The 104,567-nt window shown below is 40.7% G+C and overlaps 5 protein-coding genes across 5 annotated transcripts; 2 read left to right on the forward strand and 3 right to left on the reverse strand.

Moving 5' to 3' along the window:
- Positions 1–11,453: 11,453 nt before the first annotated feature.
- On the reverse strand, positions 11,454–42,267 carry LOC117825539 (gap junction delta-2 protein). Its single transcript, XM_034701439.1, has 2 exons — positions 42,197–42,267; positions 11,454–12,303 (listed from the first exon to the last, which is right to left on the reverse strand). Exons 1-2 carry the CDS (start codon positions 42,265–42,267, stop codon positions 11,454–11,456), a joined length of 921 nt encoding a protein of 306 aa, XP_034557330.1.
- An 8,570-nt stretch (positions 42,268–50,837) lies between these two features.
- Positions 50,838–57,598, reverse strand: nop53 (NOP53 ribosome biogenesis factor). Its single transcript, XM_034700768.1, has 12 exons — positions 57,371–57,598; positions 56,784–56,860; positions 56,494–56,593; positions 55,192–55,394; positions 54,832–54,887; positions 54,088–54,183; positions 53,813–53,914; positions 53,553–53,714; positions 53,187–53,362; positions 51,647–51,713; positions 51,180–51,256; positions 50,838–51,050 (listed from the first exon to the last, which is right to left on the reverse strand). The coding sequence occupies exons 1-12, from the start codon at positions 57,574–57,576 to the stop codon at positions 50,990–50,992; spliced, it is 1,383 nt and encodes a 460-aa protein (XP_034556659.1). The 5' UTR covers positions 57,577–57,598; the 3' UTR covers positions 50,838–50,989.
- A 1,467-nt stretch (positions 57,599–59,065) lies between these two features.
- LOC117825123 (histone H3.3A) lies at positions 59,066–62,459 on the forward strand. The gene is made up of 4 exons (XM_034700770.1): positions 59,066–59,209; positions 60,734–60,877; positions 61,326–61,479; positions 61,572–62,459. Exons 2-4 carry the CDS (start codon positions 60,750–60,752, stop codon positions 61,698–61,700), a joined length of 411 nt encoding a protein of 136 aa, XP_034556661.1. The 5' UTR covers positions 59,066–59,209; positions 60,734–60,749; the 3' UTR covers positions 61,701–62,459.
- Positions 62,460–63,827: 1,368 nt separating this feature from the next.
- LOC117825124 (histone H3.3A) lies at positions 63,828–67,833 on the forward strand. The gene is made up of 4 exons (XM_034700771.1): positions 63,828–63,958; positions 65,250–65,393; positions 65,659–65,812; positions 66,347–67,833. Exons 2-4 carry the CDS (start codon positions 65,266–65,268, stop codon positions 66,473–66,475), a joined length of 411 nt encoding a protein of 136 aa, XP_034556662.1. The 5' UTR covers positions 63,828–63,958; positions 65,250–65,265; the 3' UTR covers positions 66,476–67,833.
- Positions 67,834–85,412: 17,579 nt separating this feature from the next.
- On the reverse strand, positions 85,413–88,280 carry LOC117825507 (homeobox protein otx5-like). Its single transcript, XM_034701393.1, has 3 exons — positions 88,181–88,280; positions 86,704–86,855; positions 85,413–86,051 (listed from the first exon to the last, which is right to left on the reverse strand). The coding sequence occupies exons 1-3, from the start codon at positions 88,278–88,280 to the stop codon at positions 85,413–85,415; spliced, it is 891 nt and encodes a 296-aa protein (XP_034557284.1).
- Between the last annotated feature and the right edge of the window lie 16,287 nt (positions 88,281–104,567).

Raw genomic sequence — 104,567 nt, forward strand, 5'->3', positions numbered from 1 at the left:
TACTTTGCTCTTTTTTTTGTTTCCTTTCTGCTCAGCATGAAAACAACTCTCCAGTAATTCTCCCTCTTGCTCTGTTCGGTCGTTACTTGCTCCATGATCCTTATCTCCTCCTCCTCTCTCTTTGGCTAGTGTAGTTTTTATAACAGCATCTCATCTGGGCTCATGTTTATGGTAATGACTCTCTTTCTTTCTTACTTTGCCCACAGCCTGTCACGTCATGCACAGCAGAACTTTACGGGGCAGCAGCTGAGTTTAAAAAAAGAATAAAAGGAAGCTAATTTAGATAAAAGACACAAAATGCTTCTTGAAGTTGAGCTGGTGTCCAGGGAGTGGATGTTATATTTCAGTCAGAGTGATTCAGCTTATTTTATCACTATTGTGAAACCAGCTTCTTTCAGTTGTCCCTCAGCTCTCTGTCTCACTGATCTGCTGCTGTCTCTCTTTAAGGCAACCTTAAATAAGAACAAGTCAACATTTGGTCTGCCTTAATTTGAAAGAGCTTTTGGTGGGAGTTCAAATGTTCAAATGTAGTGAATGCCTCTGATAAGGTAACAAAAGACATTACCTGTCAAAAGAAACTAAAATCAAAGCTCTTTATGTTTGTGTTGATTTGTCCCGTCCCCCTGTCCCCCCAAATCCATGATCCTTTCCTCCACTGAACATCTCAACCCTTAAGATTATACAAGCATTCCCTTTGACAGGCTGAGTTACTTGAGAGGAGGAGTGTTAGCTCAGTCACTTGCTTGCAACCTGTGTGCTGCAGGTAGGCTGCACATTCTCACTGCCTCCATGTAGCTTTCATTGAGGACTTCTTTCCATTGTATTTCAGTGACAAAGCCAGGACAGGCTCCTGGGAGACTATTTTTCGTTCTTAGTCAAAACATCAATTTGGCGATACATTCTACAGCAAATAAAGTGAGAAATTTTGTTGTTTTGATGAATTCAATCAACTAAATTATTCAACTAAGACATCACTCAAGCAAAAGTGTTAAGAGAGTGAAATGTCACAGGTTTAAATACTTCTACTTTACACCATAGAACTCTGCTTTACCTTCGTGTGAAATAAAAACTTCTCTGCATCTCTCTTTTAGTCAATTTGTGATAACAAGGCCAGTCACCCCTTCATATCTCCTCTAATCGCTCTGTTTTTGGGACACTGCTTCGAGCTTAAAAAGGCTGATATCACACCTTTATTAATAATACATGTGAGCTGCGCTTGGGAGCCCTAACTGATAAGAAATGCTGACCACGTTATCAGACACAAATCAAGCTGCACACAGTGTTCTTTATGGTAATTAACTGAATAAGGGAACTAATTAAGAAATAGTCACAGTATGATCATAGTTTCAGGCAATCATGTGAACCATTATAACTGCTGAGTTAATCACCTATGGAAGTATCCTCCACTCAAAAATAGGCATCACCTAGTTTTGCTCTGCTCTGTTTCGCAGAATGATTTATGTGCAAATTTAACTCCTGAGGCTGTTTTTACATTTATCTGATGAAGCTGGGATTTACTGTGGCCCCGAAGGGAAAAAAACACAACAACAAACAAAAAGGGGGACAACACTTGTTGCTTCTGATTGGACAGAACCAGACACTTCTGCATGATTTCCTGTTTCTAATACTACCACCTTATACCAAGAGTGCGTTTTTATTTCTGTCCTCTCACTGCTTTTTCTCCTTCTTATTCAGATTTTCCTTGATTTGCTTTCTTCATTGCTTTTGGTCTTGCTCCTCCCTGCCTCATCCTTGTACTGTCGTTGCCTCAACCTTCTACTTTCCGTGCACTGGACATGAACCCAGAATCATCAGCCTGAACGGTTAAACACGTTCACTGTACATAGAGTGGACAATTAACTTTATCTTTGCTCACTGTGAACTTTGAAGCCAAAAGACCACCAGCGGCTGACATATTGCACTGGTGCAGCTAAGGCGGGCACAAGGAAGGAGAAATTAGCTAGACCCAAGCCATTTTTTAATCCAGGCTGTGAACATGTTTATTAATGCTGCAAAGATTGCCTTTTTTAAAAATTGGTGTGTATGTAGTTTCTATTGTTTCTGCAGCCAGCCTCAAGCGAATTCATGGGCTTCATATTTTGAGACCGGAGGTTGCCGCTTGATCACAAACTGCACTACACACAGCACCAATCACCTGCCTGCTATATGACTCCTTTAATAGAGGATTGTCACTACAAACGTCCACATTTGTAAAGCAATGGACACAACAACAACAAACTTATAAAATAGTAAATTAGACTTTTATTCTGAAGAAAAGTTTGCAGCGATGAGCTACACATAAGATTTCATTATTTTCACTGCTGTAAGCACTCTTCTGAGTTGATAGGAACTCTCTGCAAAGTCAATCAAGAAGTCTTCTTGAGGATGAGCTGCAGACCCCATGAACTATGAACTATGCTTCTGCTCTCATGAGGCTGAGCTGATAAATGAGTGGAGCTGCATGCAGAGGCGCACGCAGTGATTTAACCGCTGCCTGGTGTATTGATCCCAACAGGACCAGGGCTGTTTTCAGTAATGACCACTGCGATTTTAGATGATAGTGGTGGTAATGGATACAGTGATGAAGAAAAGAGGGGTGGTCAGTAGGAAGAGGAAGAGGATGGTGAAGATGAGGATGAAGGGAAATGATGGTGGTGATGAAGGCTGCTGCAGTAATGATGATAATACTTTAGTGGATGGCTTCCATAATAGCGTTGGTGTGAAGAAATGATGATTGTCTCTGTGTGCGTGTGTGTGTGTGTGTTCGCACGCAGAGATGGGAAGTGAAGGTAGTGTTAGGACAGTAATGATGAGGATGATGATGGTGAATATGAATCATATGTGTGTGTGCGTCTATGTGAGTGTGCGTATAATAATGTGTGTTTCAGGAAGTGATGCTGAGCAGCCAGCCATCTGTCGGCAGATTAATCCTGGCTGTGCTTAGAGATATTACCGGCTGGCTTATCGCCGTGGCAACAAGCCTTCAATCCCAGTCCAGCGCAGCCACCATGTGACCTTGCTAAAGAAGGTGGGTGGGGGTTGGACACACACACACATACATACATACACACAACTTGCACACACCAAAAAGAAGAAAAAAAACACACACAGGGGTTTGGTAACGTGATGCACCCATGCACATACAGAACACACACTGCTGCACTCACACAAACTGTGCATTCACTTAAAGAGGATTTAAAGGAAATATGATTGTCCACACACACTCACACTCTCACACACACATACATGTTTCCTCTCTTTTTCATCAGAGCCATGGTCTAAAGGTTTTAATCCCGCTGAAAGGTTTCAGTGTCACCTATTGAGTTCAGAAATGTCATTACGCCAACCAGCTGGGCAGCATGCACCGCTCTGCTGATACTGTTTTCAGGCGGCTATTTTTAGAACTGTATCAATAGGGATTGTTGCCACCTTCGTTCCCTTTCCTTCACACCACAGAATGTATTTTTGTGTCCTAAATCCCATCACTCCTGCATTCTCTAAAATCCACCCACTCACGTTTTCTGTACACACATTCCCATCCTACAAGAAATACACACAAACACACACACACACACACACACACACACACACACACACACACACACACACACACACACACACACACACACACACAGAAACGCTTTCAGGTCATAAATCAGCAGGCACGAGGCCAGTTCAGGCTTGATGTAACATTCAAGGTTTTATTCAGTCTTTACATACAGTACACCAGTCAGAAATATACAGTGAACCTTCCACGAAGGTCCGTCAGCTACACCGTAAAATCTGCAGTCGACAGATTTTTAGATGAGGATTACAAAGCGTGAGCGTGTTTGAGCGTGTGTTTCATCATTTCTGTTTTAGTCCATGCTTTTTACAGCCGTACAGACACAGTATAGAAGCTACGCAGAAGAAGTTTCAAGGGTAGAGATATGTCACTATTTTTCCCTTAAATGTGATCCTCTATATGACGCCAAATATTGGCTGAACTTGACGTTGCTCCCCCTCCCCCCCCCCGACACACCACCGCGTTCATGTGTCATCCCTCGTACTGTAACATCTCCCCTCTCACACAGCTTACAGACACACGTCACGCCATAAAAGAGGCCGGGTCTTAGCTCAAGAGGTCTTTGAGGATAAGTGGAAAGGTGAAAGGTGACTCTGAGGTTCGTCTTCCTCTGCGCCACATGTTCATGATCCTTTTGTTGTTTTTCAAATTTAAACCCGACACTCTGCAAAGTTCAGATTTTTTTAGAACACTTTGAGGTTTTCTCAGGTCATAATCTTAAATCCTCAAACCCCGCAGCTAGTAGGTAGTCACAGAGCTGGTGAGAGAGAAAGATAGAGGGATGCTCAGGGGCTATTTGGCTTAATTCCGCTCTGCCTGTGTCTGCCACTCAGAGTAATTAGATAAAGTAATCACAATTGATATTATTGCAGATTAGTGGGAGGCTGAGAGGTCCTTTTCTGAACCCAGAAATGGTTATAATCCAGACCAGAGGAAAGCAGCACCAGTGTTTGACAGGGCTGGAGGGGGGAGGAGGGAGCATAGGCCTATTTTTAGAATGAAATGAAAATTACATTGAACATCTGGATAAAAGGAGCTGTAAAACGTACACTTCTCTCTTTCATTAAACACAGTAAAAAGCTTTTCAGTGGATACAAGATGTCTAATTTCGATTCAAATCCAAAGAGGACTCCCTAATCGTCTACATAGGAATGTAATTAAACTTGGCCTGTGAGTGCATGTTGTACAATTTCAAAGTAATTCACCAAGTCATGTTGTAAATGTTGTTGTTTTTCAAACTATGGCTTTTAATTTGTAACAAGTAAGAAGCCCTTGAATGTAAAAGGGGGACGCTTCAAAATGTTCTCAAGGGCAACAAAGAAGCCTGTCGGATTGGCTTCATATTCAACCTGTTCAAATAATTGTAGGTTTTTTTGTCAGCAGTATAAAGACTAATGTTGTACTTCACTGAACTCTGCGTTAATGAATGAAACAGCTCAGTTACCGGCTGCAATCCTGAGGATCAAATTGTTTGCTACTGTTCTGCTAGTTCAGACGGGTTCATAAAAAACGGTACCGTACCTGCACAAAACTTTTGTAAGTAACAGTCGTGATTTTTAAATTTTCCTTTAAGAAATCCTGCGTTGCTACATGGCTTGAAGAGTGTGGGGCAGTTGTTTGCTGTTTACAAGGGAATGTGTTTGTTGTCATGTTTTTGGTAAAGAGTTGAACCATAACAGCACCGAGGGGTGATATATCTGGCTTAAGGACAATTTTTAGTAGGAGGGCTCTACAGTACACAATTCGATGGTAAATGGAAAGAATGCTGACATAGACTTCATGTAAGAAGTGGACTTGGCCTCTCTGGTTTTAAAAGTAAAGCACAAGTGCCTGAAACTTGCATTATTACGAACGACCAGCAGGGGGCGACTCCACAGTTGGTAAAAAGAAGACAGAGTTCAAGACAGGTCTCAATTACCAGTTTTAAGTCTTCTTAAATACAGCATGGTGTAGACTAAAGGAGCCAATAAAGAAAGTTTGCTTTTGGGGGCAGCTACCTGTGATTGACAAGGCACAACTATGATGGCCTGTCGACTAGCATTAGCTGTAGTCACATATGCACAAAACTCCTGAAAACTGAAAGAAATATTCACGATGGGCTACATCTGTGACATAAACACAATTTAACACCTAAACTTAGCGGGGACCTTGGTCTTTGAGCCCCAAAGTAAAATTTCACCAATAAGTTGGAGTGAGCTAATGTGAAAACACAGCTGGAAATATTCTGGTAAATTCACCGCAAGCAAGCGGGCAGTGGTCTCCTCATATCTGTGTTGCTTTGTCCAAATTCATGTTAGTAATATGACGCTGTAGCTGTTACAGCAAACTTTTGATGTAATGTCCTGCCTTTCGAGACCCCTTGTCCCACAGGGAAGATTCATACTGTCAAGTAACATTCAGGAACAAACCGTTTTTGGAAAATTTGGAGGAAGTGTTCCTTCAGAAGAGCATAATACAAATGGAAACATAGCATAAATGTATAGTTACAGTTGGTGTCAAATACAGAGAGGGTAACAGTCAGAACCCTGAAATTGAGGCTTTCAAATTGGTGTTCACAAATCAATGGCAATTGATCACTACAATGGCTTCGTCCACTTCTTAAAATTGGTCTATAGTGATGGTGAAATGTTTTAGTTCTATTTCTAGGAACGTTTCTTGTCTGTTACAGTGAACAGGATTTTTACTAGAAAAGATTGTTGTAAAAGATCAGCATTGTTTTCTTTCCTGAGTCTGCTGTCCGTGTACTGCACCCGGTTTTGTTGTCCATAAGGAGCTTCACTGAGGTTTTACTTCTACTGAAATCTTTGAGGCTCTTCATTGCAGGCTAGTTACACATTGTGCTGGGGACTAAACCCTGGAATGTCTTCATCTGACATCTTATGTCAGTCTTGTACCTGTTCGCTTGTATATCTGTGTACCCTGTGTTTTACAGTAGGTCAATTGACTGACTGGCTTATACATTAAATATCTTGTTAAACATTATAAAGGTATCAATTCATGTGCAAATTTGTCAAAATTGGAAAGATTTATCTGTACATTGTGGTTTATATAATCTTCTTGGAGTAGGAACTGAGTCTGATAACCTGTAATAGAAAGTTTGAACATCACTGAGTTGGATTTATCTGCCTGAATCTGTACCATCTGAACAACCGGGTTGTTAAAATTCACACTTGGCATCAAGACGTAATAGCTTCGCTCCACAGTTTGAACCAAAAAAAAAGTCTTCAGTAAAGAGTCTGTTGAAGAAAACATAGAAACATGCTATTATAGCCATTACACATGCAGTTAAAAAATCTTTTAAAATTAATGTAATTTTGCATATCACTTTGGCAAGGGAAGAATTTTTTTTTTTTCTGCTAGTTTTATATTTCAACGTTCTACCCTTGATTTTAAACATTAAAAAAACTTTTTGTTCTTTTACATAGAAAAAAACATCTTTCTTTTTCGATATGTCACTGCACAAAAAGAGCAACAGACAACAAAATGAATCCACAAGTCAAAAAAGATAAGCAAATGAGAAAAAAAAAATTGCATAATTCATTTCACATTGACAAATAGAAAAAAAAACAAGAGACTGTGGGGAGTAGTGGACTGTTGGAAGAGCTGGGGCCGGCTTCTTCTTTGGAAAGCTGTGTACCCACTGGCTGTAAAACTTCAGGAGCCGTGAGTCACTAATGAACGCTGGACAAATGTAAACCGAAGAAGACCAGGACACATTTATGGCCGTCTACATCCTTGCACTGTGTGTATGTGTGCTTCTGATCTGAATGAAACCAGACATAACAACAGAGTCCAACAGGAAGAAACCAAAATGAAACCACTGTTACATCCAGATTTGCTTGTTTTCTTAGAATGGGTATATGTTCAGCATGTTTGCATCTACCATTCCCTAAAAATAGGCCTCACCCTAGCATTGACCTGTGCCCTGTGGAGATTAGGTCTGTTCTGCACAGCGACTGCGTATAGCACAGGACATCGGCTTGGCCTTAAAGCTCAAGGTCAGCGTATAAGCCTTTGCTAGCAGCACAGGGTCTTGGTAAATGAGAGGAGCCGTGATTCAGCCTTTAGTGTCAGGCGCTCTGGCGTGCCCCGTGAGCTTATTTGTCCTTCTCAGCGCACACAATAGAGCGCCGGATCCCATTGAGCCATGGAGATCCTCAGAGGAGACTAAATCTGGGGATAATCACCTGTAAGAATCACAGAGATTATGACAGCGGCTGTGAATGGAGAGAGTGTTGATAGATCTCTCCCGTTCATCGGCTGTTGTTGTTACACGAGACGAACTGCAGCTCTGGAGAACGCGTGTTTATCCTCCATTCTAACTGTTACATAACACTGTGTCATGTCTAGGTATTTCCAGAACAGCTACAATGGTGTTTGAATACACACATTATCCTCCTCTAGAAAACTACAGACAGGGAAATTAAAGGAAGTAAATATTTGTCATGTACTGTAGCGCTTTGGTGATTTGCTGCAAGCTGTGCTTAAATTTGTAGGCAGTGAATTTGTCATTTGCTGCATTTTACTTTTCTCTTTATTTGCGAATGTTAAGCAGTGACTCAAGATTCGCGATCTCTCAAAGGTAAGGGGGTTTGTCTTTTCATGTTGCCTTAGCAAAGGACTAAGGAGTTGTCCCAAGGCATTTTGGGAAATGTAGGAAACTAATTTAAATACAAGCAATAAGGCAAGTTGAAGGAATCAGATCCAACAAAAAGTTAAACAATAAAACTATTTACAAGAGTTTTTTTCAAATCTAATTTCAAACAGCTGATGCTACAGTACACTAAATAATATGACACAATATATGCTGTAGCTGCAATGTGGTATATGTCGGCATTTCTCTATGCGGTGTCTTCAAACACTGGGGAGTAGCATTAGTGCATTGGTTGTAATCAACCTCTGTATTGGCAGTGCAAAGCTGCTAAAATGTTATGCTACATAAGGCCATTCAGTTCGAAACTTGGGGAATGTTATTTTACACACTAAATCAGATCAATTAAATCAAATTTTTATCAGCTGTGTTGATGCACGTGAACTCCTTCAGTATCTCAGTCTATGGAGTCGATGATCAGTGATCCGATTAGAAGAGAAGTGTTTGAGCATGGAACATTTTTGCTGCTTTGTGCTTGTGGATGTTAATTGCAGGAAGGGGCGTGTTCAGAGGGGTGGCACCGAAACCTGAAAATCCTAACCTCTGATTGGCTGTTTGCTTGTCAGAGGGGGGACTACTATTAAAAGTCATTGAATGGCAGATGTTGCAAAAGGGTGCTATACTGTAGTCCTTACATTTAAATGCTGCATGTTTTATTTTGTTGGTACTTTAAATTTTAGACAAGCTCATAGGACAGGAATCAGGCCATCAAAATGTGCAAGCTAACTCCAGCACACTGTCACCAATACATGTATTGGCAACATTTCAGCACTAAAATGCTGCCAATAAATATGTTGTTGGCATTTAGACAGTGTGCATGCAAAGTGTGCAGACGTTTGCTTGCAGTTTATATACTCCAAATTGTCATTTTGACTAACGTCCTCTTTCAAAGTCTGAAAATGTATGTGGAGCCACTCTGTTGTGTCCTACCTGTATCTAATAACATGCACAGGAATATTACATTTGTACTGTAATGTTGGTAGTTAAAGTAGATTTGTGGAGATTTAAAGGGTAAAAAATGTGATTCATATAATGTATGTGTCTGCACACTTCATGCCACCCCAGCATACATCGGTGCCCCAGCTGAGACACCCCAGTAAAGAAGTCCGGACACGCCCCTGACAACACCAGCAGGTGCAGTGTGTTTCTTTGTGTTCATGTGAGTTTAATAATTGAATTACGATGCCAAATGTGGTCCACTGAAATGTCTGGTTTCACAGGCCCACGGTGTGACAGCTTCCTGTTTTAAATGATGCATTTGCTGCTGTGTGATCCCAACACAAGTTCCTTCAGTCTGCCACTCTCCCACTCCTCTGCATTAATCAAGGTGCAACAATCCCCATCATCTTTATCTTTTCCTTTCATGTCATTCTTTACTCTTACAAGGCATGCATGTTGAAATCCAGTCAGGAAAGAAATGCAAAATGAAACCACTGAGATTCAAGAACACCACCATCCCTATAGAGTAACTACTCATCGGTTACATAGCTTGATCATTCAAGAAACATCACGTCTTGTAAACATGCCTTTTTCTAATGGCTCACAGGCCTCCAGGGCCTGAAGCTGTGCAGCTGACTTTGAAGAAAACCAAGGCTCTCTGTGGAAAACACACAAAAAAGTACAGTTGCTGTGTTCTACATATTAAATGCAGTTAAGTAACAGTAGAAGAGATTTGCTAAAAAGCTACAAATAAAAAATCAGCTGCACAGCCTCATCGTGTTTCAGAACAAAACTCAAACCATCCCGACCCAAACACGCTGTTAATCAGTCCCATCAGTGAAAAATCCTTCAAACTAAACAAAAATGAAAAAAGACAAACATTGTATACAGATAAAAAAAAAAGCAACATGATGTCCCGACCAACCCGCCCCAAGAAGATAAATAAAATCTATCTGGATATATTCTAAATGGATAAATATTATTATCATGATATACTCTATGTAACTTTTCAACAATAATTAAATATCTTAAGGATGGCACCATCGCTTTCTCAAAACAAAAAAAACATAACTTATGGTGATATATTTTATAAAATTTGTAAAATAATAAAAGTGATCTGTTCTCTCTCTCTCCTCTGACTCGCCTTCGTCTCTCAGCACGCTGGAATGCTGGACAGAGGCTAGTTTGGTTTGTGCTTCAGGAGAGGCTGATGTTTACTCTCTGGTCGTCCATTAGTAAGTCAGTTCCTCTCCAAAGTTTTCACAGAAGGAGAGCAGCGGGAGTTACTGTCATTTGAAGCCCCTGGGCTCTATATAGCTGCCAACCATGGAGCAGAGAGAGCGAGATAGGGGAGAGGGAGGGGACAAAGTGTTTATGGTACTCGCTCGCTCTTGTTTGTGTTAAAACCATATTTTGTCAGGAGACAAAGCATAAACATCGTCAGTCTTCTTCTCTTGGTTTTGGCTTGTGACGCTGTTTTTCAACAGAGGCGAGGCTGACACTGATCAGAGGCAGCTCCTCTTTCTCTCTTGGCCTCGGTCGACACTGAGTCTCCGGCGTAGAGAGGAAGCAAAAGAAAAAAACCTTCCTTGGTTCTATCATCTGTTTTCTCATGAGCGTGATGTCTCCAACCTCCTCCGTCACCCTCACAAACTCACCTTCGTGTTCTCCAGTCCGTCATGGCTTTGACAGTTCTTCCGTTCCTATTTTAATGATGTTTGCTGCTCATCTTCGCTGTCCTATCCCCTATCTTGTCTTTTCCTTTTTTTTTATCGAGGCTGACACAGTCCAGAAGAAAAGCACCATGGGATGCATCAAACACCGCCATCATCTTCAGATATCCCCAAAGAATACAAAACAGCCTCTCCTCTCCCTTCCCCTCTTTTCCTCATCTCTAGTCCTCCCCTCTACGGCCCCTTGAGGATTTAGTTCCTTACTTTAAAAGAAAACGAGGGGAAGGCTAATTAGTCAAAAAAAAAAGACAAGAGTATAAAATGGCAGTCGAATGTTCTCCTTATGAGATCAAAACATGTTCATCATGTTCATCTGCAGATCGCAGAGCTTTTGGTCCTCTTTAATCCTCTCTATGATTTTTAATCGTCATCTGTCTCTCCTCTCTCCTGGCTCTTAAAGTCCTTGAGCCAGAGGTTGGGTCTCTTTACATTCTGTGTTTCATTCCATCGGCACAGAGGAGAGGTCATCTTGTTTGACCTCGCTGTCATCTTTATTAAATTAAAATTATAATTTATTCATTCTCTCTTTCACATTCATCCCCACTCCTCCTGATTCTTCTCTTCATCAGACGTAGGCTGATTCGCTGGACTGTGTGCGTCCCAGATTGGGCGGCTGGGACAGATGTGCCATGTCCTTCTTCCTGATCTCACAGATAGACTTCCTGCGGGCCTGGACGCCCCGGATGGCGGCCTTGATCTTGCGCCAGCCCAGATGGTTGAGCTCGGCCAGGTTGAGGACCACGCAAATGCCGCTCACCGCAAACATGAAGACCAGGAAAACCGTTTTTTCAGTGGGGCGGGACACGTAGCACTCCACCTCCTTCAGACATGGGTAGCGGTCACATTCGAAAATTCCAGGAACGCTAAAGCCATAAAGGAAGTATTGGCCTGCCAAGAAACCGATCTCAAGTGCATTCCGGAACACCACCTGGATGATGTAGAAGCGGGAGATCCCTTCTTGTCGGCGTACCTTCGAGCTCTTCCCGTGAGTGAGGCCACGTGGGGCATTGGGGATCTCCTTCACCTCCAGGCAGTCCGGTTCTTCCTTCCCTCCTCCACCGTCACCGCCATGCTGAACTAGAATCCCATTAATGTTGCGGAGCTTTCTTGCCCCGTCCCGTCCCCCGTAGTCCCTCTCCATGACCGGGTAGAGAAAGGAGTAGCGCCGGTCTTTCTGCTTGGCTGACTGGTGGACAGAGTAGGTGATGAAGCAGAGGCTGGGCGTGCACACCAGGATTATCTGGAAGACCCAGTAGCGAATGTGGGAAATGGGGAAGGCCTTGTCGTAGCAGGCCTGGTTGCAGCCTGGCTGAAGAGTGTTGCAGATGAACATGGTCTGCTCATCCTCGTACACTGTCTCACCAACAATAGCCACGATCAGGATACGGAAGATCACCACTACAGTGAGTAGGATCCTGCAGGAGAAAGAGAGATGGGGTTAATAGTCAGCAATCCAGAGTGATTCACTATGTCAGGTAGGGATAGATGTACTTAGATATCCTTTACAGAAGAGGCTCTTTAGATATGCTGAGTATGAGAGGATAGAGACAGACGGTGGAGAAGACAAATGGCAGGGATAAAAGAGCAGAGGGAAATGTTAGAGGGAACCTTTGAGAAGAGTAAAAATGGATCACAAAACATTATGTGAGAGACATAAAAACCAAATAAATGTCAGTTTGCAAAAACACTCTGAGCTATTATTAGTTTTAAAAAGCAAAAGCCAGAAGAACTGATCACACCAGCATTTTTAAAAAGGATGTTAATTCATTATTAATGCAATGAGATGGATTAAAGCTTTACTAATAATTCAAATCATATTCAGCTCTATTGATCTTGACTAAAGGCAAACATTTTGGCAGCTCTGCTCTGCTTTGCACCCTCTAATATTGTTAAACTTGCCTGTGTTCACTGAAAACACACTGGTTACCAAATAAAGAACAATGGTTCCAACAGTGATGAGACAGAAAACCACAGTACATCTTTTTAAAAAACTTTGTCCAAGTAGCAGCAAATTGAGCATGCTTGCAAATGTTGATGCTTTCCCCTTTCTAATAATGTCTTTATCTAACTAAAATAGTCACAAGTCTGAGAGGAAAGAAAGAGGATGTCTGAAGGAAGTATAAAATCAAGGCACTAATGAGCAAATTAAGACTAGCATGTTCCTGGTATGCTAACGTCAGCCCTTATTTTGTATTCATTTCATAAAAGGGAATTATTTTACCACACAAAATGGCAGATATTTAGTTTGTGACAATCACGGAAAAATATAGTTTGTCATGCAGTTAAAGAGAAGAAAGGACGATGGGGTCAGAAGTTGCTCTTTACCGTTATTTTTTTATTTTTTTATTTATTATCTAGTTCAAATTTTAGTCACTTTATATTTTATTTTAATAAATTAATTAATACATTTAATTTATGTTGTAAATATAGCATCTTATTTTCTTTAAATGGTTTAATATTTTATTATTTTATTATCTTAGAAATGTATTTTATTTTGGGGAGTTTAATTTCCTCTGTTGAGTTTTAACATCTTATTTTACCTCCAGTGTTTCCTCATCAATATATCATGAGTGTTTCCTCAGTTTGTTCAGCAACTTCTTTTTTATTTTTCATTTCTTTATTTATTTTCATTGTAATTATTAATGCTGCATATATTGTGTTCTTAACCTTAGGATTGTGGGTAGGGTTTGGGTTCGTGGCTGGGGTTGGGAATAGGATGGGGGGGGGGGGGGGGGGGGGGGTCTATTTTTATAAATATATATTTTAATTTATTCTATTTTAAGTTGTTTTTATGTACAGTGCTTTATGTTACAATATCATTGTATGAAATCGCTTTATAAATAAAGTCTGATTGATTGATATACTTCATGGACTAACACAGTTACAGTATTTGATTGGACATACAGCACACAACTTGTCCTACAAAACCTGTTTAAAAGTGCAAGAGGGGGTTAGGAGGGTAATACAGAGAAAATCTGAGGAAGCGTACAATCATGAGTGAAAAGATGAGTAAGAATTAAGGCTGAGAGGAGGGATTTGAAATTGAAATTGAAATCACAACGGGGTGCCTCTGAAAGGATTCTGAACTCCTTAATCAGGAAATAGACGTGAAGGACAGGCGGAGGGCCAGAGAGAATAAAAGCTGTGCTGGTTTTGGGAACGGACATTGTGTTACTGTTAAGTCAGTGTGTTTCTCCCGATGAGAACCAGAGAAGAAGAGTGCTCCAAATCTCATCCATCAGCCACAAGTAAACACTCCACAAGACGAACAGCTATGAGTGGAGCCTGGATGTGTCGTGAGCGCTCATAACTCACAGCCTGTTATCTGTGATTTTACTTTGTGTGTGTGTGTGTGTGTGTGTGTGTGTGTGTGTGTGTGTGTGTGTGTGTGTGTGTGTGTGTGTGTGTGTGTGTGTGTGTGTGTGTGTATTTTTGTGGGGGTGTTTGCAGGTAAAAACACGTGAGGTGACACATCTCCTCCAATTTTGGTGCCTTCTGCATCATTAGGCTGAGTTACCGCAGCAACCTCAGAGTCACTTAAGTTGGAGGTGTGATTACTTTCGACACATGCTCTCTCTCTCTCTCTCTCTCTCTCTCTCTCTCTCTCTCTCTCTCTCTCTCTCTCTCACACACACACACACACACACACACACAGACACACACAATCTGCCGTTGTCATTACAAACAATAGACTACAGGTCCGCTCTCTTCTTTCACTGCCATGGCAACAGGTGAGACTGAGTTGAACATGATTTGCAGATTTGGTTCCATGTCCTTGTGGGCTGTGGTGAAAGATGTGGTGAGGTTATTTTGTGCTGAAATTAGGTTCGCTTCAATCCACTGTGTGTGCATGTTAATGTGCATCTATTTTTAGGCTGACATAACATATCTGTACACCCCTGTGCTGTTTCCTTTCTCGCAAACATCTCTCTCTTTGTTCTTTTCGTACTTTATTCATAGCTCATTTATTTTTCAGATCTCAGACCGAGCGAGCACTTTACTTTGCAGCCTTTTTGCGGTCTACGAGCCTGTTGGCTGTCTCGCACTGTGTAACCAAACAAAGTCTGGGTCCAGGCTGCAGACTGGCCTGGACGTTGCTGTTAATCTGCGGATTGATTGCTGCCTCGCCTCCCCTTCCGACAGATATGAGAGAGTTCAGACCGACTTCTGCACACTGTAAGATCAGCTCCCACTAATCGCCCTACATTTATATTAATGATAATCCCATAAATGATAAATCACTGTCATTACTCCATATGAATGCAGAGTACACATCATTACAGTTGCCCATCAAACCCTGACCTCATTACATTAATCGTGGATTTATGGTGGTTTTGTGCATACAAGTCAATAGACAGTGACATATAAAAATGGCTTTGGAGGCGGTGCTGACGGGCAGCGCAGCATTCATTCCTGAGAAAATGTCAACATGCATAATACTGAGCATTTAAATTTAAAGAGATAAAGCCTCAAAACAAACAGACTAAGTGTATTTCAAATTGTAATGGTCCACTGCCAAACTAAGTTTACGTGTTTGTGTCTGGAAAAAAGCCTGAGACAATTTGAGACCTTTTGCCTCTGCAGGACTCTGTTACATTTCAGTGCCTTTAAAATCTTAAGGTCTTCTTTTAAGATTAGTTTGTTGTTCTCCTTGTGTAAGTTGTGGTCTGTGTTTCATGTCTTATGTTCTTTATTCCCTGTGTATTTATTTTCTCTTGTGTTTCTTAGTTCGGGCCTGTTTAATGTGTAGTTCTTGCCCCCTGTGTATCTGGTTTAGTTTCACTTCCTGTCCTCGTGTTTCCCTCCAGTTTGATTGAACACTCATTAATTCCACCTGTGTCTCGTTGTCTCATCTGTGTCTGATTGCCCCTGTTGGTATTTAGTCTCTGTGTTTCCTCCCTTCTGTCTTAGTACTTTGTTATTTCTTACCTGAGTGTTGTACTTCTTCCCGGGTTCCAAGTGCTCTATTGTTTCCCGCGGATTTGTTAAGGTAAGTTTTATTTTATCGCCTGTTCTTTTTCGTTAATCAAACCTTATTATTTTGATAATAACACTGTATTAACAATGACAGATAAACGTTGCTTTAATTAACAAGGTCACAAAAGAAAAATATCTGGCCATGGAGATTTTATGATCTGTAGCTTCACCTTAAGATTTTACAGCTCTTTTAGAACATTTTTATTGTCCCCTTTAAACGCTGCAAACCCCATCTGCACCATCTACTAAGTTATTACAAGCTCCTGAGAGGGTATGTATTATATGTTTATGTCTCCATTTTCCTGTTTCTGTGATAACTTGTGTCTGTTTGTCCCTTCGTATATTTTCAGCAAATGTATTTCTAAAACTTTTGACTGAGATGCGATAATTCTGCACAGTTACTCTCCCATTAGAAAAAACTATGCACACAAGATATCTTTCAATTCATCATCAAACATAATCTCCTGTTTTTGCATTTAGCCACTACCTCTGAGCTTCCCTTTTGTGCCCTGTGTGCACGTTTTTTCCACTGTTATAGAGGTGGACACTTGTGAAGTTTGTGCTGCAAGAACTCTGAGAGAAGTTAAAAAAGTCCTCTGGTTTCAACACATTATGATTAATATAATGGTCCAATCATGTTCAGTCAGTTGTGTCCCTTGATAACGAATACAGAGCGTAAAAGACCCAAAAAAAAGACAAGACATTAAATCAAACACTGTTTAAAATTCAATGTCTAACATGGGTATTAAAGGTGACATATCACGCTTTTTTCATCAATGTATATTGGTCTAAGAGGTCCCCAAAACATGTCTTTAAAGTTTATGCTCAGAAAAACACTTTGAAATCAGATTTTGGCATGCCTGAAAAGCCCTCTTCTTCAGTCCTCCTCAGAACACTCTGTTTTCCCTCTGACCACGCCCCCTCAGGAAGTGGATGTGCCTCGGCTGTCCAGCACGTTGATCTAATGTTTACATGTTGGCTGAATAGACACGGCTGCTCAGAGATCACGTTACTTCAACCCTCTGAATCTGATCCAGAATCTGATCCTGACGGAGAGGCGCCTGTAGCAGGACCTTTCTGAAGGATTGGTCATAGATTTAGTGTTTTTTGTTGTTTTATTTATCAGTATGTAGACGTGTGTCTTGGTACACAGCTACAGCTATGAACATGTAGCTATGTGGCTATGCTAATTAGCGCTAGCACTTATCCATGACAAATAAAAAACATCCACTAGATCTTCAAATCTGCAGACGTGGGGAGTAAAACCGACCTCTGCCAGAAAGGCAGCGGGACCTTTTCTGAAGGATTGGTCACAGATTTAGTGTTTCTTGTTGTTTTATTTGTGAGTATGTCGACTTGTGTCTTGGTACACAGCTATGACATGTAGCTATGCTAACTAGCGCTAGCACTTATCCATGACAAATAAAAATCATCTACTAGATCTTCAAATCTGCAGACGTAGGGAGTAAAACCGACCTTTGTGTTTATTAAGACAGCCTACAACTAGCATGCCTCCCTCCTAAGCTCCTTGTTACCACACATTTGTGCAGGTAATGGAAAACGGAGGGGGGATTCAGTATTATTTTATACAGTCTATGGGCTGAACAAGCTCTGAGCTCTGACTCCGTGACAGACTGGATATTGTTGTTACATAACAAAAACACGGAAGTCTGAAACGGCTCGTTTCACACACATTTACAGAAAGGTGGAGAAATCAAAACAGGGGCAGAATGGATTCTTTTCATTCTCAGGGGGTTTGTAGACATGCCAGGGACACATATTTCAGGTAGAGAACCATTAAAAAGTCAATTTTGCATGATATGTCACCTTTAATTCCTGATTGTATCACATTAGTGCACAAAAAAAAAACACACTGAATGTTAATGTGCACTCACTCACCCTCATGCAGGCTATTAGTTAGTGAGATTTATCACCCAGCTTTCTTACTAATCACCCCGCTGAGATAAATACTCGGATTGGTCAAATATCAACAGTCATTAATTCTGACAACCTGATTATACATGTCACTTCTAATCAGTCCACACATTTGTGTTACTGAGCAGGTTGAGTGAGAAGAAAATGCAGAAAACAGAAAAGTAACGAGACAGAAGACCTTATGCAGGAGCAGCTGTTGTTATTTTCTGCTCACTGAAAAACTAATGTTTAGACTAAACCACGGATGAAAATGTTAAACTTAGGTGATTATTGTGAACAGTAAAACAGACTCATGTTAAGAATACAAAGAGTTATCATCTTTTAATTAACACTCAGTGTAAACTTATTTGCATCTTTACCTGGTAGTTAATAATATGCAGGTGGTTATGTGAAATAGAATCCCTTCAGGGTGAGACACCTGCTAACTTGACATTTTCCCGTACATCCTCTTTTTGCAGTGATGTCATTTAAAGCTCAGCACATTGCAGCACCAGCTTGTCTTATTTTTTATGATGTATTTGTATCATGGCAGCAGATAAATTGTTGGGTAAATATTGTTTCAGTGTCCTCAAGCTACTTGCAAGATTGATGATCACTCAGGGATATTAATCATACATTCTCTTTCCTCCATTCACCTCACCCTGAAGATAAGTCTGGGTTTTTATGTAAAAAATAGAGAAGCTGTTACTTAACTCTACCTGAGGCTCAGCCATTGGTTTTCAAAGACAATTTATTCACAACTATCAGGAGAGATTTATCAAACTCATTCGCTCATCTGGACAACATTGTGGCAGAGCAGTGGATCCGAAAGGAGGGGCTTTCCACTGCACTTTAGATGTTACCAGATAATCATTAGATGGCATTTGGCTGTGTGAAGGGTAATCTACCAATTGCTCCGCAGCTTTGCCAGTCTTGTGCGGAGTCAGAGGGCAGCGTTAATCCTTTCCAGAGTCTGACGGCGTGTGGCTCACATGTACCTCTCATCAAAACTGCAGGTCAGCAATAGTGACCTCAAAAATGAAAAATAAAAGACTTATTTCCAATCCTCTCACCTGTGGCGAGTCTGCATGTGCAGAGAGAAGAATATATGTGCAAAAAAATGAAAATGCATTTGCCCTTGTAGTGACTCCATTAAGGAGCTTAGTGAGCAGAGAATTCACAATACCCCAGTGAGGCAGTATTTCACTGAATGTGCGCACGTGTGCACACAAACATGTATTCTGTATGACCACACACATACACACTCCTATTCATGCAACAAAGCACCATCCAGACAGTGAGCAGAGACAATCTCACACTAACTAAGCACTGAAAGAAGACGTTAAATTACTGTTCAAGATGAATTAGTTCCAGACAGGGATAAAAAGATTATAAAGTCACCAAAAAACCCAGTGAGGCTCGGACATCCCCTTAAATTAAAAGAGAAACCTGCCAGTTCTGGGACAGAGGGCGAGAGATAGAGAGGGATAGTAGGAAAACCAGCAACACAGGAAAATCTCATCACAGAGAATGAATTATATAATAGCTTGCACACGCAAACCCACTGCTGTAATCTGTGGCCGGGCCAAGGGAGGATTCTTGCATTAGGTTTTTTTTTTTTGTTAATGCCATCGAATAGCCGTAGATTATCGTACGCCACACAGAAACCCCCACCTGTTTTTTCTCTCCTCTCCAGAGCATCCTTCTTTTTTTTTTTTTTACTTTCATTTGCACGCCCAGGGCTCCCACTCTGGACCTTTTTTTCCCTCTCTGAAACACCCCCTCCCTCTGTCATGAATAATCTCCAGATTGTGTCTGTAGTTTTCTATGAAGGGCTTCCTTTCTCTGCGAATAATAAGAGGAAGCATTGCAATTGGTGTACCACTAAAATGGATACCAACGAATGGAATTCAATCCAATGTACTCCGTGCACTCTCTAAATGACACTGGTACACTTGAGAAGAAACTGCACATACACAGAACAGTGCAACACCACCTTTACTGCATGTATACTCACTGCTGTCCCCTAGATTTGTGCAACTTATTTAACCCTCCTGTTAGACTCGTTTCTTAAAGACAGCAATAATGTTCCTGGGTCAACTTGACCTGGGGCATATTTAATGATCCAAAAGTGTCAGAACGCCAAAAAATCCCAATAAACATTTTTTTAATCTCATTATTAACTCCATTACTAACCATTTAAATCAATATTTATTACAATGGTGTCCTTTAATTCGCACAGATCATGGTTCAATGAGGATAACTTGCTTGTTTTTTTATTAAATCACTTGCAAAGAAACAATGAGTATTTGACACCTCTGACCCCTTTTAGCCTCCACTTTGACTGCAGGGTCAAATTGACCCACAACCAGTATCTATGTAATATAAACATGCAGGGGGTTGCAAATGTGTGAAAAGAGCCATTTTCATTTGATATGTTGTTTACGCTAATTAAGCCAAGCAGAAGAAGTTTCATAACGAAAAAATACTTTTAACATTTTTTTTAGATTTTTGAACTTTAAAAAGGGTCAATTTGATCCGCAACATACCAGGAGGGTTAAAACCATCTATACGTTTGGTTTTTATACAAAGGCAATGCTGATTTACTTTTTCCTTTAACACAATATGGAGATTTTATTGACAAGCTTTGGGTTAGTCCCAAAAATGTTAGTGTTGTACCTATCAGTATTATATTTACAGACAATGCATTTCATTTGTTTCTACACCAGAGTAGATAAACTTGTGAAATGTTACTTACTTATACTCATTTTGGGATTCTCTTTAATTTTGTTATGTTTCTTACAAAAAGAGTGACTAAAAACACTAGAATTAAGTTATACACCCTAAACCATGATCTGCCCCAAACACTTACACTCCAAACCTCAGATCTTAGCAGGTATATTTGTCCAATTATCAAGTGATACTTCATTAGACGCACTATACAATTTGAGTTTTTGCAGTGTAACCAAAGTGCTTTTGTTGATGTGGTTGAACCACAGACCAGAATGTGGAGGCTTAATTAATAAGACGGTGGTCCACACTTTACACTCTTCTCTCTAAAACACATTGTCCATGAACACAGTCTAGGTAGCAATAACAGTTAAAGCAATTACAAATACCACAAGGTAATTACAAAGACATTAAAGTCACTAGTTTGTCTGTTCTGTGCTGCTGTAGAAACATTAGCTGTGCAAGATGGCCACCTCTGTGAAAGGGGAACTCCTTACGTAGACATAAAAGGCTCATTCAAAGTTAACAAACCGAACAATTTATACATTCAGGAGATTTTACTCCATTTCTATCTAGTCTGTTCTGATAAATGCCACTAAATACTACATACTGTGCCTTTAAATAAACTTCAATGTTTGACAACTTGATCTTTGACTACATTTTTTCACTCATATCATAATTGATTGAGATGTTTCATCAAATCATAAAAAGAAGTAAAATTAAAAAATTCACGACATGTTCGGTCTAGTGTAGAAGTAGACACATCTGAGCACATATCTCCCTCACAGCCTCGGTTCCCAGCAGACACAGTTTGTTGTCTCCCTTTGACTAATATGTTGACAGTGTGAACACATCGGCGGTGGTGATTATGAGAAACATAATGCAGACAACTCCAAAACACCTCGTCTCCTCCAACAATTGTGAATCCTCGACCCGACGCCTTTCTCTCTTTCTCTTCCTGATTATCTGACAGTGGATTTTTTTGCTCTGAGGAGGCGTTTGTTTTGCTCTAAGCTCTCATTACTGACAGGCAGTTAATCGTTGAAATTAAACATGTACAGCAATGTGAACAATAATCATAGTTTCTGCATCTAACAGGGGAAATCCTGCTCCCATCTGCGCCCTCCATATGCATGCATATACACTACCTGTCAAAAGTTTGGAAACACCCTCATTCAAAGGTTTGTATTTATTTTAATTATTTGAAACACTCTAGATTGATACTGAAGACATCAGAACTATGAAAGAACATATATGGAATTATTTAATGGACAAAAAAGTGTTAATCAAAGCAGAATATGTTTTATATTTTAGATTCTGTAAAGTAGCCCCCTTTTTCATTCATGACAGCTTTGCACACTCTTGGTATTCTCTCAGTCTGCTTCCTGAAGTGGTCTCCTGGAATGGTTTGTAATTAACATGAGCCTTGTCAAGAGTTCCTTTGTAAAATGACTTGCCTTCTTAATGTGTTTGAGACCATCACCATTGTGTTGTTCAGAGGTAGGGTTAGTACACAATGGATAGTCCTATTTGACTACTGTTGTAATCTATATTATGGCTAAACCAGATTATGTCATAGTTTTGATGTCTTCAGTATTAATCTACAATGTGGAAAATAATTAAAATATATAAAAACCATTGCATGAGGTGTACATACATGTCTCAATCAAAAAAGCACAAACACAATTTGCACAACTTGCAGAGACAATGCATTGCATCTCTTTTAGTATTATCTTCCTGTATGTTTCATTTTCATCTCTTTAATTGAAACCTTCAACACTGTTTGCATAACAATGAAGAGGATGAGCTGCATAAAAATAGAAGTAGAGATATAAAGAAGAGGCTCATTGAGGGTTGATTGTAGCTCATTAAGAAAGCTGAAGTTGAGTTTTAAAGGGTTAAGATGGCAAATAAAAAGAAAGTGCTCACACTACTGCTGTGAGTGCATTGTTGTTTATCGAGATGTGGATTAAACTGAAGGGGAAAAAAGTTTAAAACCAGAGCAGGAAAGCACAAAATCCCCAAAATTGCAAGCGAAAGAGAAAACAGGAGACAAAAATAAACCAGGAGAAGGCGAAAACGTAGGAGGATAATTAGGAAGAGGAGGCAAAACAGAGGAAATAATTGGCCTGGGATCAAAAAGGAGGGTAGGTTTTTGTAGAAATTGGAAGATGTAGCGGTGGAGATAAAAGACGAGAGAACAGGAGAAGGAGGAGAAGGATGGAGGAAGAGCTGCTGTGGTTCCTTTACCCAGAAACCTGAAACAACCCCCCTTTTTTTCTCCTCTCATTCCTCCCTCTCTCTTCAATCTCCCCTCCATTCAACTTCCCTCTGCTAGTTACCACGGCAACAGGCAAGGGGCAGAGAGAGTGAGAGAGAGAGAGAGAGAGAGAGAGAGAGAGTGGCAGAGAGGAGCTAAGTCAACTAGAGAGCGGTGTGTTTGTGCTGAGGAGGGGAGCAGATTTGATGCACCAGTTAGAGCCTGGTTTGTGCGCTTCAAAGAGCTTGATGCACGCTCACTTTCTGCAAAATACTGAAGAAAAGTTCATGAAAACAACAAATTATGCCACCAGGGCGACCAAATTATGCTACATTTTCTTGGATTATAATTCAAGGAGGAGTACCAGAACACATTGGCCTCCTTTTGGAAACTCTCTATAAAAAAAGCTTCTTTTCCCCCGTTGTCCAAGAGCCTCCAAAAAGAGAGGATTGAAAGATAGGATCTTTTCAAAGTAGGACACCAAACATTTTAAAATATGGATATGTAGTCCATGTTTTGTGTTTCTGAACGATGCTGCATTTTCAGATTTTAGGATTGACTGAAGGCAGATAATCATAAAAAAGCAGCTCTGGGCTTGGTCTCTGCAGGCTTACGGGTCTGTCAGCTGCTGTGGACTGTGATGTAAACAAGTCCAATGTTATGGTTGACCTGCTAATCCCCTCAGAGCCTCCCCTTTACCCCCATCAATACCTGCTCTCCACTGTTCAACTTTGCTTTTTCTCTGAAGATTACCCTCTCCCTCTCTACACCTCTATACCTGATACAGCTCTGCTTCTGATCATTATCAGCGATATAAATCGTCTTTTAACAGGAACTAAAAAATGTGCCCACGTAGCTCATCTACACTGGCTGCCTGTTGATTTTAAGATTATTTTAGTGACTTTTAAAGCAAAACATGGACTTGCCGCTTTCTATATCTCTGAGCTTCTATCCCCCTACAAACCTGGATGCAGTCTGAGATCCCCTGGCAGTGTTAGCTGTTCCAAGGACCTGACTGAAAACTAAAGGGGGCAGGCCTTTTTCAGTCAGAGCCCCTACAATCTGGAAAAGCCTGTCAGAGGAGATCAGACTTGCAGAGCCAGTCCCTGTAAAACATTTTTTTAAAGTTTGTATTTTTTAAAGTTTTTATTTCATTTTATTTTTATCGCTTCATTTTGCTTTGCACTTTGTTTTTGTTTTTATTGCCCACTGTGAAGCACTTTGTTACCTGAATTGAAAAGTGCTATATAAATAAAGTATTATTATTATTATTATTATTATTATTATTATTATTATTATTATTATTATTATTTAATAATAATAATAATATTAATAATATGTATTTCCAGTCTTCGATGAAATCATTTGTGCCCTCAGGCCTCCTTTCATTTGCTTCTCTTCAACACAGGAGCTACTAAATGCATTACACACAACCAGCCAGCAAGTGCCAGCAGAAGGGCTACAGTGTCACGGTAAATCCCAGTCCATCGTGCAGGAGTGAGTTGTCGAACGTGATGAAGAATTTGAGGCTATAGAGTCACGGAGGGAACTTTTAACAGAATGCATAAACACTGACAGTCCCACTGTGAGGTGATTGCTGAAGGCTCAGGTTTTGAATGTCCTGTAATCAAACTGTAACTGTAAAGTCGTTTAACTCTCAAGCCCCATTCAAATATAAAGCCCAGACATTTTCTTGATCATTTCAAAGCATTCCGACTGTGAAATTGTCTGGATTGCCTGTTACACATGCACCATACAGCAGAAGAATGTCTGTGTTGCATATGCTCTTATACAGTACTCAGGTACTGGGTTTACTCAAGGTAATAGGGGTCACCTGCAGTGCATGCAGGATGAAGGATACGGGTCACATCAATGGTAGAACACACTCAGGTAACAGAGGTGAGCAGTAAAAGTCAGACTTCACTCTGACTTTACCAAAAGGCTAGCCAGCAAAGACAAGGTGGATCACTGCTGTATCTCTGAATTTTTTTAGCTGAAGACAGGGTATTGTTGGCATAGTTTTCACTCACATTATATTCATTTATTTTGACATTTTCAAGTGACCTTTATGGTGGTGGCCCGCAGTAGGCTAACACAGTTACAACACTACTAAACATCCTTCGGTGGAAATGTGCTCCTGTTTATTTTGCTGCTGATTGTCTTGGCCAGGTCTCCCTTGAAAAAGACATCTTTGATCTTAATGGGACCAACCTGGTTAAATAAAGGTTAAATTAAAATAATAAATGTGTAGACACAGAAGTAGATAATCTCTTGACAAGTGCCATTCTCTGAACTCACTGGCTATCCTCTGATGAAAGTGAAGTCCCTGGAAATGATGGCCAACTTTCTGGGATTCTGATGTCGCCAGCAGTTAGCAATGAAAGTCTCCCAGCAAAGACTTCCTTTTTCTGTGCATTAGAATGATTTACAGTCTGATTAACTTGAGAGGCAGAAATTGAGCTGAAATGCATGCGGTCTACTTTTAAGCATAAGGGATGCAAGTTTGAACATACTCATATGAGTCAATTTCACCAACACTTGCAACTGCACCATTTCCTCATTCAAGAATGAAGGGATAAATAAAATATGAAAAATAAGAAATTCCTTGTGCCAGAACAGATCATGGCGTGGTGACGTGACGCATCATAAGATTTGGAAAAAAGCGTTAGCAGTGATTTGTAAAAGCCATCCCTCAGTCTGTTTCCCCTGAGCTTTATCCTTTCTCTTTTCTCTGAATTCATTTTTCTCTGCCTGAATGTTTTGACGTTCGGTCTGTGTTTTGTGTCTTAAGGGTACCAGGTGGTAACCCAAATACAGCGAACCAGCAGCTCCGACAAATCTAATCTGTCACATCGAATATGGGACGACACTTGTCATAATCTCTCTCTCTGTCAGTCTGTGTATTCATTTGCCAAGGTTTATCAATAGCTCGTAGTTCACGGCGGGTCATCGGGGACCAAGCTGCTTCCAGCCTCACAAAGGAGCCTTCAGAGAAACACACACAAACACACAAATACACACACTTCATACCCAGAAGGGATGTTCCGGTGCTTCAGGCCAGTGACAGAAGGAGTGAGGGGGCTGCACTCTCCCCTGCTGACAGACCTTTATCAAGCATGGCCTCCCACCTCACATCACACACACGAACACACACAGACACGTTCTCTCTCACTGTCACACTCACACTTCGTTCACAGAAACAGAGAACGAACTGAAGTTTCTAAGGACAGCTCTCCATGCACATCTGCACGCACACTATTTTAATCAGAGACACACACACATTCCTCCAGCTGTTCGGGGCGTCACAAAGCCGATTGTGTCTGACATGAGCGGGTGTTGGTTTCATCCTCTCCGGAGAAGAAGACGATGAATTTTGATCGTACTGACCGGTCATAATGGTTTTAGGTTTTGTTTGGGTGCCAATTTAGTCAGTTTGGTTCATTTCAGGTAAAGCAGTGATTGTATGTCTCACTGCAGCATACGGAGGAATATTTCAGGAGTATTTTATGCAAAGAACCTTCAGAGGATTCACATTACACACATATGGGGAATAGAGAGTTATTTCCATACACCATAAGACAGACCACGTCTTCTAATCTGCAGTCAGTCTGCATTGCGCATGTGCATCCTTTTCTCTGGAACGTAAAGTTGTTGCGTTGTTTTATCCGGATACAGTGATGCCTTTTTTTTTATTTGCTGTTGGGTAGCTATATTTCTTTTTCTTTTTGATGAGCTGGTGCGTGGCAAGCTCATTCTGAACTCTACAGGAAACCCACTTGAGTCCTATCTGTTCCATAGTTTAAGGAAAAGCGGCGCAACTTGGTTGGCGTTGTCCAAGTAAATACTCTCCGTGAGAAATACAAAGTGGCGTGTGAGCGTGTGAACAGGTTGAAATGCATGTCTCACGCCCAATGCGCCCACTTGAGAGCCCTGGATTTATTCAGTATATACATATATATATACTGTATATTGCAACATTTTCACCCTGTACTACCTCACTTACTGTTTTATCTATTTATCAATTCACTCTATTGTTCATATCTAGTTTAGTTTAGTTTAACTCACATAGTCAGTCCTTTTCTAGTCTGTCCTCATGTAGTTGTTCTGTCTTGTTTTTATATTCTGTCCTTGTTGTCTGTCATTTTATTTGCACTAACACTGCTTTGCACCTGCCATGCGAGACACAATTTCATTCAGCTGTCCAGCTATCCAGATGAATGACAATAAAGTTTGAGTTAAGTTGAGTTGAGTTGAGTTTATTATGTCAGTTACATGGGCCAGATTTAAAAGCAAACAAGTTTCATTTCCGTTAAAATGAGGTGATAATCTGTACAACTAACTCTACCTGTAACTGAGTGTTTTAATTAGTTGAACTTCTTTCAACTTTAAGCACACGTTAGAGCCATAGACTATATAAATGATGTACAAGAAGACAGCCCCCCCCAAAATTGAAGCCAAAATAAATGCAGTGTAAGATCATAAAGTCTGCCTTCTCCTTGTTTACTTTACATGTGGATCAGCTGCTCTAATAAGGCTCTTGTGGCAATCTGAACTGGATTAGCAGAATGAGGGAGGAACAGAAAGACGAGACCTAATGATCACTAACACGAGTCATTCAGTCTGCAATAACTGTCTGTGTCTTAATAAGCACGTACACCACTGACTGTGCTGACCTGAAGGATCTTTGCTGTTTAATGTGGCAGCTTTCGCTCGGCAGAAGGGGATGAAACATCAATACTGTAGCTCCGGCAGCTGATCCCTATACTGCACAGATGCTGCCTCCAAAAACTTCACTGGCACAATATGTCAGCATCCGTCACAGGGGTTGTTTTGGCATCACTCTCGTACAGTTGGAGGAGGTGGAGATGCATCGTCTATCTTTATACACAGCCAGCAGAAGATATTAAAGAAATGAATGTGTGTACAATGCATGTTTGACTGATAAATTACTGTGGGAATATGGCAAATTATTTTTCAGCATCATAATTTATTCGCTGAACAGATTTCTTTTATACAGATACAGATAACAGATACAAAGCCATGTTTTCATCCTCTTCAGATACTACACAGTAAGTACTGAATCGTCCTGCTGTGAGGATAAGGTAGTCACTGGCACTACTCTATTATGTTACAGTCTCTGTGTATAATCCTCGGTCTGTAAGCTGCTGAAATGGAAATCTAATAATAGCATTTTCTAATACTGTTCACTTGTCTACCCATCTCTCTGTCCCACTCCCTTTATCTCTCTCTCTCTTGCCTGCACACACACACACACACACACACACACACACACACACACACAAACGCACACACTCACACACACACCCATAAAGGTGTTTAAGTGGCGTGTTGATGAATGTGAACTGACTTGCAAGCTAGGAGAAAGAAAACAATTCAAATGTAGCACACACATGTTCACATGAACACACGCATGAAAACGCTCAGTTAATGAGAAGAGAGGTATTTTTTTGTAGTTCATGTGGAGCAATAACAAACGTGCTGCACTGATTCATAAGAGCACTGAACGCCAGAGTCAGTGTGATGATAATAACTGCAGCAGTTACCTTGACAACAGATTGGGCGATCAAAGAAGACATAAATAGCACCACAGGAGATTAAAAATAGACTTTCTAAAAATCTACTCCGAGTGATCGTTCACAGCAGATCAATGGCGGGAATAAAAAGAAGTGACATGTGCGGTCACCATGGCAACAGACGTAGAGCATTGGTTTTTTTTGGGGGGGGGGGATTGAGATTGGGGGGATGGAGGGGTGGATGGGAGGGGGGGTATGAGCAGGAGAATGAGCAGTGGGTGGGAGAAGGAGAGTGAACGTGTGGGCGGGAGAGGAGAGAGAGAGAGAGATGGGGGGGGGGGTCAATTCAAGGGAAATACAGAAAACGCATGCACGCCAGAGAGAAATGATGGGCGTAATCCGGATTAAAATGGTGGGTTTTTCGACAATCCCGAGTTAGGACCGCCGCGTCCGTGCCAGCTCCCCACCCACAGCAGCTATCCCGTGCCAAGCCCTCGACCAAATCAGCTGCTCTGGCACATGCAGGGAGCCTCCATGACACACAAGCAGACAGCACATGGCCATGCAGGGAACATCCCCAGCACACTCAATCCACCAAACACTCTCCTATGTCTATTTTTATGCATTAATTTTAATCTACCAACAGAAATCAATTAAAAGTCCCAGTTCCTTTTTTTCACACGATCCAGAGCGGGTGTCAGTAAAAATTACACCTGAATCTTTTATTTCTTGCTTTTCACCTGCCTCATTTTTGATGTCTTATTCATTCCTCATAAAAAGGTAGAATCTGTTGGCAGGGTCCAGACTGGTGAATGGGAAGTGATCTGGTTTACGTTTGTAGCATGTTTCCAGGCAAGCTTTGCTGATTAAAGAAAAGGAAAATCAGGCAGAACACAACCCACTGAAATACCATCTCGGCTCCCATAGGCGGTAATCTGATGAGGATTTACTTTTCTTTATAAACAGATATCAGCATGCAACAGCAGCTAACACTCAGGTCTGGATCAAATTGAACTTTGTCAACCAATCTGTTTGAGGCTTTGTTGCAAAAGTCAATAAGCATGAAGATTTCCTAACCTCCTGGACTACATCAGAAATAATCGATCCAACCTCCATTCAACAAACATTTAAAAAGTTATGTTTTACAAAGTTTGGGTTTGTACTTTTTACAAATCAGCAATATGACTATATTATTTCTGCCAACTTAAGACCCATAAATAACAAGAAAACGGGTGTCTTCTTCTGTTCATACAAGACTCTGTTTAACTTACTATTTACAGTGAAACTGAGACTGACAAGATTAACAGAATGCCATGGAAGCATTACCAACTGTTGCATCTAAAGGAATTTTTTTTAAGCTGTATAAATGAATGATTTTTAAACCAATAAAAGCATCTTTAGATCAATACTTTGGTCAACTTGTTTGTGTCTGTCGTTGGTAGCCGGTTTATAAGCTGGTTAGTGTAAGCAGGTGGTTATGAGAATAAGAATCCCGACATGGGTGAGCAGGACTCTGACACGAAGCGTCACATGGCTTCATAATGTGACACTCAGTGTTAAGAGATGAGCCATGAGTTATTATCTGCAGGTTAAAACTAATGCTAAGTCTCTTATCATTACAGCACTCTATCCTCAGAAGCCTTTCCATTATTGGCTGGGAGAGATGTGTGAATGAGGCATATTGCTGAGACACAAACATACACATCTAGGATCTACTGACTAATTAAAGGAACTGTGAATGTGATCATGTGTGTAGCGCGCATGTGTGTGTGTGCGAGTGCCAAGGTGTGAATGCACTGTCACACTCTATCTGGTTGCTCATATGCATCACTGCAGTCTGGGACAGTTCTGGCAGCGAGTGCAAGTGTGAGAAAACGTGTCTATGTGTATGTTCCCGCCTCTGAGTAATGAGTAAATATAACAACCATGCTGCAAGGTTGCTTACGCACATGTTTGTATATTTGGATGACCATCTGGTTATGAGTGTGTGTGTGTTTGTGTGTGTGTGTTTGTGTGTGTGTGTTTGTGAGTGCACACAGGTGAGGGGGCAGTGAATCAGATGTCTCATTATGGTATGTTGGTCCTGGTAGAGTTGGTGTGTGTTTTAGCAAGGTGTCAGGTGTTTGGCGTTATGTGCTTCTGATTTTTTATTCATGTTGAGTCAGAGTAACTGTGCAAGCAGCTTCTCCTGCCCCTGAGGAACGGTCCTTACTAACACAAACATGTTCAAAGAGATGGATGTGCTGCAGTATTAAGTGGCTCTAACAATCTCAGCTAAAGAGTGAGGAAGCAGTCGGTGATGAGAGTTGAGGCGGGATGAGGCTGAGGAGAATAAATGGATGGCAGAAGAGCGTTCTTTTCATCTTCAAAAAGCTAGATCGAGTTAGATGAAGAGGCGAGGCCGAGTGAGACAACGAGCGAGAGATGCACAGAGATGTGTAGAGAAGTGGTTTTATCAGACGATCAGCGCACAAACATATTGATCAATCAAACAAAACAAGGACTTTAAAATGCTTTTAGTTGTGTGTTATTAAAGCCACACACAAATAATCCAACTGAGCAAACTTCAAAAGCAGCAGCCTTACTTTGTACCAAAGATCAAAGTTGGCCATTTGTTTTGATTTCACCACTCACATTTATATAATTGTATTCATCCCACTGCAGGAGAGTCAGACACGTTACACAAGTGAGCACAGCAAGTGCAGCATGATGCCTCTGAATGTCAAACTTTTTAATTACATCACTGCATTTGGGAGTGGATTAGTACATCCAATTACAACTGTAGCTCACTGTTCGTTAGACTTCATTCATATTTTCACGGAGATTCATGACGTCAAATTACTTTTTGGCCTTGCTATGTCCTCAATCTATGAACAATGTAAGAACATGGAAGAAGAGGAAGGCAAAAGTCACATTTTTTGTCCTCCGTTTGAGACAACACAAGTTTCACATTAGTTTGAATAGAAATACAGTACTCCTTTGTATCTTTGTAAAGGACGGGTTTGGGTCATAAGTGTTGCAGGAAGCTTGATTGTCAACTTACATGTTGAAAAAATGGCTTTAGAATTTAATATTTTGAGTATTCATTTGCAAAACTGACATTAAGTTTATATCCAATCCAAAGTATTGATAAATGTTGAGAGAAGTTACCTCACTGATAAAGTAATCCTGTATGGATTCTTGTTTCTGGCAGGTTGGTGTCCAAATGATGGACACTGTATACAAACGAAAGCTGAGTAGCCTGCGGTTATTTTATTTACTACTTTGTGCTGGCACTTGAATTTCATGCATCAAATTGTGTTTGCAGGTGGGCCAATAATTTATATAGGAACCTACCTATTACAGTATTGTCTCCATAGCAACAGCTAACTCTGTTACTGGCTGTTAAACTGACATTAAATTGAACCTTTTCACCTGATGGAGTTTTTCTGCCTTGTCACTGTCGGAGTCTGCGACAATTTCTTTTCCAATTATCAGTCCTTAAACACATCGTCTCTCATGCTGTGTTCCATGAAGTGTTGGCTTCATGCACCGCCTTCAATTTGTCGATTTCTCAGTCGTAGCCTACAGTTTTGAGTCTTTCCACTGTCTCTACTTCCTCTCTTCTGTGTTTTTGTCTCTTTTCTTGGTTGTCCTGCTGTGAACAAACCACTTTCAGATTAGAAAAACTTCTTTCTACAGATGGATATGAGTAAAACAGTTTCCTGTGGAGGAATAACAGACCATTGCTATGAACCTGTGTGATGTAATCAGAATCATGGACCTAACACAGTATGTAATAAGATTTTATATCAGGTTTTCAATCTTCTCCCCTGCTAAACTTTACCTTGTTCAACTTCTGCTAACTTTCTATTGCTAGATGGCAAATGTGTGCTCTCTAAGCAGTTTCCCTTACATTTGTGTTTTATTAAAATCATTTGCATTAGGTCATTTACAAACGGGACACAACAACCTGTTGCATTATGGGAAATGTAGGGCTGCCTGGGTCATCAACAATTTTTTTGAATAGCAGTGCTATTTGCAGGAGCACCCTGCAAAAGTGACCTTAAAGGAGATCTATCACGTCTATTTCAGGCAGGGGCTGAAAAGGGCTGAAACAAGGGTTTTCATGGATGCCAGTATGTGCACGCCATGCAAAGCTACTCTATAGGAGTCCCAGACTGACGTAATGAAATGTGAAAATGAGTGTAATAGGTCTCCTTTAAAATAAATGTTGTGTTATTATGCTGTGAGATTATATCCTGTGGCAAGTAATACATTTTAGATGAAAGAACATGATGCTGAGCTTTTCACATCATGTTGTTTCAAGTTCAGCATTATAACTATATCAATAGACGCTCATGGGAACCCTCCAGGTTAGTTCGAGTCCTCTTACCTACCAGCTGTTTGTCTCTGGCGACAGTGGTTACTGTGACAGCATCAGGGATAACAAGTTAAGACCTTAAAGTGGTATAATGTGACACTCCACAAGCATATTTTCTCAGACTACTTTGCCTGCCGCGCACACACCTCATGTCAACAAGCGAGGAAAACCATCTAACCGAGATGTAAAGTTTGCCTGAGATAAATAATTCATTGCATCACTGTTAGCAGCGTTGTGCGGTAATGCATATGAGAACTGGGACTGCTTTTCACGTTGGCGTGTTTAAGTATTGATTTCCTGACAACACGAAGCAGATCTTGGCAGGTGAGTTTTAATCCTTGGATGTCAGATCCAACCCCAGGTCCCTAAACGCACCGGCACAGAAGAGTTTTCAAACTTACACACACACACACACACACACACACACACACACACACACCCTTCCCAACTTGCAGCGATAGATTTATAATCAGAACAATTTCCCTTTGGATTAAACAGGCGCTGGGATCAATCCATCCGGAACAGATTCACAGATAGAGAGCGTTGATTTGTACTGCCCCACCATCCAACACAGCTCAAACTAAAGGCTGCTTAAAAGGTTGACCACAGTTCAGTTCAAAAAGTTATGCACCAACACACTGATAGCTAAACTAGGGTACAGTGAAGGCCACCAGTCGTTTAAATCACAGCTTCTGTTTTTCATCAATTATGCAACGATCCGTCAATCAGTTGTCCAATTCTTTGTGTCTTTCCTGATGCTTTCCATTCAAACATATTTTACAGATGTGCATACGACTAAGGCAGATTAGGGTTTGCGTTCTTGCATGTCCTTTGTTTCTGTATGCGAGGTGATTTCTGGGTTAAACAAACGCCCCCTGGTATCATCCTAACACTGACCTGCTCCGTCCTCCTGCGAGGTGCTAACACTAAACCTTTAAGCCTTACTGAGTCACCCTGCCAGGCACAGTCTCTCCCCGCAACCCTGAAAGGTGAAATCTGTCTCAACTCTGACCCCCTCACTCTCTCTTATCCCTCTGTCTTTATCCGTTTGTCTCTCTCCATCTCTTCTCTCTGACAGCCATTGCTTTTCCTCTTCTAGACGATACACTTTCATGTATTTTTATTCACCAGTTGTTTCTCTTGCGGTGCATATGATGTTAAAACTGACCAAGATGGGCGTTACCGAACCGCTTGAGGATGTAGAAGGAGGTTTAACAACCTAATGTCTCATAATAGACACTTGCAACAGGAGTTTAATCGATTCATCCATCTGCATGAAGACATCACGCCAACCCCTGACCTCAGCATATGTGGACTGTAGGATCAAGAATGGGAGAATAAGCAGCTGAAAACAAGAACAGGGATGAGGAGAGAGTGGATACGAAGGGTAAGAAGAGAGAAAAGAGAACACAAGCACCATAATTATATGCAGTTTCCCTCTCTCCATTCTCCCCCAGCTACAAACCTGCATCTCCAACTGTCCCTGTGGAGGCTGGTTGTAGTTTTCAGTCATAAAAGGCAGCAAGCAGCAACATAGAACATCTCTCTGCAGCTCCCTCAGCTCATTTCCAGGATATTTTCATCTCTAGTGCAGCGTGATCAGATCAATTCTGCTATCATTGATGACATGAACGCTAATGCATGCAACATCTTTAATAATTGATTCATCCCTGACACGATTATTTCAGAGATTTTGTTCCTGACTTCAGGATTTATCAGCAGGTTGATGCTGTATGTTTGTTGGATAAGTCTAAGATTAAGAAGGAATTACATGCATCTATCTCCCTCCAGGGAATCTCAGTCTCCCTATGGAACATGCGAGGTCATTTTAATCACCAGTTTCTTATGGCAGCACACAGGAAGCAGTGACATTATAGGCGACACCGTCCCAGGGGTCATTTCATATGGATGGAGGTGGAGGGAGTGTGAAAGCAGCGACAGGCTCTCTGTAAGTGTCTCTTTTTACAAATCTCTCAGGGGAATCTGGCACAAGCGAGATAATATCACAGCCTCCTTCTCACTTTCTTCTTATATGGTATATAGAACACATTTGCAAGATAAGCCTCATTCTGTGCAAACAAAATCATCCATCATGTCCCCGGGGGTCGTGAATGCTCTACAGGGAATTCGCTGTATAAAGGCATGATGATCTAAAGGTCACGTGATGCCGGAGCTGTAACCTGTCAACAAACACACACACACACGCTGAACTAATAAATATATATGTAATCTGTCAACAAACACACACACACACGCTGAATTAATAAATATTAGTTTAGCTTAGTCTATGCATGGTGCTGCGCTGAAGAAGCGCACACGTGCAGCACACACACTCGTATGCTTTCCTTGACGGATGAGTCGAGGGCTTCAGAGTGACAACACTCATGGGAGTCATGCTAAGGCGCCATGCTGAGCGAGCTGCCCTATGTCAAGAATGAGGTGCCGACCCGCTATGAGAGCGCACCCACATAGAGTCTTCATCACCTAATGTGATGCGAGGGTAGGCAGAGGCATGCTGAGATACAAGCAAACCTCTAAACATCTCCTCTTCAGAGATTCAACCTTGTGATGCAAAACGGCAACAGCTGCATGGGCTGTGTTTTTAAAAATGTCTGCCGATATTGCTTTATAGAAGACTTTATGTGGCAAAGAATGAAAGCAACACACAGCTTCAACCAATCAATCAATGAATCAATCAATAAACTGACAAACCTATACAGTACATACAGAAATATTAAAATGCTCACCTAAGACATTTGCATACAAAAAGACTGGATTTAGACTTTACAGATATAAAAACATTCAGGGTGACCAAGTTTTCAAATGTAAAATCAGTTTGTAGACTTTTCTAACACATGCAGAAAATCTGCAAACCATAAAAAAGGCCAGGCAAAGGTAAACTCCACTAGTTTCTTTTTACACAGAGGGAGTAACAATTATCTTGAACGATGCTCCATTTCTCTTTTTGTATGTCTTCCATTATCAGTGTGCTGTTACATGCTCTAAATGACACACACCCATTCAAAAAAGCTCATCTCCACAGCAGACATAAACATGTTCACAGCCTGGTTCTATATTTTGTAGCATCATGTCAGCTCAAACACAAGACCATTCTTTTCTGTACCAATCTGACTTGACTCCCGCAGGCTTTTGCATTTTGGGGCATTCTGAAAGTATTTACAGCCAGAAACGCTTTACGAAAAAGCCTAACAGGAGGGTTTGTGACTGAAAGACCAGCAACACGAATGTGGAATTTATGTTCTTCTTCATGTTTCAATTTTAGAAGAAAAACAGCTGAGGATTATCATGACATGTCTGAGAATTAGGCTCATGTTAGTAAAGATGCAATGATATAAGAGTCTCATCAAGCATCAACAAAAACTGAGTGAAAATCATTTTGATAAATGTTTCAGGAGCTACTCAAAAACAGCTCATTTTGGTGTTCAAACCATTTCTCGAGCCTGCTGCGGCGCAGCCAACCATGTTTTTAATGACATCTCTCCGGCTCCTAACAGAAGGGGGCATGTGACATTCAACATGATGCAGCTCCAAACAGTATTCCAGTCATCTGAGTCAGAATGAAAGGAGAGAGAGGGATGGGGCCTGTATCTCATAATTAGAGGATTCTGATGTGAGAGTCAAAACCATATTTAAGGAGGCAAAGGAAGTAAGCTTCATCTGATCTTTGGTTGTCTAGAGATACTTTAAGACAAAGCAACTGGGGCACTGGTGGCCTAGCAGTCTAAGCGCCTCACGTACAGAGGCTATAATCCTCATTGAAGAGGTCTCCGATTCGATTCCCTACCACTACCATGGACTGCATGTCCCCCCCCCTCTCTCCACTCCTCAGATTTCCTGTCTCTCTTCAGCTATCCTATCATAAAGGCAAAAAGCCCCAAAAATATAACTTAAAAAAAGACAAAGCAACAATCCCTGGTGTTGAAAAATTAAGCCAATTAAAAAGTGGAAAACACGCAGTTCCTTGGGTGTCCACTTGAGGCTGTCCAAAAGCCAAGGATCCCCACTAACACCCAGATTCAATGTATAGATGGCTGGTGATTATGCAGAACATAATTCCACTAATCTATAGTTGTTTGGAGCCCCAATAAATTGAGATTAAAACCAAAAAAATGTATCTGTTAGGCAGGAGTCCAAAGGCCGGACTCAGCTTTACCTCTGTCTGTTTCTAACCTACTAAATTTTAGGGCGAGGCGTCATTTCCAATAACCCCACCTTCATCTTTGGGCTTCAAAACCCAACACAGGCTGATGTCGCTAAGACCACATCCATGCTTTATACAGTCTATTAGGAAACCCCATGAGGCTCCATCTAATGGATTTCACTTTCTTTCTCATGATTACTTTTGCTGGGGGTGAATAAAATTAAGCAGTTGATGGACTGTATGCATTACTGCAAAGCAATGACCTCCTTTGTTAAAAAATGAACCTGATGCAGAAGTGCAAAAACCCCACACAGCTCCTCAAGTATCCACTTGAGGCTGGCTCCAAAATAATCTCCATCAAACTGCATTGTTACAGCAGGGTTAGACATGTTTACAGCCTGGTATGAGAGATGGTTTTGGTCTATAGCTCATTTGTTCATTGGAGGAAACTGAATAGTGGATGTGGGGTGTTATAACTCAGCTGTTTTGATTATTTAAAGGCTACCAGTTTTTTTGACTGTCAAGTGGGCACGTTGTAGCTGTTAGGTGGCAGGACTGCGACCTCAGCTTCCCCCTTATGCCTGTTTACTTGAAAGGTAGTTTGAATCAGTATTTCCAACATGGTGGCCGACATCTTTGGGCTTCCAATATCTGCTTCAGAAATCAATGGGTGACGTCACAGCAACTACATCCACGTTTTATACAGTCTATGGTCATAGCCGTATCACTCACTGTGAAGAGTCACCTTCACTTTTATCTGTCCTCGAGGTGTTTAACCATTACTCTGCAGTTGGGAAAATGATGCTAAGAATAAATGTTTGGACTGCTAATTATGTCCAAGGTTTATTTTTACAGGCAAAAAGTCAATGAGGTACTTACAACCTTAATCACTCTCTTAACATTCCAGTCTTTGCAGCCAATGAGTCCATTTGTATTGCAAATGGACAGGCCTAAAGACTGTTTCATTAAGTACCCTGTCTTCTGTCAGGCTCTGCTTCCTTTTCCATTATTGGAGATCAATATCAGGGAGGTGGGAAGTTTCATCTGCATGTTAAGCATCCCCAATGGCCAATGGCAGCATAGGACTGGGACTGGGGCCTATGGGAGTGTGTGAGATAAGAAGCAGCATGAGGGATGTGTTGACAGTAGTAAGGGAGAGAGTGCTTCATTGTGTTTACTCCTCAGAGTCTGGGAGTACCAATGGAGGCTGAGGTCCCACAGTGTGAAACATTGTCTTGAGGAAGGCGATTCACTCTCACCCCGCAGCACATAATGGCCTAAATTAATCACCGGTAGCAGGTGAATACACAAACACACACTCGTCCCAGCACATGTGATATGGCCAGTACACTGAGCTCACGTTTTACACACAGTCAAAATATTTCCGCCTGCACACACATATCCTGACCGTAGAAGGGAATCTCTCAGGCTGTTTGTAATCTTGCACAAACGAGTGTTAGATTCCCACTAATGTGTGTGTGACTCATGTATGACGAATGGACTAAGGGCTGCAGGCTGTTGTCATGGTGGGCTCATGAGAGCACACGCTGGCATCGCCTCAGGGGCAGAAACCTGTCCAATGCTCTCTCCAGCAGAAAGGCACCTGCTCTGACCAATGGGATGCTTGAAAAGGCAGCAGAGGGACCAATAGGTTTTGGGATTGAGGGGGAATTAGTGCACGTTTATAAAAATTCATGTCAGCAAATGATGTCCCAGATTAGACGCTTCTGAGCTGTAGAAAAGCCTGATGACGGGAACGTGCGGGCTGTCAGACAGAGACCAAAGCTAAAAAGGGATGACAGGCTCTTTTCATATCATCAGTAACAGCACTAAGTGATTAAAGTGCTTCTGATAAACAAATAATAAAAGATAAAGAGCATGCCATTTCTGACATCCTCCCTTTTTTCATTATTTTTTAAGACTGGAGAGGCAAAAATACCGCTTTTGATTTACACTAAAAAAAGATCAGTGGATGAGAACAGAGGTTTTGTGAGGATGACAAAACATCTAATAAAAAATAAATTTACAAAGGAAACAAACTGAAAGGACGGTCTGGACTGTAATCTATGGTCAGTAAGTCAATATGCCAGTTAAGTAAGTGCACAGATGTCTGTGTTGAAACTGAAGGCATACAGAAATCCATTCATAGTTATAGTTGTTATAGGAAAGCATAAGAGCGACAGGAAATGTGGGGAGAGAGCAGGGGAGTGTCCAGAACTTTTTGACCGGGGTGGCCCAACTGAGGCTCTCACATAGGCAGGGTTGGCCATTGCATTTACAAATAAACAACATTTACCCTTTCTGTCTTTACAACCTACTTTCATTAAAGTATTAAACAGTTGTTATATTCCTTTTGACTTAATAAAAACATGACAAAATGCCATAAATCTTCTAAGCTTAATTCTTTAAGGACTTACAAAATGTGTTTTTAATAAAGAAATCTACTGTCAGCCTTTTAACTCATCCCAAATTATAGATTTTAACAGAAGCCCCACCTCTGACAAGGCAAACAGCTAACCATAGTTTAAGATTTTGGGGTGACCCCTGGGGTGGCCAATTGGATTTCAAGGGGTGCCAGTGCCACCCTTGGCCACCCCTCTGGACAAGCCACTGGGAGAGAGAGGGAAATACAGCAGCTACAATGAAGACTGCTGAACATGGGGCGCTAAAAGCTATATAAACCAGCGCCCCCTTTATACCGTTTTGAATTATTATATTATTAAATCATAAATACATGGTCGTGGCTATACAAGCTAGCATGCTCTCACAATGAGTATTTTTAAATCTGGTGTTTCGCAGTGGTAAGAAATGCAGTTTAACTTTTTAGCCTGCTACAGGAGCTAACAAAAACAGTGGATAGTTTGGGAGTTACAGGACATGATTGTTTTTTTTGTACAATCCATCAAAGAATCAGGCCTTGGTACTTGAAACCAAAAATTACAATCTATCACAAGAAGCCACAAGAAGAGTAAGGGGGTCACCAAAGTCAGTAGGGTTCATCCTCTGAGGCTCAAGAACCCCCCCATCCAATCATAAAATAGCTTATCTACAGATGGGCTGTAGAGACAAGCTAAGCTAGTTGGTAGTATTCCCTCTCATGAACAACGTTTTCATGCTCTTCTTGAGAAGCCCTGTGGCTCGTCCAGGTCAGATAAGACATATAATCTCTACAGAGTGCTCTGAGTCTCCTGTCAGCCACATCCCTGAGGTATCCATGAATGTTCAAAGTGTCACGGCAATCCAAGTCATATTTGAACAAGTGAGCGACACTGACATCCTTAGGTAGAGCAAAGCCGTTAGCGTGACTGAAAATGCCATTCAAATTGAACAGCAGCTTCTAATGCAGCTCACATAATCGTTACATCCTTCAACACATCAACTTGATTTCAAGCTACTTGACACTGAGTATCCACGCTGCCGGAGTATCCTTGACCAGATTAATACTAGTCAGAGGAGTGTTGATATAATCCTGATCTCTGAACTCATGCCTCACATAAAAGATGTTTTATTGTTGTAAAAAAAAAAAAAAAAAACCTGTTCCATTGAAAGATGCTGTTTGTGATTTATAAGCTATAAATGTGAGGTATCGCTGTTCAGTAGTTCATACTTCAGCTGCTCTGAAGCTAAAGAAATGCAAATGAAGCCCTCTGGGGGCTGCTGGAAATCCTTCATGTACATTTTTTTTGTATTTTGAAGACTTTTGGCCGGCTCCTCCCGCCGTCTGAACATTTCAACTGTCTGGACAACAGATATAATCTGTGTGAAGATGATCCCAGGCTTTTTTTGCCGCCGGGTGTCCTGGTTGCCCTGCTCAGGTCATGACATGCAGCACCATCTCGTGACGAGACGGTCCTGTTGGCTTCCTCCCAACGCCCTGCAGACTGAGACCATGTGTCCGCTCGCTTGTCTGTGAATAGCTGCTCATCGCTGCCTTCTCCTTCACTCTGTCTTTTTTACTCTTACTCCATCATATGCTTCCTGTCTGTGGCATCTCTCACTCTGACTGTCAGTTCTGCTCATCTCTTCTCTACTTTTGCAACCCAAACCATTTATTTGCTTGTTTCTCTCGTCTGCCTTTGTGGATTTCATATTCTTATTTGTACTTCTCCTCCTTATTTACCCTCTCTTCCTTATCTCTCCTCTTTCTTGCTGAGACCCCGCAGCCAGGATGACGAGTCCAGCTGATGAGCGACTCTTTGCTTCCAGTGTGTCATGAATGAGGAAAAGCAAATGCGGACCAATTATGCATCATAACACCAAAGGAAACAACTCTAACTAACCATTCAACCGACAGACTGCGCTTGCAAGAAGACTCAAAATCTCATCAGTTTCGTATCTCGTCACGAAAAATTCACACTTAGAGCTCTGTCAGCAGAACACGACTCATCTTCTGCCAAAAAGGAATATCTCCCCACATTATTCCCTCACAAACTGGCTGACATTTATTCACTAAATAATGCAAGAGAACCACTCGACAGAGTAGCTGCAGGGGGATTTGTCTGAACAGCTAATACAAGCGGAGTCTAATGAACCCATGCTGAACCTGTGGTTTTCAGAAATGTCCCAAGAAAACCCCAAATTCAGATATACGTCCTTTACTAGATGTCAAATCAAGACTAATACCAACTTCAGAGCTGATGTGCCCGTGCTCTGTGGCTAAAACGCTCATCAATAATTGCTCATCCTGCGGCTGATGAGAATGAGTTATTCAAACTAAAATACAAGACATCACGGCATGTAGAGTGATGCATTAATCATAATTTCTGTCAGTGGTGAAATGACTTCTTATTTGAAAGAGAAAGAAAAGAGCAAAGGCAGAGGGCAGGAAATTGTGTGAGAAGCTCAAGTGAGGCACTCTTGTGTAAAGCCGAGGCTCTTGAAGCAGCCTTGACATGAAAGCAGGAGGAAGAGAGGGGGACGAAGACATCAGCGCACAGTAGAAAACTGTGAATGAAGGCACATTGGACATTTAAGGTGAAATGTCCTCACACTGCTGTGGATTTTCTGATGTCCAAAGCCTCTGTGCGGACTAATAGTGTCCCTGCTGGAGCCTAACGCTCCCATCATGTCACTCAGAGGGATTATAGAAGCTAAAGCCCCCCTCTCTCTGCCATCAGCCACGTTTGACGAGGAATCACTGACTGGAAGCAGGGGAGGATTTATATTTTGCATGTGTGTTCTTTATTTCAAATACCCTTCTGTGTGAATACACTGACGCACAGTGCAGAAGAGACAAAGATACAGACACAAGCACAACCATAGAAGCAAGCAAGCACAGGCAAGACGCTGAGATTTAGATTCAAACTCTCAGACACAAAAGCATCATTCAGAGCTCCACAATCAACATAGCACTCAAACAACACCTCACCTTCCAATCATAGTAGAGTGCTGCTGCACGGCTGCCTCCAGGAGGCGCTCCAGGATGGTCCATTCTCCCATGGTTGGAGTTTGGAGGCATCCACTGGTCACAGGAAATCAGGGCGCACCCCACTTCTGGTGGGTTTTCAAGTCAGCAGAGCACCAGAGCTGGTGTCAGAGTCCCCTTCTTCTGAGTCTTTAAGTCCACTTGTTGTGTAGAGATGAGGTAGGCGGTGGCTTCAGGTGGCTTGTCAGGTGCAAAGAGCAACACAGAAGCTCAGTGGCACCTCATAGTTGCTACCGTGATCACCCTCATTTGAGATTTCCCAAATTGAAACCTCGCTTTGACCTGCACGTGAGGTGCTTGGACTGAGGCTTCTCTAGGAGCGAGCCGCACACACAACCATTCTCATGTGTGCCGGTGTGTTTAATTCTCTGTCCATGCACGTGCTCAGGTGAGCGTGTCAACTTTCCTGCCTTTTTCTCTCCTCTGGGTGCGTATGACCCTGTTTAGCCCCCTTAAACAGCTGCTCTGTTAGATGTTCTCACACACACAGCACCTGGAGACACAATCACTCATCTACTTCTACTGAGTTTCAGGTAGCAGCGGTGGTTTATGCAAACACACACCCATCACTCACACACTAACACTCCGCCCTCACACACTGGTCCTTTGACAGCATCTTGTAGTAACTCTGGGCGGGCTCAAGTCTGTACACTCATGTGAGCCTGAGTAGCCAGGGATCTGTGTGTCTGCTCATTGTGCGCTCCTCCATCCTCTTCATTCCCTCCTCTTTCTCCTCGTTTTCAGTCCTCTCCTTAAATAGTTATCAGTTGATTCCTTCTCCTCCTCTCTGCTGCTCTTCTCCTTCTCTCCTGGTTGGGATCAGGCAACGCTGGACTCAAGCATCATACTCCTCCTCCTGCTCCTGCTCCTTCTCCGTGCTCCAAACTGTCGCTGGTATCTCCAGTCCTCCTCCTCCTCCTCCTCCTCACTGCCTCTCTCTCTGTGTTTCTCTCAGCGTAGTTTACAAGGGGCAGCTATCCTTTCTTCTCTTCCCTTCATCTTGTTTTGTTTTCCTTCCCTCTTGGTTTCCCTCTCTCTGCTTCTGCCCTCCACCTGCCTCCGTCTCTCTCTCCCTCTGAGCTAGTAGGCAGCCAGACCGAGCGTGTGTCTACAGGATTAGAGAGAGGAATCATCTCTGTGCTCCTCCCCCCTCTCGCTCCCTCTCACTCACTCTCCATCACTGTTTATCCCTCCTCCTCCTCCTCCTTTTCCTCCTCCTCTTCATCTCTTACTGCTCAAACATCACCAAACCATTTTCCACTCTCTTGTCTCACAACACACATTGTTGAGGATTTTGTACTCCAGCTATGTCCTCATTACCTTTTGTCTGCATTGATACTCACTGCAACAAGGATAATATTTGCTGTTTACACACACAAATACACAAACACACACAAATACACAAACACACACAGACACACACAGACACACATACAAACACACACACTCACTCACACGTGAGACATGAGAGGCAGTGCCATAGAGAGAGTGTGTGTTTCTGGGAGTGTGTGAGATGGAAATGGAATTAACGACAGTCATCAAGAGTAATTTGCAAAGGATGTGCTCTCTCTCGCTCTCCCTCACTCTTTCACACACAGACACACACACACGAAATGTAATAACAGACCTGTGTTTTGAAAGATGACTGACCATAACAAGGTGTAATAGAGGGTGAGATTATGTCATTATCATTTAATCTGTTGATTCATTTTTTATTTTAATTAATCAAAATTGCCTATAATGTGAAAAATGTTCCTCACAGTCCGTGTTGAGCCAGGCTGTACTGCTAATGAAAACACTGAGGTCATGACATCAGAAATATTAAATAATTAGAGGGTTTAAACATCAAAAGATGGATTTAAAAATCTATAACATCTTTTAAAAAATTGAATACGGTGATTTAAAAAACATTACTGCATAAAGAATGGATGATGTGCCTTTATTCCTGCTTGTTATTAGGAGTGAAGCTAAAATACCCCCTTGATGAGGAGCCAAGACGAACAAAGGAGCAATTAATAAAACACTAAAGATCCCTCAGGTGGGTACAGTCCACAGCAGAACACATTCCTGCGTTGATAGGAAGCAGACACTCAGGTTATGGAAAGTTCATGACTCTTTGTTAAGCTGGTGAAATACTTATTGTTAACTACGTGTACATATATGTGAACGCATGATGTCTCCAAGTGTTGGTTTGGTGCGTTGGCTGTGCATGTCCACAAAAATTAAAATGACATTGATGTAAGTTGCAATATCCAAATGATTGTCCATTCTGTATACTGTCAATGCATTAGATTATGAATCAGTTATATAACAGCAATATAACAAGTCAGCTTGGCAGCAAACTTAATGAACTATGATAATAAGCTGCATTCACATCTGTACCAAACTCCTGATCCTGGAGGATCTGCAGTTGTGAAAGCAGACGACCAAGTTTTCTTGACTTTCTCCAGAACCTTTCCTGCAGCCTCTTGGTAAAATTCATTAGCTCACCCGAAAAGATGTTGGCGGAGAAGGTAGTGCAAGTCTCTGGGATCTGGTCATCCATCTGTACCTCGTAGCTATCAGTGCTTCCTTGGGCTGAGCTCAACTACCGTACGGGTAGCTGGCAGGGTGGCGATGGCAGATGGTTGTAGAAAGAGCTACGCATCTGCATAGAAACTGCACAATGCTGAATGTAGTGGAAGTCGTCATGCAGGAACACAGTTTGTAGTATTAACCCTCTGGGGGGCGCCTGCCTGCATTTAACTTTTGCTAGTTCTATTGCAGATTTTATGCTATATCATGCGACTGGTGCAATTGTGCTCGTAATGAAGCTGTTTCAAACTTTTTTCGGCTGTGGGTCTGTGTTTTTTTTCTCCACTCGGTTTTCACTTAACACTTATTTAACGCCAAAACCTGTCAACATAGCATCAGAGTCTGCTCAGCCAGTCATCTTGGATATCTCTTAAGTATTACACTGTGACTACAGCTACGTTTTAACTATGTCATTTCTGAACAAGCATAGTGGAGCTTTTAAACTGAATAGGTTCCAAATCACTCCGCCAATGATCCAAACAGGATGACAGCTTCTGTTAAGCCTACCCGTGAGATCTAATGAGTTCAAAGTCATGTCCATGAACCATGGAGGCGGACTTTCCTGCACTATTTTAATAGTTAGGTCAACTTCCAACTTTGACCTAACCTCAGACAACAAGGTGGGGAACTGATTTACTCTTGTTAATCCACTCAAATCATTACCCATGCAGTGCAGGTACCTCGTGACCTTGTGTATTTTGCTGGTTTTGTTGCATTGTATTGCTAAACGGCAGTGTAAAGCTAACCATTTTTATTCTTTTTAACAGTAGCAACTACTACTACTACTACTACTACTTTGCTACTTTGCTTACAGGTTAGCTTAAACCCTCCACAATGTTTGTTGTGTCTTCAAGGGAAATTCCCAGTCAAATTGCATTGCCGAATAAATTATACTTTGTTGCAAAGTTGGCATGTATTGCAGTCACTGATGAAGACATTATCTATGTACTCAGTTTGTGGGATCTTGTTAGGACAAGAAGCAAACAGTGACCACCAAGGCTTAGAAATAAACCAACACATAACAGGAAAAAGACTGCAGCTGGAGACTTGCAAGTCTATCTCTATACACCCCAATATTTAAATCATATATATAAAACATACATTTAAAAAAAGTTAAGAGCTTGGAATGAAATATGGTAAGGGCTTGGAGTTGGCTGGTGATTTCACCAATCATTTAAGGGAGGAAATGTAATGGATCTTTATTTGGGATCCCCTCTTCTGTCCAAATCTGGTCATTCCAAGATGCACTGAGAGAATCGAGAGATTTTTTTTCCCTCCACAAAAAGGTAACATCAAAGATCTCTGCTCAAATGGATTTGGCTGCCTTAGCCCCTTCTGGTCCCAGGGTTTAGATAACGTAATCCAGGACAGAGAGATGGTGCTGGCACATTGTCAGATCATGGCAGGTGAGCAATCTAAAGCTCAGGCAATAGGCCCAATCACGGGGGAGGGAGTACATTAAAGCACACGAATGAAACAGCATCAACTGATACAATTTGATGCAAATAAGAAAAGGATTGTTGTAAGAAGTACTGTTAATTTTCTTTACTAGATCATTTAGGTTTCATCATTGAATGTGAACTTATATAACAAGAGGAAGACGCTGTCCTTACATCAGTCTGAACTTGAACTTTGAGATTCTTCTGTTCCTTACATCCCTTAAAGTTGTCCAACACAGACTCGAGGGATATGGAGAGTAGTATTAAAACAGTTCAATATGAATGACTGTAGCCATCTTTGTCACCAGGAACACTTCAGGAATTCAAGGAAAAAGTGCGTGTTAGACATTGAGCCTGTTTTATAGTGCGGAGTTCAATCTCTCGGGGTCACAAACACGACTTTGGTTACGTAAGGTCTTAAGAAGAGGAACAAAGGCTATAATTCAATTAAGATTGGGGTGACTGTCATCCTTCAATCTCCCAGATCCAAAGTTAGATCTGTAACTTATCCTTAGTGCTAACACAGACCAGCGTATTAGTTTTAGTGTATATATTGGGTCAAATTTTAATGTAACCTCCATTGTTTGAGCATTTGGAGCCCTTCTGCCATCGGTTAGTTGTTCTGTATGCCGTGCCTCTTGCCAAGCAGATATCGCAAAACCTGGGCTACAATTAAGAAGCTCACATGAACAATGTTTCTCACTTGTACTGTATGTCAGTGTTAATAATATTAACATGGACAAAAATATCTGTTAAACAAAAAGAGTATGATCATTTATCTCAAGTTTAATGAATGACTTTACCTTTATTGAGGAATATTCAAGGATGTTTGTGACCTTAAATAGCCTGCACCACCATGTGGTTTTTCTTCGTGTCCGTACACAGTGTTTGTGAACCAGACACAGGAAAAAGGTGAGGTAGGCAGAGGGACAATGAGCTGCCACGCGATTGCATGTCCCTTTGTAGCAAACAAGCTTGGGATCAGATGACATTATTCATTTAGATACGCATACAAGCACAGGCAGCACAGTGCAAGCTCCATGCAGTGCAGCTAAGTGTTTTAGTGGATACCCCGGTCACTGCCCATATCACCGGACCGGAGGAGTAGTAATCTATTCTTAAGGAGGTAATGAGTGATTGCACACACGTAATCTGTCCTGGCTCGTGCCAAGGCAATCTGACAGCACTGTGTCTCACACGTGAAGAGAGTAAGGCAAAGGGAAGGAAAACACAAACAACTCGGCCGCAATCCTGTCTGGCATACTAACAAGAAAACGCAGGGTATTTGTCTGACCTCTTCGCGTCCTTAAGGTGACTTCATGCTCTGAAATTTGGCGATTCAAAAGCTAAGGGTGAATTTCCTTCAGACTTAAATGTGCTCTTCACACCTATTACGGTGAAATTATCTGTTTTGGTCCAAAGCTTGATCCGAAAAGGCAACTGGATGGTAGAAATTCTTGAAGTGGTTCACCTCTCCTCCAAAAGGCTTCTTCAGTTCAGTTCTGAACTTCACAACATTCCAGTTCATCCTCTCCCAAAAGTATGATGCAAAGTTTTTAATCCATGTATTCAAAACCCCTGGCCGGTTAATGAGATTCACGATTATTGGGCCACTCTTCAGACGGCTCAAATGCAGCAGGGTGTGCAATTGGGAAAACACATTTTTAACCCATATAAGCTCTGCCCTCGCTTCCAGAAAAACCAGGAGTAGAAATGAAAATCCTTATTAGTTGAGTATATCTTAAAGATGTCACCATTGCACATTACCCTTAAAGGACATTGCTCTTCCTCAATGTAGGGCTGTTTTGGTTACCTCCCGCTCCAAAAATAGTATGGGAGGTAGAATCATCAGGCCCTTCTCCCTTGGAATAATCTACCAGTAAGGGCCCAGGAGGCAGACATCTTTTTTATCTTTACAGAGAATGCTTATAATACTTTTTGATGAAGCCTATTAAGGTTGGCTCAAAGCTTAGTTCCTAGTTCGGCTGATATAGGCTTGGACTGCTAGAGGACTTGATACACTCAGCTACTGTCTCCATCTGTATGCATTTCATGTCCTATTAATGCACGTTAACTTGTTTTTCCCCATGAGTTAGTGTGCTCTTTACTCTGCAGGGTCCTCTAATAATGTATTAATTGCTATACTTATATAATAGTTTTTATAGCTTATACTAGTCGGAGTTCAATATTTTTCTTTTTTCTGATACTATAAAACTGTTATTTTTGTTACGGTCAGTGAATCTCCCCGTCTGCCAGTCTGTTATATTTTAGACATCTTGGTTTGCCGCTGTTAAGTGCTAAGTGCTTTCTCAGTAATGTATTATTGTTGGGTCTCTGTAAATAGGATTGCAAAGACTATTTGCTAGACCAAACAGGTTTGATCAATGTTACAAAATAACCCGGTAACTGCTACAAAGTGCTCACATTAGCCTCACCACCATCCATTTAAGTGTGTTTAGCACTAATACCTGTAAGTAGAATAGTAATGAATGAGGTTCCTTGGGGACAAACTGTGGCTTTCTGAATCTGTGGGTTAATTCATCAGCAGGTACTCTGCATGAAAACATTGATAAGCCGCTCAAATGGGAGGTGGTCCCGGGTCTACACTCTGTCTTGTGAGGGGGAGGATGTCATTTGAGTCAGACAGCTAGGTGGGTGGGTGGGTGGGCTTCTGTGGACTCAGAAGGTAAAAGATTACATTTTCACACTGATTAACGGATAAGAAGCTTTGGCGCAGCTCCAGGCATCATGGGACTGAGACACACAGTGTATGAGTGTGTGTCCCTGTTCACACCAGCAGGAGACTGAAGGCAATTATGGTTTTAAGCCAGAGGATTGGAATCAATTATCACATGCCAACTTCCTTAAGCCCATCTGTATGAGATTGTATTTGACCTAAGATTAAAAAACAATCTATTTCAATTAAACTCCAATCAAACTTATTGGGATTAGATATGCATGTTTTCACAATTTCCGTTCCGTGATAAATTCTTTATCTCATCCCAGTGTTTTGTTTTTGTGTGTTAACCAGGGTGTGTGTGTAGGAAATACAAAGACAGTTTATAAGACATACTGACTTTTTAGAGAGATCAATCATTGGGGGTTTTTGAGCTACAGAAGCTTAATGGGGGCACCATCATTATGTAATTGAGTTACTCCAGCTTGACTTTTGGAAACACAAGTGACCATTTTGGAAAAGGTTGAAAACTTTGCTGCATCTCCATCCTGGTTGACAGTATACCCTGCCTCAATGAATGCTCAGTGTGACGTTTTGAGGACTTTAGACTCGCAATATGCACAGCACAAACTCAGTAGGCATGTTTACTGAGGGAACAAGTCAAGTGAGAAGTTTATTCTTCTTTCAATGATCAGTATGAGCAGACTGTTATCTAATCTTTGGCGCTGACCTCTGCTGCCCATTAGAAAACATGCAGGTTATAGTCACCGCTGCTTGGCTTCACTGGCTTCACTTTTGATGCCAGATTACATCCTGGCACAGAATTGGTCATAGATTCAGTAGTAAAGAGATGCAATTTTATATTAAATCAAATACAAAGACACTCATATCAAAACTGGATTTCACAACCGGAAAATCAACATCAAGATACCAAGAGTTATGTTGGAACCAGAGTAATTATGAAATGTATTTGGAAAAAAACCTGTTTTGTTAATGCAACTACAACAAATTTGAAATTCTCTCGCAAAGAGGAATAGGTAGAGATAGACTGATTTTGAGAAACTGGACTGATGATAATGTTTAAAATACAATCTAGCACGTAGCCAATTCTAACGCATTTTTTGCATAAATACTTTGAAACTCCCAGTCTGCATTTTTCAGATTGCTTTGATTAAATTTTATTGTTGCTCCTAGTCTCCCTTAAATGTCACTGGCATGTCTTACAAATTGCTTGTGTCTGATCTTTCTCAATGACAGTGTAAACTCCCACACAGACACATTTTTCTCTGACGTTACACCATAAAACGAAACCAGTTTGTCCAACAGGACATTTCTTCTGCCCTATCAAAACACTCCTCTCTGATACAGAGTCTGCTATATTAGCTTGCTAGAAATGAATTGGTGGGGTAAAGATAGAGATAGGGTGTGAAAAGACGCAGATAAACATCAGCTACCAACAACGGGGCATGACATAACTGCAGATGGCCCGCTCTGTTAACAACGCAAATCATCCAATACTGATGTTACACTAAAACATCAGTGCATCCCCAAGTGCAGGATATAGAACAGAGTTTACGTGTTTGAATTCGAGTTATTTCCAGAAACATCAACCGCACTAATGGCTGACAAAGTCGTCGTATCCGTGACCAGTAACACGTCATGTTTCTGGTCTGATACTAACTAAGCTGCAAGTCTTACCCCATGTATGGAGAGAGTAGTGACACACTGACACTCAGCCTCAGCAGCAGACCCAGCTGTTTACTATAAACCCTCAGGAAACTTTCTTCTGATAGGGATCACGTTACATAACACTTGAAGATTATTCCATTAAAGGTGTTAAATATGATTAAATATGTAGGATGCACACCAGGAAAGGAAATAAACCACACGTGTATTAACTTGTTGGTGAGTGTATTTGTGTGAAAAAGGTCAGAAAGGCCTTCAACATTTATTAACCTGTATGTACACAGTTCCGTTATGCTGGGTTTGTGGCTTTGAATGCGGTCCGTCTTCGTGTGTTCAGCTGCTGTGGTCTGTGGGTCAGCTTTAAGTGATTTCTCTAAAAGCCCTCTTCTCCTGGTACTTCACCTTGTGTCTCCTCTTGAACCTAAGAGACAGAAGAGGGCAGGAAGAGAGGCAGAGATGCACATTTAAAGAAAATCAATAGACACCTTTTGAATGTGTGTATCACAGTGAGTCTGTGATGAGATGTTACATAAGAGGCTCAGGTCCTTACTTGGCTCTTTCTCTTGGCTCGATCAGGTTTCTCTTCTGCAGACTCTTGAAGCGGTCCTTGAGCACGCTGCCCTCTGGCTGCACAGTCACAGTATTACAAGAGAAATTCACATGAGTCAAATGTGACTGTGCTTTGACTCAATTCCCACTAAGATATAAACCCCCATTTACAACACAAAGCCTGGTTTAAGCATTATTCACAGACATAATTGCATGAGATATGAGAGCAGAGCTGGAGTTTTTCTCAGGCAATTAGATCATATGAAAGTCTAACAGTCCCTTAAGTCCTCGGGAAGAGGGCTCTGACAGCGTTAGACAAAAGGATGGAGCTTAGAATGAGACAATACAGAGTCTGAAGATAACAACGCCGACTTAATGAACCAAAACTCGTTACAGATTAAGACTTGTGTCCTCCCTTCAAAGGTCAAAGTGGATCAGCAAGTCAAAGGGGAACAGTTGATGAAGTACCTTCAGTTGTCGCAGGGAGCTGGCCAGCTCATCACTCAGCTTCACCTCCAGGTCCTGAGCCTGGAACCTGCAAATACAGACCAACATGTTTACAACAGAGTCAACATTCTTCCTCTGCTCAATAACTGTAACAGTGTGAAATGATTTCAGCATGTGAAGGAGGAAACGGTCGGCTCAACCTCGAGTCAAGCCCAGTCGGTCCTTGAGGATGCATGGGGTGAGCAAGCAGTGCTCAGCTGCTCAACTGGTGATTCTGATTGTTTTTATTTTCTAAATTACAGGGAGGAAATAATTGTAATTTCCTCTTTGCTTATGAAGCAGCCTTTAATGATTCTCAAAGTGGCTTTAAAAGTCTTCACTGGTTTCTTTTTACAAATTGTAACAGTTACAATTGTTCTGGTCCAGGGTCCCTCAGGTCAGGAAATAAATGCTGGGACAAGCTCCACCACTTTTATTGATACCAAAACAGTTTCAAAGGGAATTTCAGCATTTAATCGTCTTTAGGCTACACACATCTTGGATGAGTTGGATTTTGGACTCATTCTTGTTGTTACATGTAAAACAGCATGTTGTGATGAGTTAAAGGTCAGAATAATGCAGATCTCTGTTTTACTGTGGCAGCTGCAAATTAAATTCAACCTAGCCTACAGAGACCTCTAGTGGTTAATCCAGGACACTACAGCAATACAGCTTCTTAAGCATGGCTGTTTTTGAAACTGCCTACTATACTAGCAGTACACACTGAATTGGTCAAGATTCAGTATGTAGTATGAGAAAAAGATGTCGTGCTGACTCGGAAACATTTCTCAGTATGCATCGGACCAGTCTGCCTCGCGTACGGTTTCCCACAATGCACAGCGCTAACGTTCCGCGTTCTCGTTTTATTTCTTTGACGGGCGGGAACTGCATTCTTAGGTGTTGTGAACATTATTGAATTACATATAAACCACTTCTTAACTTTTTAAATCATTAGTGATGCTAAAGAAGCAGTTTCGCAATAAGCTTGATTGTTGTTTACTTCCGCTCTCCGAAACCAGAAATCCAGCAACGCCTGGCCCAAACCTTAGACTACTCAGATGAGCTAATGACGGACCTATAGCCACATGAAATACCTGCAATATATTTCTCCTTAGGCCAAAGATGATCTCAGCAATAAAAATATTTTTTAAAAAAAGGTCACAACAGCAGTTTTACAGAATAAAGCTAATTTACGTCTAAGTGAGAACCAGTCAGCCTGTGTGTTAAAGTACGGTACTAATACGTTGATTGTCTTATACAGCCCCTACTGTCACTCTTAAAGTCTTGTTTCAATTTGAGGCTCAAAATATATAATGTAGAGTGTGTTATAAACTAGAGAAGCGAAGTTTGAGTGAAAATAAGCTCAGGATATCTCAGCCGCTGTCCAGATATTTCTAACTTCTGTCATATTCACCTCTGTGTGTCCCTTAGCTGTACAATAGCACGTACATTAAATAATACTAAATAAGCAGGGCAGCCCTGATATGTGATGCAGCAGGCGTGAGTAGTCTCAGGTGCGTACTTGAGTTTGCCGAGGCGTCTGGGTTGGGCTTTCTGGGCCTCCTGGTTGGCCTTGCGTTGCGTCTGTCTGGCCTTGGTTCTCTGGTCCCGCTGCTTGATGGAGGCCTTTATGGAGCGGAGCTGGAAGAGCTGCTGCTGCTGGTAGTTCTTCTGTCTGTTTGCCTGCCGTCGCTGATCCTGTGAGTGGAAGAGAAAGAGAAACGGTGTGATGAATCCACGCATTGTTAGATCACAGGAGCTCTTTTAGGAACACCTACTGGAGATCCTTAAAATTAAAAATTTAACACTGATCTTTAAGTTTTACTTGTTAGGAGTTTATTCTGAAAAGGGAAAATCATTCTAAAAGTGTAGCAGTGAAGTTTTGTACCTTAACTTTCTCAGCCCTCTCTTTCTTCCTCTGTCTCTCTGTCTTTTTCTCGGACAGTGTGATGGCTCCCACAGCCACATCGTCATCCTCCTCATTAGGAGCTGCTGCCTCTTCAGTCTCTTCTTCTACCAGGCCTTCCACCTGCTCTCTTAAAATCGTTTCCTGCAGAGCACACACATACATTAGATAAACTCAAAGATCCAACCTTTAAAGCATTAGAAATAAACTGAAGATGGATGAGCGGGAGCAATCATCTGTACCTCTGTTACTATATCTTCTCTGTTCACGGCCAGCTGTCGCTCTATTTTGTCTTCCGCCTTTTTCTTCTCCACCTCCACCTCATGGGCTTCCTGCAGGAGGGCCTGTGTTCACAGATTGAGGGAGGGAAAGGGATTAAAAGTCTAATACCGCTGCTCATCACAACAAGAGAACATACACAACTTCTAAAACTGGAGTCAGGATGAGTATTCATCCCATATCACATTACAATCACAATGTGAGTGACTGGCCATTAATGAGTAACGTTGCGTCTTACCTGATGGGAGAAGAAGTCTGGGTTGTAAGATCCTCCGGGAGCAATGACCTCCACAGCAGGAAGAACGGATGGCTTCTCATTCAATTTCTCTGGACGCTGACAAAACAACGATAGCACATTAGACAAACTCAAACGACTACAGACATTTCGGACAGTATTAGTGAAACTAAAGGCTGATTTATACTTCTGCATCAAACACAGCAGGGGCTGCCGCAGACATGAGCAGTATGTACTTCTGCTTTGATGTGTCCGTGAAGCGCAGCAATTCTCTACCGCAATGCCTAAGGGCTGTGCGTTCTCTCTGATAGTCGCTATGCTCTGTTTACTTTTCCACAGCGATTCAGAGCGCGTTGTCAATCTACAGCTGATACATGTTGCTGTTTCATACAGACACGATTACATGAATAGAGAGGAGGAGATGAAATACACGGCCGATGAACGGGGATCCTGGGAGTCCTGTAAATGCGGGAAATACAATGCGGCCAAGCGGACCAATCACAGGGCTTGTAGTCTGCGTCGATTCTATGGGTAGTTGCATTCTGGAGGAGGTGCGTGTCGGCTACGTGCGTAAGCCTCTGTGTAGGTACGGGAGCTACGCAGACATCCGGTATAGGGCACGCCGTTGATTTGATGCAGAAGTATAAATCAACCTTAAAAGTCATTGGATTTGATAGAAGTTGTAACATATTACAAATCACACAAACCAGTTTCCACTTTTTCTAATAAGTTAAGTGTTTTTCTCACCTTGACTCGCTTCTTGCCTGTCTGTTGAAGGTACCAGGGGTCCGCTGTGTCTTTGGCTACATCCAGAAGAAAAGTATAACATATGAGCATTCATGTCTACTTAAGGAGAAGTTCACATATCTAAAAGGATGCATCTAAAAACTCCAAATCCTGCTTTTGTTTTACAAAATGTAACATTTTTAGTTTACACAGTTCACTGTTTATCAGCATGTTCATCCTCAGATCCCAGATGACTGTTCACACAACAGTCATCTGTGCTCCAAGTCAGTCTTCACATTCCCATAAAGGAAATACTGGGAGCGCAAGGATGGGATCATCACTGGACAGACACAGTCAGACATGAGAAGAGCGAGCACTCACACTCCTGTCCCCATATGTCGTAATATTCTCTGTCTGGGTTGTTGTTTGCCTCTGTCACGGCCCTCTTGGCTGTCCTTTCCACCGGCCGTCTGTTCAGCAGCTGTCTCTGTCTCCGCGGCACCACGCCTTTGGCTGCCAGCTGCTCAGCCTTCTGGGCAATTCGGCGGAGTTTCTTGGCATTAGGTTGTTGAAAGGCCAACACGCTGGGGAGGGAGGGGGCACAGAGACAAGGGAGTTAGGGATGAGGCATTTAAGGACACAAGGTAGAGAGTTAAAGTTAAGCCAGCAATGGACACTCTAGATGAGGCCTGATTGATTCAACACCTTCTTGATGTTATAACTCATATCCTCAGATCCCAGGAAACTGTTCACACAACAGTCTCCTGAGCTCCTGTATGTCTTCTTCACATTCCCAAGAAGGAAATACTGGGAGCGCAAGGATGTGATCATCATTGGACAAACAGTCTTCACAGTCGCATCCTGTTATGACTGTTATTGAGAGACACACACACACACACACACTCTCTCACTCACACACACACACACACTCTCTCACACACACACACACACACACACACACACACAGAGAGACCTCACCTATGTGGTACCAGTGCACCTCTTAGAATTCATCAAACTCAGTCCAAAATAGGACTTTGGATTGGTACCAGTGAGTGGAACTGCACCAATCAATCGATTGCATTTTATTTAGAAAGCCAAATTAGTACAAACATGTCTCAGGACACTTCAGAAAAAGAAGGTATGAATCAAACTCTTAAGAGAACATTGATCCACCAAGAACTAATGCTTGACAGTATCTTGACAAAACAGGAGAAACGTCCTTTTAACAGGCAGAAACCTCTAATTAATCAAACGGTTGTTCATATAAAAGTAACTGAATTGCACTTGAATAATCCCTTCCCTGATATCTGATGAGCCCTTGATTGGTGGCCCGAGCTCTTTTGTCCCTCTAGTGGACATTGTATGTTGTGTATGTCTGATATGTAGAATACCAACTAGATGTTTACCTCTATGCAAAGTGAAATTACACACTGCGACACCTATATTATTGCCTTTGAGGGATCAATATGAAAGGGTAATACAAGTAATAAGAAAAAAGCTTCATGTCGTGTGATGTTAGGGCACCGAATAGTGACAACAAAGTTACATGACTTATGAAAAACCATTGTTCCCATTAACTGAACCTCTGAGCACCAATGTCCTCCTGACAGGCTTTTACTTTTGTGATGCTGAATCTGGCCTTCATGGAAGAAAACAAAACACACAGGAACAAGTGATACTGACTCTTTGGGTGGAGGAACGAGGGAGTCATGCTGCAGGATGAGGTCTATCCTCAGAGGACGCGATGCTTTCCTCTTCTTCCCCACAAGAGGCTCTTCTTCTTCTTTAGAGAGAAATACAGAAGTTTTAGATTTAGTGTCAGACATATTTCTTAATACTACAGCAAAGAAAAACAACAACGAAGCAGGTTTGTTTCTCATATGTATTTGATTTGCCCAGAGCAACTATTTGTGCGTTTTTGTTTTATCTAATATCATAGACATTTCTGGTTGACTGTTAAATGAAATATTTACCTTTCTGTGCAGCTTTCTTTGGCTGCCCGAGATCCAAAAAGAACAAACTGTCGTCTGGCTTCTCAGACAGAAGACCCCTGAAATACAAAAAAAAAACAAATTAATCAAGCCACATTTATGATGTTGTATCTAGAATGTAAACAAATATTTCAGAATCAGTAGTGGTAATATTAATACTTGTAAAAAAAAAAAAAAAGTAAACAAATGGTTTAATGAACACGTGAGGAATAGCACCGAGTATAGGGCGAAATGAGACTAGAACAAGGCTCTTAACTACAGTGTGATGTTTCACAGGTTAACTAATATAAAGACAAACTAGATTTTGAGCTACGGTCTGTATTTGTTGAATAGAAAGTTAAAAATCTGATCAAAAATAGACTAAAATGACATTCTGTTCAACAAGGGAAAACATAGACATGTGTGCGTGGGACAGACGACGCCAAATAACGGGTAACAAGAGATTAACATCCATAAAACATTATATATCGGAGGTCAATACATAACAAGGCATTATTAGAGGTTAAAATCTGACTTTTACCACACCAGTTTCCCAATTTTAGTCAAACAAACAGGCAAACTAAACTCACCCTGTGGTCCTCTCCTGGTGTCTTACGTCCTCTAAAAAGTCTTCTACGTCATTCACGTCGCTGTGTTTGTTCCAGCTTTTCTTCTTGTTTTTGTTCACTCGTCTTCTCCCTCTGCCGAGCAGGTCTGCATGGTCTGAAGTGGACTTTAAATTAAGAAATCCTGGTTGTGAGGCCGCCACGCGTTTCAGCCTCCTGGCCGCCGCCATGTTGGAATAGTGAGAGAAATAAAGCAAGGTTCTTCTTCTTATGTGCTGTGACGGTGGTGGCGCCCTCTGCAGGAAGGATGTGGAAACACTGTGACAACTGTATTAATTTATATAAAAGTTTTACATTTGTTTATTTCATTGTTTGAAAAAAAGGCCACCAAAGGATTTGCATATTAAAGTTGTTAAATGAACAATATTTGTCATGGGGGTTGTTTTTCCCACTACATACCCTACATACAGGGACTCTACCTCAGCTGCTTTTGCACATCAAACCATTTACTTTATCTCCAATACTGTCTGTACCTTAATATCATTTGCACTATTATCTATTAACATTTGTCCATTTTTAAACTGTCACTGCACTACCTGCACTGTGTACATATGCTGTTTTAACGGTATTTTATTATAATTTTATTGTATTTTATATTACATTTTTTGCTATTTAAGAATTGGAAGGGAGAAACAACATATCGATTTACCTGTATGTCTTCGTATATATGGTGAAAATTGACAATAAAAACCTTTGAATCTTGAATCTTTCAAGCGTTGCATTTTATTAGCATTTTTAAATCACTGAGAGTATCAGCATCAGTATCGGGTATTGAATAAGTTGCCAAAAAAGTATTCGATATTAGTGGTGGGCGTATCGATTCTGTGGTATCGATATATCGATATTTACACGCTACTCATTTGAGTATTGAATACTCTAATAAAATATTGATACTAATTAATAAATGCAAAATAAAAGAACATGTGTCACTTCTGATTATTTTAGGATAACTCACTCCAAAGTTTTGTACCGACAAATTCAGAGACATCATGATCACAGTGTCATTTTAACAGTAATCATTGTGAAGAGGCTGTTTAAAGCTTTCCACTCAGAGAATTTAAATAGAAGATGTTGATTATTTATTATTTATGTGTTTTTCTAAATTCATTTCATTGTTTAAAAAAGGCCACCAAAGGATTTGCATATTACAGTTGTTAAATTAGCAGTATTTGTCATGGGAATTGTCTTTCAAGCGTTGCATTTTATTAAATAAATAAGTCACTGAAAGTATCAGCATCAGTATTGGGTATCAAATAAATTGCCAAACAAGTATTTGGTATCATATCAAATCATAAAAATGTGGTATCGCCCAGCACTAGTCAGCACAATAAAGAAAACTGTCATGGTGGTGTTGAATTACAAGTTATTCATTTGCAATTAATTAAACAGAATTTAATTCTATAAAGGAAGTATAAAAAGGTGAAAAGGGGCATGGTGTCGTGTCATTTCTGTTTTCTAATAAAGATTTAAAGTGAGTTTGTGCCCTTTTTATTTCGAGAATTTTTTTTTTTTTTTTTTTTTTTAAACCCAACTCAACCTAAAACCACATAAAGTGTAAAAAATGAAGTTTATAAAAAGTTTCCATAAGCCTGCTCTCCCGAGAGTGAGGATAGAGATGTTTATCATGCTGCATGTAGTATGTTTATTCCAGGTGCATCATGGGAAACGTGTCTCCTGTTGCTCTCCTATGTTCTTTTTCCTTTTTTTTCCTCCCTCCCTTCATTTTATTGCGAGAACAACGCTTTAGAGACTCAAGAATAAATTCCCATTTTCAAGCTTCGATCCTTCACTAATTTGTCAAAGGTATGTATCAGTGTTTTAATTACACGTCAATCTATCATTTGGTGTCATGTTATTTCTCGGATGGATGTGTTATTTGGTGTTTTTTCGGTGAAAAAGAAAACGCAGAGCAGTCGGGCTATTATCTGCCTGCTCGGGGAGTCGGGGACCTAAAAGGCACTTTGTGATCTAGTCGAATTTGACTCGGAAATGCGCCTACAGTGAGGGGTCATCTGACAAAATATTGTTCACGATTTGATCCCTTGACAGTTGTAGTTTGATTTTGATAAAGTATATTCCACTTTGAATCAGCGGTTTTAATGTAATTTCGACGGTTTTATCATCACCTTCCTCGTTTGCTACAACGTTTTTTCCTTCCCGTTTACATTCTTGAAGCAAGCAGCCAGCCATCATCTATACGTAAGCTTGTTTCTTCACACGGGGCAGCAGGAGCGGGCGGTGTCGCTCGGTTTTCTTCAAAATAGCTAATTCTGAATAAAATATCAAGGCTTGAGCGCAACCGGGCGGCGCAGTATGAGGAAACGAACGCACCCTGGCTCACTGCGCAAGGGGCGGGGAGATATCGCACTGTGATTGGTCGAAATAACAACAATATCCCGCCCCAGAGCCTCGTAGACATAACTTGATTTGCCTACTTTATAATGAGCTCGGCTGTGATTGGACGGCTCTTCTGTCATTTTTTAACAACGATTATTGCATAAGCTGTATAAGATATAATTGGAAAACAAACACTACGACCCTGATGTTGATTTATACATCCGAAGTCATTCCACTTGATATTCAACTGATCAAATAAAATTTAACTTTAGATAAGTCCAAAATATTTAAATTATTTCACCATGTAGATTTTAAAACTGCCAAAATTTTGTATAAGGCAAGGAAAAAAGTCTTGCCAGGAAATATTCAAAGATTGTTCTTTGAAAGAGAGGGGGGTTTTAACTTAAGAGGGAAGTTAAGATTAAAGATGGTGAGTGTTCAGACCACAAGGGAAAGTTTCTGTATTTCAATCTGTGGAGTAAAACTGGAACAGACTCAACATGGAGCTACAGCATGACAGGACATAATCCAGTTCAAGAAGAAGTATAAAGAAATATTTTTCATGAGGTACAAGGAGGAAGACAAGTGTTGGTAATCATGAGGGGTTTGCTTTATATCGTAGGTGTAAATATGAAGATAATGAAGATTTGATGTGTGGGAGTGCACTCATAATGACAGAAAATAGTGAATAAAGGGGTAGGATTAGATAAGTTTGAACTTCTTCCTACTCCTTTTCCCACATGTAAAGTAAAATGTTTCATTGTTTGCTAATGGAACTGATTGATTTTGTTTCTTTTGTATAACTATTTCTTCTTTTCTACTTGTATGATTTTTTCAATTTTACTTTTACATGATCGAAATAAAGACATCAAATCAAATCAATGCTTTTTATTCTGCACCTCCTGAGTATCGTAGCAATTCTTTTGCACACACACACCTCAAAGTCTTTGCATTTTCTCAACTAATTCAAACCTCCTTATGTGCGTTTAGGTGATCTTCAGTAGCCATGGCCCGTACAAAGCAGACTGCCCGTAAGTCCACTGGAGGCAAAGCCCCTCGTAAACAGCTGGCCACAAAGGCTGCTCGCAAGAGCGCTCCTTCCACTGGTGGAGTCAAGAAGCCTCATCGTTACAGGTGATATCACAAGCTCAATCAATGTCACATACTTCATAGTTTTTATTCAAGGCTAGTTTATTTACATTTTGGCAACAAAGCAATTAAAAACATTCACCAAAGTTATTAAAAGAGCAATGATAAAAGTCAGACCTTGTGTGTCTATATGTGTTCATCACTACAGCTATCAAATGGAATGAACACTTTTCATGGTGTCAAGAAGGAGATTTTCAGACACACATGTTTGTTTCCTTATTAAATTAAGAGGTGATACCATTAACTTGAGGTTGTTAACTTTACCAAAGGTTAGTTATGTATAATGTGAACTTGCAGTTTCAGGTTAATTGTATAAAAATCTGAGATGAGTTTATATGGCTTCCCATGATGATTTTTAGACTCCCACTAATGGAAAAAGTCACCTAAGCGGCATCATAATCCTGATTCCTATTATTTTTGCCTTTCCCCGCAGGCCTGGTACTGTGGCTCTGCGTGAGATCCGTCGTTACCAGAAGTCCACTGAGCTGCTGATCCGCAAGCTGCCCTTCCAGCGCCTGGTGAGAGAAATCGCCCAGGACTTCAAGACTGACCTGCGTTTCCAGAGTGCAGCCATTGGAGCTCTGCAGGTTAGCAGCACGTACAATAAAAAAATCTCTAGCTATTTCTCTTTTGAATTATTCCAATTAATCAACCAATGTTCTGACTCTGCCATCTGCAGGAAGCCAGCGAAGCCTACCTGGTGGGTCTGTTTGAGGACACCAACCTGTGCGCCATCCACGCCAAACGTGTCACCATCATGCCCAAAGACATCCAGCTGGCACGTCGTATCCGCGGGGAGCGAGCTTAAAATGCTGTCTGACTTTTTTCATGCTATCTTCTTGTCTGTTCACCACTCTTTTCATCCTCTATACTTAGTTAGTAGTTTGGGTTGAGGTTCTATATATATCATATGATTGTGATAACCGTATATTGTGTGATCATGTCCTCTTCGGTGCTACTAGTAGCAGAGTTTCCTTAGAAAAGTCATGTATGTCCGAAACTTTAAGCCACAGCTACACTCCTCACGTTTAACCTGCTAGCTCAGAGGGAATGCCTTCTCTTTATGATGATGGTGTTTTTGCAAACCAAGAATAGTGTGTGATGATGTGGGCATAGGAAATAGCATTAAGGAAAAGACATTATCATCTTCTGACAGATGTAATCATCAATATAATTAGTCTTGTCTTTTTTCTTTCCTTTTTTTAAATAGAAATTTGTTGTAAAAGTAGTGATTTTTTTACAATAGTGTATTTCTACTGTTTAATGTATCAAAAGAAATTCAGTTTGAATCTGGTTGTCAAATGAAAACGTCATTGTACTTTGATGACACTGCATTTTTGGCAGACTACACGCGGCGTATATGTAGCAGACCTATGTTTATCATATTTTTGATTGTCAGCCACATTACTATGTCAAGGTTATTTGACTTTTTGTTCCTCTCTCAGGTTGATATGATAACCTTTTTTTTTCTACTGTGTTTTTGATTTATGTTTTCATTTTTAAAAGCAAAATATTTGTACTCTGAAAATTCACTTACAAACATAATAAACAGATCCTTGTGGTTGAATAAAGCTGTTTCTGTGAATGTCTAAATTGACGTAATGTACATCTTGATGAAACAATGAGGCTGAAGTTAATAGAAAAATTGTATGCAACTGCATCATTGATCTGTAGACAGTTTACAAATATCTGAAACATCCCAAAAGTACAGGAAGTGGAATTATTTTCAGCTCTACTTTATCTGCTTTGATATTTAGCTTCTTTTTTTATTATTCTTTCTTTATTGAGGAAGAGCAATCACTTTACAGTCAGCATTTATTCTACAGCAGAATGTAACATGTATAGTAGGCAAAACATACTTGATAGTTCTACAGCAATTTAGCTCTTTAATTAAATTTTTTTTAGGGAACTTAAGACATACAACAGAACATGGGAAGATTACATTTTAAAGGTATAGATGGAAGAGATTGCAAAAATCAAATAAAGAGCAAGCCAAAAACAAAATAGAAATGAATCATATCTTCACTCCTTCTCTACATTCAGTCAGATGAAATCTTGCCTTACAGTTTTAACAGATTCTGTCCATTTGGACCAGATTCTGTATATTCTTTCCTTTTGAACCTTGAGGGAGAAGGAAAGCCTTTCTTGAATATAAATTTGATATTTCAATCCAGTCATCAATAGTAGGGGGATCCGGTTTCAACCATTTCCATGACAGCTTTTTTGCTTGCTGCCAAAATAATTTGTGCTAATTTCTTATCACTTATATTCCATCCATCGCAGAAAAAGTCACCCATATAGACTGTGTCACAACTAAAAGGGATGTTTATTCCAAAAATATTATTGATGTTCCTGTGAATGTCCTTCCAAAAGGGCGCTATAGATATTTAGCTTCTTAACATCAAGTTTTGGTCTGTTATTGAACAAAATAAGCAATCTAAGACAACCTTGAGAAAATTGGAATATATCTATGGTACATTCTCTGAACGCTGGCAGTATATTTCTATTCCTTTATTACTTTTGAATAAATAATCCCTACTCTTAAAAGTATCTTTATACAAGCTGAGGCTAAATAACGAGGGTGCAAATTATTATTATTTTTTTTTTAAATCACTCCTATATAATTTGCTAAATCCCATGTTTACAAGTTGATCCTTGGGACATGAATATAATATGATTGGTAAACATTACAGCTCTTGAAGGTACGAGTACGACAAACTTTTTCAGCATCAGTCCCTTTCGGTTTGAGCAGGATGCTCTCACAGGACATTAAAAGGGCTTTAAACACTAACAGCAGCAGCACTTATTCTCCTCTGTGAACTTCTCTGAATTTAAACTACACACTGCTGCCATACATATCGATAAAACGCGTTGTTTACGTTTCTGTGTTTATAATAATCTGATAAAAGTGACCACATGAATGTTGTGAACACTGTTGCATTGTGGGACAGATGATTGACGCGGCGGCCATTTTCCCCTCTGGACGCTGCTTCCCATTGTGGATACGGAGAAGAAAATAGAGACAAGCGAAACATTTCTCACGACTTCTACTCACTTTTCCCCCAGGTAAGCCTCTTCAAAATACATCCCAGTGTCTGTTAGTTAACTTTGTTTTATTAACTTGTATTTTTTTACATTTAGAAGCACTATAAATAGTGAAAAACATCGGATTTTGTCGTTCTTTATTATAACAAACACGGCAGTTGAAAGGACGGTGAAATGCAGTCTTTACTGCAGCCGTCGAGAGGAGGGGAAATTGGGTTTCAAATTATGCGCCGGTTCAGCTCGGTTCTACGCAGCCGTTAGGGGCCGGTTTGCTTTCCTACGCGTATTTACGAGTTCCTTGAAATGTCTTCTGTCTTGCCGTGTCCTTTCTCGGTTAGCTCGAAAAGCGATTATTCGTCAAATTTAAGTTGTTTCTGAGCTACTCCTTTGCTCTTCTGCCCTGGGTCTTTATCCCGTTTGCGCATCAAACCGCCGCCATCATCAGAGCGGAGGGGGCGGAGCTAGCAACAGTGGAACGCAGCTGCAGAGCCCGCCCACTTAAAGACCCTGCATGCTGATTGGTTCATTTGTTGCACTGTTTGATACGTGCTTGTTTTACAGCCAATGGGCTCGCAGTAAAGCTTTGATTGATGGTTGTCGGACTGACTGTGATAAAGAATACCTTGTGTGTTTACTTTCCTCAAAAGTTCCCCAAAACTTATTTAGAGTTTTGTGGTTAAATCTAAAAACTCTGATATAGTTTGTATACTGCATTTAAAAACATAGATAGCTTTGTAAGAAGGTTCATAATCAGAAGATAACATAAGATAAGTGTTACAGCAGTGAAGTTGGCAGTGCGAAACAGTATAAAGTAAACAATAACATATATAGCAATTATTAAAAAGTTATTAGCAATCAAAACTAAAGAAGTAAAAATAAGCATATCTTATATACTCAACTAAATAAGTGAACTTACGTGAAATATTTACAAATCCAGCGACTTGGTGAAAAATGTGCAGACTTGTAGCATAGGTATAAAACAACTTGCAGAACAGAACTGAGAAGATGGGTGGAGAAACGTATTACTCATGTAAGAAGAGAGAAGAGAGGGATGAGTGATTATTGCACGTTAATAAATATATGGGGTAGATATTTCACGAGTCCGTTTTGGTGAGGTTATTGTTGTTGTTTATCCAGGAAGTGGCAACTCAAGTGTGCAGTTGTCAGACCAAGGAAGTATAGTTTCACAGAAGTTTTATTTCGGCAACATACCCTGTTTTCATTATTGTATTAATAATATTCTGATAAATACATGTAGGTGCAACTCAAATGTGATTGAGAGGATTCTTCCCTTTTCTCCCATCTTCTTCAGGTGATCTTCAGTAGCCATGGCCCGTACCAAGCAGACTGCCCGTAAGTCCACTGGAGGCAAAGCCCCTCGTAAACAGCTGGCCACAAAGGCTGCTCGCAAGAGCGCTCCTTCCACTGGTGGAGTCAAGAAGCCCCATCGTTACAGGTAACGTGGGCTAGAATAACTCCCACACACATGATTACGCTGTATATGAAGCACAACAATGAGTTAGGAATGTGTTTGCAGTTGTTAGGAAAAAGTTGAATAAAAAAAACGAACATATTTCTGCAAAGCGGAGAGAAACAGTATTTCAGTCACTACTTTTTAAATTAAATAAATCAGCAAAAAATGTTCTGCTTAGTAAATTTAGTGGCATTACATTCTGTCATATCCTCAGCTAAAATATTAACATTTGTCTTTGACCGCGAAGGCCTGGTACCGTGGCTCTGCGTGAGATCCGTCGTTACCAGAAGTCCACTGAGCTGCTGATCCGCAAGCTGCCCTTCCAGCGCCTGGTGAGAGAAATCGCCCAGGACTTCAAGACTGACCTCCGATTCCAGAGCGCAGCCATTGGAGCTCTGCAGGTCTGTGTTACATACACCCCACACTATGCAGTCATATCAGACTAAATGTTCTTCATAAGTGAATGACTACTTACCTGTATGTGATTTAAGGCATTGTGAGCACTTTATGTACAGGCTTTGATGCACTTTAAAGTATCATACAACATTAGCTGTTACCCTAACGACTCAGCTTATATAGTGTATGCAGTTTCAATCAGAACTTTGTTTGCGTGTGTCTGCTGTAACCACTTAATATTTCTTGAGATCATAATAAATTCTTGTAAATGCTTAAAACAAAAAAATTCAGTTATTTAATACAACTCTTCATAGACTTTATAGGCTGCTTGTCTGTGTCCTTCCAATAAAGAAATTCTGAAGTCTTGAAATATTGATGAAGCAAAAGTTTGTTAGTGTATTAAAATGATATTAACCGGTGCCACACGCTCATTTAAAGTAGTTCCCCTGTGTAACAATCGCCCCCACTGTAAAGTAGGAAAGCAAAATGTGTTTCCGTTCTTCTGATGAGAGCTGCATTTCCTGTTTCCCCCTCTGCAGGAGGCCAGCGAGGCCTACCTGGTGGGTCTGTTTGAGGACACCAACCTGTGCGCCATCCACGCCAAACGTGTCACCATCATGCCCAAAGACATCCAGCTGGCACGTCGTATCCGCGGGGAGCGCGCTTAAACACTCTCTCCTCTTAATCTTTCTCCTTTCAACCTCTTCCTGTCCTCCCTTCACCAGTCTGTTTCTCCGTCCCTCTGCCCCTCACCCGCTCCCTCCCTCTCTCTCCCTCCCTCTCTCCCTCCCTGTGTTAGTAGTGTGTAGAGAAAAACTGATTATATTATGGATAAAGTGTATAGTCGTGTTTTCTTAGTGCTCTTGGCAGCAGACTTCTAGGGTACTCTCATTTTGTGCATGTTTGACTCTTTGGTGATGAGATCAACTCAAGCATATGTCTCCTAGTTTGCACTGTCTCTGATTAGACAACGTGGGGTAAAGAATGACTTGTGAACAATGAGAGAACATCTTGGATAAGAGCGGTGCAAAGTTCTCCGGGAGAGAGACGGGAGGAGAGGGCAGGTATTTGTCTGCTGGGGGACTCGGGTCTCTTTCTGCAGCAGGGTGCTAAAAGAACTTCCCCGGCCCTCTTCTCCTGCTCTCGATCCTCTGCCGGCCTCGCTGAAAAACATGCAGAGATAACTGAGGTAGTCTCTTGGGGGCAGAGGGTGCATGAGCGTTGACTCTGATCACCTCAGTCAATTGTAAACAATCCATCAGCATCTTTGGAGTTGCTTTATGATTACCATATTGATCTTTGCTGTCATTTGTCTTGTTTTTTTCCCGTCAGAAAACGTCTCGCACAAACAGGATATATTTTTTTCACTTCAACTATTTGGTGATGAAACAGACATGGGGGGATAAATCAGATTCAAACACAGAACAAACAGAAAAAAACAAATTTGAAGAGATTTTTCTACTGAAATACGAAGCTACTGACCTGTTTTGGCACCAAAGTTTGATCCTCTTGTTGACGCTCTTTTCCTAAAGACAGAAGAGTTGAACCTCACCTGTTTTGTGGTGATAGAATTGGTTTCCTCTATTTAAAGCCAAAGCCTTAGAACTCGAGTACAGTGTCAGAGAAACTTTTGTAGCAGCGGCTGATTTTTTTTAAATGAAGGACCTTTAGTAAGAAAGGTTCATGAGGTTTTTAACTTTATCCAAAACCAAAAGATCTTCGAGTGTGATAATTTTTTAAAAAACAAAATAAGTGATTAAAATGTAAAAAATAACTGTAAATCAGTGTTACATGACTAATGAAACAGGTCATGTTTTCTGTACATGTCCCCCCTTTTTTCTTTATTTTTTCTCCAGATCCGTCGTTATACCGTCTCTCAGGTTGACTTATAGCTTAATTTTTATTTTTGGCTCAGTTTGATTTTATTTTTCTTTTGGAAATGTTGAGGATACTGTTTCAATTAAACAATGTTTGTAATTTCCAGATTTGTCATATAAGGTGGTAATAAATGGATGTTACACTCATGTCCAGTTGCAGTGCTTTTCCTTTTTTACTGTCTTTTCATATCATACTTTTCATACTCTTATTAATCCACCTTTTATCATAATGAATACAAAAGTCATGTCCTATAAAGTAATATAGTTTTACATCAACGTAACATGGTTTGAAATTAAAATACCTGTGTACCTCTCATCCTTTGCCTCAGCAGTGTAGTGTGTACCAGTCAAAAGTTTGGACACACCTGCTCATTCAATGGTTTTTATTTATTTTAATTATTTTCAACATTGTAGATTAATACTGAAGACATCAAGACTATGAAGTAATCTGGTTTTGCCATAATATAGATTACAACAGTAGTCAAATGGGACTATCCATTGTGTACTAACCCTACCTCTGAACAACACAACTGATGGTCTTAAGAAGGCAAGTCATTCTACAAATGAACTCTTGACAAGGCTCATGTTAATTAGAAACCATTCCAGGAGACCACTTCATGAAGCAGACTGAGAGAATACCAAGAGTATGATAGCTGTCATGAAGGAAAAAGGGGGCTACTTTACAGAATCTAAAATATAAAACATATTCTGCTTTGTTTAAAAAAAATTTTGTGAATTAAATAATTCCATATATGTTCTTTCATAGTTCGGATGTCTTTGGTATTAATCTACAGTGTTTCCAATAATTAAAATAAATACAAACCCTTGAATGAGAAGGTGTTTCCAACCTTTGACTGGTAGTGTAGGGTCGGTGTTCTGTCAGCTCTGGCACCAAAGGTGAATAACTAGGATGAAACAGGATGTAGCTCCCCATTCAAAGGACTGCAGTAGGAAATAAAAAGTGCGTGACCAAAAAAAAGCCCTCGCCCTGTAAAAGGATTTGAGATTTAGGAATTAGTTGGTTCCTTTGCAATATTAATAACACTGGAAATTAGCTCCAGTGACTCAACAACTGAGCAGCTAGAGGATTATTTTTGTATCGTTACATTTAAACTTGATCTTGTGTTTGATTCTGAAAATTAAAGCTAAAAGAACAACCTCTCAGATTAGATTAAAGAACTTTATTACCCTTAGCTCCTCCTCTATTGTATGACTATCTTTATTGTTTGATCAATAAAGCTGTGTATGACCTTCTAACTGTGTAACACTCCCTACTCAGACACACCACTAGATGGCAGTAATGCATCGTGTTTAATCACAATCCACACACACAAGGATTCATACACAAAGTTGGGCATCCTGCTCAACCTTTAAACATAACGGCAGTGTCTTCCAGGTAAGAAAATATTTATATAACAGACATCATAACAACATTTCAGGCAAATCTAACGATAAATAAAAACTCAGTACACTTTGTTTGTGTAAACAATGCTACACAGCACTAACTTTCATTTCAGTGACTTTTATTTGAACATGTTTTTTTTAAATTCTTTTAAGCTAGTGATGATTGACATAGTGATTTGTATCTATATTTCACAACCACACAAACCCACATGTGAGACTCCAGCGTTACAATTAATATCCTTTTTGGGGTTTGACATCATTCCCCTCATCAGTGTTTCATTTCATCCTTCTACTTCCTTGATTAAAAGGGATAAAGACGTGCCCTCAGCTATATTCATTACAATGCAACCCACTCACACTCACACACACACACACACACACACACATGCACTCGTGTCACTGTGGCCTTGGCTTTTCTCATTACAATGAAACACAGACAAACAAACATCTAATCAAACACCAGCCTGTAATCCTGTTGTTTTGAATGGGCATCGCCGTTAGAGTGGCATGGACACATACACACACACAGACACAGACACAGACACAGACACACACACGTGCACACAAAAACACAGTCAAGGCATCTTTGGCGTCACGATGCAGCCAAGTCAAATCCTTGTGATGAGCCACAAGCTGAGCCAATAAAAGTGATCTTTATAATACGAGGGAGGTCCTCTGAAGAATACTTGTTTTGATTTATTCATCACACAGAGTCCTCTCTGCTCTGACCTCAGGCTAGATAGTTTCTATTTCCACTGGGTTTGACTGTATAAAGCTTATTATAATCATTTTAAAGATGAATACCACAGGAAAATATACTAAACAAAAAAATCGTAGCTATTTCAGCCCTCAAAGTTTTCATCTGTTACACTTTGGAGTGTTTCGACTGATCCAGCTCACATGCTGCAGTGTCCTTGGGCAAGACACTGATCCCCAAATTTGTCCCCACCTTCCCCCCAGCCTCCTCCATCAGTGTGTGAATGTGGTGTGGCTGGGTGAATGTAACTAGTAGTGTAAAACGTGCTTTGAGTGGTTATAAAGACCAGATACAAGTCCATTTACCATTTACTTCTTTGTTGAAGTGGAAAAACACCTTGGTGTTGTCCCATTTGTGCAAAATCAGTGCATAACTCCCTTGGAATGGTTGTTTTCTTCCATCCCAGATCAGAAATGGACTTTGTCCTGCTCCATATTTCCAATAGTTAAATTGTTTATGACCCAAAACTGTTCATATTGGCCTAAAAAGGGTCTGATCATGTTAAAATTTAGACATGTAGACATCCAGAGTGCCCTCTTCCTGATCTCCTGGGACTTCGACCATGAATTTTCTACATAGCTTATTTTGTCTTCTGGACATACTTTTATTATCATTATTTTCATTGTATTGTATTTATATCTAATTAATTACTTTCTTTTATTAATCTTATTAGATATTCTTACTTATTGTGTATAGGAGCAACTGTAATGACTGATTCTGATTCTGATCTACCACTCTGAGTATCAGAGGCCAGACACTGTTTATCCAGTTATTTTAGTTTTCTAAGTTATTTTTGTTGCTTGCTTGCTAAAAAGTTTTCATGCCTTTTCAATCCCAGCACTTTTAAATGTGATCTTTGCTGGTGGACATTGGTTTATGGTTTTCTTTACCTTTCCCTTAGAAGCACAGATATGTTCTCCACAGTGTGTAGCAGAAAGTGAAGTACATCCTGAGCACACCTGGTTGGAAATCACCTAAGTTTCATTTGCAGGATGTTCGGCTGTTTGATGTTAAACACTGTTGAATCCATAACATTGATCTGACAAAGTTTACAGTCTTGCTGTTCTGCTTTGGCAATATAGGACACCAACCATTGACAATTAAATAATTAATTTAATCCCTTCAGGTTTTATCCTTACATCAGTGTTTTTGGAACAATTTCCCTGCAGAACTGAGGCACAAAATGACAAAATAAATGTTGTATTACATCTAATCTTTCTCTGCTTTTCTCTCCTCTTTCTCCCTCTTGTCGTGCATTTTCCCAGATTGTTGAAAAAAAAAAAAGGTTCATATAGGTAATTAAAAATGAAATAATTTCATTCTTTGGATTAGAATGAAAATAATGCTAACACTAATCTAACTGCTGGATTATATTGCGGCGTATCAAAGAAGCGTTTCTTTCAGGATTGGGACCTAAATACTGAGAAAAGCCTGGTATGTGGGTCTAACAGAGTCAGGCCTTTATTGTTTCAAATAAGCCTTATAATTATGAATTATAATGAATGCATTATTTTGCATAATGACGATAATCTGGAAATAACTTTTCAGCAAGTTATTATGTTACAAACAAGGAGCTGGAAGTAAAATGGAGCAGAACAGACCTTTTTGAAGGGACCTAGATAAAGATAGTGGAAGGAAGAACTTGGAGCATGCCTTTATACAGAGCCCAGAGTGCTGTGTGATGCCCCTGTCTGTGTTTGTGTGTGTGTTTGTGTGTGTGTGTGTGTGTGTGTGTGTTGTGTACAACTGTGCGTTCGCCTTCCCCAAGGTCTGCGTCGTGGCGCTCCATCTGTGGCACTCAGGGGATTAAAGCCAATCTGTCTGTCTGCTGCTCAAAGTGCTGACCGTCAGACCAGCACCAGATTAACACAGTGCTGGGATTGATGGTGGTGGGTGGGGGGTTGGGGGAGGGGGTGGGTGGGAGGGTGGTGCATGGATGAGAAGTGATGAGATGTGGGTAGAGGAGAGAGGTGGATGGATGTTGAGGAAGAGAGAAATGTATGTGCGTTGAGGGAAGATTGGGGGGCAGAGTGGGTACAGGCAGGTTGAGAGGTCGACCCCAGATTAGTACACAGCTGGTACAGATTGTATGTGTGTGTGTTGGGGGGGGGGGGGTGCAGATATGGAGCAGAGAGGGACAGAAGGGGAAGACGGAATAGACAGATGAACAGTACATTGAGGTTGAGTGGATAGGGGTCATCGTCGTTTTTACATGTTCGTCATTGCTCAATTAGATGAATGCATCAGTAGTTATGGATTAGTAGAGGAACAGACAAAGATTGTGATGCAGGTAAAATTATAAATCTGATTGGAAGAGTTTAAACCTACTGACGACAGTCTATAAGACATTCTTTAAATGATCTGTGTTAGTTCAGCCCTTTGTACATTTTCTGGAAAACCTCTGGTACCACTTTTGATACCACAGATACTACTTCCATCATTTATAGAGTCTATGGTTTCAATGGGACTTCATTTGCTTTTGGAGCCATCCTCAAGTAGACACTTAAGGATCTGCAGTTTTTTGCGCACCTGTGGTGGCTTAACACAAACTTTCTGCTTGTTTCCAACACATCCTTATCTGGCGACTGAGATGGAAGTCAAGAGAAAAAACTATCACTTAAATTTAAAACAGCCAACACCAAAACGAAGCATTTTGAAAAGTAAAAACTAAAGTTATGTGTGCTTTAATGATTTGTAAAGTGTCTTTCAGTATTTTGAAAATCGCTATGTTTATAAAATGTATTATTATTATTAGTACTATTAAACCAATGTAACTAACCAGCACCAAAAACTGATTAAAAGAAAAGGGAAATCATGGAGTAAACTGAACTTTAGATGGTTGTGAAAAAAACTGATGCTTTCATATCAGGTGTGTGTCCAGAGGGGTTGTAAGGGGTGTCCTGGGCAACCCTTCAATCTGATTGACCACCCAAGTTGCCACCTTGAAATACTAAACTATGATGGGCTATTTGCCTTATCAGAGGTGGAACCTAAAAAAAACAGATTATTACTGGTTCATAAAAAATTCAGATTGGGATTTTTTTGTTTCTCTGAAATGAGGGAACCAAGTCCAGGTATATTTACTGTCAGTCAGTAAAGATATATGGGGGTGATTTTCATGTGTGTGTGTGTATCTGGGTTGTAGTCTTGGTGGGAGGGTAGCGGCTTGGGAAGGGGGGTAAGTGGGTTCAGACTACATGAGCACAGATTAATGTCGTGTACCACAAAGAGACATGGTGAGTGGGGGGTTGGGTAACCCAAGGTTGAGGGTGCAGGAGGCGCCCAGAATTGCTCCCAGGGATTAAGCATGTTGAGCCATTAGCACAACCTGCTATTGAACTAGCAACACCCCAGGGGTCCAAGAAGCCACACACATGAGGCCACACACATTGTTTAACAGGAACTGAAGATATTCATCAAACATCTACAAGGCGTTATATTTAAAAATATATATATTTTATGTGTGTAAAATCTCAAGATAACATTACGATCATACAGTTTGTACGTATGCGTTAGCGGCAGTAGATCAGTCTGTAGGGACTTGACATGGGTACCGGAGGGTCGTCAGTTTAAGTCTGGGTATGGACCAAGTCTGGACATCGGGCTGGTAGAGAGGTGCCAGTTCACTTCTTGAGCACTGCTGATGTGCCTTTGAGCAAGGCACCATCAAACCGACTGCTTGCCCCTTCACTCTTCATCTTGTTTTTGCATGTGAGTTTATTTCAGCCTATGTGTGTGTAGCCTGCTTCAATTTCACCTCTGCGCCTCTTGCTAGGTCGACGGAAAGCTAGGTTGAGTCAGCATTTCCAATAGGGCGACCACCAACGATAGGCTTCAAAACTTCTCTCGAGAAACCAATGGGTGACTTCACTGAGACCGCATCCATGTTAGAAGCAATTGATGGTTAGACTCTCTAGTCTGATATGCTGTGTTTGCAAAAGTTTAACTGAGTAAAGAAGACCATTGCTCTTTCTTCATCACTGAAAACAACTCAGTCTCTGAACAAGTACGTAAATGTTTCATTTAAAACATATACCTGCTGGACGAAAACATGTTCTAATGCCCATTCTATCTGTATGTGCCACAGAGGTTCCCAGTGTCAACATTTCATTTATGTAAGTGACTGTGATAGGCTTTGAGTGGAGATGTTAAGGTTTTACTATCATCGCTATCATCTAGTATGGGTTTGTTTGTTTCCTGTACAAATATGTGTGTATGTGTGTGTCTTTGTGCGTGTGCTGGCCTGCATCTCACCGGCCATGTGCTCCACTGGTCACACAGCCACCAGAAACAAGAGGGGAGGGAGAGGACAGCACACACGGGTCTCTGTGGACACGCTCTCTGACCACTGTACAGTAGTGTTTCTACTGCTCCCCCTCATGACCAGTTACAATACTACACACGACACACGCCCCCAGTGAATACATAGGGGAATGCAGAACAAAGAAATTCAACATGCACAGTATTTGATCCCATTTCCCATGGTCACAGAGTAATCTGTTTCTTAGAATGGCACATGACAGCACTGATTGCTTTTAAGTGGAGTTCAGACACTAATAGTTTGAGGAAAGGCCCAATGAGCGTGAAAACCAAGAAGAACAGAGTGGAGATATTGTTACACTGAAAGAGGTCTTAATGCAAATACTCAGAATTTACTTAAGCTTATATCAAGCAGAGAAGAAACTGCAATATGATAGAAATTAGGATGTAGTGGAGTCAAATATTGTTGTTTTTTGTCCCGAATTTTTAGGACACTGATTTTAAAGACTGAAACAAGTATCAGCTTTGTTTTTTCATGATGAAACCTTTCATCAAATTTGATCTGCTTTATGACATTTTGTCTTGTCTAATATACAAACACTTATGAGAAAACACTGATAAAGAACAACAATTAACAATTGGATGGTGTTAAAAATTGGCTTCAATATATTTCAGATATTTATTCATGCTTTATGATATACCAAGATAATCATCTGTGAGGCCATTGTATTAAAAGGCCCTTATATTAAATTTATCGAGCAAGATTTTACAAATATGTTTGGTTTGAAACAGACTTTTGCTTTGTTGCCATGCCTCGGTACGAAGAAGATGATTTCTCTCCTGCAACAACAGGTAGAGAAACACATGATGAGCATTAAGCATGTGTTGGTCATAACAAACGGGTTGATGTGTTTGTGGTTGTCTGTACACTGCATGTAAATAACCACTGAGTCACAAAGATGAAACAAACATGTTGACTTGTTGTTTACAGGAAGGATGTGTGTGTGTGTTTGTGTGTGTGTTTGTGTGGGCGTCCTCATATGTGCCCATGTGCTGGTATGTGAGTGTGTGTTTGTGAGTGCTTCAGTGTGTGTCCGGCTAATATTTTGAAACTTAATGGAGGCGCCCCCTGACCCCCCTCCATCAGTGTGTGATTGGTCCGTGGCTCCAGCAATCGGGGATTAGACCATGTTTCCCCACTTCACGTCCCCTGTTCCTCTCTCTCCCTCTCGTCCCTTTTCTATTTCTCTCTCTCTCTCTCTTTTCCCCTGCATCACATGATCCGTTACATCACGGGATTGAGGTCAGAGCTGGATTAGGGTGAGCTACGAGAGCGAGCGAGAGAGAGAGGCAACACTGGAATTACTGAAAGTGAGGGAGTAGAAGTGGGCAGGAGGAGGAGAAGGGAGGGGGGGGGGGGGGGGGGGGGGGGGGGGGGGGGGGTTAGATGGCCTTTATGAAAAGAGGAGAAGGAAAGAGAGAAAGGAGATGGTGAGAGATTGAGACAAAGAAAGAGGAAAATAAAGAGGCAGAGAGAGGGATGAAGATATGCAGGGGGTTTACACTAAAAGGGGGATTGAACAATAAAAGGTCTGATGCTTTAAAGGCAGTAAAGTGTTACACAGAGTGGAGGAACGTTTTTAAATCTTTGCACAGGAGATAGAAGGTGCATTCATAACAAAGTAAGTCAGATAAAAAAATAAAGCAACTATGTTGAATTGATGGGGCAAAGTTTAAAAGCTAAAGCGAAGCTAACAGACGGACTGCACTCTGCTGCTTAGAGAGAGACAATAATACACAGCAGAATACACAGTTGAGTTAACATGCTTCAAAGTGGGGAGTAGAAATGTTTGATACAACATTTTCCCCAGATATCAATCCTTATACTGGATTTTATACCAGTTGGACACCAAGATAGCTTAAAAAATGTGCAGCTGCACACTAACCTGTATAGGGGCTTTATTGTTATAGGCCATGTTTAACCATAATTAACATATAAACCATATGCAGAGAATGGTGGCCATATAACTATGTTATTATCTAGTTAAACAACAAGTTCTTTAAAAAAAAAAAAGTCTTACCTTTATTTTACCAGGTAAGCCAATTGAGAACCAATTCTCATTTACAATAACGACCTGGGCGAAGAGGAAACACAGGTGGCATGATAAAAAATAAATAAAACTAAAATTAAAAAAATGAAGGAAATGTTGTTTCTATTTATAGATTTTTTTTTTTACATCCCTTTCTCTTGTTCCACCAAAGATCTTTGGAGAGACAGATTTATCAACATGAAACTACTTAAGTCAGAGTTTTCACTGGTTTCAATCTCAGTCCTCTTTTTGGGGAGGACCATGTTCATTATTATAAAACCTAGTGTTGCCTATATTGAAAAATGAAGGATTCTTGAACTACAAATAAGCTGGTGCCAGTAACTATGCTATGGTAGCTCAGCTTGCAGCCCCCTGGGGCCTATAAAGTCCACCAAAATGTCAAAAATCACAGATTTTGCATGTGTGACTGCTTTATTCAATGTAGCTGTAATAAAAGTTTCATGTTCAGCTAGCTCCACTACCACCCTTTACTTGTGTCACATGACTTGAAATCTTTTCCTCTTTGCTGCTGTACTTGCAGGTGACAAAAAACATTCATGATGGCAGAAAAGATTTGTACTAGCTTCATGAATCAGGGTAGTACACACATCCTGCTGTCTTGGACTTTTCTGGAGTTGGAAAGAAGACCTGATGTCTGGTAAGAAATTACATATTTGGGGTTGGGGGGGGTATACAAGTTATAATTCAAGGCCTGCGTACACAACTGTTTTTGATGAAAAATAGGGTGTCCATCTAAGTATTCTTGCAAACTAGGATGATTAGCTTTAGCTAGTTAGCATAGTTTTAAGTCCAAAGTGGGCAGCAAGTGTAACAGTGCTGCAGTGGCCCAAAATGTTTCCAATTGTGGAGACAGACTTTCAACTTGAGGCAATGCAAATTCACATACAGCCTGAATCTCACTACAAACACAAACAACTGCTGTAAAAAGCGGGAACAACTGCATTGAAGGCAAACATATCACAAATACAGAAATAATGCAGAGTCAAAAGCTCAAAAAACACATGCAACAGAAGAATGCACTTCTGCTGTGATGACAGCCACCCATTGGCTTGCATCTCCTCTTGTCTATGTGTAGTTAACCTGTAGTTTACCATGTAGTACCTGCAGGTTCAGATGTTTTAGGTTCACAGTCTACAACAAAAAATCTGCAGAGTGTAAAGTTTGTATTTTTTTTTTAAATATTGTGACATGTGTGAGTCCTAGATGATATAAGAACGAAAATCTGATGCTAACTAAATCACATTACAAGCAGATTTTTGTCCTGGGAAACTCTAGAGATCCTAGCATGACCTGTTCTGGCACAGCACAGTTCAGGGAAAACCTGCAGGAGCCAGGCTTTGGATTAAACTATATCACACTGGCATGGAAGTAGACCTGGATTGCCTAACTGGACCTGAGGTTTCTCCAGGCTGCTACCCATCCCTAGTCACGTAGCAACAGTCACACAGCAGGGGAACATGACTGACTTTGCTCTTTTCAGTGAATCTATTGTTATTGCTGTTTATTGTTAGAGCAGAAAGTATAAAAGTCAAAGCAGAGAGTTTCTCTGATGGACAGCATAATTTTCCTCCACTGATTTCATCTCCCAGTGCAGCTGTACGTGTGGATGTTTGGTGCACTTCCTGCTGTGTTATGTCAGAGTTTTTTCTATTTTTATTTGCAAGAGGTCAAAGTTTAATTAACGATACTTTATGTCCCATGATGCACTGGGCCTGCAAGAGCATCTGTCACCGAGGGAACATTGCAACCAATTTGTCATCTGGAGAGAGAGAGAGAGAGAGAAGGCTTTAATCCTGCCGCTAAAGAGAGAAATGTCCACAGAAAGATGGACATATGAGCGGAGAGACAGGGGGAGCAGTTTGATGGAGAGAGAGAGAGCAGCATAGAGACGAAGACGAGAAGGAGGAAGAAGAGGTGGAGGAGGAGGAGGGGGAAGAGGGAGACAGTAATCCTGTCTAATTCACTTAGTGTTGCGCTGAGGGAGCAGGACACTAAGAGGATTTGGGACATTCTCTAAATTAGATCAGCAAGAATAACAAACTGCAAGGAGAGGTGGAGCAGAGGGGACGAGGGGGCACACTGGGAGAGGTGGCAAGGAAGAGGGGGCACACGAGGGAAGGAGGGACATAGGAAGTGACGATGGAGAAAGATACAGTATTTATAGAGTGTTAGGGTTAGGACTGAGAGGACACAGCAGTATGGGTTGCCAGTTTGAATCAGGGAAAATACACACACTTGTAAAGGCCTTTGAGCAAGGCAGTTAACCCCCTGTCAGGTTCAAAATGAAGAGTCTAATGCATGTTTGATAATTTGTGTAAAATCTTGGCTCAAAGCAGAGCAGTTATTTGAAAAAGTCACAGAGAGCTCATACAGACTGAAAAATGAGTTGAGCAGTAAAGACCTGCTTAGAAAATGTTGAAAAGATTACAAATGTGGTCAAACAGACATCCGCAACCTTTTGACTCATGTGACAAAAATATTCCCTCCGTGTCTCTGATCACATTTGCGTTTGATTTTCCATCACCTAAATCCAAATGCTCCCATAATCCAGAGTTTCAGTCCGACATATGATTAATCTGTGCCTCTAAACTCTGACTTTTACTATTAGTGATATTAACTAGGTGTTAAGTTGTAATCTGCCCTAAAGCCCTGAGCAGAAGTGTATGCTGAGGTTGACAGTGGCTGGTTGATCCATTCATACTGTAATACTGATCCTGTTACCACTGCTAGCTGCAGATCACTCACACCTACTTACTCTGCAGTACTACGTGATTTAGCAGCATTACTGCACATTTGCAAATCTTGTTCAGTGACTTGTGCAAATGATTACATCATGCTTTCTGTTTAACAAAGTTTATGACAACATAAGAAATTAAAAAGGCAGATTCAAAACAGATTTTGTATATCTGATGGCCTAACTTCACTGCTTTGAATGTGCGTGTATTATTGCATGTGGCCTATCTATGTGAATGATCATAAAATTATCTTGGTTTTGTCCCTGAATAGCTCTGGTGAGGTAATTCAAACATACAGTCCAGCAATTAACTATCACTTTTATTCTATGTTTAGCAACATGTTCAGTTCAGGCAAGAAAAATAAACATAAGAGGAAAAAAAAGTTTTCTGTTGAAGTTAAATGATGTTAAAAAAACATTGTCCCTTCATTACTAACAACGCATCCCACCACCCTCAGCCCAGCTGGAGTCTCTGGAGAGGCAGCAAGTGGGGGCATTGACCCCCCTCATAATCTGATTGGCCATCTCCGGTGTCAACCTTTTAATCTGAACTTTGTTGGTCTGAGTACAATCAATGCTTGAGTACAAGTCCAAGTTAGAGTCATCAGTGAACAAGTTCAAGTTGAGTCAATGAAAATCAGAACTTGTGACTCAAGTAAAACTCAAGTCTGAGTCCTGGACTCAGTATCAGTACTACAACACTGACAGGAAGAAAACATCTGTATGATAATTTCATGGATACAGAAGGGGTAAATAAATGCCATCCATTCATGTGTGTGCACAGAATTCATGTCTCTGTGGCATGAAGTGCCTGCTAGGCCACACCTGTCAAAGTGTCTGGTCACTCCTCAGGATACTGGATCATCAATGGCGCTAATTAAGTCCAGGCCTTTATAGGCTGCAGAGGAATATTTCACAACAACACTGTGAATGGCCACTGGGCGAACTTGGAATCAATGCTCCATGACAGTGTTGTGTCCAGGTCTTAATATTAAATCTATGATGTTTCTGGATCCTCTATCCAGAATCTAAGATGAGGAATTTCCTACAGAAGTTTGGTATACACCCCTCACAACCCCAAAATTCCAAATATGAAGTATCTTTCCCAAACTAATCTATCAAACCACTGGATAGCATATTAGGATGCTGTAGCTCCTGGGTCAGTCAATTTTTGAGGCCTTCTGGTGTGATGAGCCGTTGGCAATACAGAACATCTGGCCTTGACTCGCTTTTCTATGCAATAGAGTTTTTACAGTCCAACTAGCAACCTCACTAGCAAGAATGGAGTTGGTTTTGAGGGACAACATTGAAGAGCCAAATGGTAGCTGGGCTTGTATGCAGATGTTTGTTCATATGCATTGATGAAGCTAAATTGTCAGATGACGTCACACATGCTCTGGGACCCATTACAGTGAATTGTGTGCTTGTTTATAGAGATTATCCTCCAACCAGTGTTAGTTTCTGAACCTTTTTCACATATGCAGTAGCAGTTTGTCAGACTGATAAAAAGATTACAGAAATTACACTTTCCTCTTGTGATTTATATCCCCCATTATTGTCAGATTAAAGTGATGAGGAACATTTCCCCTGGCCTTGCTTATCCATGATGACGAATAAAAAGAGTGAAAATTGAAACTCAGACTTTGAACCAAGCCAAAAAGCCTGTATTGTCAACAACGTGTGGGCAGTCACAGACTGAGAAAGAACTTCAGGACAGTGAATTAAGTTTTAATGAACACACAATCTGCTTCCTGAGCACAGTAAACACAAGCAGTCTATAAATAGTGTTTTGACCACTGTTACCTGGACTGACTTTGTTCTGTTCCAACACAACAGAACACAATGTCCCTCCCTTCATTTAAAGTGATGTTAATTCAGCTCTGTGCTGTAATGGATTTCTTTTTCATTTTATTATTCCAGCCCAGATTTAAAAAAAGAAAAACAACTTATTGAATTTGTGAACTGTGTTTGTGCGAACTATTGTCTCTGTAACGTGGCCTTTGTTCTTTCTCTGCAGCCTGTTTGATAATGACGGTCTGTCTGCATGTGTGTGTGTGAGCCTGTAGTTATATATGTATGATTGCAAATATACATGTGTGTTTGTGGCTGTGTGTGTGTGAGTGTGTAACTGTGTGTGTTTGAGCGCGTGCCCAGCGCGTGTATGCTTGGCGGCCTCGGGATTAGGAATCGATTAAGAGGAAAATGGACTGCAGGCCGGCAGGAGGGAGGAAGAAGGGAGTACAGGGGGGGGGGGGGGGGGGGGGGGGTGATGGGAAGGCTGGTCAGCTCTGGCAGCAGCCTGTGGCATGATTACTGTGTGCCTCCAGAGCAGGCTGGCCACCAGCTTGTTTGTTAGGGATTAGAGCGAGGAAAGAAATGATTCATATTTCTAAGTCCTGAGTGTATCTGCTTCAGAGTCCATATGCTGCTGCTGCTGCAGGAGGATTACAGGAACTCACTGCCTGCAGGGAAGGAGTCTATCTGTCTACATACATATATCTATATATCTACCTTGGTGTCTTTGAGTCTTAGTTTGCATCCTGAATTAACTTCTCAAACATAAGTAACACCAAAAAACTTTTAAAGTATCAAAATAAGTTGTCTTAGCTAAAGTGCAGCTTCAACAAGTGGAGTGTGAATGAACACCAGGAACAGCTGAAGCTGGTTAGTGAGTGTAGTCTACTGCACTTTGTAATGAGCTTTGGGCTGTGTGGCTGGGGTTATGCTGTGTCACCATGAGGCTGAACCCAGCTCTCTGTTCTCGGGCTAAATCCCAGTCAGAAGGCAGAGCCTCACTGTTACTGGGCAAATTCGATTACGAAGGTGCTGCTGCCAGCCAAGAAAAGCAGTGCTGGTCATGGCTTAGTGTAGCAGGGATTGTGTTTTAAATGTAAGGTTGAATTTAATTTTGTTGCGTCTAACATCAGGACTATGACTTCCGACATCAGACTTACAAGACTTAAATGTTTATCAGCATAAAGAGCACAGTTTCTCTCACTTATCTCTAAATGTTGGTCCAGGGTATATTGTCTTGGTCCAAAATTGTAAAGCAGAAGCACTAGAGGCCTGGCAGACAGTTTGGCTCAGGAGTTTAATTGCACGCTCCATGCACAGAGGACATGGTCCTCGATGGGTAGCCTGAGTTTGATTCTGACCTGCAGCCTGTGAGGATTTCATTTCGCACTCTATCCACGCATCCAGGTATGAAAGCCCAAATTAAACCTGAAAAAAGAGGTGAAGAGAGTGAGGAATGACATGCAGCAAGTGACATAGGTTGGACTCATACCAAGACCACCGCTACGAGGACGGTTGCCGCTAAACATGACTACCAAGCTAAACCAGTCTATCAGATACTTCAGCTTTTAACTTGCTCCGTCATTGCAAAAGTTTAAGTGTGGTGTTAAAATACAAAGCTGGTGACAAAGTGCAAAAACTGCAGTTCCTTAAATGTCCACTTGAGGCCCTGTTGGAGCCCCTGGAATCACCATATCCGATAGGTTGACCACCATATTTGAACTATACACTTCAGAAATCAGGTGATGTAGCTGAGAGTACACCCATGTTTTATATAGTCTATGTAGCAGACACGCTTGGACAGTAACTAGGCATCATAGTCTGGTGCTATGTTGGCTGTTTGGTAGGTTTAAGGCTTTTAGAACTAAAAAAAGGCCATCAACAAATCTACCCTATTGATTGACATCCAGCTGACCCGTGACCCTTATATTTTGACCAGAGGTGGTGATGCTGTCTTATCAGATGGGTAGAAAGAATTTAATTTTCACATTTAACCTTTGTCCCCCAGATATTTGATGTTTTATCTGACATTTAATACAGATGAGATGATTGCACTTCTTTTCCTGAACGTGATCAGTTTAAAATGTTTGTGAATCTGCAAACCTCTATAGTTCACTCTTCCATAGTTGTGGCGATACGTCAATGTCTACCAAATTGGTGGACCAACTGCCTGACATGACCAGCATAGCTCAAACCAAGAGCACCAGATGACTGGAGTGTTATATGTTGGGTTGGAACTACTTTTCTTCTTGTGTCACTATGATTCAGACACACCACTTTCTTTCCCAGATAAAAGCGTCCAAACACACCATGTGCTAAAACCTTTCATCCAGTGCACTTCTAGCGACCCTGGTGGCCCAGAGCTTGACCCCTCTGGCTTCCCGGTGGTTGCAACACTCAGAAACATTCGCCAATCCAAAATAATCTGCCCATCTCTCGTACTTCAGTTTGGGACTGGCTGGAGCGTTGGGAATCGGTATTATTGTTCGTTATAATCTGTTTTTGGAGCTCTCTGCCCGGCTCACTCTCATCTCTGCCCTACAGCCACTGAACCTCGTGTGTGGATTATTGGAACACTCACAGAAACTGATTCCCAACGTCCCCTCTCTGGATGTTAGACCGTCCCCATTTCTACAAATACAGTCCCAATGGGCAGAGGGATAATACATGCCACAGGTGTAGCCCTTCAGCAACCCTAGTGAATATCTAATCCAGTAATTTAGGAAGAATACACAATGACACCCGAGTTTTAATGAAGTCGTTTAATGTCTCAGAAACATCATAGCTATCTAGCATGGTAGTGGTGAGACTGGTCAAACACAGGAGACAAATGAAATATACAAAATAATTCATGTCAGAAAAAATAAGCAGAGAAGATTATAGTAATGCAAAAGATAAAAGTACAGTCAGCATAAACAGCATTGCATCCTATTACTGCTACTTTTATTGGATAAACCCCTGAGTTTGAAAAAAAGAAGAAGCAGAAACCAGAAAAACATCAACAGAAAAAATAAAAAGAGTTGGCAGTTTTCTAGAAATTAAGAAAGAAAGAGATTGTGTAGGAGGGTGGAGCGCCTGTGTAACAACTCATCGCTGATACCAGACATGATTGCATTTTCAAGTTTTTAATATTTACAAAAAAAGACAAAAAAGTTATTAGCAACGTCCATGTCAGCTGAAGACATAATATTAATGATGATAATACTGATAATATCAACTTCAAAACAAATTAACACAATTTTACTTCAATGAATCCACAATTTTTTAAAGAAACATAATATTGTTTAAATCTAATACAAAAAAAATCAAAAGATACATCAAACACATAAAGTGGAAGCCATCACATCTTTACAGGTTGGAGTTGAGAGAGGCACCAAACTCTCTGTGCAAAGGGGGGCTGCAGAGCAGCCCAGTCCCTTCCCTTTCTCTGGTGCAGTCTTCTCTCCCATTGAATACCTCACCGGAGCCGTTTATCAGCAAACACGTTTATGATAAAGTCTACGAATCACTCCTTCAACAATCTGCTCCCCTTGTGCAAACACCGCGAGGTGGAGCGTGAGGGAAAGATCTGCTGCTAACGGCCACAGAGCGACCATTGTTGCACATCTTGTTTGGAGGTGATCCTATTAAACTAACAATGTACGAGCCACTCTGCTAATGATTTCAACCATGCTCAAAGGCAACAGGTTTGTACTGCAGTCACCTCAGTGACCAACTCTTCCCCCTCTGCCTGTATCGCACACAGGCTGCAGAGGGTCTGTATCATACAAGGCTACTGGGAGTCATTAGCTGTCTGTTTGCTTAGCATTTCACATTGTATTCAATCACAGGCCATCCTGTAAACACACCCTGTAAAGATGTCAGTTTGGGTTGGTTGAGATGTTTGGCTCAAAGCTTTTTGAGTCAGCTTGTTGATGAAGAGCAGCTTTATAAAAGAAATACATCACAAAAAATACAAGACAAAGTCTAGAAGGAAGAATAAACACGAGCTTCGGCTCTTCAGTCGTTGATTCAAAGGCTGTCTATGCAGTAAACTTGTAGGTCACTGAACTGTTGTGCTGTGGCTTCTCTTTTTTTTAAAAGGCTGAGTTTCAAATGTGGTCCAAGTCGAGATCAGTCAAACACTTTCTGATTTAAGCTCATTCAAATAAATCAGATTGACAACATTTCTTTGAAACCAAGACTGCTGAATTATTACTCAGAAAGATAGTCAGCATAAGCCAAGAGGCCTCCTCTGTTCACATGCAATCACTCAAAGGACTCGTGCCATCAGTGATTAAATCAAACTGTATTTAAATCACAGTAATTTTGAACTCCTGATCGACTGAGCTGGAATCTTGTGTGCTTTTACTCGGCAATTCTTTGATTTCTCAGCTGATTTTTTGTTGCTTAACTAAGAAACACTACTGTAATCTTTGTTTCAATCAAGCCACGCATCAACAGATCAGTTCACCTCCACTCTTATTTTGTGAAACAGCTAATATGAAAACATGATTCCAGCTGATTGGTTCTTCAACTCATCTGATCGATTATTTTCTGTGTCCCACAGTATTGTCCTTCTTCTAACACACCAAAAACAATCAAGGTTTATCAAACCTATTTTGATTCTGTTTGATTTCTCACTTCTTCCCCTGTCCCCTTGCCTCCCCACCTCCCACTTCTTAGTATTTACAAGACCTGGAACTTCCAGGAGTTCTGGTCTTTGTAGTCCAGACAGTCAGTGGCATTGAAATTGAGCTTCCACGCAGCTTGGTCCTTGTAGTCTAGACAGTCGACTGCTCCGAAGCCCAGAGAGGCGGCCGTGTAGCCCTGGGAAGACAGTGAGGCGGGAGACTGGCTGAGGGGCCCACCCATCGAGGAGGCAGTGATGGGGCTCAGGGCCCCTCCGGTGCCGGACAGCTGCGGGTGCATTGGGGACAGGTAGGAGCTACAGTCCAGGCCTGTGAAGTAAGAGGAAGAGCCTGCGTAGCTCTGACTGTAGGCTGGGGCCTGGGTGTAGGTCATGGGGTAGGCTGTGGTGCGCTGCATGCAGGGGGTGGTGGAGGCCGACAGGGGGTCCGGCAGAGGGGAGATGGAGGCTGGGCTCCAGATGGACACCGTGGCACTGGCTGAGCTGGAGCTGGGGGTGATGGCTGTGCCTGGTGGAGGGGGTGGGGGGCTGTAGGCTCCATTGGAGGGGTTGGCACTTGCCTCAGTGTTGGAGTCACGGGCAGGGGATGCCTTCTTTTTAGGCGGCCGTGGTTTTGACTGACCAGTGCTCTGCTGCTGCTGCTGGCGGCACTTAGCACGACGGTTCTTAAACCAGACCTGGAGGAGGGCAGAGGGTAAAAGATCACATCAGTACTTCCATAATTTTCTTACTGCCTGTTTCTGAAGTCAGAACTGAGATCGGACTAAAAGGCATTTCAGTCTGCTGCTTCCTTTAAGTGGAATGTAGCTAAAACTGAAGGATCTGGTCTCATTAGAAGCCTTTAAGGTGCTTTTAAATGACTTGGAGGCAGACACATCTGGCTGGAGATGTCTGGCCTGATATACTCATGAAAGTGATCAACTTGTTTTACTTGTTATTTTGTGTTTCAATGTATTATAATCAGCTCTTGTATTATGTTTTCATGTATGGCTGCTCTTTGTCTGAAACCTTCTTAACTGTGCTGCTGCTTGTCTTGGCCTTCACTCTCTTGAAAAACATATTCTTAATCTCAATGAGTTTCTCCTGGTTAAAATCAAAATAAAAACATGCAGTAATTGAAGAAGTGAAACTTTAAAGTTGCAATAATGAAGTAAACTGTTTTAATATGTCTCTCTTACATGTATACACAATCCCCTACAGACAAAGGTCGTCATTTCTTTCTGACAGTGAGTCAACAGTAACATTTACTAACTCCTTTCATAATACCAGTAATAAAACATGACATTAAAACATTCCAAACTTATAATGTAAACGTATTTTGACTGTTACCTGCACTCTGGACTCGGGCAGGTTGATTTTCAGGGCCACTTCCTCCCTCATGAAGATATCTGGATATCGGGTTTTGGCAAACAGCGCCTCGAGGATGTCCAGCTGTGCGCGTGTGAAGGTGGTGCGCTCCCGTCGCTGTTTACGCGGGGTGTCTGCAGGAAAAACAACACCTTTATTAGAATGGGTTTTTTTTTTTTAAACAGAAATTAACAACAACAACAATAATAATAATAATAATAAGAAGAAGAAGAAGAAGAAGAAGAAGAAGAAGAAGAAGAAGAAGAAGAAGAAGAAGAAGAAGAAGAATCTTTTTATTTTTCCCCAAAAGACACATCAATGTCTTTGTTGTGTCACATATTTGATATAAAGCTTTCCCTCAAAATAGATAGTATACAGAATGCAATAGATTGAATAAGCAGTTCGTTTGTAATTATTTATTATAAGGTTGGCTACTTTAAAAAAGGAATCCAATAATACATTCGATGTTTGCTCGTATAAAGAAGAAGCCTAAATGGTTTCATTGTCTTTTCTTATAATAGGAAATAAGAGTTGAACTTCATCCTGGTTCTGGATTCCATAAATGCCGACATTGATGATTTTAAATCACATTTTGCTTAACACCTAAGGTTAAAAACGAGAAGAATATTATATGTATCTGCATCATGCGTCATAAAGCATCCTGAAAAAATGGCATTGAATTTAAATAAATTATTCTCAGACGATTTTTATTGGACGAAAAAAAAATTAGATTTAAGAAGATTTAACTGGTCTTGTGATTTTATTTCACTTAACTGACTCATTTCGAAACGAAATATACAAAGTGAGGGAACGAAAAGCATCATTACTTGTTTAAAATTGTTTGAACTCTTTGTTCGTACAAACTCTGATCTGTGATTGGAAGGCCAAGCTGTCATCAGTGCCAAACTTCGGCATCATTTAATTCAAAGTCCCCTCTTAAAGGTGACAGATGTAGATCAGACCATGAAGCCAAACCGAACAATATAATAAGTGTTCATTCATGAAAAGAACAAGGTGGCTCAAAATAAAAAACAATACGCATCCTTTTGTAAATAGGTTACATGACAAGAGCAACAGCTTGGGGTTTGTCCTAGTGTTAAGTCCTTGTGTGAACAGACTGCGTTTCAATTCACACAGAATTTTATTGTTTTTTGACTCTATAATCCGCAGAATTTATAGGTCATGTGAACATATGTTATGTTTGCTGAAAATCAGAGATATGTATTCATACTCACAAAGCATAACGCTCAGGAAGTAAAAAAATGGCATTCAAAGGCATGGGCCATTTTTACGCACCATTTTACGCAAGAGTTGTATTTTATATTTTCTATGAATTCTTTCAGATTTTCCATTTCAAAAATATAATTAATATAATGTTGTAATAGAGACAATAATAAAACGAGAGTTTTAGATAAAATTAAAATAAAAATACAGTCAAAAGTAAAAGGCCTTTACTTACTGGGGTATCCAACTGCGGCTGAGTGGAGCAGATCCATGCCCGGGCCGGACAGCGTTAACCCGTTCACGGCGTAATGGGGTTGCTTAATGTAGGACATCATGCCTCCTGCCGGCTTTAAAATACTCCCTCACTCCCTCACTCTCTCACTCCTTCTCTCAGACCGGGGGCCGGGTCTCCTAGCTAGTCTCCAGGGGGTGTCTCTCTCTCTCTCTCTCTCTCTCTCTCTCTCTCTCTCTCTCTCTCTCTCTCTCTCTCTCTCTCTCTCTCTCTTTCTCTCTCTCTCTCTCACACACTCCCTTTTTTCAGTCACTCCCACCCTCTCTGTTTTTCTTTCTCTAAGTTGTTTGTCTCTTATTTGTTGTTTTCGACTCTCTCTTCCCTGCCTTCTCTTTTTCCACCTTCGTGATGCTGCTCTGACTAAATGCTGTTGAATCAGGCACCTGTGTTTCTGAAATGGCCCTGCGCCTTTACACCGGTCAACCTGATGCGTAAAATGCAATCGATTTGCGCACCTGTCTGGCTTTGTCTACCCAAATAACAACGACAAAAACAGCCAAAATCAACCAAAGACTACAAATTCCCTCAACACATTAAAGAATGATACAGACTAACTCAAGAAATCCCCCCGGAATGATGCTGTTTCTCCTTAAACGTTGTGCGTAATTGTGGTGCGCACCGACGTCGCCAGGTGAAAGTTACCAAAAAGCAGAAAAGCAGAGGTTCCAGAACAGAATTGTTCTCCGAGGTCAAATGGATGCTGAAAAAGTGTAGGGGCCCTTGGCAATGCCTGGTCCCTGAGAGGAGAGGATCCGGATCTGCAGAGTGGACAACTGAGGCGAGCAAGAAGAGGCTGGCTAATTAGAAGTAACTTCTTACCCAAGTAGACACCCAGAGCCCTCCCTCTCTCTCTCTCTCTGTCTCTCTCTCTCTCTCTCTCTCTCTCTCTCTCTCTCTGTCTCTCTCTCTCTCTCTCTCTCTCTCTCTCTCTCTCTCTCTCTCTCTCTCTCTCTCTCTCTGTAACTTGTGCGCGCTCTTGCGAATTCACGCGCGCATACACTATCATATATTCATTTTGGGCCTGAGGCTCTAATTATAATTTTCTGAAGATGACCATTTTTCAGGTTCGATTATGTGTAATGTCGAATTTGTGGAATAATTCCAGCAACTTGTTGTAGCAGCAGCACTGGCACCGACACCTGTTGATGTTTACAGTTTATCAGTAAAGTTTGTTCAGGAAAACACAGTTATTTAAAAATACAGAAACAGTAGCTGGACCAAAGTGTTCACGAGTTAATAGAATTACTTTAAGGGTCTACCTTACACAGAAAGGTCTAGAGAAGTTCGTCCTCTTTGGCTTTAGGGAACATCGATGACCATCTCAACCTTTTCGAGTCTTTTCCAGAAAGTCAAAAAGTCTTATTGTTATCATCCATTTTCGAAATTGGCCTCCTAAAATAATTAGACGACACAGCCGGAGTGTGGAGGCAGAGGTAGAGCCACAGAGGGGCGGAGAAGGGGGTACAGGGCGGATTAAAACCTGCACAAAGAGCGCGTTGTTCTGCAATTAAATCCCCTTCTGATCCCCAACATGCTCCCTCCGGCCCATTCATCCATTCATTCACCTTAGTTAAAAACAATATAATAATAATAATAATAATAATAATAATAATAATAATAATAATAATAAGTGAATGTGACTTTACTTGGTTGACAGTTAATTGGTAGACTAACATAAATAGTAACGTAAATTATAGCTGCAAATGGAAAATCTCAAAGTAAGTTAATGTTTTATTTACAGTAAAAAAAATTATAATAACCTTATAAAACAGATAACAGACCAAATATCCAGCAAAATAAAATGCTGAATGAACTTTTTTGCTCCAAACAATTTAGGCCATAGCCAATAGTTGTGCTTTATTTGTCATTAACAAATGATGGATTCTGTATTTGCCTCACAGCTCTTGATAGAGGCCCATCTCTGTCCTGTCAGACCTAACCTTCAGGTAATTTCGATTTATTGTCTATACTATTATAACTTTCTTTGTCATAGAGGCCTCGGGTTTTTCCCCCGCTTTGTTTTGTTTGTCGGATCAGTGTGTTAGTGTGTGTATATTCTCCTCTGTCTCTCCTCTCTGTGCTCGTTCGGCCTGTGCCATCCTCTGCAGCGAGACAATTTCACAGTGTCCAAAGCCGATTCTCTGCGCTTGTTAATTGAATCGGATTTCTTATAGTTTAAAATCCACACACACACACTCACACACACACAACACAGACACACACACAGACCCATGTAGCTACAGCCCAAACTGTATAAGGGGTTTATCTAGCTGTGTAAAGCCAAAGCGGAGATATAAAGACACACACAGAGCGACAGAGAGACTTTACCGGCGTGTGTGAAACTAAGAATGAGGCTTCACCTGTTCAGGTAAGAGTGTGTAGAGTTTGATTGAGAGAGGCCGCCGTGTATGTGTGTGTGTTTGTGTGTGTGTATGAGAATGTGTGTGGACATTTAAATACCACCTGTCTTTAGTGGGCTCGTCTCTTGCTCATATGCAGATACGCTTTGTTTGTTTGTTTGTTTGTTTGTTTGTTTGTTTGTTTGTTTGTTTGTTTGTTGTGTTGTCGAGTAAGGTTAGCAGGACACAGAATCGAGCTATGGTGACAAAAATGTCTCGAGACAGGAAAAAAACTGCAGGAGCGGCACAGACCTTTGATGTGCCTCAGAGCGCGCGTCACTGCGCGCGACCCTGATGTGCACGCGCGCACTTCACGCGCCTGCTTCTCTCAGACTGTGAAGGCTTTTTATGTTGCGTAGGCCTGATTCTTTAATGTAGCTTCAATATATATTTATCCCATTTTAACATACATGTACCTGCACCTCATTTTAATATATAGCTTTAATTTTCATTCTAGGCTTTACCAGATCGAAATAACAAATACCTGAAGGTCTTGTTGTTGTTTTCGTTGTAATGTCACAGCCTGTGTCTTTAGCCTCGTTTTTCTAACAGGAAACAGCTTCTCTGTATTTTGCTACAATAAAATGATAACGTTAAAACCTTAATGAAAAGCCTGTATAACATGAAATGACAAAAGTATCAATGGTCTTTAAACAGTCACGGTTTTCGATGTCAATAACGACAAGCTATTAGTATGACTGTGTCTAGAAATAATAACACACTGAAAGCAGCAGAAAAACAATTAAATATAAAATATAAGTAGATAAAAAAATGTTTATAGAGGAACATGAGCATTTAAAAAATCATGTGAAAGTGGCATTTATTTTGGGATAAAACCATTTAACAAATATTTTAAATGACTAAATCTTAATTCTATCAAACCTGCACTGAATAGCCAGTTTATACAGATAGTTGAGTTTGGGATATTAATCTTGTGAAACTTCACCTGCAGTGAATGATCCCAAAAGTTACAAGCTGTGACTTCCTTTCTTTCTTTCTTTCTTTCTTTCTTTCTTTCTTTCTTTCTTTCTTTCTTTCTTTCTTTCTTTCTTTCTTTCTTTCTTTCTTCCCTTCCTTATTGGTTGGTAAAAAACAATCTTAATGAAAAATCAATATATAAAATTGGTAGTCCAATTTATTTCATTTCCTATTTTGCTCTTCATGTAATTCAGTTTAAAAGGTTTATTCTTATAGGCTAGATATTTCGAATTGACCTTTAAATAATTTCATATGCATGGACCATCATATTTATGATCTTTTAATGCTTTAAGATCTAGTTCAAACTCTTGTGTTTAAATTTGTTTGACGTGATGTTAGTGTTGTTTGTGTTGTTTTGTTTAGAAATGGTGATGAAGGGCTGCTTGTAGTCTGAACGCACTAGGACCCAGAGCAGACGCAAATTAAGGACAACCAGCACATAAGAAGCTTAGTGCATCTAATCTAGACTCCTACACACACACACACACACACACACACACACACACACACACACACACACACACGCGCGCACACACACACACACACGCACACACACACACACACATACTCACAAACAGAACATTTCATAAACATCCCATTTTGAAACAAGCACGCACACGTCCCCAAAGGCAAACATAGCTATTGTATTTTCATTTAGTTTTCATTTTCTCCAAACTCTTTTATTCCCCTTGTTGACCTGAACTTCCGTCCACTCTGCTGCAGAACACTGGCCCATATGCTCTACTATTTCTGTCATCCCATTTCATTAGAGAACCTGTTTCCATGTGTCCTTCAGTGAACAAAGTGGTATCTATTCCAGACATTTATATACAAAAAGCAGAAACACACACACACACAGTCTTCTTCGTCCATCTGATCAGAGCATATGTATATCTGTCATCTGCCTGTTTTACTATGTAATCCAGAGTACAACCACTCCAGCAGATCAATACTGGGAAAAAAAAAGGATTTGAAACTGAAATTGAAGTACATTTTGGTGCAGAATAGCATAAACTCAATCCTCATTCTGATAAAGTGTGCTGGCTCTTTCTCTGTCACTAAAAACCACAGGCTCCATGTTTGTCTCACTATTTTGTTTTGCAGAAAATTAGGTGAAATTGAGCAAATCTATCCCAGAATCCTCCCTGGTACGCCAGGTGTGGTTATGTGTATTTAATTCTAGTCCCATGTTTATTCTCATATATGATTCTGATGATGAAAAGGTGAAAAAAACGAGGACTTTTTATTATTAATGTTTGTGTTTCTGTTGTTATTTAAAATGACATCACATCCTTATAGTCCTAAAATCACACACACACCCATTGTATGAACACACAAACACTTACCCAGCTGTTAAATACCTCTGACATCATGTTGTTCGATACACACACTGTATTTGGTATGTCTGTGTGTGCACACTGTGTGCTTATGTTTGTGAGTGTGTGTGACAGTTACACACTCACACATACACACACACGCACAGAGTTCAGCCGATTTATCATAATATGCTTTATCTGAAAAGTAAGTATCTTACCTCGGGATAAAGGGAGGAAAGAGGGGTTTGTGGCCAGATTGACAGAGGAAGGGTGGATGGAGAGAACCGAGCGCTCGCTGCACATAGACAGAGAGCAGAAACCTTCAGCTCTGGGGGTGGATCGATCACTATTGATAAGGTAAACGGGCATTATGGGAAGGAGAGAGGCTGAGAGAGAGGGAGAAACAGAGAGAGGGCCACAGTGTTGTGTGTGTGTGTGTGTGTGTGTGTGTGTGTGTGTGTGTGAGAGAGAGAGAGAGAGAGAGAGAGAGAGAGAGAGAGAGAGAGAGAGAGAGAGAGGGGGAGATAGAGCAGGAGGGAGGCATGTGTTGCTTTGTGTCAGAAACTGGTGGAGAGAAAACAGTAACTGGAAGAAACTGGGTGGAAAGTAAGAGACGGGGTGGGTCGAAGTGAAGGAAGAGTAGTGGAGTGTGATGATAAAACAGGGCAGAAAAAAGAGAGAGAGAGAGGCAGATGGGGAAGGGGGGGTATGGGAGGGGCGTCGGTCTGAGAGGGTCTTGCTGTGAATTTAGTCCTGCTTTAATTTTAGCTTCAGTTCAACTATTGACATGCTTTTATTTGAAAATGAAATTGGTTTGATATTTTTAAAGTGACATTTTACTGTGACTGGCTGTGTGCTTGCATGGTTAGAAATAGTGTGCTTGTGTGTGTGTGTGTGTGTGTGTGTGTGTGTGTGTGTGTGTGTGTGTGTGTGTGTGTGTGTATTGAGGTCACTGTGTGTTAACTCCTCATTAAATTGATGTGAGGATTACAGTGCATGAGACTGGGCCAGGCCATGTGTTACTCTGCACAGCACTCCTCTTCATCCTCAGACACACAAAGGGCCATATAGAGGTCCTATACTGTGTACAGGTTACATCCAATGGTCAGGCTGCGTTTACGTACCAGGAGTTAATATATCTGTGGCTGCGTCTTTGTGCAGGAGCATGTGTGTCTGTGTCCTATAAGTAGATCTTGGGTTGTCAGATGTCCATCAAGAGTCTGGGCTAAAGATAAATTCAGGCTGTGGTCACTTATATAATGCTGCACTGCATAACAGTACAAACTATATACGGTCATATGTATATATAACCTACAGGATTAAGTAGGACCATAGATCAGTAAAAGTAATTACACGAGTAAAACCGGAATTACATGAGTTTATGCATTTGTATAATGCTAAATATTAGCTGTGCAATGTACTTAATATCATAACAGCACTAGCACACTAGTTCTGGTTCTGCATACCAACCTTTACTATTGGTTTTGATTTATATATTGAATATTTTATAGGCACAAACACATAGAGCTCAGGGGTGTGGCTTGACTTTTTTGACAGGGAGGCTCGCCTGGGGCACAGACTAACGCTTGGGATGCATTTATCTACACTTTGCCATCATCATATCTACTTTAACATTTACATTAGAGCACCATAGAGTTGTCATACTCATGTGTATATATTTTTTCAACTTTCAGAAGTAACACTATACAGGGCAACTAATAGATTGTCCAAATTGAATTCTTTAAAGATTTAAAAAGCAGAGGTATGTCCAAAGTCATAATTTGGTGACATTTCTAAACACTGCCAAGTAATGTACTTTCAACGGACAGTGTGCAGGAGTTTGTTTGCAATTTCCAATGGACTGATTGCTCTCATATGCACCTGTCTTATAAAACAGATGTGATAAGTACCATATTAAGAACCATCAAAAGAAAATGTGGAGCATTCAAAGGCAAAGAAAACTTCTAGCAGCCTGTTGCAACACAATCCATAACGTGCATTAGGCACCGAACCCCCAACTGCTCGGGGTGCGCTGGTTGACGGCAGTATCCTCACTCTAACATCTCTCCCTAAGCATGTTCACTGCATGTGTGTGCATTTGTATGTATATACCAAAAAAAACCTGTATGTGTAGCATGTCCAAAAAATAGCATGAGTGGAAAAAATTGAATTTCCCCCCTGATCAATAAAGTACCTTTCTTTCTTCTTCTTCTTCTCGTATTTTAACACAAATAGTTAAAACAATTTTGGTTGGCTCTTTGGGGGGCCAATCAGCTTTCAAGGGGCCTATGTCACCCCAGGCCACCCCTCTTAAAAAATCCCCAAAAGCTGCCGGCCCACTGCCTGACTACGGAAGTTAGCTCCAATGACTGCACCAATTTTGAGGTCTCAAAGGTCTACATATGTAAATACAATAATCCTTTAACATGCAAAAATACCAGCACTGCTATTTTCTTACTATTTATGCTTTTATGCAGCTGAAGTCTGAAATAAAACCCTTAAACCTTTTCATAACTTACCTGTAAACTCAGATTTGAATGACTCATATAAAGAAACAATTCAGCTTCCCAGCAGGAACCTCCAGCTTTGTGATGTTATTTTTGAGTAAATTAATGGTAAACTGGACTACAGCTGGAGTTTCATCCTATGCTGCAGAGGTCTGCAACCAGACAGGGAAATCTAACTCCCTGAAGGATGCATGATTGTTAAATGATTGTTGTAAAAACAGCACGTAGTGACCTGGCTGAGAGGACTCCAGTTTCTTCAGAAGCACAGCTGTAATGACTGATGATCAGACAGGTCTCTAAGTTTTAATGTAACATAGTTCATCATTTTTATAGCGCATTTTGTTGCATTTATTTGTGTCCATCGGATAAAACACCCTAATCATGAGTTCATCGGTGAATAACGTCTGGCCGGCATCTTGATCAATTTCACAGACAGTAGACCCCCTGCTGCGGGTATGTGTGTGTCCTGCTGTCTTCTGAGGGTAGACAGACCGCTAATCCACTGCAGACAGCAGCAGGTGGGATGTGTGTGTTTGTGTGTGTGCACGCGTAGTATTTCATCATTTAGCCCCCTCCTTGATCACTGTCTGGGGTTTAGCAAGTTAACACCTGTTCATGCCCTCATACTCATACACTTCAAACACAATTAGCAGAACAATTGTAATAATGCATTTACACATCTAGACAGTTAAGGTACAGTTTGTGTCACAAGTTTCTCTCATATTTCAAAATTCCAACATGTTCAAGTCTCACGTGTTATTCTAATAATAAAGAGGATAGTATTTTCTTTGTTAAACCTCAGTGATGAATTTGAGTTTCTCACATTTCTTAACTTTTATAAAAAGCTGCGTCTTCACTGTTTTCATTGCCAAACAAAAATGTATTAAATTGTTCCCAAGTGTATCCTCTCTTCTGTTTTGAATTATGATTTATGGATAATTGAAATTTTCAAGTATCTGTTAAATTTTCTTAAATTATAACAGTCAAACTTAAAATGATTAAAAGAAAAAATAGGGTTGAAGTATCAGAAAATAAACAGGGTTTTATTAGCCTTAATAATTTGGATTATTGCACTATATGCAGTTAAAAACCAATTTTGTTTTAAATGTGCAGGACTACATTTCTATTTAACATTTTAGAGCATAAGGTATCAATACAAAAACATCCTCTAACTTTCCTCAATCAAACTTATGCTAGCCCAGATGTGTCAAATGAATCTTATTCATTTTTTTGGGTGGTTAATTTTGTTTCCAGCTGACTAAATAAGGCATATCATGTAAAGACAAAGCACATCTAATAAGGACAATACACGTGTTAATGTACAGCAATATGCATCCATGTTTATATGCCACACCTAGCTCACTTGCTTGATGTCATCTGAAGTCCTGAATCAAGTACTTTAAAAAAAACTGAAACAAATGTACATTAACAGATCACATCACAAGATCACACACAAAGAAACTCACAAACATTTGTAAGTACACATTTTTCCATCACAACAACAATAAACCGACATACAATAGTCAGTGTGGTCTCAAAATGCAAGATGAGTTCAAAGCCCCCAGGAACAGGTCGCAAAGGACGGAAAGAAATCCATGCATGAGTATGACTGATCTGTTTCTAGACAGTGTTTGAGTTCTTTTAATTGTATGCAGATGCAGAGAAAGAAGGCAGGTGCAGTGACAAAATGCACCACACAAAGATGCATACATATTCACAAGCATGCACATTAAGTCTTCAGCTTGTTAAACAAAGCTCATAGTGCGTGCATTCATGCGTGGTCTCATATGTACTGCTTTATGAAGAACTCTGTGTGTGTGTGTGTGTGTGTGTGTGTGTGTGTGTGTGTGTGTGTGTGTGTGTGTGTGTGTGTGTGTGTGTGTGTGTGTGTGTGTGTGTAGCATGTTACAGTAGCTTGCAACCCCCCCACTGCCACCCGGGCCTCCACCTGCACCCCCACCCACCCCATATGGCAGTAGACAGCAGTAGTAATCATAGAAGTGGAGCAACAGGCCCTGAGCCTCACTAATCCTCTGCCACACTCCGACACGTGCCACACTGATGCATATACCCACTCTGCAGACACACAAACACACACTCACAAACACACACACAAGCATGGTTCTGAAGACATGATTTACCGCTGTGTGTAAGCATGCTGCACATATATTACATGCATTACACTTAAATTGGAAACACCATTGTCCATCATATCGTTAGTGATGCTGTGTGAGTGTTTAAAGTCCAGGTGCACCCAACAAACCCTGGATTAACTTGCATCATTAAGAACACCATGTTAACACACACACACACACATCTTGTGACATGCAGACTTTAATTCAAATGCAGCACCTTTAACGCACCATTTCTCACACTGCTTTTTGCATTGGATTGCAAATATCATATCTAACCTTTTCTAATTGTGTAATGAACTTTTTAATAATTGCGTGCATGTTAAAACTCTGAGCAGTGCAACTAACAAGTGCAACAAGCTGGTGGAAAATCACAAAGAGTACATTTTGAATGGTTAAAGCACCTTGCACACATAAACACACATTCCCTAGCACACACACACACACACACACACACAAATAAGAGTCACACACACACTCAGTGCAACACACACAAAACCTTTTAACTGTGACGCACAGGGAGACAGGGCTACAATGGCTCTCTTATTGTTAATTGGCCGTTTAATCCCGAGGAATGCGTCTGATTAGTACCCGCCGGTGGGTCAGGATCTTGCTCAACACTCGCCTTCACAATGGACAGGCTGTAACAGAGATCTGGGAGCAGGCACACACATACACACACACACACACTGGTGCACACGCAAACACACACTCACAATTGCACAAAGGTGTTCGCATAAACATTCAGAGTGCACAAGTAACACAAAGAAAGTGATAATGTGTGTGTGTGTGTGTGTGTGTGTGTGTGTGTGTGTGTGTGTGTGTGTGTGTGTGTGGTGTGTGTGTGTGTGTGTGTGGACACGGGGGCCACAGTGGCCTCACATACCCTCTGTGTGACCACACGTACTCAGTAGTTTACCCAGCATGCATTTCTCTGTAGAGGAGCTATAATGAACAATAGTCAGATGCAGAAAATGTGATTTGAAAACTGTAAAGGATTATGAGCAGACTGAAATCATAAAGAAAACTTTTCATGCCATCTCATACTTACACTTAGCTGCATGTATGCATGTGTTTCTAATCAATCACTCCCTCTCACTCACACTCACTCGAAGAAGTCACAGCAGGGAGAAGCAGAGAGGTTTCTTTTGTGCACATCAGTACAAAAACCTACCTTAGGTGTTAGCCCGTAAACTAAAGTACAGTACGCCACACCTCAGGAATCGTGTGTTGCTATTTCTGCTTTGTAAGTTGAATCTGAAGAAGGCAGGTTGTCACAGAAGCAAGTTTGTTATATTTTTGAACGAGACTTTACAAAGTCTGTCAATTCTTTCAGAAATCAACTCCTCTGACGAATGAAAAAAAGATTCACGTACTTCAGTACATGATTAGGCAATCCAATCAATTCAGTTAACAGATTCTGCCTACAAATCTATGTTACCGGGTTTGTTGCTTATTTCATCTTTATTAAACCAGGAGAAACTCATTGAGATTAAAATTGTAGTTTTCAAGACTGTCCCGACCGAGACCGAACTAAATCATGAAGTTTCAGACAGACAGTGTACAGCTAGATCTGTCTACAACATCGAATGTACCACTTTCTTTAGTTTTAGGTCCTTTTTAACCTGCTTCCAGGTAAAGGATGCAACAAACTTGCATTCCTTTTTCCTGTTTTTGTTCAGCTCTGACTTTTGAAACAGTTAATAAGACAAGTTGCTGAGACCAAAGACTATAAGTTCTTGTAGCCTTGATGAAAGCTCAAAGGTACAAAGAAGCAAACCTATAGTTTGCAGCCTAAAAAGTATCATAAGGGTTCTGAGTGTGCATAGGAAAACAGTCTGCAGAGAGAGCTAAAGAGGTTCAACCAAATTCCACATGCAGTCCCAGAACCCACAGGTCGTCATCTTGCATGATTGTGCTTTAATTACTTTCTTTAGATAGATATCTGCATAAAGTTGCATCAATAATCTGCCCCTCGATTTTGTTTCTCAACTCCAAGTCTTCAGTCAGGACTGTAAACAATGCCAACAGACAGAAAAAGAAGACATGATCAGGAATCCTCTGTCGGATCTGATCTCAGCATTTTTTAATGTTAATAAGAACCAATCATCTCACCCCGATCATTTACTTTACTTGTTGTAAGCTGAGCACAGTTTGTGGCAGTACGCAGTTATCAGCCTCTAAGTATCCGTTCATCTGGAGCTGTATCTTCAGTAAATAGTATACGATACAAATGTGTTCATGATACTTCACATCCACATTATTGTAATACTACCGGCCTCAGTTTCTAACCTTGTGTTACCATCCACCTGAGGCTGTTTCAAGTTAAAAGACAAAAAATCCAAAACCATTAGACCAAAAATGTCTCCTGATTTATTTAAAGTTAATAGGATTCTCAGGGGAAATTAGCAAAAGGACTAAGTTTATTTGGTAAATGAAGTAGTGCCAAGGTTGATAGAAATAAAAAGTGAAATAAAGAACAGATGCTCTCAGAAACATGTAACAAAAGACAGCCTCTTTGTTACATTACACCCTGGGTTTTACTTCTGCTAGTTTTGGAAGGTTATCCTGTTATCCAGGATTTGCTCACTCGTATTCAAAAGCCTTCAGTAATTAAAGGTTTTGACAGTAAAATTAACCTCAAATCTAATCTTCTCTTTGATTTACTTATATTCAAACATATCAGTTTGACCATGAAATGAAGTTAAAGCTGCAAAAGTTTATTTCGTGCCGTGTCTCTGCTCGACATTTTGTCTCAGGGTCAATATAAAGGATGCTGCTTTTAGCATGCTGCAGTGGTCTGCATGAAGGACAGAGTCAACGTTACCTCTTTACACTTACTTCAGTGTGAAAGAGTGATGAAACTTAATGAAGAAACAAAAGTCTGCAGCACAAAGACATTTAAAACTCTTCAAGTAAGTGATGCAGAGCCAGACAGGGATGACGGGAGGATTCAGACAGGTTGCAGGAAGATAGGGAGGGTCAGAGGTGACCAGGGTCTATATGTGTGTGCTTGTGCCAGTGTGTATTTGTGTGTGTGTTCTGTAGGAGGTCCAGGCAGGCTGCATCACTGCTGACACACTGCTGCTGGTAAATCCAGCTTAGTGTGTCTAAAACAGGACCACGAAATCTGCCACAGGGCCCCTAATGCTAGGGCCGCTGTCACCCTCAATCACTCACATACACATAATCCCCACGCCGTGACCCAACACACACACACACACACACACACACACACACACACACACACACACACACACACACACACACACACATGGCCTGGCTACCCGATGCTCTGGGCCCATTCAGCTTGGCAGGCAGCCCCAGTACCAGGAGACACCAGCCACAGGGTCAGCGTTTCACATCAGGGAGGGAGAGAGGGGTGGCGATGGAGGAGAGGAAGGAGAACATAGTGAGGAGAAAGAGCCAGACGAGTTAGAATAAGGAGGAAGTGAACAGGTGGAGGTAGTGGAGGAGCAGAATAAGGGAGCCATGGCGGCTGAGGTGGTGGAAGACTTGGGGAAGAAGACAGAGTTTTTAGTCACAGACTTAAGATTTTGCAGAGACTGGAGATCTTGCAGTGTCACTGACTGAAATACTACAACTAGATTCATAGTCTCATTCAGGGAAATGGTTAGCAAATTAGCCAGCAAGCTATAGCATCGGGTTTATGAAGGCTGCTGGAATTTCTATCCACTCTTTTCCTCCTCAAGAGGACAAATTGGAGGACATGTTAAAGATGAATTTTTGCTCTCTCCTCAATTTCACCAGTTTCTCCTCCTTTTCCACAAAGAGAAATGCACGCTGTTTCTCCCCCTACTAATGTTAGTTGTACTAGTTTGCAGCTTCCTTTTTAGAGCTGACAAGAGCACACCTATTGGTTGTTGACGATGCATGTCACTGAACAACATGATATGCATAAGACAAGACTAAAGAGCTGTGATAACAGGAGAAAATCTGTACTATTGAGGCAAATCAAACTCCTTCCACTTAGGACTGCGTGCGGTTTTGTTGCTGCTTATGTGGCTTTCTTCTCTTTCATTATCTTTAGTTTCTTTTCTTTTCTTTTGAACTTTTATATTGTCACCAAGAAGAAAATAAACACACTCTCTTCTTTTTGGTGATGAAAGTTTGTAAAAACAACAAGCCTGTCGAGAATCACCACATAAAATCTGCAGCTTAGAACCTTGTCAGCGCGTTTCAGCTCGTTAAGTGTTCTTTCATTGACTTTAATGTTTCTTAATTCATTTTTAACCACAACAGGCTGCTGTAACAGAAAATATCTAGCAATCTACCAAACACGACCTGCTCCTTAACAAACACTAGACAGATCCAGTCTGCTACTGCAGTGTTCATCTGCTGAATCGGCCACAAACGTCTCAAAGAAGTTTTTAGGAATTTAAAAATAGACAGTACATTTATGACAGGAAAACAAACTCATGAACTTTAACAAATAATGCTGCTTCCTATCAAGTTTCCATTCACAACTAAGAGTGAGATGATCACTCAGTCAGTTGATATTTTATTTCATACATGAGTCAGTTAACCTCATGGTGGTGTACAGGGCGGTGACAGACTGGCCTCAGGATATTTTTGTAAAAGACTGTTTAAATTGGTCTTCATTTAAAACCATGATAGCTATACTTGTCATTGTCTGAACTTCCAATAAGCATTTGCTCACTGATTATCAAAATTAAAATCTAAATAATAATAATAATAAGTTAACTTAAACTGTTTTCAGAGTTTTGAGAATTATGTAATCACTATTTCTATATTCAGATTAACTTTGGATCAGTTGGTTTGTATATTTTTGTAAACATAAAAACCATATCTTAAGTAGCATTTGACAAAGAAAGGTAACTTTTTGATTATTGAGACAATTGCAGCACTTTTTACATGTAAAGTTAAATGCAATATATTGTAAGTATTGTAATAAGGATCCTTCAAATAATGTAATCACAATATGCAAAACCTGCAGTGTCAGCAGTGGTGGATTATTTCTGTTTCAGAGTTTTGGATTGTGTTCTAAGGATGGAAAACATGACCACCAGTGTGATCCCTGTGACAACACATACCGCTGGTGGACTGACTGCTGTTGCTTACATAATGACAGCAAATTGCTTCACTCTGAGATGGCTGGATGTCAGTCTAACTCCTGGATCATTTTTATTCCTGCGTTCATGCAAAGTAGAAAATGTTGGTCCTAACTGTGGCTCTGTTTTGTGTGTTCATCCAGGTTTTGTGCACATGGAGCAACAGACTCAAGGATGGAGAAGGCAAATGAGAGACAGGTTCAACTTCAAGGAACGGGACACTGAAACTGTTTTTGCATTTCTGTCATTGAATTCAAGCAGCAAGTCTGGATTCACCTCCACCCTGTAGTCTCTGTTAATCAGAAGAATATCAGAGCAGAGTGCATGTATGGAATTAAGGGTAACTCATTTCTTGTTGGACTTAAACTGCAATTAAACACTTCACTCATCAGGCCAACATTTTCACATTAAAAAGTTATTAATTTACTGAACAGATATGAAGTTAACACCTGAACAATACTAGTTAAGACTCTATCAGCATGATACTGATCCATCACAGATTCACCGGCGAATGTGTTTGCAGACAACAAAGCTTAGACTGATTGAGACACTTCACTTTTTAGAATCTACCCTCTCCTACACTGTCCCCAAAAATCCCACTTGATCTGCCTCTGCCTGTCGAGTAAAGTGGACACAGGAGAATTAAGCTAAGAGGCCTATCAGTGTAACTCAGGATCGTCTTGAACTAGTAGCTTTAAGGGGACTAGCAGGGCTTTTTTACTGCCCTCATTGTAAGTCACTGGTTCAAGCCTCTCAGTCTAAATCCTAATTGTGTCTGCAAACAAACAAAAAGATCCACTCCCTATCTATTCCTCTTGTACGTGTCAAAAGCAAGTAAATGTGCAAAGTCAGAGTTTTATTTCAGATATTCTTCTTACTTTTTATAGTCTCAAACTTTGATACCCACAGCTGAAGAGTTACATATGGCTTCATCAGCTAAATCTTTACTTCATAGTTCAGATAATTCCTCACATGCATTGCAGGTAAGTAAGAATTGAAAAAAGTATGAGTTTAATAGACTATATTTTTATTTGTACTTAATTTATTCTTGATGAAATAAAGTGTTGACCCTGTAATTCAGCATTTTCTTCAAAGTGTATATGTGTGTTCTCACTTGTTCAGACTGCATGCAGCATTCAGTCGTTTAACAGGACACACCTCAGGTCTGAGGGTGACTTGGGTGAAAACTCATGACACACAAAGACAGACAGACACAGACACGCACACAGACAGACACACACACACACATAACGAGAGGTCAGGCTAGGATTGGCTGCCTGACAAAGACACACGCAATGTCCGAAGACCGGAGGTGTATTTGTTTACGAGGGTTAAAATAGTTTTCCTCAAATAGTAAATCACACAGAAACCCTGAAATCTGTTATGAAAGGGAGAGGGAGGCTGACACAACATTGCCATCTAGTGGTACAGAAAGGGTACATTGGAGAGAAAGGATGAAAGGCTGGACAGCGCTGTAGAGACATTTTTTATCTAGTAATTAGAGGCCTGGGCTGATTCTATAAATTAGCTGATCCTAACATCGATGTTTTTTGCATTGGTCTGTTTTGAGATTTCATTCATTTAAATTGTTGCTGGTAGTCTTTCCTCTTAAATCTCTCTTAAAATGTAACTTGAACATGTCTTACAAACTACAGTCACTGACTCTCAGAGGCGATGTAATGCTCCCACGCTGCTGGCATTTTCTTCCATGTTTGAGCATGAAAACAAATCAGAGTTAGTCCAACAGGTGACTTCTTCTGCCCTATAAATAACCTCTTGTCCACACAACATTGATATGTTAGAGATGCAATAAGACACAGATAAACTGGCTACTGACATTGGTGTATGGAATATTATTTGCTGATGAGCTGGTGTCTGTCAACAGAACTGATATCAATTAATCAC

This window comes from Notolabrus celidotus, chromosome 14 (assembly GCF_009762535.1).
Source record: "Notolabrus celidotus isolate fNotCel1 chromosome 14, fNotCel1.pri, whole genome shotgun sequence".
NCBI lineage: Eukaryota > Metazoa > Chordata > Actinopteri > Labriformes > Labridae > Notolabrus > Notolabrus celidotus.

Coding starts and splice junctions, on each gene's coding strand:
- LOC117825123 (XM_034700770.1), top strand. CDS start 60,750: ATGGCCCGTACAAAGCAGACTGCCCGTAAGTCCACTGGAGGCAAAGCC. Junction 60,878..61,325: donor AAGAAGCCTCATCGTTACAG/GTGATATCACAA, acceptor CTTTCCCCGCAG/GCCTGGTACTGTGGCTCTGC. Junction 61,480..61,571: donor CAGCCATTGGAGCTCTGCAG/GTTAGCAGCACG, acceptor TGCCATCTGCAG/GAAGCCAGCGAAGCCTACCT.
- nop53 (XM_034700768.1), bottom strand. CDS start 57,576: ATGGCGGCGGCCAGGAGGCTGAAACGCGTGGCGGCCTCACAACCAGGA. Junction 56,594..56,783: donor AAAGAAAGCTGCACAGAAAG/GTAAATATTTCA, acceptor TTCTCTCTAAAG/AAGAAGAAGAGCCTCTTGTG. Junction 53,715..53,812: donor GAGAAGATATAGTAACAGAG/GTACAGATGATT, acceptor TGTGCTCTGCAG/GAAACGATTTTAAGAGAGCA.
- LOC117825507 (XM_034701393.1), bottom strand. CDS start 88,280: ATGATGTCCTACATTAAGCAACCCCATTACGCCGTGAACGGGTTAACG. Junction 86,856..88,180: donor AGCCGCAGTTGGATACCCCA/GTAAGTAAAGGC, acceptor TTTTTCCTGCAG/ACACCCCGCGTAAACAGCGA. Junction 86,052..86,703: donor TGCCCGAGTCCAGAGTGCAG/GTAACAGTCAAA, acceptor GCCCTCCTCCAG/GTCTGGTTTAAGAACCGTCG.
- LOC117825539 (XM_034701439.1), bottom strand. CDS start 42,267: ATGGGAGAATGGACCATCCTGGAGCGCCTCCTGGAGGCAGCCGTGCAG. Junction 12,304..42,196: donor CACTCTACTATGATTGGAAG/GTGAGGTGTTGT, acceptor TTTCTCCTGCAG/GATCCTACTCACTGTAGTGG.
- LOC117825124 (XM_034700771.1), top strand. CDS start 65,266: ATGGCCCGTACCAAGCAGACTGCCCGTAAGTCCACTGGAGGCAAAGCC. Junction 65,394..65,658: donor AAGAAGCCCCATCGTTACAG/GTAACGTGGGCT, acceptor TTGACCGCGAAG/GCCTGGTACCGTGGCTCTGC. Junction 65,813..66,346: donor CAGCCATTGGAGCTCTGCAG/GTCTGTGTTACA, acceptor CCCCCTCTGCAG/GAGGCCAGCGAGGCCTACCT.